This window comes from Rutidosis leptorrhynchoides, chromosome 5 (assembly GCF_046630445.1).
Source record: "Rutidosis leptorrhynchoides isolate AG116_Rl617_1_P2 chromosome 5, CSIRO_AGI_Rlap_v1, whole genome shotgun sequence".
NCBI classification, from domain to species: Eukaryota; Viridiplantae; Streptophyta; class Magnoliopsida; order Asterales; family Asteraceae; genus Rutidosis; species Rutidosis leptorrhynchoides.
In genome coordinates this window covers 133761716-133905894 of record NC_092337.1, presented here as the reverse complement: position 1 = coordinate 133905894, position 144179 = coordinate 133761716, and the positions used below count along the sequence as shown (strand labels likewise).

The 144179-nt window shown below is 33.5% G+C and overlaps 2 long non-coding RNA genes and 1 pseudogene across 5 annotated transcripts; 1 reads left to right on the top strand and 2 right to left on the bottom strand.

The window, feature by feature from the left end:
• Window positions 1-23658: 23658 nt before the first annotated feature.
• LOC139847716 (uncharacterized) lies at window positions 23659-27232 on the bottom strand. Of its 3 annotated transcripts, none has more exons than XR_011759630.1 (7): window positions 26857-27232; window positions 25100-26013; window positions 24976-25015; window positions 24583-24669; window positions 24387-24476; window positions 23926-23985; window positions 23659-23835 (listed from the first exon to the last, which is right to left on the bottom strand). It is a non-coding gene; the product is annotated as an uncharacterized lncRNA (long non-coding RNA). The 3 variants fall into 3 exon arrangements; XR_011759631.1 differs by having other exon boundaries at window positions 26906-27232; XR_011759632.1 differs by lacking the exon at window positions 24976-25015.
• A 19029-nt stretch (window positions 27233-46261) lies between these two features.
• On the top strand, window positions 46262-125505 carry LOC139849035 (patellin-3-like; annotated as a pseudogene).
• On the bottom strand, window positions 56773-74510 carry LOC139847184 (uncharacterized). Of its 2 annotated transcripts, none has more exons than XR_011759356.1 (8): window positions 74301-74510; window positions 73621-73719; window positions 73473-73529; window positions 73240-73343; window positions 57600-57727; window positions 57390-57417; window positions 57096-57216; window positions 56773-56999 (listed from the first exon to the last, which is right to left on the bottom strand). It is a non-coding gene; the product is annotated as an uncharacterized lncRNA (long non-coding RNA). The 2 variants fall into 2 exon arrangements; XR_011759357.1 differs by having other exon boundaries at window positions 57615-57727.
• Window positions 125506-144179: the final 18674 nt, after the last annotated feature.

The following is a 144179-nucleotide window of genomic DNA, read 5'->3' as shown; positions in this document are numbered from 1 at the left end:
TTAATGATGAGATAAACGTAACCAAATGCATATAACCATGAAAGTACATATACAAATGAACTAAGGGATTACAAAATATGCACCAACAAACTCCCCTTAAGACCTAGTTCTTTGTAAGTCTTCCGTTACGTCTTCTGAAACATCAGTCTTCATACGAATCTGTTACTTTGTTGTTGCAATAGCAGAGTTTTGCGACACGCATAAACTGCTCAGCTTGCACACGATTTTCTTCACGCAACAGCATCCGATTATGCTACAGGGTAAACATATCTTCTTCACAGCAGTTTCTTAACCAAACTGGATCAAGTACCCCTTATCGTATCATTCTTGATGTTTCCACTCTTATCCAAAACAATGACGGCTTCTTCTGAACGCTCGTCGTAATACCACCAACGAAAACGAGGACTGAAGTGTTGCGGCATTTTCTTTACTGGAATCTGACGCATATACTTCACAGGCTTGTACTTAACAACTTTTCGCCTAAGTCCTGTTTTACGGTTTGTGCGATAGTAGATCTTCGGAAACTGAGGTCTGAAACCTTTAAAGTTCGGAGACATATAGGACTTCCGGATCAACCTCGCAACCATATCAGGAACACCAGCACCTTCCCGGTATAACATCTTTAGCCTAGCGACCTGCATGAACTCATAATATGGGAGTGACTTAAACTCAAAACCATGACGTAAGTAGTCCACCCCGTACTCTTTCTTAACTGCATATGCATTGAGTTCCTTAACGTAGGCCAAAGCTAACACTTTGCTTTTAACAAACTGATTTTCTCTTCGAGTCGCATACTTCACAAACTTTGGCTCTACCGGAGGTTTTTCACAATACTTTCTACACCTCATAGCCACTTTCCACGACTCTTCAAAAACTTCAACTTTTTCTTTCAAAATTCGAACCGGCAAAAATCCTGGTTTTAAGGCATCTGTCTTAGCCTTTTCTTCACATTTACGATTCAAAAGTTCTTCATTTTCCTTGAAGAACTCAGAAAAAGTAGGTAACTCTTCACCATTGTCACCTTTATACCTCGAATACTCATCATCTGGTTCATCCTCAATTATAACTTCATCAAAATCATCGTCATTTTCATTGACGGCTTCACTTTCACTAGATTCATCTACCGTATTTGAAGGATCGGCAGATGTTGCTATGGCTGCTGCGTCAGCTGACTTACTAGCTTCTTGCTCTTGAAGCACCAGCTCGTCCAGCTCTTTTCTAGAGAGGTCGTGTGGGATCTCCCCTTCTTCTAAATGATCATAAACAACACTGTGATTTAGCGGATCTGAAATACCGAAAAATTCCTGGAAAGAATAAGTATTAAGAGGAATCACTGATGATGGGGAATCAGCAATTTGAACAACAGTTAGATTTGGTCCCTCAGGAAGAGAACCAAATGCATCTTCATCTTCATCTTCTTCTTCTTCAACCGTTAACCGTTTCTCCCAGTCATCAAGCTTTTCTTTTGACGTTTTCTGTTCTAGCTTCAAATCACGTGACTCATTTTGTATAGTTAAAATGGTCAAAGCCTGACTGTCCACGGTTTGCTGTAACGAGATCGTACCTTGTTGAGTTTCAATTGTAGATCTTAAAAAGCGGATCTCCTCGTTCTGTTTATTCTCTCTTTCTTTGGCATCCTCTTGAAACCTAGTATATTCGACAGAGAGCTGAATAATACGATTTCTAAGAGCTCCAAGACTCACAAGCTCAGATGAAGTCATCGTGGGTGGTGGAGTGGGTGTGATTTAGTTTGTGTGGTTGGTGGTGTTGTAGTTTGTGTATTGGCAGCTGAAGATGAACTTCCATCTTTCACAGCTAACTTGAATCTAAACCGCCTTTTCGGCTTAAGTGACACCACCGGCGGCGTATCAGCTTTTCGTTTAAGGATCTCAAACTGATTCGCATCGAACTCAGCATCATCCTCATCCATCAAATGAGGTTTTGACTAGTTTGTTCAGTCTGGTTAGAAGTAGGCTGATTAACCTCTTGATCACCTAGCAGTTCTAAATCTGCCTCGACAGCAGACTTACTCTCAGCGTGTCTACAAGCATCACCATCAGGACACACGTAGTTCTCATTTATCAAGTGTCCCACAAACCTTTTATACGGAATCTTAACTTGAGTAGACTTATTCTGTTGCATCCGATTGAAAGTTTGGTCGTTTAGATGGATTTGCTTAATCACATCTTGAGGTATCTTTACTAGATCACGAATCTGCTCGTCAAGCATTATCTGTAAGAATCTAGCAAATACCAAAAAGCTTCTCTTCTTGATGTTCATGATCATGTACTGAAAGATAACTTCGGAGAAGTTGAACTCATGGTTTAGTACAAGAGCGGTGAACATTGAACAGTACGTTTCTGTGATTTCATCAAACCCACTCTTCATCGGGCTCATGCATCTCAACAAAACAAACGTGAGATATCTGTACTGCTCACAAAACTTTGTTCGTTTTATAGGCTTCGTAATATCTCCAACATATCCACATCGGAGCATACACAGTTTAACCTTCTTAGCACTTAAAGATGTCGGCATACCATCAGCATCTGGAAAGCCGATATCTTTCCTCACAGTTTCTAAAGTAATGCGTACAATCTTTTTATCGATAGACGCAAGGATAACCTACCTGCCTTCCTCAATAACAACTCTAGCAGTATCCCAGAGTTCTGATGGGAATAGTATGTTGTTCTCTCTTTAGTAATTGCTGTGTAGATTCTCGAACGCTTGAGGAACCCCACACAGTCTTCAAAATGTCCCCGTTTACATTATGTACCTTCTTCGATAAGGTACGCAAGGACGTTGTTTTCTTTGCCGGAACCCAGACCCGGTAAAGTCTCAGATAGAGGGATTTCAATCTCTTCAGAAGATTGTGTATTTGCAGACATATTGAAAGTTGTAAACACAAGAACAATCAAACAGACAAACACAATCAGCAAACAATTTAAACGTAACATAAAATCACCACTCACGGTCGTGAATCTCTGACACACGATCGTGTATCAGAACTCACACGGTCGTCCAGGAAAGTACATTATTATTAAAACATTTATGATGTTTTGGTGTGAAACCCAAAAAGTTGGAACTTTGTTAAGTGTTAGCTAATTTAGGTTCCTTCATGGTCAATTTTTGTAAAAAGTTCATAGCTTTATTTAGAAATTATACTAATTAAGAGCCGCGTTATGCTAATTAGGGTCTTTCATGGTCAATTTTTGTATAAAGATCAAAGCTTATTTATAAATTATACAAATTAAGAGTTGCGTTAGAGAAAGAGAGAAACTTACGCATGATGAAACCATGTAGCGGTAAGCGCCAGGCTCAAGATCCAAATGTAATATGTTACAAGCTTGGATAACCACCTTTGTTGGACAGGCACGCTATAGGATGTGATTGATGCTATAAACACCGTGACACAAGCGCGCAAATGTTATCGGTAACAAGCACCTGAAAGTACCAGTGAGCCTTATACTGGTTTAATCTGCTGCAGTTCACCCTGCAGTTTAGTTAATCGTTAGATGCTTGGATTATATATATATATATATATATACTTGATATGAAAACCATCAGTTCTCCGTGCAGATAACCTTTGATTTTTATTGATTTTTATAAGTATTCTACTATTGTAGTTACATTGTTAGCTAATTATGCAAGTTAGACTATCAAAAATACAAAACAATAACCAGAAATCGAACTTACACAAAGAGAATCACGGTACTGCCAAAAGTATTGAAAATTTGGATGCCAATTCTGTACCCCATGGTGGTTTCATCCCGTACACCACAGTCCAAAAAACGATCGTGTTTGCCGATAGAACTCCAATCGCGATAAGTCAACGCTAAACAATACCTGATTATAATAAATATAATAATGATAATATTAATAAAAAAATATAATAATTAATCATTATTTATCGGAGTAATTAATGCACATTAACGTAAATCAAACACAAGCTTTTCGAGATAACAGCGACATTGAATTAAAAATCAGATACACCACCTACATACCTGTTGGTTTCTTTTTTTAATTCTTTTTTCATATTGACAACTTGCTGAGCCCTGCAAGTTGATTGATAAAATAAATTAGTAATGTTGTAAATTGTTAAAAATCAATTGAAATGTTAAGGAACTGAAGTTAATAACGAAACTAAAGGAAGCCTTACTCTGTATCTATGACTAAAATTTGACAATCACTGAGAATGTTCACTTAGAAATCAAAGGGTTTTCATATTAAGGTTTTATAAGCACGTATACAATTACGATATTCTTATTTATTTATCTATTTATTTATTGTTTCTACAACTTTTTTATTTATTTTATTTTTTTACTGTAAGAAAAATACTTCTTCTTTTAATAAAATTTGAACACATATATGATGTTTATTTATTTATAAGAAATAAGCATCATATATGTATAAATAAATAAGCATCATATATGTGTTCAAATTTTATTAAAAGAATAAGCATCATATATGTGTTCAAATTTTATTAAAAGAAGAAGTATTTTTCTTACAGTAAAAAAAAAATATAAAAAAAAGACGTTGTAGAAACAATAAATAAATAGATAAATAAATAAGAATATCGTAATTGTAAACGTGCTTATAAAACCCTAATATGAAAACCCTTTGATTTCTAAGTGAACATTCTCAGTGATTGTTAAATTTTAGTCATGGATACAGAGCAAGGAATCCTTTAGTTTCGTTATTACCTTCAGTTCCTTAACATTTCAATTGATTTTTAACAATTTACAACATTAATAATTTATTTTAACAATCAACTGCAGGGCTCAGCAACTTGTCAGTTTGAAAAAAGAATTAGAAAAAGAAACCAACATGTATGTAGGTGGTGTATCTGATTGTTAATTCAATGTCGTCGTTATCTCAAAAATCTTGTGTTTGATTTACGTTAATGTGCATTAATTACTCCGATAAATAATGATTAATTATTATTTTTTTACTATTATTATTATTATTATATTATTAAATATTATTTTTATTAAAATCAGGTATTGTTTAGCGTTGACTATCGCGATTGGAGCTCTATCGGCAAACACGATCGTTTTTTGGACTGTGGTGTACGGGATGAAACCACCATGGGGTACAGAATTGGCATCCAAATTTTCAATACTTTTGGCAGTACTTGTTCTGTGGAGTTGCGTCGTGATTCTCTTTGTGTAAGTTCGATTTCTGGTTATTGTTTTGTATTTTTGATAGTCTAACTTGCATAATTAGCTAACAATGTAACTGTAATGGTAGAATACTTATAAAAATCAAAGGTGATTTGCACGGAGAAATGATGGTATATATATATATATATATATATATATATATATATATATATATATATATATATATATATATATATATATATATATATCCAAGCATCTAACAATTAACAAAACTTTTAAACTCTCACTGGTACTTTCGGGTGCTTGTTACCGTTAACATTTGTGCGCTTGTGTCACGGTGTTTATAGCACCAATCACATCCTATAGCGTGTCGGTCCAACAAAGGTGGTTATCCAAGCTTGTAACATATTACATTTGGATCTGGAGCCTGGCGCTTACCGCTATATGGTTTCATCATGCGTAAGTTTCTCTCTTTCTCTAACTCAACTCTTAATTTGTATAATTTATAAATAAAGCTTTGATCTTTTTACAAAAGTTGAACATGAAAGACCCTAATTAGCATAACGCGACTCTTAGTTAGTATAATTTCTAAATAAAGCAATGAACTTTTTAAAAAAAATTGACCATGAAGGAACCTAAATTAGTTAACACTTAACATAGTTCAACTTCTTGGGTTTGACATAATGCTGGATAAGTTGAAGCTGTGTATAGCTTCAACTGGCCTTCAGGAACATTGAAGAAAAGGCAGGAACTAGAGAGAGTAGAGACGAGCAAAGTCTTGCAGAGCAGAAATACAAGAGTATAGATCGATGGTATACAGATCGATGGTATTCGAAGCCTCCAAGTGAGAGATTGTTAATGTGTGTAGGCTTCGGCAGTTAAGCTAAGCAAGCTTACTTGGTTGTTAAGTTAGGGTTTGGCCAACCGTAATTTAAATGGGCCGGTTTTAGGGTTTACATAGATTAGGGTTATGCTTAATCCTTGTCTATAAATACTCTCTCATATGTACTTGTAATGCATCACCTCCAAATTAATAATAATACTCTCTAGTTCCAAAGTGGATGTAGGTTTCACATCGAAACTGAACCACTATAAATTTCTTGTGTCGTTTTTTATTCTTGTGTTTTATATTAGGCTATTGTGTATTAGGGTTATACTCTGATCAGTGCAGGTTTAAAGCTTAACAATCAATGTCATAAATATTGGAAACATATTAGCCTTTGAATACTTTAAGTTTCTGATTGAATGGGTCACTTTTTATATGTTGAATCATGTTTTAGTAACCGTTTGGAATTTGCGATATATTGAAATCAATGTAGATTATATGGTGGTGATGATGTAACCAATCACAATTTTGTAGAGAGTTTAAAGGGATGGATTATGCACTTAATTATGAACCCTAAACTATAGCTTTAAGTTTGTAACTGAATGCATCAATTTTGTACGGAACTTGCTGTTTATTAATGTTCTTGAATATGTAGCCAACTATCAGGACACCATATCTTATTGGTTTTTATTTTGCAGATTAATTTGTATCATAGCATGATGGACAAAGAAGGTACTTATGGTGAAAAAGAGCCCATAAAGGCATATAAAGTTGCCAATCAGGAAATTGATAGTTAGACTAATGAAAATGTATCTGACGAACTCTCTCGAGCACTCATAAACAGGGTAAGATTGGCTAACTGATGTGTAAATGATAATTCATGCTTTGTTTGTCACCATCCAACTTTTGTGGTTTCGGTGATATATGCTTGTACTATGCTGCAAATACGCAAGAAAGAAATTGATGATGTAGATGCAAAGATTGGTGCTCGTTAGCGAGTGCTTGACAGGTCAGTAGTCATTTTTCCTTTTTTTTTTGCTTTACTTATTATTATTTCAATGTTATACACAAAGAGACGAACTTAAATGGAACTGCCATCTGCAAGAGTGTGTTATAAGGTTCCAACACCTGGTATCATGTATCAGGTATCAGACTAGTTGCAATTGGCTATAAATGGATTCAAACGTGTTTTATAAAGACATAAGAGAGGAAAAATGTACTATAACACCTCTCCCGTTTCATATGATCCATACCTATGAGTTCTATTTAGTTGGAGTGAGGCTTTGACCTCACCTCAGTGATAGATTTGCTCTGAATAGATTGTGGATCATAGACAATAACGACTCTCCCGTTCCATCCAATGTCACCAATAGTGTTTTTGTTGATCTGCTATTTAAGCCCATTGAAGAATATTTTAAGATATTACTCACATGTATATTTTAGGGAAGTTTCAAGCTATTGTGTCTATTATTTAGTTTGATTAGAATGCTCATAAGTTCATTGTAGATTGGTGATCTGATATTGTATATGTTATATATACTTTGCGCTTTTATTTCTCATATGTTGTTTATTCTATTTGTGTATCTTAATGTAGCTTCAATTTTAACTCACTGTTTTCATTTGTAGCTTTAAGTATCGATTGAGGGTTACTATGGGGTCTGCATGTTGACATCTAGGATCAGTACTGATGAAAAGCCTTTTACCTCAACGTTTTGCGAATCACACTTATTTTCTGTTTTGAATATCAGGTAAAATGGTTTCACGTATTGTGATTGGTTGTAAAGTACTGAGTGACAAAACAAAGATGAAGAAGAATTAAAAATGGAGTTCATTCCAAATGTTTTAATGTCTAATGGTCAAAAGAGAGTAGTTTTCTCCGCTGAGGAGGTTAAGAAGGGCGGTAGTGCATTTTCTCTTCAATTATATGGGTATTTTATTGGAACTTCTATGGATTATAGGGTTGTTAATGCCCATCTAAGGAGAATGTGGTGGAGGTATGACCCTAAAGAAATCGTCAAAACAGCTGCAGGATTTTATTTATGCAAATTTAAAAATGAAAAGGGTATGAAGGAGGTACTTGAGAGTGGTCCATGGTTAGTTAATAATGTTCCTTTTTTTGTGAATCAGTGGGAACCTGGGGTTTGGCTTGAAAAAATTGAACCTGAAAAAATTCCAATTTGGATTTGTATTCACAATATACCCATTGAACTATGGAGTGGCAGAAGTATAGGTAAACTTGTTAGTGGTATTGGTAGGCCTATGTTGATGGACAAAGTTACTTTAGAGAGATGTTTGAGTAAAAGTGGAAGACTAGGTTTTGCTAGAGTTTTGACTGAAGTCAATGCAGCTGATGACCTTCCTAGCTTTGTCGAATTTTCCTATCCTGTGATTGGTTCTTTTCCAGCCAAAGTGGATAAACTTGAGGTGACCTATCAATGGAAACCGCCTTTATGCACTCATTGCAAAGTATTTGGGCACTCTTTTAATACTTGTAAAATTAGGCCTAAAACAGAAGATGAAGTATCTGCACAAGTGTTAAAAGACGCTTTGAAAATCAACAATGATGGTGAAACAGTTGATTTCAATAACCAGTGTGTTGAGGACGGCTTTAAAGTTGTTGGTAAGAAAGGAAGGGTATTTCATAAGTTGAATTTTGATAATAATAAAAGTCAATGGAAGTCTACAAAAGCAAAAGGTATCAAGCAAAATGCAGTTAAGAATAATTATGGTATTAAAGACAATATTGTTGTGGAGGAAACAGATTGGAATGTGGAGTCCCAGAAAAGTCGAAATCATAATTTTTTAAGGAAAAGAGATAAAAGGAAGGGCATTGATGGTGAAGGTAATAATAAGACATATTCCAAATATAGAATTGAAACAAACAATCCTTTTTATGTATTAGTAGATGATGAGGGTAATACTGATGAGATTATAATTGAAGAATCTATAAATGATAAATTTGATGACTGGTGGAACTTACGGAATTCAGAAAAAAAGAAACTAAAAAGTTATTTGGATAAACATAATCCACCAGGAAAAGAAGTAATCGATCAATGGCATCCACACGAGTTCAAGTATTTTAGGACTCGATGGATTGCTGCTGGTTATTATGACTTTGATAAAGATGGAATGGTGATTGGTGATTGAAGTTAAGTTTGATAATACTGCTCCGAAATTAGGGTATTCTACATCTTGTTAGTTTCTTACTTTATATCTAGTATTAGGTCCTCGAGTTTCGCTCAAATTAGTGTTACTCGTGTTGTAATCCTCTTTGTATCATTTCCTTATCAATAAAATTATCTTGCTTTTCAAAAAAAGAAAAAAAAAAGACTTTCGTGAACTTTTTATATATTATATATGATCAAATGGTCGTGCATTGATGATTTTACAAAATTAACACTGGTTAATATTTTTGTGGAACAATGTTTGCATGGCAACTACCCAATTGCTTCATTGCTAATCTGTTTGTAAACATATATCTTAAAATATATCTCTCCAGTGAAGTTTTGGGCATGTGATGAGGCGACCTCGTATTGCCCCGGTAAGGAGAGTCGAGGCACTCACGGTCGATGGCGTAAGGAGAAGGGGTAGACCTACACGTAGGTGGATGGATAGACTTAGGCTCGACATGAGGGAGCTTTCGCTGACTGAGGACATGACTTCTGATAGGGGTGCGTGGAGGGCTAGAATTAGAATAGTCGAGTAGGGTTACGTCCTTTTATGTTATTTTTTTATTTTTAATAGTATTTCTCATTAGGTTTCTTACTTTTGCTTTTTTTTTGCTTTTTATTACTTTTTTATTATTATTATTACTTTATTTATTATTATTATTATCTCTATATTATTATTGTTAGTTTTTATTATTATTACTATTTTTATTATTATTATTTTTATTATTACTATTATTTTTATTATTATTATTATTATTATTATTATTATTATTACTATTATTATTATTATTATTACTATTACTATTAGTATTATTTTTATTATTGTTACTACTACTATAATACTCTTGGTATTACTAGTACTGGTACTATTACGACTACTACTATTACTTTTATTATTATTATTATTTTTATTATTATTATTATTATTATTATTATTATTATTATTATTATTATTATTATTATTATTATTGTATTATGGGTGTGTTAATATTAATTATTAATATTATTTGTGGTATTAATATTATTACTATTGCTTTTAACTATTTCTTACTAACACTAGTACTAGTATTAGTATTTTTATTTTTTAGCCGCTTAGAGCCTAAATTGATTTTTAGGGAGACTTTTAAACCCATGAAATTTTGATCCTATCATTTTCATGGCGTCTCAATATATATATATATATATATATATATATATATATATATATATATATATATATATATATTTTTTTTTTTTTTTTTTTTTTTTTTTTTTTTTTTTTTTACTATTTTTATAAAGAAATAAAAAAAGGCCGGAGGTCCACTCGGAAGCAATCTCTTTATCCGCCGAATAAAGAGAGGGATGACTTTCTCTACTTTTCTGGGTGGAGAAATGACTTGTTTTTTATTCTCGGATAAGGGAAGGATTGTCTACATCTCACCTCCCCCATACACCACTCAAGTGGTATTGGGTACTGTTGTTGTTGTTGTTGTTGTTGAAGTTTGAGTAGAAGGATTTGATAGAGTTGATTATCTTGACAACACGAAGAACAGGGAGAGATATACAGAACCAAGGGAATAAATAACTTTCGATTCAGATGTAAGTTTGTTATCTCCTTTTATACTTCGATTGCTTTTTCATGGTTAGGACCATGTAGCTATTACCCTATAGCCAGTTTGACAAGATTTACCTCAAAACACTTAGAAATATTACAAATCTGTATCATGAAAAGAAAGGAACATTTATCATTCGTGGGTGAGATTATGCATTTCTGTTTTAATGTTTTTCCAAGATTGATTGTTTGGGATGTCAATTATTTGTAATAATTAACTCATCTCATGCTGCAATGGATTTAGTACCACTAATATCTATACATGTATGCTTTTCAATTATTGATTCATTTTTCTTCTGAATTTCGGCTCAGAATCGATAACGCCCCTCACCACTGTTGCTACTGTAGTTGTAAAGATAGATCTTTGAGTTAACGTTTTATAAATCATCGCAAAATATTATTTTAGATTTTAGTTTTATAAATCATTTGGTAAAAAAGAAAATCTAACAATTGGTTTGCAGCGCTAAATCGCAGGTTATGCTTTTAACAATATAATCGCAAGTGAACATAAAAAAAAAAAAAAAATTAGACATAAGCAAATTAATATCAAGATAGACACAGATGGGATGCATAATTAGAGAGAGTTTACCTGGATGAAGAAGAGAATAAGCGGCGGTTATGACTTATGAGACCTAAATTTTTGTCTACGGTAAATATAAATGAGCTGCCTCACGTAAACCCTAATTTTATACTCCTGAGTCTTGTCATCCTGTTGTGTGTTCCCACTTCCCAAATTAGTTTTGTACTTCCATTAATCTGTTGCACCTACTTTGTTAGTACAAAAAGTTAAGTGAAAAAATAAGAAGTAAAACAGAAATGTTAACAAAAAAAATATACTCCGTATGTGATTGATACTTTCTTTAGATTAGTACTACCTCCGTCTCATTACAATAGGCCATTATTCTATTTTGGGTTATCCCATTCTGATAGTCCACTTTCGTAAATAGAAAGAAAAGAAGATATTTCATTGGTGGATCTGGAGAGAGAAGATATTTCATTGGTGGAGAAATGAAGTTAGTGGGATTTCCTAAAACTGCGTATTTTTTGTCTGTGGACTATTGGAATGAGACGGAGGTAGTATTTTTTATCTCGGAACAATATATTTGAGACGGATGGAGTGTTTCTTTGTCGGATTTTTTATTTTACACTTTTTGTGTTTAATTTTAATGGGGAATACTTGGTATAAAATAAATATAATAAAGAATAAATATAAATATAAATATAGATGTAAATAAATTTAATTTAAAATTAACATAATAATGTGGTTCGTCCTTTAACTAATACTTAAATTTCGCTCATCGTTCGTATTTCTTTCTTATTGCTTAGCATATGTTGTAAAGTTTAACGTTGATCGTCCTTCCATCTAACAGTGGTCTCTGTTAAATTGAATCATGTGCCAAACATGTGAGGGTAGTTTTTTCCTTTTCCACTTCTTTTCTATTCCATTATTCATTATCTCAAAATCATTAACCCTAATATCTAATCAAATTGACCCAGATTTGTATATCACATAATTTATCACTTAATCAACACCAAAAAAGTACTACATATTTTTACTTTTGGTGAAGAAAAAAAAATTCAGGAAACCACTAACTTTTATTCGCCCGTGAAAGTATTGTTTTTCAGGAATATGGTCAACCAGAAATTCTTATGTTCGCGATTCATCTTCCACCGATGCAGAAAATGCTCCGGTTTTATATTTTCATTTGAGGTCGGAAAGTTTATTGGCAATAGGTTGATAGGAAGTGATTCATCATCCTCAACACTGAGCCGATCATTAGTTAGGGACGATATATAGATCAAAAAATTCCCACAAATTGAATGAGAAGTAGGTCCATGTAAATAATCGAGATCTTGCAAAAACCCAAAGCCCTTTCCCCATATAGATTTCGGAACCCAAAGGAAATCGTTGAGTGAAATGTATCTTCTTTGTGTTAGTTAACCTAATGGGGCTCGGCCTCCAAACCGTCAGGTGGGACGAGTTTCTGCCTCTTACAGCTCGGGCCCCCGAGGGACGTTCTGGAGAGATAGAGAGAGCCAGCAGTTGACAGTTGGGGCAGGGATAAGCTTCCTTCTTCACAAACTTATCCCTCTAAAAAATCCGACTCGATAGCGCTTCCCTTTTTTTTTTCCATACCATTCCTTTCAGGAACAGACGACTAATACTAATCTAATAAGTGAAGTAGCAGTCTTTTGACGAATCGACTCGGACACCGGAATGCTCGTGCGGCCGTGCCCGCCCATTTTGTCTCGCCCTGAATGAAATCACTTAGTTACGCTGCGCACCGAGCCCCCACGTTCGCTTTTCTCCGCCCGAAAACCAAAAAGTTCACTTTGCCAACACAACATTGTGGTTGTCCCCTTTATTCAATATAAACCTCGGCCCCGGCTGGCTTTTTGGGAAGCCCGTTCCCACCATGCTCACGGCCCTGCTGGCCTTGCCTACGGTAGTGGAAATTATCGTGTTCCCTGGTCAAAGACATAGTTGGATGTGGGATCTCTTCCACGAGGAGCGGTACAGACGTATATGATATCATCACGACCTCTCTTTTCGTACCGCTAGAGATGCTTATCGCCACTTCGCCAACTGGCGTTACCAGCACTTCCGTGTCTCTTAGTGACTATTTCCTGGACGGATTCTCCGGCTATTTTCAAATTCCAATAGATTCAAAGGATCAAAGAGAGAACTACTTTCACTTGTCCTTTTGGAACTTTCAAGTACTGAATAATGTCTTTTGGGCTATGCATTGCCCCATTTACATTTCAAATGTGTATGATGACAATATTTCACGACATGCACTACAATACAAATGACTTTATAGGACCCTTTCTCTGGAATCTTCAAAAATTAGGGTCTTATAAAACCACCAGTTAGGACTCTTTCTCTGGTACCCTCAAAAATGGTGTATCATCATGTTTTCATGATCATGATTCACTCTATTATAGTTTTAATTTTATCTAAGGGTCCTTAAATGAAATTAATAGAACGATTTAATATAGAGGTCTTATAACTCATATCGTCGGGTTACAATGTTACATGACCAAATGATTTACTCTATTAATAGGACGATTTAAGTTTATATGAGTCATATTACTCATATCATCATGTTTCCTTGGCCCTGGATTTACTTTATTAATAGTACAATTTAACTTAGTCGTTTAATTATAATTTGTATTTTTAATCAACTGTCCTAAAAAATGTAATTTAATATGATGGTTTAATATAGGGGGCCTTTTACTCATATCATCGGGTTATCATGGCCATGAATTTTACTCTATCTGTTTTCTTGCTTTTGTACTGATATCGTCACCATGGATCATAGGATAATTAGTGTGTAAAATTTTATTACGTAGTATGTCACTGCAGTATGTTTGCTTTAATATGATGGTTTAACAGGTCTTAATTGAACACGCGCGAATTTAATTAATTTGATCATTGAGTTACGAAATGCACTTTAGGAATTAGGGTTAGTTTGTTTACAAAACCAGGGATCACTGAATTAGAATATACGTGAAGGCTTTGATTCTTAATAGGGCCAATATTATCCACGTTAGCAGTCCAAGTGGACTTTTTAATGACGGCCCGTAAATGAAAAAAAAAAATACGGAGTAGAATGTAAATTGTATTCGGTCGTGTAATAGTAAGATGTAGAAACTAGGAAAAATAGGCAAGAGTAGAGGAAGAATGAGCCTCGTATTATAAAAAAAAAGATTTTGCAAATAACGGCCCTAATGATTGTTGTTAACACGTTTTAAAATATTACTGTATTTTGATAACTGACATTATGAAAGTGACGAGCAACCACTATGTACAATGATTTAATGCATGTTGGTTGTCGTTAGCAAAATCTTTTAAAAAACATTTCCTTTTTTTTATATTTTATAGAAAATGACGGTTTTCAAAAGTTAATTATAATTGCCCATAATTCAAAAAACTTATTATTTTTTCTACACCAAAAATAGAGAACTATTATTATTATTATTATTATTATTTTGAACAATTTGGAATCACCCAGGGGATTAAACCACTCACACAGTGGCATAACACAACCCCAACTGCTGCTTTAGAGGAAACACTGCCCCGCACGCAATGTGCGAAAGGTGAGCATGGGTGGAATTCAAGATCAAGTGATATTCTTGTGTGCAATATTGCCGCCCCAAAGAATCGAACTCGCAACCTCTAACAAAGATGTTTGAATCATTACCACTGGACCAACACACAATGTATAGAGAATTAAGTTGATATACTGAGTTGCACTTTTTCACAACTTCTCTGCAATATTATTGACCCCTCCAAATCTTTTCAGAACCTTAACACACACATTTAATTGATTTTAGTGTCCCGGTAGTTATCTGGATAAAACATAAACAAATAGCACCAACAATAGTCTAGTTTTGAGTTGGTCCACGATGTATAGGTGGGGATTTTACAAATGTATTTGCAATAACAATTGACGTTGATTATGTCGGTATTGCTTAAACTATTCAATGACTAAACATAACTGAAACCAACCAGTTGAAATTAACAATTACGACAACAGAAACAACTGTATACATCACTTTTCATTATCATCACTTCCACCTCTTTTTCTTTGGTGACAGGCTGATCCTCGTACGCCAGAGACTTGATGCTTGAGAATGCACAGAGAAAACGGGAGCTGCAACCTAGAAGCATCTCAGATAAATTCCAAGAAAAAAAAAAAATCCATTTACACGATTATCATTTCACATCACACTTCTCCTAGCCACCTGAGGATGAATTGGAATAGAAAATGAACAATTAGTCAATGAAATGAACTGACCACAAATAGTTAACAAACTACGACGTCCAAATTTCTAGCAATGTAGTAAACAAATATAAAAATTTTATTAAGTTAAACTTCTGATGAAACCAATAGATTTCTACCAACACTTGGACATATGCACAACTTTTATTAGTACCTCAAATTTTAGTGAATCGTGTTGATGCAACTGTTAGCATAATTTAACAAAGAAACAAATATTTACCTAACTGTATACCTTACTTAAGTTCAAATCAGCGATATCCTTACAATTCTTCACCATATGTGATATGCTAAGGTTTGTGGCCCTAAAACAAATTATAATACATTCTCTTATTCGTATTTTTTTCTTTCTTTTTACTGTCACAGCAGTTTCTCAAATGAATTCACGACTCACAAAATCTGACTTGCCCTCTTAGACCAAGACTACTGGGAAGTACACTATTCCACCTTTCTTTCGATATCTTATTCACAGAAAATGGAGTAACGGTTTGAAAATTATACCTTAACGAAAACAGACCCCCAGAGTTAAAATAATGTACTTTCTACCTCGGTTGCACCTGCTGTTGTCCTCATTTCAGCAGCTTCAGTGCTCAGTTTTGGCAACGATTTAAAACCATTTTAAACTCAATCAACCCAAACATGTCCTATACCATTTTAAAGCTTATCAAGTCTACTTTCTAAAACAATTAATAATTTTTTTATTTTTTATTTTAATTAAAACTCATCCAGTTTTGAGTTACGAGCCTGCAAACCATGTCCTGAATACACCAGTCTCATGGTAAAATATATGAAAATGTATGCCGACCACCAGCAAAGATGTCTCTGGAGCTTTGAGAAGCTCTCGGCAGTCGGTTCTCTATCAGACGCCTGAAAATAACATCGAATCATGAATTAGCAGATTTACTTAACAATTAAAAAGGTTAAACAAGATTAATTAATACAGGTAACACCAACATTAACCAAACTAATCTATTAGAATCATTCCTCAATCCTCACACAATATATTAAGAGAAATGTCCCAAAATTATATCGGTTTATTCATAAGACAGACCCTAAATAACAATTTACCAAGTTAGGGATGTAGTTTATACCTCAAAATATGTAATGAAGAATTTGGAAAAACTACATGAAGCAATTAGAGCACTGGGTGTGGTGACGCGTCAGTTCAGTGTTACACTGATGACTGGACGCTGACTTGACTGACATTGTAAACTGACATTGGTGAAAAAACAGGGGAATTGGGAAGATGGTTAGTTCAGTGTCTTGGAGAGAGAAGAAATAGAGGAAGTGTGAGTATGCAACGGATCAATTTTTGAATTTGGGCCCACTCTCAACCAAATTCCCAAAGTCTTGCACAAGACTTTGGCATCAAGACTTCGAAACTAACACTGAAATGGTGTGGGGTGACCGTCAGTTGGACGGATGTCGGCATCCGACGCCGAGGTGACATCAACCACACCTAGTGCTCTTAAGAGAAGGTTTGGTATCAGTGTGTTAGCAATGGTATCCAAATCAGTCTCATTTCCAATTTGGATTACAGAGTGATACCTGATCACTCAAGTACAGAGTGAGTGATACCTGATCACTGAAACCAGCATTTCGAGACATGACAATACCCCATCGTGTAGCCATTGAGGTCGCATGAAAACCTTGTCGCCATTTTTGGTTTATCCACTTGTAAGGGAACAAATCACTTTGTAAGATTGTTGAGTATACTGGGGGTACCTTCAAAGATTTGTTTGTAGTTATAGCTAAAAGGCTAGCAGTTGGGTGCATAAAGAGACGCATAAAGCAAGATTTTGTCACGACACCCTTTGACATCAACACAAGAGAGCTGCCATTATTAGCACCAGCAATGGAACTAATATAATAGTTCTTCTCCCTTGTTCCGTAATCCATTCCTATGACACATATGAGAAAATACTGCTCGTAACATATAACTTTTGGGAGCACATCTGTTAAAGAACGGTGAAATTGCATCTGCAACATTGTAATGATACCTAATGAAAAATAAACATGTGACGATTGTGATATATCTTTTGAGGTCAAAACAATTATTATTATGCACCATTTGTTTAGACACAAAATCCCCATCAGTTTTACAAACTTTAGCATCATCATTTGCATGATAAATAGATAGATTCCGAAATACCTTGTATGAATTTCTAACGCAACTACATCTGATAGCTTATGAACATACAAGATTTCATCATTAATCATTAACTTTAATATTAGAAACAAGTAATTACGGCTTACTCCTTTTTCACCTTTTGACTTCGAACTATTTCTCTTAATGGAATTTGAGTTTTCAGTTGAAACTTCGATTATGGGGCCTAAATCACTCACATATGCATCAAAGGAGGCACGAATCGAAGCTCTGTGTTAAGCTCTAGCCATAGCAGGAGTCAATCGAGCAACAGCATGAGGGTCAGACAACTTTTGAGGAGTATTAAATTTCTCATATTCAAAAGAACCCGGAGGATCATTAGGCCGATTAGGTGTTCCTGAAGGTAGGGATTAACGATCGGATTAACTTAGTGAAAATGAAGGTTTAGGATTTTGCGATGATGAACTTAGGGTTTGGAAAAGAAAGGTTTTTTAATTTTGGAACGTGAGACTTCTTAAAAAGTTTTATTTTCGTTAATATGGGGATTGGATTGAAATGGAAAAAACGGATTACATTGAAGGGCTGTGTAATCTGGGATTGGATTGAATACATGTTCGTTTGAGGAACTGAGCAAGTACACAGCTGCATTTCAGCAGTTGTAGATAATAGATAACTAATTGTGTAGCTCAGCTGTTCCATTTTGAATACGAGTTATAAAAAAAATTCTTAGATATATTTTGTGAAATAGAATTTATTTGACATATAACATTGAAGGGTTGTTTATTTTGTGAAAGTTGCTTCTTTTAGCGTTCGTATATATTTTTTTTTAATAAAAGTTAGTTACCAAAGGGCCCTTGGCCTAGCAGTATGAGAGGAACCCTTCAACCAAGAGGTTGTGGGTTCAAGCCTCACTTGAGGCAGTGAGATGTAAATATTCGTGATTTCGTGTGTAGATTGTATGTTTGCCTTTTAAAAAAAATAATAAAAAAAATAAAATTTAGTTGATCTATTTTGTAAAAGAGAATGTTTTTCAACATCTTTTGATAGCATTGAAGGGTTGGTTCTTTTACGAAAGTTGCTTCTTTTATCGTTGGAGGTTAAAAAAATAAAAAAAAAAATAAATAAATATTGTAGCACAATAGTGTGTGGGTCCAACTGTTTGAGCGCATCATACAAGTCGGTGAAGCGTGGTTAGTGTTATTATTCAGTATTTTTGGTTTTAGTAATGGGATAAATAATAATTTAGAATTTAGAATATAGGTATAAAGTGGGAGGTTTGATTTGTATTTTAATGAAAGTTAGAGGGTTAGTTTATGAAAATCGGAAATTTAAATAGTACTATTCATCCTAATAAGACAAATTTTGTCTATTAGATAATAACTAGTTGTGGAGCTCTCGTTTTGTGCCGGGGGCTCCGTTTTGAATGCGAGTTTAAAGAAAAGTCTTGATCTATTTTGTAAAAAAGAATTTTTTTCGACATCTAACATTGAAGGGTTGTTCCTTTTGTGAAAGTTGCTTCTTTTAGCGTTCGTTTTTTTTATAAAAAAAAACTTAGTTGATCTATTTTGTAAAAAAGAATGTTTTTTGACATCTTTTGATAGCATTGAAGGGTTATTCCTTTTATGAAAGTTGTCTCTTTTATCGTTGAGGAAGTAAAGAAGGAAAAAAAAAGTTAGTTGATTTTTTTGTAAAAAAAAAATTTTTCGACATCTTTTGGTAACATTGAAGGGTTGGTTCTTTTACGAAAGTTGCTTCTTTTATCGTTTGAGACAAAAAAAAGGTGAAATAACGAAAATACCCCTGGTTACTATTGGTAAATAGTGCTACAGTGTTTTGTCTATTAGATATAACTAGATGTGGAGCCCTCGCTTCGCGCCGGGGGCTCCGTTTTGAATGCGAGTTAAAAAAAAGTCTTGATCTATTTTGTAAAAAAGAATTTTTTTCGACATCTAACATTGAAGGGTTGTTCCTTTTGTGAAAGTTGCCTCTTTTAGCGTTCGGGTTTTTTTTTAAAAAAAGTTAGTAAAGTGGGGGTTCGATTTGTATTTTAATAAAAGTTAGGGGGTTAAGTTTGTGAAATTTAAAAAAAATATACGTATAAAGTGAGAGTTCGATTTCTATTTTAATAAAAGTTAGGGGGTTAAGTTTGTGAAAATTGAGTATTAGTAAAAAAAAAAAGTTAGTAAAGTGGGGGTTCGATTTGTATTTTAATAAAAGTTAGGGGGTTAAATTTGTGAAATTTGGGGAAAAATATACGTATAAAGTGGGGGTGCGATTTGTATTTTAATAAGAGTGTAAAGTGAGGTGCGATTTGTATTTTAATAAAAGTTTGGGGGTTAAGGTTGCGAAAAGTGAAAAAAGGAATAGTACTATTCATTTGGCCTTTGCCTTTTAGATATAGGTATATAATAATAATAATAATAATAATAATAATAATAATAATAATAATTTCAAAAAATTAATTATAGATATAATTATAAAAATAAATAAATAATAATAATAAAGTATGCTTAAAAACTAAGTTCTTATATTTTTAATAATAATAATAATTATTAGTAATAACAAATGCCTATTGAAATACTTTTTAAAGTTAATATACAATTATTATATGAAGGTTGTATAATATGCTTCAAATATTGTATATATAATCATGTGATTGTTTTATCAAAAGGTTATCATGAAGGCCTTAGAATTTTTCTTTTTATTTTTTTAATTTTTTTAAGCTTGTATAATCCTAATTTATGACATCATCATTTTAGAAATTTAATGGAAAGTATAGATGTATATTGTATTGTAAGAAATTTTATTATTCGTTAAGAAAAATGACTCAACTCTCTCAAAAACTTCAAACCTTTCAACCTTCATACCAAAATTCAATTCCAATTTCACACCATAACTCTAACAATAAATCTTCACAATACAAGCACCATAATCAAACTGCACAATCTGTAAAACACCCTCCGATTTCATGGAAATCAACGGTATATTTGGGAGGGATTTCAAGATTCACAAACCCTAAAATTATCAGTGATTTACTTTCCAATCATGGATCGATTAAGGGCATATCCTGGAAACATGATAGGGCATCTGCGTTCGTTAAACTTAAAATATTCATCAAGCTGTTCAAATTGTCCAAGTGTTAAACGGTACTTTACTTAACGGAAGGCGTATTTTCGGTGGTTTCGCTAGAAAAGATCTAAACATCAAACTCACCCCACAACATCATAATCAACAAAATCCCAAGCCCTCGAGTGTTCCAGGAGGCCACTCTCATATTATGAATTTTTTTTTTTTTTAGTTCTGCTCAGTTAAGTTTTCTTCTTCTTTCTTGAGTGCTTCAAGCCCGTCACCTTCGATGTCTTTCATAAGTTCCCCAAATTTCTTGAAGTCATCTTTTTTTTTTTTTTTTTTTTTTTTTTTTTTTTTTTTTTTTTTTTTTGAAAGGCAATGTTAGTGGTTAGAGTTAATTCACGAAAATCCCCCCCCCCCCCCCGAGACTCGAACCCTTGGTCTCCTCGAACACCATGTTAACATGGTGACCAATGAGGCAAAGCCCCATTGGCTTCTTGAAGTCATCTTTAGTTTGCTCTTTTTTGGAAACAGTAGCTTTACCACTGTTTCTACTATCAACTGCATTTTTTGTGAAATCACATGTTTCGTCTAACTCGGATTCAACACTAACTTCAAACAGATCAGTAGCATTGATAATCTCATCATTCAGTTCATTTTTTTTAGCTTTTGTTTTGTTTAATTTAACCGGACTTCTATGACTTGAAGAAGAGGGTTGGTATTCGTTTAAACCCTTATCTTTTTGATTGTTTTTGCGAGTAATAGCACATGATGCTCTACAATCCTTTTCACAACTATCATGCACATTTGAAGAGTTTAGATCAATGGGTAGAGAATCGGTAACATTGGAATGGGCTTGATGTAAATCGGATAAAGTAGAAGCAGTTGGTACAACATTATGGCTAGTAGTGGGTTGAGTGCTAAAAGTTGGAAGGGAAGTAGGTGACTTGTAAGTGGAGTGTAAATTTCCTGTACCCTTTAGTACTTCACAGTAACTTAAATCTGAATTGTGTATTTCCTTGTCCCCACACAAGATGTTACCTGATGGTTGTTTGGTTATATTATCCTTGAATTGATTCAATTGACTAATGGATAGTCCATAAACATCATTAGAGTAAGCAACTTTATCATTTGACCCAACCAATGTAGTAGGCTCGCCTCCTTTTGTCATAAGTCCATCCTCAGAAGGTTGACTTTCAGTTTGCAAAAAAGTGTGATTATTGGGGTTATCACCATTAAAATTTGAACTTTCCCCCCAACAAAAAGTTCCCCATCTTCCAACTCGTTTTCCGGCACCTGATCAGGTTGATCAGTATCATATTGATCAGTATCATCTAATGACTCAAAAAATGGGACGTGTGGGGGAGAGATTGAGTCATTATGGAGTTTAATGATGTCGTTTTCATCAAACCTGTTAACGCTAGGAACACCAACAAATTCCTCTACCCAAACTTGACATGTTAAGGAATCGGACAGTTTAGTATTAACACACCTGGGTGAGAATTTAGGATCCTTGATTTCTACGAACACAAATAAGGATTCTGCCTGAAAAAAGTCATGAGTTCTTGAAGGGATGTATATTACGTTACCGATAGTACTTCCCACAATCATTATGTTTTCTCTACATAAGCAATCGATTGGACTACCCTTTAATTCGAGCCAAACAAATCTTGAGAAGTTGTGCTTTCGTTCATCCATTGGTTGAACCATTAGAAACTCGTCATCTTCGAGTGTTGGACCAGAATTAGCTTTGCGAAAGCTTTCTGCATCTTGAGATTGGACAATAACTCCACAAGTTCCCCACAAAAAATCGATTTGACTTTGACCTCTCTTTTCCTCAACCATACCATTAGTTTTTCCTTGCTAATAGGAAATTTATTAATGATCATGACTGAAAGAGAAGAATTGAGCGAGATGTCGTTATCGTCATGAATCCAAATTTCCTTGTTTCTGGCCGTAATATCTCGTCGGATTATTTGAGAAGGCACGGCCTTGACGATGAGTTCATTTTTTGCAAAGCTGACTTTAATCCTTCTGCCATTAAAAGTGTTGTCATTCATACTGTAAATAGCGGCAACTGCTTGTTGGATGTTGTCGAAACTCACAAAGGCATAGCTTCAATTTCGCTGCCATGAGATACCTTTAATAGAGCCGTACCGACTGATGTTTTTAGTAATTAGGGAGTGTGAAATGGTTGAAGGTAAATAGCCGATGTAGATGGTGTTGTGAAAGATGAATAATTGGATGCCTTTGATTGATCGAGTCATTGTACATATATACAGCAATACATATCTCTAAACTAGGTAACTCTATCAATCTTGCTAACAATGTGCTAAGCCTTAGAATCATTTACAAAAATAGATACAATCAAATATACATCATATAATATACACGATATATGCATATCTCTGCTAATACACCCCCTCAGTCGAAGCGGGAGGAGGCCGAATGCTTAGACTGTCTCGGAATTCATCAAATAATACTCTCGGTAACCCTTTCGTGAAAATATCTGCGATTTGGAAATGTGTTGGAACATGGAGAACACGGACTTGTCCACGAGCTACTTTTTCACGAACAAAATGAATATCCATTTCAATGTGTTTAGTGCGTTGATGTTGGACGGGATTTCCAAACAAGTAAATTGCACTAACGTTGTCACAAAACACTATGGTAGCCTTCGGAATTGGACAATGGAGCTCGAGTAGTAGATTGCGTAGCCAACAAGATTCGGAGACAACATTAGCGACGCCCCTATATTCGGCTTCCGCACTAGATCGTGACACCGTAGGTTTTTGGATTGGGATCGGATTTGGAAAACTTGGCCGGAATGTGGAATTCAAAAAGGTTTTTGGGATAGACATTGGAAGGGGAGAGAGACGTCTTTTTTTTTTAGTTAATGCAATTACGAAAGATACATTGGTAGAACTAATTTCTTGATCATTGATTTTACAGACGAAATGATTTTTAAGTGAGATATATTATAATTAATAACTCAAATTAAATTACATAAGTTAAAATAATTATCGAAGTTTAATATTAACTAGTCTGAGGTCCGCGCTTCGCAGCGGATATTTGTAGGTGTTTGTGTATACATGAGGTAATATTGTTGACCACAAGTATTACATATAAAATTGAAGTCACGAATGTCTTGATACAATTCCGAAACATCTGCAGCATTAATCATATAAGTTGTATACTAATTCATTTAATCAATCTAAATCTAAATACTTACATTTGAAATCAACAAAGCTCACGTACCTCCCCGGTGAATTGCACAGTGGTGAATTTGTTGTCCATTCAATACATTCCTTGGAAGATCTGGCCGATGAAAAAAATGTATTAATTAACATATTGTTCAGTGAGTTCTTACTATATTTCAGGGTTCTGTGCTAGTAGATGACCTATTTGTTTTAAAAAAAGAACTTTATTCAGGTAAGGAACACACATGTAGCACGTTAACAAAGTAAAAAATGCTTCTTCTAGTGTTATACTAAAGCAGGAGCATATTCACCATCAGACATAGGTGGACAACAAAAAATAGTACCATTTTTCAACCATAAAATTCAACAATGAAACACAATGAACGAAGACCAATCGCAAAACATATTAATACAATTAGTTGACTATCAATTTCCATCAAACCCACATATTTAAACATAAATCATACTCAAAAGAATTACCTATGAATTTTCAAATCTAACATCCAACAAACAGCTTACCTCATAAAGTGCATCGAAAATAAGATCCCTTCATGACCAACAAAAGTCAAATAAACTCATACAAAAACTCAACGAATAACTTCATAGAATCTGAAAAACAAATCAAGAACATCATTACCCAAATTAAATTATATAAACCGCGTTTGAATTAGCATACAACAATTAAAAGATTCAAACTTTAATTGTAAATATTTACCTCTTAGTTTACTTGCACCGAAGCGCACAAAATCCAGATGAATACTTTAGTACAAAATCATCATTGGTGGCTCAAGAGGACATCGACCTGCAATTTGAATATCAGACAGACAACTTTAATTAAACCATCTACCTTACACTCAAATTTAGATCGATCACACACATATAGATGTATAAATAGAGAAGTTAAGCAAGTTATTCAAAAATCATAATCATGCATATTATAAATTGAAAACAATCTATAAGTTGCATTACTTTTAGAAGCTGAATTACTCATCACATCTACATTATTGATTCTTCTAAACAAAATAGAAACAAACACATAAGGATAAAGTTGATATCAATTAAACGCACATAAGAAAATTGATACTTATAATTCATCAAATTTATATACCAACTGCCTTCAATCAAGAAAATGGACCACAACATCACACCTGCAAAATTGTTGTTAAAATCTAAGCAATAGAAACTATTGACACATATAAACATTATAACTAAGTTTAAAAAAAGGATATTACCATCAAGTCTTTTTGTCTCCCAAATGTAGTCGAAATTTTTTTGTTGAATCATCTTCATATAATATAATGATCTAAATACCTTCCAGATTGGTTTGATTATACACAAAGCTCTAAAGAGAAGGGCCTGCCAGTTCCCAAGTTCTCTTTTCGCTCTCTTTCTTTTTTATTTTTATGCTTAGCCACACACTTGAAACGTATTGTGTAGATAAAATATCCAATAGGCTCAGATCTGGAGTTGCTGGTTTCGGACAAAAGAAGATTACAAACTCGTAATGGCTGCAAACACACACAGTTGCACACATGGTATGCCGTCTTAGGTGTTGCCTTGCCAGAATACGACTCAAATCTTTTATAGCCGGTAACAGCAATGATCATCATAGCCTTTGTTTTCCATTCACCATCACTAATAACAACACACAAAAAAGTACACATGTTTGTACCAAAGACAGCTGCCGAAATTGTTCCAGAGATTAAGTGGGCATACTAAAGGTGCTAAAAGACAACTTTATTAGTAAGGTGCTAAAAGACCATTTCCTTTATTAAGGTGCTAAAAGACCAGATTTGTGTATAAAATCAAGCAACTGATTATGAATTGCCATGACTGCAACCTGTACGTTGCCATGCCAAGATACGAATTCATTTTCTCATAGCTTGACCCAACTCCCACATATTCATCACAACCTGTTTTTGTTAAACCTTCATTATAAAAATCTGGCTGATCTTTATTAGGAGATGTGAGTAGCTTCATAAATATACTTCGATCGTCTACACACAGAGACGTTGCCATGTCCAAGGACTGGAGCCAAGCTACGCGCAGTGGCTACCATATCCTAAGACGGTAACGAAACTGCTCGAAACAATCTGAAGACATTCAGCAGAAACGACGATCGTCACCCTCCACATTCATCGTCAACCTGCATTACGTACAATAATATATAGTTTTAGAAGTCTGAGTAAAGGACAGTAACTTTATGCAACTCTTTAATTCGTTTTATCATGTGGTCTCGTTTCCAAGTTAAACATCCTGACTTCCTAAAATAACAGTTAGACCAAAAGATGCATGTACAAATTAAAACAGTGTCATGAAAATTCCAAAACAGTCCTATTATAAAAGTATTAATTACTTCACTTCTAACCTATAAAACTCAAATCTCCACATCTAATCAAACAGTTGGTATTAAACTTAAATAAATAAGATAAGCTGCTTACCACCGCCCAATATAAGCAGCAGGTATCAAATAATGCATGAAAACCACAAAAGCTAATCATACATGGAAAACTAACTTATGTAGCCTATATATATTATCAAACAACGGCAATACATTCATAAAATGACCAACAACAGCAACACATTCACAATATATTATGACATCAATATATTATATTATGTAGCCTATATTATCAACCAAAAAATGACCAACAAAACATTCACAAACGGCATTATAAACATACACATACTATAATCTAAAGAAGCATAACAACATGGAAACAAAAGAGGAACCAAAAACACGTATCACCTTTGATGACACTAACAGCAACTAAATTCTAATTTCCATTAATTCTTATCATCACAATACCATCAAACATTGCAATTATCAGAAAAATACTTTTACCACAAATATTACCCTAAGTTTTCCTTAAACAACAAACTTTGGATGGAAATAATGCAAAAAAGAACAAAGCATCACCTACTTTAAACATAAACTAACTGAACATGTAAGCAATTAATGGATTAGTTGATACAATTAATGGGTCACCTTTAAAAACTATGAATGAATGGGTCAGTTTCAATTTGCAGATCCGCACCTTCGATTTTCAACTCGAGACCTTCAATTTTCAGATCCACACCTTCGTGAAATTAGGGGAAGAAGATCACCAGAAGTGCAGACCATGTGATTGATTTTTGGTCACCCAGAAGCCCTGAATTTGCAGTTGATTTTTTGTGAGGGAGAAAAGGAGGGCGAAGGGAGCGGCTGCGATAGTGGCGACGTTGAAGACGGCGTTTGGTGGTGTTGGTGACGACGGATGATGGTGAAGGTGGCGACCGTGCCGGAGGTACGGGTAGAAGTCGCCAGAGACTTCTCTGGGAGTGAGAAGCAGATGGGGTGAGTTGTAAAAGGCATTTGAAGGGGGAAATAAAAAATTTGTGGCTACAGTGTGGCAGTGATTGGGGTTCTTCTGACCAATGGGTTTGCAGGGTAATTTACGGTAAGTAGTATATGTAGTAATATATGTGATGTGATATTGGTATAAATTAAATCCATATTTAATCTTAAAATGCAAAATAGAGATCTAATCACAACTAATTGATTAGATTAATTCTACTACTATCTACCATCGTTATCTATTTCTATTACTTATATAAAAAGAGTGCGTTAAAGTATACTTGTTAACATGAGAATAATTATAGGAAATGAGGACAAGTGAATTTTACACATGTCAAATCCTCAAATTTTCTAATTACAATTAATCTATAATTAACAAATAAATAAATAAAAAAACATTAACTGAAAAGAGGTTTAATAAAATAAATCTAATAAAAAAATAAATACAAATATTGAATATATAGATTAAAAATTGAACGTGTATACCGAAGAGTTTGTCGAACAAAAACTTATCTCACTTTTACTATAACTATGTAAACATCAATGATCTATCTTAGCCTAAATATGCTTTAAGTTGTGATAGTTTTGTTATAAAAAAAAATAGTTTTGTTATCAATATGTAGTTATCGAAAACAGCAGGTCGATCTATAATGATTTTTTGAGCAGCCGTGCATCGCACGGGCTCATAATCTAGTTGTTATATTTATATTATTATTATTATTATTATTATTACCTTTCAATTAAGTTTGATACTAATACTAAAGAAAACTTAAGGATAAATCAAATTTGAGAAGGCAAGTTGTTATAGACTTCAACAAGTCAATTATAATCGAAAATATGTTTAGTATCAATCCACCCACAATTTTCGACACAATTATAGTCCCACGTTATCATTTATCGGCCGACTTCTCTGTTTTGTTATTATATATACAACGTCTATTCCTATCGTCAAAATCTCTTTCTTCTATACTGGCTTTTTGTCGACCCCAAACCACCCCAAATCATCGACCTTTAGTCGACCACAACCCAAAACCCAGGGACGGATCTTTGGGGTGGCAGGGGTTGTGACGACCCGGAAATTTCCGACCAAATTTAAACTTGATCTTATATGGCTTCGACACGATAAGCAAAGTCTATTAAACCGAGTTCCCAAAATGTTTAAACTATTATTCATGAATGCATTTTACCTTTGATTATATCTGACGATTCACGAACCACTATCTGTAAATAAATAAATATATATTTAAGTATATATATTAATCTGAAATAGAAACTTATATGATTTAATGCATTTGTGTAAATAAAATAATATTTGATATTATTATAAATCTATATATATATGAAAAGTATATTAAATATATATATATATATATATATATATACATGATTTAGAATTTATTTAATAAACGCTCGTAACACTCGTTTGTCATTTTGATGATTATTAATCAAGCTAAAAATGAAGTTATAAGCACATAAATTAGCTAAACACACACACATGGGGTATTTATATCCTTACATTTATTTGATCACCCAACATGTAACAAACACTCATTCCACCATCTATCAACTTTCTCTCTATATAAATATATACACGTTCCATTCAAACACATGAACCCCACTTGCAAGTTGTAAATATTCGATCTCTTTTGTTTTCCTTTCTGCTATATAAACAAATATATAAATCTACATAAGCATATTCATATAAACTAATATCACATGTAATCTAATCTGGTAAATATCGCTATCATACTTTTCTTTATATTTTCCCGTGATTTCATGTCTACAGATAATCAAACGAATGTGTGGTGGTTTTTATGTACATAACTTTTAACATATGATTAGTATTAGTGATTCTAAATATCTTATTATTTATATTATATATTATATATATACTACATCTTTACAAACATGAAATTTCTATTACATAAAGTTATACAGTTGTTTAACACTTTTTACTTTCAAATCACATTATTGATTGTATTATATCATTTGATTACCTATCTTTATCCATATATATGACATAATGTTGGAAAATGATCTGATGAGTCAAAGTGTTTTGCAGAAGTTAGAGTCTAGAGTCCTAGAGTCTGAAGTTGCAGATTCTGATAAAGTCAACATTTTAATTACTTGATGATTAAGCTATGAAAAATTCTGGAGATTTGTTTAAATATTAAGAAGATTGTGTTTTGATTCTGTGTTATCTCTAGAAGATAAACTTTGCATTGTTTAGAATATTTGTTAGTTTTAAGTTTATCTTTTCCTAAGTTTTAGTCAAGTAGTTTAGGAAACCAAATCTTCAAGATTTGGTTTAACTCTGTATAAATAGGGCTACGGTTTATCATTGTAAAATACCCTTTTGCACGATTAACAATGTCTTTCTTATATCTTCATATCGTGTTCTCTCAATTGTCTGTTCGTATAATTCATATTCATTGTTCTATTGAGAGTCTGGTGTTCATAGTTGAATACCGTGAACTAATAACTGGTATCAGAGCGGGAAAGGTGTAAATCCTATCCCGGTGATCTTTAAAACGATCCATATTTTTCTTATCAGTACTATTACTACTCCAGATATGGCTGTAATTGAAAGGGATGGTGGTTCTAGCAAGTTTGAGGAAGATCTGAAAGCTGTTGAGAAGATGGATAAGGACTCTACTTGCAATAAAGCTTCTGCCTATAAGGTACAAAACTTTGTGAATTATCTTGATAATGAAAAAGTGAGAATGTTTCAGTACTTGTTGCTTGACTTTAAGTGGTGTTTAGAAGATATTGATAGGTTAAGAACACAAATTTTTGATCTTAAAAATGTCATCAAAGACAAAGATGTTGAAATTAAAGACTTAAAAAATGTGAGGTTGAACTTGACACCTATAAAATGGCATACACAGAAGAAACTAAAAGATTAAATACTGAATTAGGAAGATCGATGAAAAGGTCAAAACACTATGAATCAATTTGTAAATCTTGGTGTGTATCTTCCAAAAAGAATTCTGATGCTATTGCCAAACAAATTCCAAATGATGTCAAAGCTATACTAGGTGAAAACTACATATTAAATAATAATGTGGAAGTTGATCCAAGTGTATTTAAACCTGACATTTTACCATACACATTTGTAAAATTTGATGGTGACAAAAAGATTTTAACTAATGCTTTTGTAAGATCTTTAGATCATGTTGAACCTTCTGAGATATAATACTTGAAAGCAGAAATCCACTAGAGTCTGAACTTTTGAAACCTTCAGACTCTAATAGTTTAGTCTCTCAAAATAATAGTGTATGTTCTGACCTAGAGTCTGACACCCAAGAGTCAAGTTGCAAGAGCAATTCTGAATCATCATCTGTCACTGACACTTGTCCAGATCTAAAAAGGTTAACTAAAAGAAGGTCAAAGTCAAAACAAGCTAAGACTATTTAAAAACTCAAAAGAAAAATTTCAAAACTCAATGAAAAAATCAAGAGTCAAGAAAAACTTTCAGTTAAGAGAACATTTTGTTTTCCTAAGAAAATTGAGAAAGAATGGAAACCCAAAGTTTGTGAAAATAAAAGTGTCTTGAAATCTGTTAAGGAAAAGTTGATCTGGATTGGGAACAAAGCTTTTGTCTGGAGAGTGAAGGGTACTCCAATTGAACCCACTGAAAAGTGGGTTCCCCTTAAAAACTAATCATTTTTCTTTGCTTGTGTCTTGTGTAGCAGGGTAGTATGTGGTATCTGGATAGTGGCTGCTCAAGACACATGACTGGATGCAAAGAGCATCTTGTAGGGTTTGTTGAAGAAAAAGGTCTTTCTGTAAGATATGGTGATAATTCTGTTGCAAAGACTATTAGTTTTGGTACTGTTAAAGCTGGAAGTGTTTCATTTAAGAAAGTTGCTTTAGTTAAAGGGTTGAAGCATAATCTACTAAGTGTGAGTCAGATTGCTGATGAAGATTGTGAGATTAGAATAAGAAAGAAAGCTGGTATTATTTATGATCCAAAAGGAAGGCCAACACTTATAGCCTGGAGATTTCAAAATGTGTATATACTGGATTTAGATTCTGTTGATGCTGGAATAGAAACATGTTTGTACTCTCAGATTGTCCCTGAACTTAATTGGCTGTGGCACAAAAGGCTTTCTCATCTCAATTTCAAAAACATTAATGAGCTTTCCAAAAAGAAGCTTGTTAGAGGTCTGCCTCAACAGCCTTTCAAGAAAGATAAACCTTGTTCTGCTTGTATTTTAGGTAAACAGACCAAAGTTTCCCTCAAAAACCCTAGCTACTATTAGTGATCCACTTCACATACTACACATGGATCTGTTTGGTCCAATGAACACTAGTAGTCTGGGTGGAAAAAGATATACTCTGGTAATTGTTGATGAGTATTCTAGATTTACATGGGTTATTTTCTTAGCTGTAAAAAGTGATGCTCCTGAAGAAATCATCAATTTGATCAAGAGAGAGCAGGTGAAAAAGGGTGTTCTTGTCAAACAGTTGAGAAGTGATCATGGTACTGAGTTCAAAAATGTTACTTTAATTGACTTTTGTGAAGAGTCTGAAATTGGTCAAAATTTCTCTGCTGTTAGAACTCCACAACAAAATGGAGTTGCTGAAAGAAGAAATAGAACTCTTATTGAAGCAGCCAGAACCATGTTATGTCAATCAAATGTTGCTCTAAGGTTCTGGGCAGAGGCAGTTAATACAGCATGTTATACTCAAAATAGGTCCTTGATTGTGAAGAAACATGGCAAAACTCCCTATGAGTTATACCATAAAAAGGTGCCTACTATTCATTACTTTCATGTATTTGGGTGTAAATGCTATATTTTAAATAAAAGAGATCAGCTTGAAAAGATGAGGCCAAAATCTGATGAAGGTATGTTCATGGGATATTCTTCTGTATCTAAAGCTTATAGAGTATATAATCAGAGGAGAATGAAGATTGAAGAATCCATTAATGTTTCTTTTGATGAAAGTTCTATAGAAATGGATCAGTCATCCAGCACTGAGCAATCTGCACTTGGTGAATTGTCAAATTTAATTTATGGTAACAGTGTTCAGACTCTAGATTCAGAGTCTGAGTCAGATGAACCTCATTCTTTTGGATTGAAAAATAATTCTGCAGATAATTCTCATACAGAAGAAGTTCAACAAGAAGATGAGCCTGTTGTTATTCAAGAAGGTGATCAATCACCTAATAACACCTTGGTTCCTGTTGTTCCTATCAGAAAATCTTCTAGAAACATAGTTCCTCCAAAGCATCTTGAAGATTATGTTGTAGATCCTACTGGGTTGCCTAAACCTGGTTCTTCTCAGACACCTGTGTCTGACTTTGCCATTGCAAACTATTGTTTATTTTCTAATTTTCTTTCACTCATTGAACCCAAAGAAGTAGATGAAGCATTGGCTGACAATGACTGGGTTGAAGCTATGACTGAAGAGTTGACAGAGTTTGAAAGGAATGATGTATGGGAGTTGGTTCCAAAACCTGATGGTAAAACTGCAATTGGTACTAAATGGGTTTACAGAAACAAGGTTGACAAAGATGGTATTGTGGTTAGGAATAAAGCAAGGTTAGTGGCTCAAGGGTATAGACAAGAAGAAGGTATAGACTATGATGAGACATTTGCTCCTGTTGCTAGAATTGAAGCTATTAGATTGTTTCTGGCATATGCTTCAGATAAAGATTTTGTGGTATTCCAAATGGATGTAAAGAGTGATTTTCTAAATGGTAAATTGCAAGAAGAGGTTTATGTGAAGCAACCTCCTGGTTTCAAGAGTAAGAAGTTTCCCAAGCATGTCTTCAAGTTGAAGAAAGCTTTGTATGGTCTAAAGCAAGCTCCCAGAGCCTGGTATGATACTTTGTCAACATTTCTTCTAGAAAAGAAATTTTCTAGAGGGGCTATTGACAAAATTTTATTCATCAAAAAGGAGAAAGGTGATGTGTTACTTGTTCAAATTTATGTTGATGACATTATTTTTGGATCTACAAATCCACTTTTGAGAAAATGGTTTTCAGACATAATGTCTAAAGAATATAGAATGAGTAATTTATGTATTCTAAACTATTTTCTTGGACTACAAATAAAGCAGAGTCATGAGGGTATTTTTATTAACCAAAGTAATTACATTTCTGATATGTTAACTAAATATGATTTTAAAAATTGCTTCTCTTTAAGAACTCCAATGAGTGTTTCTGAAAAACTTGATAAAGATGAGTCTGGAAAACCCACTTGTCAATCAACCTATAGAGGTATGATTGGATCTTTGTTATATTTAACTGCTAGTAGACCTGATATAATGTTTGCTACATGTATGTGTGCACGTTATCAGTCAGATCCTAAGGAGTCTCATTATAAAGCTGTGAAAAGAATTTTTAGGTACTTAAAAGGTACCCCTAACCTGGGTCTTTGGTATGCTAAAGACTCAGGGTTTGATCTAATTGGTTACACAGATGCAGACTATGCAGGTTGTAAGTTAGACAGAAAAAGTACTTCTGGTGGATGTCAATTATTAGGTGGAAAATTGGTGAGCTGGTCCAGTAAAAAGCAAAATTCAGTGGCCACTTCCACAGCAGAAGCTGAATATGTAGCAGCAGGGAGTTGTTGTACTCAATTACTTTAGATGCAACATCAACTTTTGGATTTTGGGTTAACATTGACTAAAACTCCAATAATGTGTGATAATGAGAGTGCTATTGCTATTACAGAGAATCCAGTGTTTCACTCCAGGACCAAGCACATAGAGATCATGCATCATTTTATAAGGGATTGTGTTGAGAAGGGCAAATTGTTTTTAAAGCATATTGGTACTAAAGATCAATTGGCAGATATTTTTACTAAAGCATTTTCTGAGGAGAGGCATTTTTATCTTCTTGAACAACTCGAAATGTTAAATCCATCAACTGAAATGTTGACAAGTGAAGATACTCTCTAAACTGTTGTTGTAAAAAAAAAAAAAAAAAAAATAGAGTCTGGATCACGTTGTTTTCAGAGTCTGGGTAACATCAAATTATTCAGAGTCTGGAAAGATTTACTCTCCTAGTGTATTTTTGGTGTATATTTGTTTCCTTATTTAATTCTTAAAATATTTCTTTTCTTTAGTAAAAAGGGTTATTTTATAAGGGGGTAATCGGTAATTTATTTTGAGGGTTAAAAGTAAATTTTTGAAATTTTGTCAGGATATAAATATCCCTCATCCTCTTCAAATCGATTTTAAGTTTTCAAACCCTAATCCCTCTTTCGATCATCTTCTTCAAAATTCCCTCAATTTTCAAAACCCTTTGTTTCATCAAACGTAATGGCTCGATCAAAGTACATTCCTTTCGTCCTTGTCTCCACAGCAAACATGATTCGTGCTACAGAGATTAAAGGTAATAAGGATGTTATGGTTTCTGCTAATAATCGAGTTGCTTGTGATTCAATTCCAGAGAATTTTGCTAACGAAGGATACGAGGAGTTGATTCAGTTTATGCACAATCATCCATTGAAGGACGCATTCTTCAAAACAACAATGATGTTTCTAGAATTGCTTGCTGAATTTTGGTATACATGTGTTGGTGACAGGGAGGCACGAACACTCACAGGCACATATCGTAATGGTAACAATACTCTTGTTCTTACTGAGAATCACTTGAGGTTAGCTTTGAATTTACCTATGCGTGACAATTTTGTTAGAACACCTTCTAAGTCTGCTGCAAGGTTAAGTTTTAATTTAGTTGGTCAACCGTTGACTGATTCAACTGTTAAGACTAGCATGTTTACACCTAGGTGGATGTTTATGTTATCTAATGTTGTGAGAAGTTTGAGTTTTAAGAGTGGAAGTTTGACAGAGATCAATGATTTTGAAGCTTATTTGTTCCATGCCATAGTGACTGGGAGAAATATTGATTTTGCTCGCTTGTATTTTAATGAGTTGTTGGTGATTACTGAGAAAACACCCAGGGATCACAATGTTCCTTTTATAAGGATTTTGAGTTTAATGATGGAACAAGCTATACATCCTGATTTATATGATGGGCTAAAGGTGTTGAGAATTTATGAGAATACAGCTTTTCCTGAATGCAGTTCAAGGATGTTTCATAACCATATTAACAATGATGCTGAAGTTGCTCTTACTCCAGCAATGCTACAATGGGTCAACATTGGTCAACCTGACCAACCTGATCAACCTATAGCTCCTGAGCAATCAGGATCTGAAGGGGCATCTCCTGCAGGGTCTGAGCAATCAGGGTCTGCAGAAGATCACAACATTGATCAACCAATCATAGAGTCTGAGCAATCAGATTCTACCCCCCCTCCCCCCCCCCAAGTTACTCCACCCCATGATGTTCAACAAACTGAGCAGGCTGAAGGGATGAATGAGGAAATCCCACTTAATTCAAACCCACCTTCTCCCACTGCTCTTGAACAAATTACTCCATCAACCAACCTTATGAGCTCACCAGCTCATAATGAGAATGTTCACATACTTGAAAACTTAGTTGTTTCAGCACCCATGGATTCACATCAAAAATCTATTAGGCAAGGTGCTACAAGTACAACTCCATCACCTCTGCTAGAGGTTGGTGAGGGGAGTGCTTTGACCCAACCTGAACTAACTAGGTTAGTAAGCTTGGATTCCCACATTACAGTTGCTGAGAAAACCCACTCAGTTAACTTAATTCAAGAAGTCCCAATCCTGGACTCATCAAACCAAATTCAAACTCCAGTTTCAATGGCTAAACCTACAGTTACCTCAGACACAAGTCTGCCACTCCTCTCTCCAAATATCCAATCCTTACACTTGCTAGCACAGGCTGCCAATGTTTCATCCATGTCACAGGATGAAATACAGGTCTCAAACCCTTCTGTGTCCAGGGATCGCCCTACTTATCACCAGGAAGATTGTGAGGACATGCAAACCTTACCCCTACCAATTGGCTCTAGTTCACAGGCTGAGGCACCAGTCAATGTGGTTGGCCTGAATCAGGCTTTGACTACTATGACTAAGAAGTTTGATGACAAACTTTTGGGTGTGCAGTCACAAATTGATAAAATTAATCTTAACTTGAACAATAATTTGGTTTCTAGACATGAATTGATGGAGGTTAGGAGGATGATAGGGGATGTGCAGGGTTTGGGTGATTCTAGTGATGCAGTAAGTGTGACAACTATTGGTGACAGATTGCATGTTTTGGAAAAGAAGATGGAAGGTGTTGAGAAGATTAAGGAGTGTTGTACAGGTTTTGCTTCAGATATTAAGTCACTCCAAGAACAACAAGCTGAGATCTGGAGGTTTTTATCTACTCACTCTGTTGATGATGTCAAAAAGGGGGAGAAAAGGAAAAGGGTAGAAGGTGAAGAAGGTGAAGGTGTTGAGGGGGAGTCTTCAAAACGAGCTCAGGTTGAGGGGGAGCAACAGATTCAGGGGGAGGATGGTAATGATAGAATTGAAACTCAAGTGGTTGGTAGTAATGATGCTCAAATGGATGATGCTGAAGTGGTTATTGCTGTTAGAGGTGTTGACACTCAGGAGGATACTCAGGTGAATGCTCAAGTGGTTGTTGCTAGTGATACTCAGACAGGTGCAGGTGCAGGTGATGTTCAAACAAGTGATGTTGGTAATGTTCAAGGGAATGCTATTGTTGTTGCAGCTGTGCAAGATAAGTTAAGGGCCCTGATGAACAAAAGGTTCAGGTTCAGGAGATATGAAGGGGATGTGGTCAAGGTTGAAATTGTTAGATCAGAAGTTGAAGGTGTAACTTTGTTGTTGACTATGACACATCTACCTGACAGTAGGTTAAAGATGAAATTGAACCACATTATTCGTTTAGGGTTCTGTGAATGGAGAGGTTTAGCTGTATATATTCAAAAGTGTGAAGATGATCAAACTGTTGTGAAAGAGGTTTTAAAGAAAGTTTGTAATCTGGTGCATTTGGTATTTGAAGAAGGTTTTATAAGTTTGAAAGATTATGAAGTATTTTGTGGTATGTTTGAGTTAGAGATGAAGGAGAGGAGAGTGAAAGGTCATGTAGAAAGGTATTCTGTTCCAGAGCATCTAGAGTTTGTTGATGATAGTTATGTCGAGTATTTGGATGCTTTAATGTTCAAAACAACTGGTAATCAAAGAATGATGATAAGAGTTGATCAATTTGAAGGAGCAGGTATTGAATTGTTGCTTGGCTTGTTGACTAGGTGTGTGACAGAGCAGACTCACCCCTTCAGAGTTAAATTGGTGAAGCACTTGTATAGTAAGCTGTCTATGTTGAAGAGTATCAGGTCTATGAAGAGCAAGTGCAAATTGATTGAAAGGGAGTATGCAAAACTGAAGGAATAGGTAAACAGGTGGTTTTGACATCATCAGATAGGGGGAGATTGTTGGAAAAATGATCTGATGAGTCAAAGTGTTTTGCAGGAGTTAGAGTCTGGAGTCCTAGAGTCTGAAGTTACAGATTCTGATAAAGTCAACGTTTTAATTATTTGATGATTAAGCTATGAAAAATTCTGGAGATTTGTTTAAATATTAAGAAGATTGTGTTTTGATTCTGTGTTATCTCTAGAAGATAAACTTTGCATTGTTTAGAATATTTGTTAGTTTTAAGTTTATCTTTTCCTAAGTTTTAGTCAAGTAGTTTAGGAAACCAAATCTTCAAGATTTGGTTTAACTCGGTATAAATAGGGCTACGGTTTATCATTGTAAAATACCCTTTTGCACGATTAACATTGTCTTTCTTATATCTTCATATCGTGTTCTCTCAATTGTCTATTCGTATAATTCATATTCATTGTTCTATTGAGAGTCTGGTGTTCATAGTTGAATACTGTGAACTAATACATAAGAATTTAAACACTTAGCAAATGGATCAAATAAAACCAACACTTTCTATCACCAGCTTTCTTGTAACTTTCTTGTGATTGTTTTTTTTTTTTCTTTTAGTCTACTCTGGCATAGTACACATATGATTTAAACCATCTATCCTCTAAATATATGACGTATACATATACACGTTAACACATATAACATACAAGTATTCACCAACTACAGTCACCTCCTTCACCCACGGCCGCCACTCTCATCCACCACCTTGTTGAGCCACCACCGTCGTGAACCATCACCCATTTGATTTTTGGGTTCTTTCTATCACCACCACCATAAACCCACCACTTTCATCATTGCTGTCACCACCATGAACATCGTACCAACACCCTAACCTTCAAACCATAATCATCAAACCGCCATCACCACCACACTCACATGATAACCATCATTCGACCACATTGAGACCACCACCTAGTACCATCTTTACATCATCAAAATAACCGACACCTATTCTGTTCCAATTTTGATAGGACAAACGCAAACAAAACTATTTTTTAATCATCACCTTCGATCACAATAACACTACCATTGCTACTAATACGCTACTACTATACCTCGATTGTTACTACCGTTGTCACTGCTACAACTGCATATTTATGCTTTAATTAGGCTCCTGTTTCAGCGATATAAAGGATAATATTATGAAATGGGTAGTTCATGGAGTGTTGCCAAAATAGTTATATAGAGTATTATACCTTATATCTAATTGAGATAGTCCAAATGAATAGTACTATTTGGACTATCTCAACCTCACACTAAGGCCCCCAAACTTTATCCAACATACGAACCGGCCCCCTCCCCAATACTACTATTTAGACTATCTCAATCTCACACTAAGGACCCCAAACTTTGTCTAACGTACGAATCGGCCCCTCCCCAATTTTCCTATAAAAAAACCCACACCCTCGAGAAAATACAAAACACCCCCCAACCCTACCCCCTTACCCCGACCCGACTCGCCTTCCCGTTATTATAACTATAATAATATTATATAATATATTTTGTCCTTTCACATTTTTTTAATTTTTTTTACTTTATCCAACATACGAACCGGCCCCCTCCCCAATACTACTATTTAGACTATCTCAATCTCACACTAAGGACCCCAAACTTTGTCTAACGTACGAATCGGCCCCTCCCCAATTTTCCTATAAAAAAACCCACACCCTCGAGAAAATACAAAACACCCCCCAACCCTACCCCCTTACCCCGACCCGACTCGCGTTCCCGTTATTATAACTATAATAATATTATATAATATATTTCGTCCTTTCACCTTTTTTTAATTTTTTTTTAATTTTTTTTTGTTTTCACCTTTTTTCCCCTTTAAAACTGCCCCCCCAAACAGGGGAGTAAAGTGTCAAATAACCATTTTCATAAAAAAATCTTAACTAAACTCTACCTAAATATTCAACGGGTCATATTTTCTCGCTCGCAACGAGTTAAATTTTTCCGACACCATCGTTAAACTCGAAATAATTTTAGGAACACAATGTCACTAACTATACGCAAAATGGAATCTTTTTAAAAAACGCTAAATATTTGAGGTACTTTTCATACACGTTGATTTTGCGTTAAATTTTTAAAAGTCGATAATTCCGTAGCAAAACGCGGAGATGCACATAGCACATATATTGTTAATTTAAAATTACATTTAAATCTTTCACGGATTATACCTTTTAGTTCGACTCGAGTTGCGCTTCAACGACATCATCGTTAGCCACGAAATAATTTTACAAACTAAACGCACTAAAATACATTGAAAACCGAACCTCCGGTGCGAAGCGAGGGTTCGTAAACTAGTTTTATCCAAAAGTGATACAAGTGGGCACAAGTAAAACGTCATGGCTGACAGGTATATATATTTGGGGACGTTTTTTTATTTTTTATCATGACAATATATTAAGTGGAGCTTTATTATTAAAGAAATGGCAAGTTGTCTAGTGATTTTGATAATTCTATTAGGAGGAAACATGATACATGATGCATAAAGAGAATAATGATTAGGATTAAGATGAATGGAGTTGTTGAGGTTAGCTAGCAAATTTATTATTCGTTGTTTTACTCTGGTCGAAATTCTTCTTTCTAGCTTATGAGATACCGAGCCCCATCTCTAACTTATTCGTTGGTTGTCATTCAAACAATAAGGAATCCAAGAAATTGATTTATTATTTTGCATAGCAATTTGAGCCGTGTGGATTAAAAGGAAGTTGGGCCAGGATTAAGAGAATACGGATTATATAGATAGGAGTCGAATATTAGACAGAAAAGAATGAGCAGTGGAGTGGTTTTGGTGGTGTTGGGTGAGCGTGAGGTCGTGAGTTTGATCCCGGGTTGACGCATTATTTTCTTAAGCCTATTTTTTTGAGGTAGTATTTTCATTAATATTAATATTATTATTATTATTATTATTATTATTATTATTATTATGAACATAAGTATTATTATTTTTACAAATTATTATCATTACTATTATTATCATTACTTTTATTACTAGTATTATCATTATTATTATTTTTACAACAAATAATTATTATGTATATAAAATTATACTTATAATAACATTACATATTGTAAACATATTTTTTTTTTCATAAATAACAAATGATGTATTTTTAATATAATGTTAAATATATATATAAATATTAATATAATTATATAAACATTAGTCATTTTTAAAGATACATACAAATTAAATATATATAATATATAATTTATGATATAATAAATTTGTTCGATTACAAATATATGTGTTAATATATATAAATGATATAGGTTCGTGAATCCAAGATCAACCCTACTCTTGTTAAATGACGTCATATGTATTTTTACTACAAAATACAGTATGGTGAGTTCATTTGATTCCCTTTTACTCTTTACATTTTTTGGACTGAGAATACATGCGTTGTTTTTATAACTGCTTTATTAAATGCTTTTGAAATACATTTTGAATTGCGAATACATGAAATGCTTTTATAAATGTTTGACGAGATAGATACAAGCAAAATATTCCTCGAATGAATTATTATGCAGACAGAAGTTCTGCAGATTATTGTTGAATTATGTGGACATGATAATTGCCATCGTTGAATTATGTGGACATGATAATTATTTTCTTAAGCCTATTTTTTTGAGGTAGTATTTTCATTAAAATTATTATTATTATTATTATTATTATTATTATTATTATTATTGTTGTTATGAACATAAGTATTATTATTTTTACAAATTATTATCATTACTATTATTATAATTACTTTTATTACTAGTATTATCATTATTATTATTTTTACAACAAATAATTATTATGTATATAAAATTATACTTATAATAACATTACATATTGTAAACATATTTTTTTTTTCATATATAACAAATGATGTATTTTTAATATAATGTTAAATATATATATATAAATATTAATATAATTATATAAACATTAGTCATTTTTAAAGATTCATACAAATTAAATATATATAATATATAATTTAGGATATAATAAATTTGTTCGATTACAAATATATGTGTTAATATATATAAATGATATAGGTTCGTGAATCCAAGATCAACCCTACTCTTGTTAAATGACGTCATATGTATTTTTACTACAAAATACAGTATGGTGAGTTCATTTGATTCCCTTTTACTCTTTACATTTTTTGGACTGAGAATACATGCGTTGTTTTTATAACTGCTTTATTAAATGCTTTTGAAATACATTTTGAATTGCGAATACATGAAATGCTTTTATAAATGTTTGACGAGATAGACACAAGCAAAACATTCCTCGAATGAATTATTATGCAGACAGAAGTTCTGCAGATTATTGTTGAATTATGTGGACATGATAATTGCCATCGTTGAATTATGTGGACATGATAATTGCCACCATTGAATTATGTGGACATGATATTTGCCACCATTGAATTATGTGGACATGATAATTGCCACCGATTGATATGAATGTTATGTATCGAGAGAATGATTTTTATACACAGGTTATGTGTATTAGTTTTTGTGCACGAGATATGTGTACGGTTACTATGATTTATGAAAAATGGTTGCGTACACGAGAAAGGTGTACTGTATTTAAAAGATATCGCATGTACATTACAGGTGGGTATAGGATTCGGGCCTATTTGTACCATGCAGAATTTAAATCTTGTGGTCTATCAAAATGATGAACTTTATTGTTTTATGATAAACTTATGAACTCACCAACCTTTTGGTTGACACTTTAAAGCATGTTTATTCTCAGGTATGAAAGAAATCTTTCGCTGTGCATTTGCTCATTTTAAAGACATTATTTGGAGTCGATCATCGCAATGGGACCAGATATTGGTGACTTCGTTCAGATGGATTAGGACGGGGCATCACAGGGGTGGGCAGTGGCCCCTTCAAAAACCGAACCACTTCGGGTTCTTGTTTAAGATGGGTGATAGTACTTCTGCTACACAGATTAATAAGTTGGATTTTAGTGATCCACTTTATCTTCCTTCTAATGATACAACTGGAACACCAATAACTTCAATCAAATTAAAAGGAACAAAAAATTATAACATATGGAGTAGGTCAATGAAATTGGCTCTATCTACCAAAAATAAAATTGACTTTATTAATGGAACTGTTGCTAGAAGTAAAACAGATGAGGTTCTTGCCTCTCAATGGGATAGATGCAACTCTGTTGTTCTATCCTGAATTTTGGGATCTGTAACTGAAGATCTTTATTGTGGTCAAATTTTTTCAACTAATGCAACAGATGTGTGGAATGAACTTAAAGAAACCTATGATAAGATTGATACTTCTATCATATATAACTTACATCATCAAATTAATACTTTAAAACAAAGTGATTGTTCTCTATCTGAATATTATCATAAGCTTAACACTTTGTGGAAACAATATGATGCTATGGTGTCCTCACCAGTTTGTACATGTGGTACGACAGAACCACTTCGGGTTCTTGTTCTCCAAGCACGAAGTCGCCATCATCCCACACGATCGAACCAAGCTATTTTGGTCGATTACTTGCTGTTGCTACTGTGTTCGGTTGCCGAGCCCCAAACCGAAACCCACTCGTGTTAGCTGCTGTTCGACGACTCTCAAACCACCATAAAAGTCGATTGTTTGCTGCTGTTACTTGTCGACCTGCTGCTGTCGTGCTCCACTTCCGAACATTACTCGTCTCTCTTGTTCGATTTAAACCGAAGGTATAAACTATAAAATCCTTAACCAAACGTTAATGTTATTATGTTACTACAATTATTAATCATACAATGTTCGTATATATTTAATCAAAACCAACCTTTAAAATTTCCTTACGATATCGGAATGTTTCAGGAATCGAATTATCACTTTTGTTAATGAGTCAGGGTGTTAGAACTTATTATGTTGATATATACAAAGTTTTGTTCTAATTAATTTTTAACTAGTTGGAATTAATTCAAACTAACTTTTTCAAGGATCAGATATATATACTGATATAGTAATATACGTACTTATCAAACGAACAAGACAATCTTATAATTTATAATTTACAATTTACAATTTACGTATTCAGTCCCTACATTTTAACCGTTTTAACTAAAAAAAAAGTATATTACTGTGACTAGTAAGTTCATAATCGAATAAGTTAAAATTGTTTATTAATTTAATTACACTATATATACTAGGATTGCAACTTATAATTTGGAGTCAACTGAAATTAAAGATTACAAATGGAACCAAAATAAAGGTGTTGAGTCTAAATTTTTATGAAAATATACATCTTCAGTCCTTAAAGTATCTATTGCGTATGTTACAGAAATAAATAAGTAGAACTTGGAAGAACTAAAAGAACATACAATAATAATATTCGAGAACAAACAAATTGACAAAGGGATGGTAATATATATTTTACACTAGAGATCCCCTTAACTATATATAGTTTTACAACTTGTTGAATATTAAAAGAAAATAATAATAAAACATTGAACACTGTGTTTTCATGTCCTCTATAGTCTATACGTCCAAATTCGAGAAGATAATGAAATGAATTTTGTTTATTCACTTATAGTCCCTGATTTATGATCAAGTTTACAAATTAAAGATAAAGATTTATATATACTAATTTTTTTTTGGACATCAATTTATATATATTATATATTATACTATTAGTAATACTTTATTAATAATTACTAATATAATTATTTGTTTTATTAGGAATTATATATTATACTATTAGTAACACTTTATTAATAATTACTAATATACTTATTTGTTTTATTAGGAATTAAAACAATGAGATATGAATGAGAAACGAGATATCGAAATCTGTAAAGTAAACACCTATGTCAACATGAAGATTTTATCAGGTTAAAATTTACGAATTTAGTTCCTAACAAGAAGTTTTATATTTTAACTTACAGCCTTTAATTAAACTTGAATACTTAAAAATTCATAAAGGTGACATAAACCAACCAATTATTCATCATTACTATTAATATTATATATCCACTAACCGACCTTCTTACTCTAGGTTGAATATTCTAGTCGCTTACGTTTACACCATGTTTGTGGATTTTGCTGCGCTAATACTAAACTAAGGTGAGTTCACAGTCTCATTTTAAATCTTTACTTTTGGGATGAGATACATGCCGATTTAAACCGTTGTTACAACTGTTTTATATTTTAGACACGAGTAAAATCTTTTATACATATGAGTTAATACTCAGAAAGCCCTTAGCTTGAATATGATAATTACTTTGGTAAGCGCGAATAATAGGGACGGAACCATTAGGTTTGACAAGCCTCATCATACATACATGGGTGCTTAGTACTTCGTAAACCGTACACTAGAGCAAGTGTATGCTATATAGGGTAAAGGAAATCACCTAGTTCTAAACTATCCGTGGTGTTAAGCTTCGTAGTTCAAGTGCTCATTAATATGTATATACTTTTGCAATGACTTGTACGAAATCTCGTGGTCTAATACTTTACGTTTGATTACTTAAACATGTGGTTTACAAATAGGAGAAACAAAATATTTTTTTGTCTGACACATTTGAAACAGGACACAGTATTATCTGCAAACAATTGAAACGAAACAGAACATGTTATTGTCTACAAGATTTGAAACTTGACATTTTGTTGTCTATAAACTTTTGATACGAAACTTTTGTAGTCTATGAAACTACTCATAATATTGATTTAAACCTGTGAATTCACCAATTTTATGTTGACCCATTTACATGTTTTACCCGTTTTTCATGCTCGAGAGTTTTTATGTTCATGTTCTAATAGGACACTTCAAATTGTTAATTAAAAAACATGAACACTCTTAATTAGATAATATTACTTCTAGTTCATATGTTAAAATGATTAGACTCAAATGATTATAATAAACACTTTAAAAAAAAAAAAAAAGTGATTATAATTGTCTTATATCATGAACGACTTGTTGGATGAGTGATAAACAATTTGATTTTAGCTTGCGTTTTCTGAGTTATATGAGTGCTTATTGTGATATATCATATATGTGAACTCTAATGTTCTTATTTGACTAGTCAACCTGATGAGTGGGTAATTTACCATGTATCATGTTTTGATTATAATTTACGTGTTACATGATCTAGTTGTTTAATATGCTCATCAATATATATGCTAGAGAACATGCCTTTATTTGAACATCTTGATCACTTGCTTGGTATATGACTACTCATTACGACTATTATTTCTTTTGCTGCTGCTTACTAGAAGTGTAGAAAAACTGGTTAAAAAATCAGTTTTTTTAATCAGTCTTTTAAAAAATCCGTTTGCAAGTTTTTCTGAATCAGTTTTTTTGTCGGTTTTAAATGTTCAGAATCGGTTTTTATGATAATAATAATAATAATAATAATAATAATAATAATAATAATAATAATAATAATAATAATAATCTCTCTTGCTTCAAAAAATCGATTATTTAGAAGATTCTAAAGCAGTTCAAACTGGTCCGGTAGAATTTTTTATTTTTTTTTAGAAATATTTTATTTTTTCGGTTTTTAAAAGATCGAATTTATGTTTTGGGCACCTCTACCCTTACCTTATTGCTGTTCAGGGCCATAGCCCATGTCGTTAATGGGCTGGGCCAGGCCTGATTAAAAAAAGTCTTACTAGAAAAGCTCCCCTTTCACATTACCTTATTACATACATACTGTATCATTTTAACAGACCAGAATTTGACACTAGCGGAGAAAAATTAATGTCAGAATCGTCTGATTTGGAAAGAACCTCACTTACCCTGTTCAAAATATTAGTACAAGAAGCCATTAATAAGAAAGAATTATGCTCTACTTCAAATTCACAAGAACAGCAAGATATATCGATTTGGGGAGTGCAGCTGTTCAAGGATGATAAAACAGATGCAGTTTTATTGAAGTTTTTAAGGGCTAGAGACTTTAAAATCAAAGAGTCCTTTACTATGCTGAAGAAAACACTTATATGGAGAAAATCATTCAATGTAGATGGCTTAGTTGAAGAGAATCTGGATGAAGATGAAGATCTTAACAAAAGTGTGTTTATGCAAGGTTTGGATAAACAAGGACACCCTGTGTGTTATAACGTGTATGGTGAGTTTAAAAATAAGGATCTATATGAAAAAACGTTTTCAGATGAAGAAAAAAGACAACAGTATTTGAGGTGGAGGATTCTGTTTCTTGAAAGGAATGTTAGGAAATTGAATTTTGGGCCTGGTGGAATTAATTTAATATTTCAGGTAGTGTGTTACAGTATTTATTTATTTATTTATTTATTATTATCTGGTTATTATATTATACTAGCTGAATACCCGCGAATTCGCGAGGCTTTGTGAGGGTTTATTCACGAGTAATGTTTATTCATTGGGCTCGTTGATCTTGCCCTCACATAGAGATGCACAAACCGGATAAAAAACCGGATTCGGACACAAAAAAAACCGGAATTTTTTGTCCGGATTTTTCGGAACCGGTTCCGGATCCGGTTCCGGTTCTCGGCGTCGGATTTTTTTCCGGAACCGGTTCTTTTTCGGATCTCGATCGGATTTTTTTGGATTTTTCTTGGACTAGGATTCGATTTTGCGAATTATATTTTTACCGGTTCTATTTTTTTTAACGTTTGACAACAATAATATAATCGGTATAAAGAAAAGTTATAATGCTCAAGACTCAAGTGCTCAACACAATAGATAATATAAATAACAATATTCGAACAATACAATTATATAAATAACACTTTTATTCGAACGATACAATAATAAAAATAAAAACACTTTTATTCGAACAATACAATTATAATTAATACATTTCGAGCTTCGGCATGGCCATCACCCAATAATGTATTAAGACTAAAGTATATCGAGCTTCGGCATAGCCATCACCCGTTATACTTTAGTCGTCAAATGACCCAAATGTGTTATCTTGTTGAGCGCGTTGAGGATGGTGCCTTCGATCGTAGTCTTCAAAAGCGGGGTCATCAACTAGAGAAAGGTAAGCTTGTTGGTTGTAGTGACCCGAACTTTTCCATGTTTATATATATTAATTGAGATTGATATTTACATGATTAAATGTTTCCAACATGTTAAGCAATCAAACTTGTTAAGACTTGATTAATTGAAATATGTTTCATATAGACAATTGACCACCCAAGTTGATCGGTGATTCACGAACGTTAAAACTTGTAAAAACTATATGATGACATATATATGGATATATATATAGTTAACATGATACTATGATAAGAAAACATACCATAAAGTATATTAACAATGAACTACATATGTAAAAACAAGACTACTAACTTAATGATTTTTAAACGAGACATATATGTAACGATTATCGTTGTAAAGACATTTAATGTATATATATCATATTAAGAGATATTCATACATGATAATATCATGATAATATAATAATTTAAAATCTCATTTGATATTATAAACATTGGGTTAACAACATTTAACAAGATCGTTAACCTAAAGGTTTCAAAACAACACTCACATGTAACGACTAACGATGACTTAACGACTCAGTTAAAATGTATATACATGTAGTGTTTTAATATGTATTTATACACTTTTGAAAGACTTCAATACACTTATCAAAATACTTCTACTTAACAAAAATGCTTACAATTACATCCTCGTTCAGTTTCATCAACAATTCTACTCGTATGCACCCGTATTCGTACTCGTACAATACACAGCTTTTAGATGTATGTACTATTGGTATATACACTCCAATGATCAGCTCTTAGCAGCCCATGTGAGTCACCTAACACATGTGGGAACCATCATTTGGCAACTAGTATGAAATATCTCATAAAATTACAAAAATATGAGTAATCATTCATGACTTATTTACATGAAAACAAAATTACATATCCTTTATATCTAATTCATACACCAACGACCAAAAACACCTACAAACACTTTCATTATTCAATTTTCTTCATCTAATTGATCTCTCTCAAGTTCTATCTTCAAGTTCTAAGTGTTCTTCATAAATTCCAAAAGTTCTAGTTTCATAAAATCAAGAATACTTTCAAGTTTGCTAGCTCACTTCCAATCTTGTAAGGTGATCATCCAACCTCAAGAAATCTTTGTTTCTTACAGTAGGTTATCATTCTAATACAAGGTAATAATCATATTCAAACTTTGGTTCAATTTCTATAACTATAACAATCTTATTTCAAGTGATGATCTTACTTGAACTTGTTTTCGTGTCATGATTCTGCTTCAAGAACTTCGAGCCATCCAAGGATCCATTGAAGCTAGATCCATTTTTCTCTTTTCCAGTAGGTTTATCCAAGGAAATTAAGGTAGTAATGATGTTCATAACATCATTCGATTCATACATATAAAGCTATCTTATTCGAAGGTTTAAACTTGTAATCACTAGAACATAGTTTAGTTAATTCTAAACTTGTTCGCAAACAAAAGTTAATCCTTCTAACTTGACTTTTAAAATCAACTAAACACATGTTCTATATCTATATGATATGCTAACTTAATGATTTAAAACCTGGAAACACGAAAAACACCGTAAAACCGGATTTACGCCGTCGTAGTAACACCGCGGGCTGTTTTGAGTTAGTTAATTAAAAACTATGATAAACTTTGATTTAAAAGTTGTTATTATGAGAAAATAATTTTTATTATGAACATGAAACTATATCCAAAAATTATGGTTAAACGCAAAGTGGAAGTATGTTTTCTAAAATGGTCATTTAGACGTCGTTCTTTCGACTGAAATGACTACCTTTACAAAAACGACTTGTAACTTATTTTTCCGACTATAAACCTATACTTTTTCTGTTTAGATTCATAAAATAGAGTTCAATATGAAACCATATCAATTTGATTCACTCAAAACGGATTTAAAATGAAGAAGTTATGGGTAAAACAAGATTGGATAATTTTTCTCATTTTAGCTACGTGAAAATTGGTAACAAATCTATTCCAACCATAACTTAATCAACTTGTATTGTATATTATGTAATCTTGAGATACCATAGACACGTATACAATGTTTCGACCTATCATGTCGACACATCTATATATATTTCGGAACAACCATAGACACTCTATATGTGAATGTTGGAGTTAGCTATACAGGGTTGAGGTTGATTCCAAAATATATATAGTTTGAGTTGTGATCAATACTGAGATACGTATACACTGGGTCGTGGATTGATTCAAGATAATATTTATCGATTTATTTCTGTACATCTAACTGTGGACAACTAGTTATAGGTTACTAACGAGGACAGCTGACTTAATAAACTTAAAACATCAAAATATATTAAAAGTGTAGTAAATATATTTTGAACATACTTTAATATATATGTATATATTGTTATAGGTTCGTGAATCAACAGTGGCCAAGTCTTACTTCCCGACGAAGTAAAAATCTGTGAAAGTGAGTTATAGTCCCACTTTTAAAATCCAATATTTTTGGGATGAGAATACATGCAGGTTTTATAAATGATTTACAAAATAGACACAAGTACGTGAAACTACATTCTATGGTTGAATTATCGAAATCGAATATGCCCCTTTTTATTAAGTCTGGTAATCTAAGAATTAGGGAACAGACACCCTAATTGACGCGAATCCTAAAGATAGATCTATTGGGCCTAACAAACCCCATCCAAAGTACCGGATGCTTTAGTACTTCGAAATTTATATCATATCCGAAGGGTGTCCCGGAATGATGGGGATATTCTTAAATATGCATCTTGTTAATGTCGGTTACCAGGTGTTCACCATATGAATGATTTTTATCTCTATGTATGGGATGTGTATTGAAATATGAAATCTTGTGGTCTATTGTTACGATTTGATATATATAGGTTAAACCTATAACTCACCAACATTTTTGTTGACGTTTAAAGCATGTTTATTCTCAGGTGAATACTAAGAGCTTCCGCTGTCGCATACTTAAATAAGGACGAGATTTGGAGTCCATGCTTGTATGATATTGTGTAAAAACTGCATTCAAGAAACTTATTTTGTTGTAACATATTTGTATTGTAAACCATTATGTAATGGTCGTGTGTAAACAGGATATTTTAGATTATCATTATTTGATAATCTACGTAAAGCTTTTTAAACCTTTATTGATGAAATAAAGGTTATGGTTTGTTTTAAAATGAATGCAGTCTTTGAAAAACGTCTCATATAGAGGTCAAAACCTCGCAACGAAATCAATTAATATGGAACGTTTTTAATCAATAAGAACGGGACATTTCATTGGTAACCCGATACATTCATTTCGGTTTGGTCCATATCAAACGGTTCATAGTCACCTTCATCCACTTCGTTTAGTTCATTGTCGGAATTCTCTTCGGTTGTTGTAGGTGATAATCCCGCTAAATTTTCTTCATACTCTATACATTCTTCAATGTCGTTATATAACGGACCTTCTAATGAAGTTTGATCTTGTATCCTATCTACCCCATCCAAATAATCTTTTAAACATACACATACTTTCACAGCTTGGGGGGTAAGTCTTGACCTTCTTTCCGATATAATTCGACCACTCAAAGAAAAGGCCGATTCGGAAGCTACGGTTGAAGCTTGAACGGTAAATAAATCACGAGCCATAATGCTTAATATTGGATATGTGTCTTGTTTTGTTTCCCACCATTTTAAAATGTCAAGGTTGTTAAATTGTTCTTCACTCATGTTTAGTGCAAAGTTTGCCATCTTATAATTTCCCAACTCGCTTGTGGGTGCCGATGTTCGTGCGCGTTTGGAAGCGTCTTCACGTACCAAGTTAAAAAGACTTATTTTGAGGTCTCGGCTCCTTCGAGAAGATGATCCGGGTTGGTCAACAATTGGGTTTGATTGTCGACCATATTTTGTTGCATAAATAGTTAAATACCAAACATATTCTCAAAAACATCATTAAAAGCGTGTATTTGGTTCAAAAGATAGTTGGGTTCGTCATCGAAAACACCATGCACACAATCAAAGTTGGTATATATTGTTGTCATCAATCGTTCAACCCCATTAAAATTTAATCGTGGGTCAAGTGCGGCCGCACATAAAAATACCTTCGGTATCTCTCCAAAATATTTTTTTAGTTTTTTTCTTATATGAAAAGTCGCTTGTCTAAAAATAACATTATTTGAGTTCGCAAATTCGCATATTTTTCCGTCATTATATAAAATTGTTCTAAAACTAGTACGCTAGTTGGGTAATAAACACCCGATAACATTGTTGATGCCTCTTTAAAAACTTGTAAAAAACTTGTTAATGATTCCAAGTCATCCCATTCGTCGTCACTAATTGGTTCGGAAAATCCCTTTCTAAGTAGTTTTCTATTAAAAGCGATTAACGTTTCTTTTTGACGTAAAATATTTTCGAACATTAAACAAGTAGAATTCCATCTTGTATTATTATCAAAATAAGGACCTAACCAAGTGCCATGACAATCTTTAACAAAAGCCTTATAGTTATGATGTCGTGCGTTGCTCGTACGATAAATCGTTACTAATAATCTTCTAAATTTTTCTTTTAATGAAGAACAAAAAGTTAAACAATCTTGAACTCCCAAGTTTATAATATGAGCAACACAACGTGTATGAATAAATGCACCATTTAAAATCGATCTAAGTGCAATTTTTAACTCACTCATGGCCGCATCATTATTAGATGCATTATCTAGCGAAATTGTAAAAACTTTATCGATTAAATTATATTCTTCTAAAGTGTCTTGTAACGTTTTTTTTATATTATTACCGTTATGTGGATAACCAAATATTTTAAAATCGATAACACGTTTCATTAAAAGCCACGAATCGGGATTAAACCAATGAGCGGTAACGGCTAAATAAGAATTTGCCGTTCCATGTGGTGCGCTCCAAACATCACAAGTTATAGAAACCCTATGTTTATATGTTCGAAAACCTTCAATTATTTCAGTTTTAGCTTTTTTCCATAATTTAAAGGCGTCACGTCTTAAGGTAGAACGATTTACATTGCTATATCGCGGTTGTAGTCGATTCCGAATTAGCTCCGTAAGCCTTGGATTGTCGAAGTGGTTGAAAGGAAGCGCTTGTTGAATGACAAACCTTGACAAATCTTGCCGAAGAGCTTCGGCATCGTATTCAAAAATCGAACCATCGGCCCGCATTGTTTGTTGTCTCGGGTCTTGCCTTGCACTACAACTTTTGTCAAGATGTTTTCTTAACATTGTATTACCCGAAACACCCATGAACTTCATACATTGTGTACAACGAGCTTTTTCCGCACCATCCTTCATTACACACAACTCGAATTTGGACCAAACGTCCCCTTTTCGCTTTGTTTCTTTTTTGTAATCAATATCGGCCGTAGTGTAGCCTTGTGAAGATGTTCCAACGGAAGCGGAACCGAAAACGGAAGCTTGTGAATTATCCATTATGGGATAAGTAAGTAGACTAGAGATTAGAGAATATTTAGTGATTTAGAAAGAATTATGAGAATGTTTGTTGATGCATTTTCAACCAAAGCATTACCATGTATTTATAATGGACTTTGTGGGGTTAAAATGGTCAAAAAAAACTCAAAAAACTGCAAAAAAAAGGCTAAAACTGCAAAAAAAAAAAAAAAAAAAAAAAAAAAAATACGGCTAGTTTTTTGAAAAACCGGATCGGATCCGGATCCGGATCCAAACCGGATCGGATAAAATCCGATTTATATCCGGAAAAAATCCGGTTTTCTTGAAAATCTGGATCCGGTTGGAACCGGATCGGATCTCGGATCCGGATCCGGTTTTTGCTGTGTCCGGTTCTGCTTCTGTCCGGTTCCGGATCGGGTCACCGGATCGGATCTGGATCCGGTTTTTTTGCCCATCTATACCCTCACATATCTTTAATATCCAATCAGCTATTTTGTGATGATCGAGTATTACACATTATTTGAGAGGTGGATCCTCAACTTAAATTAAGCTGAAATAGTAATGAAATTAATTTTTAACATTGTTGAAACACAAAATTCAAGATAAAAATAAAGAATCTTCTGATAAGAAGGGTATAAGTAAGAACTTTCAAATAGTAGTAAAGCCAATGAGAACTAAATATTTTTTTTTTTTTTTTGAAAGGCAAGCAATTTTTATTATTATACAAAGAACAGTACACGAGAAAACCTAGCAAGGAGCTAGAAAAACACGAACCTACATACAACCACAAAATTAGAACGCACACACAAACACGACTATATGGGGCACACAATCACGAAGAATAAAGACACACGAAACGAAACCTAATAAAACTAAGTTTCTGAGTCCGATGACGCACAAGAAGAGCAACACGAGCAACAACCACAAACCATCTCCGCGTTATTCATCACATTATCGATAAAGTATCTGTCTTGCCATCGGAATTTATCTCGACGTTGGTTGCGCTTCATATTACATCGACCCCACACATGTTTAATAAAGTGACTTTTGATCAAAGGAAGAGTTTTTTTCCTTTTAACACGAAAGCGAGCTACCGAGGTATGTAAATCATCACAATCTTTTTCTATTGGGCTAGGGTCACTCAGGTGGCGGTCGTCTGAGCCCAGGTCCATTCCATTAGTGGCCTGATTATATCCACTTGAAGAATCTGGCCCATTATGAGAATCTGGCCCAGTTTGTTGTTGAAAAGAAATCGGATGGGGAACTGAAACAGGGTCACGCGTGCTTTCCCTATCCTCAAAAACAGTACCTTCAACATCGAACCTTTCACTCGTGCTTTCTCTATCCTCGAACTCTCTACCTGTAACCTCGATGTTCGCAAAAGGAGGTCTCGATGATTGGGAAACATCGGTTGGGTCACCCTTTAATTTGAATTCAGGTGGAGGAATCGAGGCAGGATAGTCCACGGCCGGCGACTGAGTACCGGAATCAACCGGCAAACTTTCTCTATCCTCGAAGCCTTTACCTTCAACCACGTCTCGGTCATGACAATCAGGTGAAGTCTCTGTCTTCCCTTCTTCATCGCCGACGGCCGGTGACTGAGTACCAGAATCAACGTCATCATCATCATCACCGTCATCATCATCAACGTCATCATCATCATGACAGTCCACCGGCGTGAACTCCCCTTCTTCAACGTCATCATCATCATCGACATATGTGGTAGGTTTAACGTTCTGATAAACTTTCACATCTTCAACACAATTTGCACCCTTATTAGGCTGGACATCAGACGATTCTGAAATTGGACCCATTCCAGACGCTTCATTGTCACCCGCTTCATTGTCTGGTTCTGAAATTGGACCCATTCTGAAATTGGACCTACAATTTGCACCCACATTAGAACCCTTGACTGGTTCTGATTGAATCTCAGAGCCACCATCATCGAACCGGGACTTATTTATTTCGACCAGAGACCACGAAAATCGGTCCTTGTTAAAACTGAAAACCAGCTTATGATTGTTCACAGATTCCGGGAGGTCAAAATCAATCCATTTACCCCCGACTTTAATCTCGATACGGTATGTATTACTGTGCTGATATAAATTGGTTTGTTTGTTAGATCCAGCAAGAGAATCTGCGAAGGATTTACCTTCCCAAATATTTGGATTTGACGGGATTGATGGGTTTGACGAAACACGACTCCAAGGAGCATGAGGAAAATCATCAAAGTCATCGATCTTCAGCTTGGAATCACGACCATAATCTTCTGCAGTCAGGTTAGAAACTCGACCATTAACCCGAGCACTTTTGGAAACATTTCTCTCTATGGCCTTGTAGGCACGAATCCACCTCCCGTTGACTTGAATGTTGTTTAGATCTTTTGTGAATGAATCGATGTCAGAAATGCCACCAAATCTGACGTACCCGAAGCGTTGACCACTCGACAATCTTTTCCGAGCAAAGTACACGTCATTGAGATCCCCATAGTTCTCGTATATTCTCCGACAATCATCTCGAGACCAAGAATCCGGAAAGTTGAATATCAAAAACGAGGTAACACGACTCTCACTCGACTTTGTAAACGAAGAACCATTTGGCTTCGACATTGGGATTACATCGTCTTCGACCAGAGGACTGGCCGGAGGAATGGGAGTATGAACGGAATAGGTGGTGGTTGAAATGGTTTTTTGGTTTTCGAAATGAGAGAGAAGATTTAGAAGATTTTTTAATGAGAACTAAATATTACATATGAATTGTAGTTGTATATGTTGTCAAACTCACCTTAATTCAATCATAACGTATAGGTTGAAGTTTTTAAAAGATTTCTAAAATTATACTCCGTATTATTTAAACGCTTGTCGGGTATACTTTATAATCCACTTACTCATTTTAACAAGAGTAATTCTAGTCCCACTCAATTTTTTCACCCAATTAATTTCACACGCTTAGTTGTCATCATGACATGGCACATTGACATTACCACGTAGATAATTAACTGCTACTCATTATTTACTCCGTATTAATTTCTAGAAACCAGATATATTTTTTCCATATAATCTCATTCAAATATCAACACTATCCTTCTTCCCCAAAATTTCTCTAGTCAATGGATAACACAATCAAAGATTTCGGTTGATTTCTCGAACCAAGAACGGCATAACCATGTTATACTAACTATCGTTATTATTTTTAATATTAATACAATATTAATTATTAAAATACCAATATGTATTATGTATTATGTAGTATATTATAAGAAAGATCATGATTACTAGCAGCATGTACATCAAACTATGATGAAAGGATCTTAATTGATTGAAAAAATACATTAGCAACTATAGTTGCATATAATCTTCGATTGAAAGGATCTTAACTGATTAAAAGAATCCACTAGCAACTAAAAACCCTCTAATTATACGAGTTCACGATTTAATTTCAAGAACTCAGTATAGTTAACAGTGGATGTCATAGAAATTACTAAAGAGGATACGAGGTATTGAATATTAAGGATAATAAATCAATTATTTAGGGATTAGGTATTATTATTTTTTATATGATAAATAGTCCGTAAATTAGAACACAGTAGAAACAAATAACCAAAAAATCAAGGAGTTCACCTAATTAATACCTATCTACGTGGAGGGCCATGTCATGGTGCCAGATCACTGTGTGAAGTAAATTGAGTAAAAAATGAGTAAAAATGTACCATTTTTAACTGAAGAGCCGGCAAAGTAAGCCCGAGAGTCATATTTGACATTCTAGTAAAATATCAATAATCTTTGTTGGTGACCTAAATATCAATCTTTCATACATGGGCTAAGAAAATTGATTTTACAATCCCACATTGAGTCCTGCAAATGCAAATGCAAATGCAATAATACTAAGAGAAGAATCAGATGCCTTCAAATGCATTAATACTAAGAGCAGTAGTTACATGAATTTTCGAATGCAACAAAGCTTACAGAAAAGGTTTTCCTTGTGGACATAAATATTTAGATCTTTGAGTTAAAGATCACAGCAGGTATATGCATATCTGGCATGTCTGAACCATATGCAATCTAATGAATATTTTGCAATCTACAAACACAAAAGAAAATAAGGAACAGTTATATACAGGTTTTCATGGGCATCTCTTGAAACCTCATAGGAAAAAAAAAAAAAAAAAAAAAAAACCTGTAAGAACAATAGAGTAGTTTGGCCCTTCATAATTATACCGATCACCAGAGGGACGTTTAAACTCAATCTCATCATTTGATTCGAAAAGCATAAAAGGTGAGGTGGTTTAAAATGGTACCTGCCAATATGTTAAAATGAAGACTCTTAATAATGATGAACTTTAAAACTGGATTATATATTTTGGAGTAGATCCCTGCATACTACATATAACAGAGTTAATGTGAACTCAATTTACTAAAAAAAATATGAACATCAAATTTGGGTCTAAAGTTAGATAAAGAATATACGTACTTGTAGTTATTTCCATGTGCATTTACACCTGTATTTTGATTCGCAAAAAAAAAAAAAGACGTTATCAACAAAGATAAAATAAATCAGAAAAATCTTACATAAGCTATGTTAAAAGGTGTCACTAATCAAACTTCTAAGCAATATGTTATATAAACTAATTTACTGTTACAAATGTTGTGCAAGTAATTATTATACAGTCTCATTAATTACCGAAGGAGTAAAGACCTTCTGAAGTAATTTGGCTTCTTCATCCTCAACTCGGTGCACTTCTTTTTGCATGCAACTGTGATGTCTATTTTAACATTTTATATATAGCACACGAAGCATTATTCAAGTACCTACAACCAGCATAAAGAGGAATGGTTTAACAGTTCTCGCTGTAAAGTCTAAATGATGAATTTCGAATAGAAACTATTTGGGCGTAACTGGAAAAGACAGACTACCCACTTCGATGTTTATCTAACCCGCCAGATCAGCCCAATTTGACAAGTATATATGATATTCTGATCATCAAAAATGAAGTAGACATTGATTTTCTTATGGTCAACAAAACAAAGTATTACAGAAACTAATGATTTACTTTTAAGTATTTTTTTTTTTTCCATCATTGCCAACAAAGTTGCCCCATGGAGTTCTGCTATAGCCAGTTAAAAGTGATGCAAGTAAAACATCCATCTTAATTTATATTTATCCGTTTACATCACCCGTCAGGTATCTTAGAGTTCTAATTGAAATAAATACTTAAACCATACTCCATTTGTATTTGAATGACATGTGCAGAATATTCAAGGAAAGCATGTGTATTTAACTAAGTATTTAAAAGGTACATTCAACAGTGAGTGAGTCATAGAAGAAACTAGTTGTGGAGCCCTCGCTTCGCGCCGGGGGCTCCGTTTTGAATGCGAGTTAAAAAAAAAAGTCTTGATCTATTTTGTAAAAAAGAATTTTTTTCGACATAACATTGAAGGGTTGTTCTTTTTGTGAAAGTTGCTTCTTTTAGCGTTCGGGTTTTATTTTTAAAAAAAAAAAGTTAGTAAAGTGGTGGTTCGATTTGTATTTTAATAAAAGTTAGAGGGTTAAGTTTGTGAAATTTGAAAAAACTTTACGTATAAAGTGGGGGTTCGATTTGTATTTTAATAAAAGTTAGGGGGCTAAGTTTGTGAAAATTGAATATTAGTAAAAAAAAAAAAGTTAGTAAAGTGGGGGTTCGATTTGTATTTTAATAAAAGTTAGGGGGTTAAGCTTGTGAAGTTTGGGAAAAAATATACGTATAAAGTGGAGGGTTCGATTTGTATTTTAATGAAAGTTAGGGGATTAAGATTGAGAAAGGTATAGTGAAAATGAATAGTACTATGTACATAGTACTATTCATTTTCACTATACCTTTTAGATATAGGTATATACATAGTACTATTCATTTTCACTATTGTACATAGTACTATTCATTTTCACTATACCTTTTAGATATAGGTATATACATAGTACTATTCATTTTCACTATACCTTTTAGATATAGGTATATAATGTCAATGTCAATGTCAATGTCAATGCCAATTCATTTTCATATTAAAAGGTGGACTACGTATTTTTGCAAACGGGTCACTTGCATTGCATTGCATAGCAAATGGATATATTACACATCATAGCAAATATGGGTTACACATGTGATAACGCCATTTTCATACATATATTTTGTGCGTTATCTTGTTCCATTTGCTGGTATTTTGAAGACTTTGGTTAAGATATAGAGTTATTTGAGTTTAAAATGAAGAAAGTGTCAAGATATGGTTCGTTGGCTCATTAATGTTGATTTTTATTGAAGATATAGCCAAAACGAAGTTAGAGTTGAAAATAAACGTGCCTCGGGTAAAAAAATCAGTTTCCATCGCTTCAGGATGAGGTTTGTCGCGTTTTGGTCGTCGTGATACGTGATGAAGTGCATCAGAACGCGATATGGAAAAGGGGTGAAACTGATCAATCTGTCGCGTCTAAGGCCATTATGTCGCGTCCTGGTTCATCGCGTTTCGCGATGGGTTGTCGCGGATCGCGACTCGGGTCGTTTCAGCTGTTTTCCCTGCTTCTATAATTAGACGAAATTTACCCCAATTTAGGGTTATGCAGTTTTTATTCCGAATTTTAGCCTACAGCAACATTAATTACGAATTTATTAGCTTTTCTACATTATTTTGCAAGGGTTTAATTTATTACATCAAGTTTGGTTAGTTTAATCTCTTATTTAACTTTTATTATTATTTTGTTATTTATTCAATTCAATGTTCATGCTTATTTGTTCTTCTTATTTATTTGTTATTTGCTTTGCCATGAGTAGCTAAATATTTAGTATTCGCTTAGATGCATGAACCTAGGTGATGGATTGCGATCTTTTGGTTAACGACAATTAATTAAAATTACACAATTTTATGTCTAGCTAAGATCCACCGTTATTAAAGCTTATTGATTGTTAGATCACGGAAATTATTGATTAACTAACGACAGTTAAATTGATTAATAGCTTTTACTAGATTATTGAACGTGAATAATTTAGGAATACGTGAGATTTTATGAGGGACACCGATAATAAAATTAATCGTATAGTGGTTGAGCTTGAAATTAGTTGCAATAATTGTGAGGTTGTAAGGGACACCAAACCAACCTAAGTTAGATTATAATTTTGAGTAATACCATTGTGAATTGATTAGTAACTCTAGGTTAACGACAGTTATACTTAGGTTGCTAGTCTTAAACTGTAAGAATCGACAGATAAATACAGTGTCACATCATTGTAATTGTTTACTTAACGAGTTTAACCGAGCAATCCTAGCCTAGGGAATTGTAGCCAAGTGGATACCTTTGTTTCTTATTGAGTTAAGTTTAATTTACTTTCGCGTTTAATCAGTTTTACAACAAAACTCCCCTTTTAAATCTTAGAATAATTAATAGTTCAAGTTTTCAATTACCTGCTCTCTGTGGAACGAATTGGTCAAATACTTGTTTAATTACTACACGAACTGGTTATAGTTGCCTGTATTGTGTGATAATCGATAGGTATTTAGCTAATAATTTAGAGTACGAAATTACACATCAACTTTTTGGCGCCGCTGCCGGGGAGCGGTGTAATTATTGGAAATTTGGTTAAGCTTTTGATTATTCGATCCTTTTGTGAGAAGCAATTCTTGCAAAAGTTCCTTTTCTGTTATTTTTGTTTGATTTTACGCGCGGTTTTATTGTGGTGTGATCACAGGTTAGGTACCAATAACTCTGGAACCGTCTAGAGTTTACTACACACGCAGCAAAGCTAAAGAAGAACAGGAAATCGCCGAGGATTTCGCTGAGTTACCTTTGTATATTCCGGATTTTGAGTATATTAAGGAAGAAGTTAACATGGCTGAAGGAGCAGCAGGACAGACTATGGAAGCATTGATGAAAGCCACAAGGGCTGGTAACGGACATGCTATTAGGCAGCCACCAGTCACCACAGATTTTGAGGTCAAAGGACAGATTCTTAATATGATAACTCACCAATGCCAATTCAGAGGTACACCGAAAGAGGATGCATTCGAGCATCTCCGTTCCTTCAAAAGCATTTGCAACTTGTTCAAGATTGCAAATATCGCGGACACAGTTATCTATTTGAGGGTTTTTCCTTGGTCTTTGAAAGATGACGCCAAGGATTGGTTAGACTCATTGCCTGATGGTGAAATTGATAGTTGAGCTACAATGGAAGATAAATTTTCGCAACGTTTCTTTCCAGCTGCAAAGGCCGCTCAACTGCAGAGCGAAATTAATCATTTTATTCAGAAGCCACATGAGACACTTTATGATGCTTGGACACGGTTTGGAAAAATGTTACGAAATTGTCCTCAACACGGGTTGAACAACTTCAATAAGGTCCAAATTTTCTACAAAGGTGTTAATGTGCCGACAAGGAAAGAACTTGGTATTGCTGCAGGTGGTTCTTTGATGAAAAAGACTCCGGATGACACTTATGAAATCATCTCAGATACTGCCACGCATTCGTATGATTGACATCAAGAATTAGATCTTTCTCGCTCTTCTTATGTTGCTAGTACCGAAACTAGTGACGAGCTTGCTGCAGTTAAGGCTCAACTTGCGATTTTTAAGAGACAAATGGAGTCAATGACTAAAGAGATGCACGCTATGAAAGTGGGTTGTGAATTTTGCCAAAGACCGCATCTAACCAAAGATTGTGATCAAGCGTCAATGGAGGAACAGGCTAATTATCTGGGTTATGTTAAGAAGGGTGATTTTGCCCTTAGTGAATTTCCGGGTGGAAGACAGCTTTTCAATCAGGCGAGTAATATGGGTGGTAACAATTATCAGAGTGGTAATCAGGTTTATCAGGGCAATCAGAAGGTATATCCGTACAGGCCGCCTGGGTTTAATAACAGAAATCAGCAAGCACCACCCAGGAATTTCCAGCAGCCTATGCCACCAGTTCAGCAGCCAGAAAATAAGATGCCTCCTTTGGAAGAATTGCTACGGGGTTTTATTATGAAAACGGATGAAAGTATCACTGCTTTGAGGCAAGATGGGGAATCTACAAAACAGCAAGTTAGAAATCAGCAGGCTTCGATTCAGAACTTGGAACGGGATGTGGGGCGTATTGCTCAATCTTTATCGGAGAGACCACCGGGTGCTCTCCCAGCTAATACACAATCCAATCCCAACAACAAAGTGCCTGCTAGGAATGAGCACGTAAATGCTATAACCACTCGAAGTGGTTTGGTTATTAACAAGGAGACTCCGGAAGTCTTCTCCTATTGTTTCTTCTAATGTTTTGCAGGTACCTATTAATGAGGAGCAAAAGGAGGAAGAGCCCGAGTTAGAAAAGTCGCCTGACGAAGAGAAAAAGGAAGATGATCTGCCGGAGATCATAACTAAATCACCGCCGTTGAAGGAATACAAAGCACCAATTCCTTACCCGAGAGCATTAAAGAAGGATAAGCTCGCTAGTCAATATCAGAAATTTGCAAACATGATTAAACAGATTAGCGTGAACATGCCACTCGCGGAAGTGCTCCAGGGGATGCCTAACTATGGGAAGTTTCTCAAAGATCTTATCTCCAAGAAAGGTAAGTACCATGAGGTATCCGCCACATTCCTCCATAAGGAATGTTCGGCCATCTTGAAAAAGAGCAAGATGCCTCCAAAATTGGGAGACCCGGGTAGTTTTCTTATCCCTTGTGTTATGGGTAATTCGAAAGTGTACGATGCACTTGCCGACTTAGGTGCTAGTGTTAACCTTATGCCATATTCGTTATATCTTAAACTTGGCCTAGGAGACTTGAAACCTACAAGAATGGGGATTCGCTTAGCGAACCACTCTTTTGATACCCCCATTGGAATAGCCGAGGACATATTGGTAAAGGTTGAGTCACTTGTATTCCCAGTTGATTTCGTGATCTTAGAGATGAGAGAGGACACTAAGGTGCCCATTATTTTAGATCGACCATTCCTCAACACCGCGGATGCTATCATCCACGTTCAAAAAGAACAACTTAGCTTAGGTGTTGGGAATGAGAGGGTGATTTGTCACATTAATAAAGCCATGAGACACCCTATTTCAACCGATGATGAATGTTTTGCTATTGATGTTATTAACGATTGTGTTGAGCATGATTTGCTGGAATTGTTAAGTGTAGACACGTCGGATGTAATCATGATGGGTGAAGTCAACGGTGACTTCGACCCGAAAGTTGAGTTGGAGGAATTGCTTAAAGAGGATGAGCTTAAAGAATCGGAATCATTTGAAACTATCCGATTGAAAAATGAATTCCGTATCAAAACATCTCTTGAAGAACCGCCCACCTTGGAGCTTAAGGAGCTTCCACCTCACATGGAATATGCTTATCTTCAAGGTACGTCCCAATTGCCGGTTATTATTTCTTCGACACTTAACGGCGACCAAAAGGGTCGGTTGGTTTCCGTTCTTAAATCCCACAAAAGGGCAATAGCTTGGAAAACCTCGGACATACCGGGCATCAATCCGGCCTTTTGTACTCATCGAATCCTAATGGAAGATGATTTTAAACCCGTGGTACAAAGGCAACGTCGTCTAAACCCGAATATGAAAGAGGTCGTTAAAAAAGAGGTGGTTAAATTGCTCGATGTCGGGTTAATTTATCCCATCTCAGACAGCCCGTGGGTAAGCCCAGTTCAAGTTGTGCCCAAAAAGGGGGGCACGACTGTTGTTCTCAACGAGAAGGACGAACTTGTCCCTACTCGTACTGTCACGGGATGGAGAGTTTGTATAGATTATCGTCGTTTGAACGACGCCACTAGGAAGGACCACTTCCCGCTTCCATTTATCGATCAAATGCTTGAGCGTTTAGCGGGAAGGGAGTTCTATTGCTTCCTAGATGGATTTTCAGGCTACTTCCAAATCCCCATTGATCCGAAGGACCAAGATAAAACCACATTTACTTTTCCTTTCGGTACCTTTGCTTATCGGCGGATGCCATTCGGGCTATGCAATGCCCCGAGCACCTTCCAAAGGTGTATGGTCGCCATCTTTCATGACATGATCGAGGACTTCATGGAAGTTTTCATGGACGATTTTTCTGTCTTTGGAGACTCTTTTGATTCGTGTCTTGCTAATCTTGAAAAAGTGCTCAAAAGGTGCGAGGAATCAAACCTTGTTCTTAATTGGGAGAAATGCCACTTCATGGTGAAGGAAGGCATTGTCTTAGGGCACAAAATCTCTCGTGCAGGTATTGAGGTTGATAAGGCCAAAATTGATGTTATTTCGGGCCTTCCCAAACCTACAAACGTCAAAGCCATTCGTAGTTTTCTTGGTCATGCGGGATTCTATAGACGGTTCATTAAGGACTTTTCTAAGATTGCCCGACCATTGACTAAACTCCTTGAAAGGACGTTCCTTTCGACTTTAATATCGAATGCGAGAACGCCTTCAACTTCTTAAAAGAGAAGCTCACACATACTCCTATCATGGTATCTCCCGATTGGTCACATCCTTTCGAGCTTATGTGTGATGCTAGTGATTTCGCGCTAGGCGCGGTTTTAGGTCAACGCCACGTTAATCACTTTAAACCTATTTATTACGCGAGTAAGACACTTACGGGGGCTCAATTAAATTATACCACCACGGAAAAGGAGCTCCGTGCGGTCGTCTTTGCGTTTGATAAATTTAGGTCATATTTGGTGTTGTCTAAAACGGTCATTTACACCGATCATTCAGCCCTTAAGTACTTGTTCTCCAAACAAGATGCTAAGCCTAGACTCATTCGTTGGATTCTTCTTCTCCAAGAATTTGACATTGAGATCAAGGATAAAAAGGGTGCCGAAAATTTAGCAGCGGATCATTTATCTCGTCTTGAAAATCCAAACCTAGAGGAACTCAATGAATCGGACATTCATGATACATTCCCTGATGAGTCCCTTATGGGTATCGAAATTGAATCCGAAACTCCTTGGTTCGCCGATATTGCTAATTATCTAGCCGCGGGCATTCTTTCCAAAGGTCTAACCTACCAACAAAAGAAGAAATTCTTTGCGGATATTAAGTTTTACTTTTGGGATGCCCCGCATCTTTTTCGAATTGGGGCGGATCAAGTGATTCGTCGTTGTGTTCATGGGAAGGAAGCTCAACAAATTCTAGAGCATTGTCACCAAGGACTCACGGGTGGGCATCTTGGAGCTAATTATACGGCTAAGAAAATCTTCGATTCGGGATTCTATTGGCCTACCATTTTCAAAGATGCCAGTGCCTTTATCAAAACTTGTGACGCTTGCCAAAGGGCGGGAAACATCTCCAAAAGAGATGAGATGCCCCAAACGAGTATTCAAGTTTGTGAGATATTTGGCATTTGGGGGATTGATTTCATGGGACCCTTTCCCGCATCCAACAAATGCAAATACATCCTTGTGGCGGTTGACTACGTGTCAAAATGGGCCGAGGCCAAAGCTTTGCCCACTAATGACGCAAGAGTCGTCGTTGACTTCCTTAAAAATCTCTTTTTTCGGGCTTCCAAAGGCCTTGATTAGTGATCGCGGTACGCACTTTGCAAATCAACTACTCGAGAAGGTGCTCAAGAAGTATGGAGTAACCCACCGTTTCTCCACGGCTTACCACCCTCAAACGAGTGGCCAAGTTGAGAATACTAACCGCGCACTAAAACGCATTCTTGAAAGAACGATGAAAAACAATCCTAAGATTTGGAACCGGAAGTTGAATGACGCGCTATGGGCATTTCGAACTGCATATAAAACGCCCATTGGTACCCCACCATTCCGTCTCGTTTATGGAAAAGCGTGTCATTTGCCGGTTGAAGTGGAGCATAAGGCGTATTGGGCACTTAAACAGTGTAATACGGACCTTAATGAAGCGGGAGAACATCGGTTTTTGCAAATTCATGAACTTAAGGAATTGCGAAACCATGCTTATGAGAATTCGCGTATTTATAAGGAGAAAACGAAGTTATGGCATGATGCGCGTTTGAAGATGAGAAAAGAATTTGAACCGGGCGATAAAGTTTTGTTATTTCAATCTAAGTTCAAATTCTCCGCCGGAAAGCTTAGGTCACGATGGTTCGGTCCATTCGTGGTGAAAAAAGCTTTTCCGGCCGGGCACGTAGAATTGTTAGATAACGAAGGTAGAAGCTTTAAGGTGAATGGTCATCGGTTAAAATTGTATCACGAGGCATTCGATAACACCGAGAGGGAGGACCTCACCCTCTACCCGAAAGACACATGAGCATGGGGATGAGTCGAGAAAACGACTCGTTAAAAAATCAATTCATGTAGAGTTTTGTATTTTTATTTGTTTTTGTAGGTATTCGTGTGAATTTTTGATTTGTTTGATAGATATAATGAAAAATCCAAAAACAATATAAAGCCTGAAAAAAAAATAATAATAAATAAATAAAAATAATAAATAAAAAATCGCGGAACGCGACAAACACCCCCAGAACGCGATGGATCGATCAGTACGGGACCCCATTTGTTGTCACGTTTGAAGCTTGTTAATCGCGTGGGAATCACAATTGTCGCGAAACGCGACCCCCTGTCGCGGAACGCGACGCGTTCCAGCAGGTTGGGATATATACGCTGTTACAGCCTTTTTCATCACCACCACTTAATTCTCTTTATCTCTCTCGAATTTTCTGCTCTCAATACACCATAATCCATCAATTAAACCTTCGATTTACTCACGAATCTTCATCTAATCAACACTAACAACATGGCTAGGGTATGATTTATCATCTTCTTGCTTGTTTTTCTTTATTTCTCATGCTTAATTTCAATTTTCATTAGGGTTTATGAGAAAAACAAGTGTAGGGGTGTGTTTATGTGTTATTGTTCTATTTTTATTGAAGATTATGTATGCTTAACATGCTATTACTTCGATTTTCATGCCTATTGTTCTATAATTTCAGTCTTTGATTTCTAGGGTTCTTAGGTATGATTAATTGGGGTTGTGAATTTGTGAGTTAAATTGATATGTTTTGAATGTTGTAAGATTGTTAGCTGAGTTTAATTACCATGAATTCATGCTTAAATTGTCTAGATTTTGATTTTGAATTCTAGGGTTTATGTGTAATTGGGGATTTTGACTTGATTGACTAGGTTTGACTCAGTTGACTTTTGGGATTGTGTTTATCATGTGTTGATGATATGTATGCTATGACTATATGTTTTGATTGTTGATTTATTTGGTTATAGTTACCTATCTTGTTGAGAGGATGAAGTTATTGCATTGATGTATGTTGACTTGATTTGACGTCCATGTTTTGAAATTGCTTACATGGTTTTGTACTAATGAAAGTTGAGAAATTGGTTCTAAATGCATGATAGTTGTTTGAGTTTTATATGATTTATGCTCTTAGAATATTTTTAAGTGACCATTGCCATTATGTGCCTTAAGTGTACTTTTGAAAGAATGCAGGTTATCGCTAACGTTAACATGTCCTTTGGGATATCTCTTTTTGTTATCATTGTGTTTGTTTTTCAGACAGGAGGACGTGGTAACGCTCGGGATGCTTCAAGTTCCGGTACTGCAGCCGGTGCAGCTCAGGAGGTTCACCCGCAACCTCCAATTCCTCAAACAGAATTACATGTGAATTTAAGGTTTAATGGTCGATCGGAGGTTATTAAGCAAAGAAAGGCGGATGTTCAAGAGTTGCTTCGGAAAGAATTTGAACCGCATCGGGTGGTTGATTGGAATGTTTTGCACCGAGGCGGTTTACATGCTACGGTTATGGAATATTTGCAGTTGGAATGGCGAAGTGCTGTGTATACTGATTGGGTTGCTTTCTTTGGTATTCATGAAGTAGTTTACCGGGAGTTGGTTATTGAATTTTACGCTACATATGTGATGAACCTTCACCCTGAAAACGTTGATGATCCAACGTTTATGACTTTTCGATTGGGTGGGGTTAACCGCTCTATGTCATTATTTCAGTTGGCTACTTGTTTGTGAATTTATACCGACGAAGAACGCACACGAGTTAGTTTTCGAGATTATCTTTGGGGTGCTGAAAGGGTGATTGATATGATTGATCCTCGTGAATTTGATGCAGCTAGAGTTTGGGGGGAGATTGCTTCCGATTCTGAATGGAGCCCGAGTAACTGTCCTTGTGTTAACATCATGGATCTCGCTCTTCGTGCAATTCAACGAATGGTTTCGCATACTATTACACATCGAAGAAGTGGGAACGAGAAGGTCTCTTTACCGGACCTTTGGTAAGTGAACCAATTCCGAACCAAGACACCTACTTCGGTTGCTTATGGAGTGGCTTATTTTTTAAAACATCAGGGTAGTGGACTTCGTTCTGCGGGAAGCCCGATTAGAGGTGGTCACTTTATCACGAGGATTGCGTCGGTTTTTGAAATTGATAGATCGGATATGGAACGAATTGTTACTGAAGCGGTTGTGTTAGGGGAAAATGTTTTTCGAGGGGCAAGAGTAATATTTATTGAACACGGCCAGGTTATTCCATTCCGAGTTCGTCGTCGTCGTCCCCGAGATGCGCAGGGGGCACAAGAGGAGGATGAAGAGATGGCCGAGGGTGGTCAAGATGCAGGTCAAGGTGTCGGGAGTCAGCGGTTTACCAACCGGAATTTAATGGAACAAATGCGTAATATGCAGCTTTATAATGAGGAAACCCGAGCACGCTCGGAAAGTCAGATTGCATATGGCATTAGTGAGGTTGTGTATCATCACGATTGGCATCGACACAACATGGAGCTTGTTTCTCCTAATACCATCTTTACTCCTTATGGCACTCGTATTCCATGGACTCCGGAGTCGACAGGTCCTTATCGGGTGTATGATCGCACAGCAGCTCAGGCAGTTTGGGAGGATATGGTCTCATACATTCCAAACTTGTGGAAACTAATTGATCTTATGATGGTATTAATAACAAATATTTAATAATAATATTAAATAATTACATACTAATCACTTGTTAGCAAATTATAAACATATTAAAATATTAAAATAAAAATATTTAACAAAAAACCATATTAATATTAATAATTATTTATTTTTTAAAATTGATCAATTAATAATATTTAAATTTAAAATATTATATTTATTTTAAATAGAAAAACCATTATTTACCCACTATTCAAAACCTCAAACCCTTATCGCCTTTTTTGATACAGGTTCTTCTTCAACCATTATGAATCCAGATCTCCTCCCCTCTCATATGTGGCAACCATGTTCTCAAACCTTTCGAACAGCTAATAGTTCTCCTCTTTCTATAGAACTTATTAGTAAACCTTTACTCATAAAACTCTTTCCACAATGTATAATACGTCATAGAGTGATATAATTATTTTTGATAATTATGTATTGTGCAATTTACATGATTTGTTTTTGTATTTATAATATTAATACAGAATATTACTTAGGTATTTTTTCCATATCTTTGATGGATCTTATGGAGGGTATAACCCTTGGTGATTGGATGCGGTGGTGATCGTGTGGTGACAAGAAAAACAAAACTTTTTAATTTCGCTTATTTGTTTTTTATTTTGGATGACTGTAAACTTAATTAGGATGATTGTAATTGTTAGTCTTAAACTTAATACTTTGGATTTTAAATGGGGCGTTTTGGTACCGTGGTGGTGGCACCCCATTAGTTATGGTTGTGGTATGTATGTTTTCGTTTCAGGTTCCACGGTGGTTATGCTTTAATTTTTTAAAGTCTGGCATTAAGTTCAGCACCTTACTTGATTATGATGTTTTGGTGATCGAGTGGATGCCGATGTTCTTATGCAGGCAGTAAGTTCAGCGCCATCGTGCACCGTGTTTCCGCGATCTACGGATCTAAAAATCCGGATTTTTTTTTCTTTTCCCTTTTTCACTATTTTGTCCTCTCGAATTTATTTTTGTTTATCTGATTTCATGTAAATGAGGGCATTACATGATCTTAAGTGTGGGGGGAGAGATAAATTCTCGCGGATTTTGAAATGTTTGCATGTTTTAATTGCCTAGGTGGTCATAATTTTTAAACTTTTTAAGGTTACAATTGAGATGTTTTACCCATGAGAGCGCCCGTAGTGATTAGGGGTTGACTTGAAATTTTTGGTTTTGGCCGGTGAGGTTTATTAGTTTTAAGCAAATTGTTTGTGGTTTATTATTTATTAATGAACTTTTTGACCATAACTGAGGAATTTTGAGTATATAAGTGCTTGAGGAAAGACAATTGATGAAAGGTGAAAGTTGAAAAGGGATAAATGTTGGATAAATTTGGTTAAAAATGTTAAAATTTAATCTTATTTTATCTAGTTTAGTATTTGTTTCAAAAATGACAATGCAACTTATTTGTGTCAAAAATGAAAAATAACGGTATTTAGGGCTTTAGGGTAAAATGCGAGAAAAATGGTTAAATTAGAGATTAGGATATAAATGGCTTCATATTTTGTGTTTATGGCTTTTTAACTCTCTTAAAGAAGTGTTATACTCATAAGTGCTAGGTATGTAAGCTTGAAGAGGAAAAATCACAAATCTCTGACTCCAATGGACCCTTTAAGGGGTGGTTGTTGCTGACTATGGTGTGAATGGTATTGCTTATTGTCATGAGTTAAAGACTTCCTACAACAAATCATTCATCATCATCGATCACATCATTATCCATCCGCTACATCATACATTGCGGGTTCTACAAAGTCACAAATTGAAGACGAGGAAGACATTCAAAGAGAGTATTATTTTAAAAAAAAAAAAAAAAAAGAATGCTTATGAGATCCGAGCTTAAGTAGTAGTTTCTAAGACTCGAGCCGATAGATCCTTTGGGGTGCTAGATCACCTAACCACCTAAGACCTTTTTCCGGTTTGGGATCGGTTGGTTGAAGGTTCGCTACACGGGTCAAGGACGTTACTATTTCAAGGCAAGGTGATCATCTTTAGGTAGTTTTGGTTGTAAGTACTCGTCCCATACCTATGCAGCAGTGATCATCTTTGGCTCATGATGTGGGAAATACCTAGTAAGACTAGACCTTGGGAAGAGTTACCTTTGCGGGGTACTTTGGATAAGAGAGATGTGACCAATATGTGGATAGCTTGCATATTTAGAAATTATAAGTATGAAATGGAATCAAGAGAGTTAAAAAGTTAAACGGATTTCCCTACATAAACACAGGTATGAATCTATTTATAACTGGATCTTTAATTAAATTGTGAAGTATTGGTATTTGCAATAGCGCCTTAAATATTGTTAGTAGGCTATCTTGATGCGAATAAGGGTCATGATTACAAATACTAAACCCTATAACGTAAGATTGTTTTTACCATTTGTAATCATTTTACACCAATTGTTATCCGAGTTATACCTACCTCATTAATAAACACAGTTGTAGAAAGGTTTGTAGTGAGAATTAAAAGTTGTGGAAATTTGTGAGGTTTGAGTTCTTAACCCAATTGTCTTTACATCTCAATTCATGATCTAGAAAAAAAATGTTTTATGAAAATTTGTTTGCGATAATGGCCACTTAGGATATTGTTTTTGAAATGTGTTTTAATGAAAATTGAGGGAAGAAGGGGGGTGCGTTTGATGGTTTGTATGTTGTTTTTACAAGTGACAGGAATGTGAGAAATTGTTTTGTGAGAGAATAAGCTTAATCGTGAAAAGATGAAGAGTACGAGAGCTTGTGGAGGATTGACTTGAAGGCTTGAATCTTGTGAAATTTTGTTGAAGATTATACGTACAGTTATTGGTTCGAGATTGACTTGCTTGAGGACAAGCAAGGTTCAAGTGTGGGGGATTTTGATAAGCCATTTTCATACATATACTTTGGGCGTTATCTTGTTCCATTTGCTGGTATTTTGAAGACTTTGATTAAGATATCGAGTTATTTGAGTTTAAAATGAAGAAAGTGTCAAGATATGGTTCGTTGGCTCATTAATGTTGATTTTTATTGAAGATATAGCCAAAACGAAGTTAGAGTTGAAGATAAACGTGCCTCGGGTGAAAAAATCAGTTTCCATCGCTTCAGGATGAGGTTTGTCGCGTTTTGGTCGTCGTGATACGTGATGAAGTGCATCAGAACGCGATATGGAAAAGGGGTGAAACTGATCAATCTGTCGCGTCTAAGGCCATTATGTCGCGTCCTGGTTCATCGCGTTTCGCGATGGGTTGTCGCGGATCGCGACTCGTGTCGGTTTCAGCTGTTTTCCCTGCTTCTATAAATAGACGAATTTTACCCCAATTTAGGGTTATGCAGTTTTTATTCCGAATTTTAGCCTACAGCAACATTAATTACGAATTTATTAGCTTTTCTACATTGTTTTGCAAGGGTTTAATTTATTACATCAAGTTTGGTTAGTTTAATCTCTTATTTAACTTTTATTATTTTGTTCTTTATTCAATTCAAAGTTCATGCTTATTTGTTCTTCTTATTTATTTGTTATTTGCTTTGCCATGAGTAGCTAAATATTTAGTATTCGCTTAGATGCATGAACCTAGGTGATGGATTGCGATCTTTTGGTTAACGACAATTAATTAAAATTACACAATTTTATGTCTAGCTAAGATCCACCGTTATTAAAGCTTATTGATTGTTAGATCACGGAAGTTATTGATTAACTAACGACAGTTAAATTGATTAATAGCTTTTACTAGATTACGGAACGTGAATAATTTAGGAATACGTGAGATTTTATGAGGGACACCGATAATAAAATTAATCGTATAGTGGTTGAGCTTGAAATTAGTTGCAATAATTGTGAGGTTGTAAGGGACACCAAACCAACCTAAGTTAGATTATAATTTTGAGTAATACCATTGTGAATTGATTAGTAACTCTAGGTTAACGACAGTTATACTTAGGTTGCTAGTCTTAAACTGTAGGAATCGACAGATAAATACAGTGTCACATCATTGTAATTGTTTACTTAACGAGTTTAACCGAGCAATCCTGGCCTAGGGAATTGTAGCTAAGTGGATACCTTTGTTTCTTATTGAGTTAAGTTTAATTTACTTTCGCGTTTAATCAGTTTTACAACAAAACTCCCCTTTTAAATCTTAGAATAATTAATAGTTCAAGTTTTCAATTACCTGCTCTCTGTGGAACGAATTGGTCAAATACTTGTTTAATTACTACACGAACTTGTTATAGTTGCCTGTATTGTGTGATAATCGATAGGTATTTAGCTAATAATTTAGAGTACGAAATTACACATCAACATGCTTCATTTTTCCTAATCCTAAGTCTTATTCATGCAAACCATAATGTCGATAACAAAAACTATTAAACAATACACACAAATTGGAAAAAAAAATTCATTAGAATACATACCACATACAATGGGTTTTTCGTTTAACAAAAAACATAAACTGTAAAAATCTAATGGTTTTTAGTGTACCTTTGCAGCTCTTGTTGTTGCACTGGCCCACTGTGATTTGTTGATCAAGATTGAGAAAATATTTATAACTCCTTGTGAACTATGCCGAATCCAACTCCTTCCGTCTAAAATACTTACAAAGTAATTGCATTAGTAAAAAAAGCTATTTATAACAAAACCGTTAAACACGACAAAATGTTTTAGAAGGTCAGAATCACTATACAAATATGTTCAACTAAAACATTACATCTTACCTTAATCATCACAGGAAAGCCAATCTCGTCAGCGAGCCCGATGCCTTCTTCATTGCTCTATTAACAAAATGAAATATGTTGGTGAAAAGACTGTTCTTTGGAATCAGAAAATATTAAATCATAATGGCATATAAATTAATCAAAATACCGATAAAAGACCATCACTTTCTGGTACAGTTGGAACACCTGCGTTCTTCATGGTTTCTCGGGCAGTTGCTTTGTCCCCCATTACGCGAATACTGTCAGGCTGCAAAGAGATCATTAAACAACGCAAGACGAAAAATTGACATGTAGAAGGGTAACTATAAAATACCCAGTTGATTAAATCTCATTAGAGGGCATTGGTTGATTAAATTTCATTAGAGGGCATAGTTAGGTGCTAGTTTCCAGAGTTAAAGGTAAAATCTTTCATATACATTTGAATCTTTAAAACATGTATTGAGTAAAAAAAAAACTCATTAAATATCATCTATAAGGAGAAAAGTTGGTCCCGAGATTGTAGTAGGCTAAAGGGGTTCACAGCAAAGTAGCAAGTGACAACAATTTCAGTGTTCTAAGAGGCAATTCATCAAACAATTGGTGGACCAAAATACTTAGAATTAAACAACAGTTGAATTTGGAGTTTTATGCGATCAGAAGTGAGTAGAAGGGGGAAAAATAACACAAGAAACCCATAACTGATTCAGACCTGAAATTGGGGGTTCGGGTGAATATAGGATAATTAAGATCAAAATCGAAACCATACTTTCTTCAAAAACATACTTCCTTCATGTGCTAATAAGTAAACTAATAATCGATTAAAAAACATATGAAATAAGAATTGATTACCCGATTTCAGAGATATCAGGGTTCGTTTATTTCGCATAATCTTCAGCAATCGATTCGATTCGCAATTGGTCCCAATTTCTCTCATAGACTTCAAAGATAATTTTGAAATCCCTAAGCTGAATTTAGTCATCGTAAAGGGAACGATTTGTTGATAATATGCTGATTCAATTGATGATTGTCGTGGGTATCTTTAGAGGGGATTAGGGTTCTTCAGCTTTCTATTAGTGAATGGGGTGAAAATTACATAAACCCTATCTTTTAATCTTATTCAGGTTTTTTTCCAATTAGAAGGGTATTTTAGTCATAATAATGTTAATAATTTAGATTATGAGGTGTAGATTTTAATGGTCTAGAATTAGGGGCTAATTAGAATTTAATGGCTAGGATTAGTTCTTATGTGTTTGTTATTATATATAATTTAGATTTAGATTTAGATTTAGATTTAGATTTAGATTTAGATTAGATTCCGGTTTTTTTCCAATTTTTTCCAATTAGAAGGGTATTTTAGTCATAATAATGTTAATAATTTAGATTATGAGGTGTAGATTTTAATGGTCTAGATTTAGGGGCTAATTAGAATTTAATGGCTAGGATTAGTTCTTATGTGTTTGTTATTATATATAATTTAGATTTAGATTATTTATTTATTTATTTATTTAATTATTTATTTATTTATTTATTTATTTTTAGGTTACTGATTTGAAAAATTCACCAGCGCCTGAAAAGAGGGAACTGGTGTTAGCTGCGAAGCAAGCATTACGGTTGTTGCAAGATAATTATCCAGAATTCGTTGCTAAGCAGGTGACTTTATGTGTTTTTTAAGATGTAAATTTGGTTATAATAATAATAATAATAATAATAATGATAATAATAATAATAATAATGATAATCATAATCATAATCATGATAATAATGATAATAATAATAATAATAATAATAATAATAATAATAATAATAATAATAATAATAATACCTCTATTACTTATTTTTCTCTCTGTACGTATCATTTTCAATGATTTTGCAACGAAGGCGAGTCTCCGTCTGCAAATTCACAGTGATTACAAATTTGAAACAAAAGATTTAATCTTGATTTCTCATTTGGAATTATTATTATTATTATTATTATTATTATTATTATTATTATTATATTATTTTCAGCACATCAAGAGTTTCCACATACTTCTGAACCCTTTTCACCTACAAATATCCACTGTCTCAACATGATTGTTGGTTTGTTCTACTTACACGATGTGGTCAGTATCTGAAGTGATAAAAATTTGTTTTGTGTGGATGAGAGCTGTGCAGAGCAGAGATAATAATAATATTTTTGGGATGCCCACAAGGTGTTTGTTAAAAGTCCTCAATGAGTTTTATCTTGGCTTCATGGTTTTAATTATATTACGGTGTATGAGGTTTTTGCATCTGTCTTTTTAGCTATGCACTACAACTAAAGTTTGTGTGTAGCTATGTCACATGCCGCTGTGAAGTTTCATTGTCCCTTTGTGGGTCTTAGTGGCTGTCAAAATGGGAGTGGAAATGGGCTTGTTAGAAGTTCTCTTATCAAGCATCTTAGTGATCGTCATTGTGGTATCGATGCGTGGGATATCACTCGACATTCTCTTACTTCTAATTTGGGTGTTTATACTGAGGCTGATGTTACCTTTAGGCGTATGGGGATTTGGTTATGTGGTGTTTGCTACAAAACACACACGGTACGTGCTAAGTGCCGTCATGGTAGGGGCCCAGATGTGCCTCCCCCCGATGAGGGAAATGGTGTTGTTCGTTTTGTACTTCATAATTTTATCAAGCCACTAGCCCCCTCTTCTCCTGCTCGACTTTGTATTGAGGATGGTTCGGTGCGTGATCATAACGATGGTTTTGATGTGGCTCTCCTTGATCGTTTGTTCTCTAAGGGGTTTCGCACGGTTAAGTCTATCCCTCCCAAGTGTCGTTTGGGGTTTTCTCGGGTTTTGAAAGGTGCTCTTGATAAGGTGGTCTCTAAGCCTGATGATATTTCTAGTTGGGTCTCTTTGTTGGTGTTACCCCTTTGTACCCTTAAAACCTTTCGGCCACGGAGTTGTCGTGAGTCTAGGTCTTCGATAAAGCGTCGGCATCAGGAAGAGAATATTTCCCGTGCTATTCGCTCTTGGGGGACAGCGGGTGGAAGTTTACAGCTTGTGAGGGAGTATTTGGTAGAGGATTCTCCTATGTTGTCAGTGGTTGATGATGAGGTCCTTGATTTGGAAGAGCGTAATATTAAGCAGTGTCGTAAAAAGATTTGTGATGGCCATTACACCGCTGCAGCTCGTGTTCTTTCTTCATCAGGCGTTGCTCCTTATAATGACGCCACGCTGGCGGACTTGCTGTCTAAGCATCCTTCTTCTATAGCTCCATCCTTGCCTGATATGGCGGTTGATCACCTACACCTCGTTACGACTTCTGCTGTTGTTTTGAGCCAGATTAAAAGTTTTCCTCGGGGCACATCATGTGGTAGGGATGGTTTACGTGCACAACACCTTATGGATTGCTTGAGTGGTGCTGCTGTGGCAGTCTCGGATGAGTTGGTTGGCTCTATTACCGGGGTCGTTAATCTCTTTCTTGCTGGAAGGTGCCCTATGGAATTAGGAGAGTATATAGCTAGTTCTCCTCTCACACCGCTTGTCAAGCCCGGCGGTGGTATTCGTCCTATAGCTGTGGGTACTGTTTGGCGACGTCTTGTTTCGAAGGTTGGCGCTGCTATGGTTGGCCAGTCTTTGGGAAGTTACTTTGATGGTCTTCAATTTGGTGTTGGTGTTTCTTCAGGTGGTGAGGCTATTCTTCATGCTGTGAATCGGTTGATTGAGGATCGTGGCTCTGATGTTGGCCTCTCTATGTTATTAGTTGATTTTCAAGATGCATTCAATCTTGTTGATCGTACGTTCATGTTACGTGAAGTTCGCCGCCTTTGTCCGAGCATTTCTCAGTGGGTTGAATTTTGCTACTCTAATCCAGCAAGATTGTATTATGGGAACCCCACCTTATGGTCTTCTCAGGGGGTGCAACAGGGTGATCCCCTTGGTCCGCTGCTTTTTGCTTTGGTCTTACAACCCTTGGTTTCTAAAATCAGAGATAATTTTGAGGTTTGTCTTCAGGCGTGGTATTTGGATGATGGCACTATTATTGGGGACACTTTGGTGGTGGGGAAGGTTTTGCATTTGATTATGGGGGATGGGCCTCGTTTTGGGCTACATCTCAACGTTGAAAAAACAGAAATTTTCTGGCCTACGGAGGACCCTCGCAGCAGGCAAGTAGGTGTCTTTCCTCCTAATATTGTTCGGCCTTTAAATGGTGTTAAGTTGCTTGGGGCCCCCGCAAGTTCCGATCTTGGTTTTAGTAGTGAACTGGTGATGCAAAGGGTGACCAAGTCCATTGCGCTTATGGATAAGGTTGCTAAGCTTGATGATCCTCAGTGTGAGTTGTTGTTGCTTAGGGCATGTACGGGAGTTTCTAAACTCTACTCTACCTTGCGTACTTGTCCTCCTTGTATATTTGAGGCGGCTCAACGCGCTTTCGATGGAGCCGTTCGATCTTCCTTGGAGCGTATTGTTACTGCTTCAGGGCCTGGGTTTGGTGATTGGCAGTGGCGGCTTGCCACCTTGCCATTTGCATTTGGAGGGCTTGGTGTTTATTCTGCGGGAGATGTTCGTCATTATGCTTTTCTGGCTTCTCGATTACAGTCTGCTGGGTTGCAGACCAAGCTCCTACGTCATGCGGGTATTGTTGGTCTTGGTTGTGCTTTTGAAGATGCATTGGGTCTGTTTAATAAAACGGTTGGGTTTGATATTTTAGGTAATCAGAGTGAGGTCGCTGCCCCCATACTCATGAAGAAATTGGCAGATGTTTATTTCACAAAGGTTACCGCTTCTGCAGAATCCACTTTTTCATTATCTCCCCGACAATCGGCCTTATGGAAATCGCAGCAGGGTGATCACACCTCTGCTTGGCTAAGGGCAGTCCCTATTTTGGGGTTGGGTCAGACGATGAACGCAAAGACTTACCGATGTGTGTTGTGCTACCGGTTGGGTGTTCCATTGTTCTCTATCTCGACGGCATGCTCTGCCTGTTCAAGGGTTTTTACTGGGGATATTTTCGGGGATCACGCGGTGTCTTGTGCTGGTATGGTGGGTATTAAGCATCGACATAATGTTGTTCGAGATTCCCTTGTTGATGTTTGTTATCGATCTGGGATTTCAGCGAGAAAGGAGGTTGACATTAGGTTGTCTGGAGGGAACGACAGGGCCCTCAGACCTGCAGATGTGTTACTTTATTCCTGGGATTGTGGTCGCGATGTTTGTGTTGACTTGACAGGGTCTTCTCCTTTGACACAGTCTGGACTTTCTGACTTTGTCCCTGGACGTGCTGTGGTTGATGCGGCTCGTCGGAAGCGGGTCAAGTACGAATCTAGCTGTCAGGCGATTGGTTATGGTTTCATTCCTTTCTCATTTTCTTCCCTTGGGAAATTGGAAAAGGATGCTATTTCTTTGCTAAAGCGGGTTCAGAAGAGTTCGATGGCGCAAGATATTGGTGCCGGTGCTGCTGCTCATATTTTTACTAGGATAGATTTTGCTATTGCTAGAGGTGTGGGGGGCCAGATTGTCTCTAGGCTTCCCACTAATTTTTTGTAAGTTTTAATACTTTTAAGTTTATAATAATAATAATAATAATAATAATAATAATAATAATAATAATAATAATAATAATAATAATAATAATAATAATAATAATAATAATAAGTGCTTCTTGTGTTGTTCATCTATGGTATATTAATATTTTGTTACTGGCTCTTAAAATTTAACATCAAGTATTTAGAACAATGAATGATGTTTTAAATTGATAATATTTTTCGCTTCAATAGGTTATGAATATATGTTGCAATCCTATTTTTTTATTAATAAATAATTTAAGTGTGTTGTAACATTAAGATTTGACAGTTACTAGTTAGAAAACTTTGAATGACGATAGGCAGTTGATCTTATTCTAACTTATAATACTTTGAACCTGAAAGAAACAGTATACTCATCTAGTTTCAGTTTATTAGAGTTAAACAGTCAGAAATTAGATCTTGTACCAATGTTTAACAAGATAAATTATGCATCTTATTTGCTATCGATGTGTGTTAGTGTGTTACAAAGTAACATTTTTGTAATAAATGAGTTCATGTTAATTTAGTTATATGATCATTCAATAGATATGATGAATAAACTTTTGTTTTTTTACTCGTAGTTGGCAACATGAATCTTAATATGATATATAATTAGAGTTTAATTTGTTCAGTTAAAACTAAGAAGCACATAAGGAATTATGAATTTATGTGGTTGATAAGAAAGTGTCATTCTAATCAAAATGATTCTTGAATGAGGAATTAACTCTAGTTATATGTATAGAAAACGACGTAAGTTACTGATATATGTCTGATATTAAGTATCGTCCATAAGTCAATATGCTTAATTAAACGTATTGTATCTTTGTGTTAGGTAGAGAGGATCGCCTAGACGTTGGGAGATACAAATTTGAGAGAAAAACAACTCTATTACTCACAAGAATAGATTTACAGAGTATTACAAAACTCTTACAAAAAAAAAAAAAAAAAAAAAACTCTCAAACTCACACACACTATCTAGGTTGTGATTACACTTCTCTGAGTGATTTGGGATGATTTACAATTGAAGTTTCAACCTCTATTTATACTAAAACTTTGGTGGCGGTGGAATGGTGTGAACGAGGAAGGTGTCGTGCGCAACGGAGATGGTGGGCGGCCGTCATCGTATTCATCTTTGCTTCTTCTACATGGTGTTCAAAGAAGGCTACTTTGAACACCTAGAAGGTGAGCTTCTAGATTGTAGGCTGGAAACTTTCAATTCTCCCCCTCCAGCCGAACCCACGAACATTCCAGTTATGTCTCTGCATAACTCTAACTTCTCTCGAGTCACCACCTTTGTTAACATATCCGCAGGATTCTCCTTTGTATGGATCTTCACTAGTCTCAACAGTTGTCGATCAATTACCTCGCGTATCCAATGATAGTGAATATCAATATGTTTTGCACGGGAATGGTACATGGAGTTCTTGCTCAAATCTAGAGCACTCTGACTGTCACAATATACCCTGTACCCCTTTTGCTTGATTCCAAATTCTTGGAGATAACGCTTTAACCACAACATTTCTTTTCCAGCTTCTGCGGCAGCAATATTGAAAGGACTCGTTCATATACATTATAAACGATTCACAATAGTTGACTACATTGCGAGGTATTTGACCTCTATATGATACATTTTACAAACATTGCATTCGTTTTTAAAAGACAAACTTTCTTTACATCAAAAATTGACAGGCACGCATACCATTTCATAATATCCACTATCCAACTATAAATTGATTTAATAATAATCTTTGATGAACTCAATGACTCAAATGCAACGTTCTTCGAAATATGCTATGAAAGACTCCAAGTAATATCTTTAAAATGAGCAAATGCACAGCGGAAGATTTCTTTAACACCTGAGAATAAACATGTTTTAAAGTGTCAACCAAAAGGTTGGTGAGTTCATTAGTTTATCATAATCATTTATTTCCATCATTTTAATAGACCACAAGAATTTCATTTTCAGTTCTCATAAATATACGTCCCATGCATAGAGACAAAAATAATCATTCATATGGTGAACACCTGGTAACCGACATTAACTAGATACATATAAGAATATCCCCTATCATTCCGGGATCCTCCTTCGGACATGATATAAATTTCGAAGTACTAAAGCATCCGGTACTTTGGATGGGGTTTGTTAGGCCCAATAGATCTATCTTTAGGATTCGCGTCAATTAGGGTGTCTGTTCCCTAATTCTTAGATTACCAGACTTTAATAAAAAGGGGCATATTCGATTTCGATAATTCAACCATAGAATGTAGTTTCAATTACTTGTGTCTATTTCGTTAAACATTTATAAAAGCGCATGTATTCTCAGTCCCAAAAATATAAAGGGTAAAAAGGCAAATGAAACTTACCATACTGTATTTCGTAGTAAAAATACATATAACATCATTGAACAAGTGCAAGGTTGGCCTCGGATTCACAAACCTAAATTAATTATATATATTTATATGTTGGTCAATATTTGTCTAACAAATTAGGTCAAGTCATAGTGTGCCACAATCCTAATCCTCGAGACTAATATGCAAAAGTCAACAAAAGTAAATTTGACTCAAAATAATTTCCAAAAATCTATACATGATTAATATATAGTTTAAATATCGTCGTTTTATATTTTTAAATATTTTTAAAAGATTTATTAGAGTAAATAATATAATTTATTTATTAATAAATAAAATTTGATTTTAAATTTATATAATAAAATATACTTTTATATATATTAAGTAATAAAATTTATAGGGTTCATTTAATATCATAAAGAAAATATGATAGGTATTATTAAAGTAAGTTATTACACGTAGTAAAATATGTTTGCATCACATATTTATTTGATAAAATAATATCTATAATGATAGTAAGTAAATTTGTATTATTTTGTAATAATAATTATTATTATAAAAATATCAATATTTATAATTACTAAAATGACATTATGATAAAACGATAATTCTAATTATGATAACTTTAATATTTACGATAATTTTTAATATTATCTTTAAAATAATAATTCTATTTAAAATAATAATAATAATGATATTTTATAGTAACAATGACATTTCTATTAAAATAATAATTTTTGTTAAAATGATAGTTTTAATACTAATAGTAATGATAAAAATAATAAGAACGATAATTTTATCTAAATCAATATCTTATAATATTTTAATTTCATCATGATACTCTTACTCATTATTTCCTAATCGTTTCGTTTAATAGCTTTTAATCGTCTTTTATATCGTGTTCATAATAATGATAATAATAGTAATCAAAATAATTAGGTGTTACAAATATTTGTTTTAATTACACTAATATTAATAGTGATAGTTACTATAACATTAGTAACGATAATACTAATAATTATCTTAATGATAATATAGTAATAATAATAATAACAATAACAATAACTATTTTTAAATAATGATATATATATTAATAATGATAATAATAATAATAATACTAATAAAAATAATAATAATAATAATTGGATAATAATAATAATACTAATTATAACTTTAACGATAATAACGATAGTAATAATAAAAAAAAAATAACAATTTTTAATGATAAATCCCTTTTATTGATAAAGATAATAATAATGATAATAATAAGATAAAACTAGAACGACGATAAAAACGACGATAATAATAATCATTTTTAATAAAAATATCGAAAATTCAATTGATTATAACTTCTAATCCGTTCATCGAAATCATTCGATATCTAAAGGAAAAGTTCTTAATTTTTCGCTAGCTTTCCAAGGGCATGCATATCTTATACCTTATCTCAACCGCAAGTGTAACTAATTCAAGATTCAACCTAACCTGTCTAAGGGCAATATCAAAAGTACAAGCATGCATAATCCTAAATACTCGAGCACTAGTCAGGGATACACTATTAGTATGTAAAAGTTAAATTATGAGTACTCACATATCAATATTGAGATTTAATATTGCAGGAAAGGTACGTAGATGCAACGGAAATGATAAATACTATATTGACCTCACGAGCATACCCATGAACCATATTCAATCACCTCTATAGCTATAACCCATAATTTCCTTAATCCTATCTTACTCGAAAAACAATTTCGAAATCACTCGGACAGCACTCCGTCGTAATATTTTATGTATACTAATAATATTTTGAAATAATACGGAGTAAATATATATATGTAAATCGATTGAGAGAGTTTAGGGAAAAATATTTTTAAGTTTCTATGAAATAATGAAACCCATTGAATTCTATTTATAATAGATTTTTGAATTATTAAAGTGAATTATTAAAGTATGAATTATTAAAGTGAATTATTAAAGTATGAATTATTAAAGTAAATTATTAAAGTATGAATTATTAAAGTGAATTATTAAAGTATAATTATTAAAATGAATTATTAATTATTAAAGTATGAATTATTAAAGTGAATTATTAAAGTATGAATTATTAAAGTGAATTATTAAAGTATGAATTATTAAAGTGAATTATTAAAGTTAAAGTAAAGTAAAAATAAAGTAAATGTAAAGTTTAAGTATAGTAAAAGTATAAAACTATGTACGTATAATACGCGTATAAATATATATAATATTAATTTAAATCGTTATATATATTTAATAAAATAAAATATAAATATCGTTATCTTTATCATACTAGTTAAGTAATGAGTTGTCAAAAGTGGTTCTAGATATTTATAAAAGTTATACATGTTTTAATAATAAAGTTCTTTTTAAACTGAAAACGTTTTTTGTACGTTTGAAACTAAATAGATCAATCGAGTCTTTATGAGATTCAATCTTCCACTATCCTTTGTCTAGTTCTCAATGATTGACAATTTGTTCTTATTTATAAATCACTTTACCATTTTCCGAATATTGTTAAAATGGAAAGATTTCTCAAATCAACGTGGGCCTTTCAACAGAGACTTGTAATCATAATTCAATATATCTGATAATTCAATCATTTGATCTTATCTTCTAATTCCATTGATAAACATTTTGAAACAGATACAATCATATAAAGTATTTAATCTAATATTTTGTTTACGTTTCAAGTTATAATATATATACACATATACATATATAATCATATTCGTTTAATGGTTCGTGAATCGTTGGAACTTGGTTGAAGTTGAATGAATGTATGAACATAGTTTAAAATTCTTGAAATTTAACTTAACAAATATTGTTTATCGTGTCGGAAACATATAAAGATTAAAGTTTAAATTTGGTTGGAAATTTTCGAGTTGTCACAGTACCTACCCGTTAAAGAAATTTCGTCCCGAAATTTGAGTAGAAAGGTCCTGAATGATAATAAGTATGTTTTCATGATGCATACGGGCTGAAAATTAGAGTTTTATCATCAGCGAATAATTTGGATAAACAATCCATTTATATGAAGAGTACGAATGAAGCTAACATAGAAGAGTGAAATGAGTAAGTGTAGATTCATCTTATCATTTGACGTAGATATGATTGATTCCCAGATTTCAAGGGATTTGAAGAAAATCTTCTTAATAAGATTTGACTCTCCGGTAATCAAGGAAATTAGGATCCGCTTTAAATGCGATCGTCCATTTTAATTGTTCTGTCGGAGATTTTCTTATAAATTCACCTCCTTCGTTTCCTTACAACTCACACCTTCTGTTGATGCATTTTATGCAAGTCCCTAGACATCTACCCACGTCCATTGCAGGTACAACAGTTTACAGGCCACCATGATTGCTCGTTATTATCCTATCCGTGTTTGTATGTGGTTACAGGAACGAGATTTAGATGTTTTACTATGTTAGACTTAGTCAGACGTACGAGTGAAGCCTCACTAGTACGGCTGACAGGCTCATACGCACGGTTGATGCTGAGCTAAGTCACAATTACAACCTAAATGAGAAGACACGAGTGAGTGATCACCCGTACGGCTGATGAAGCCAACTTGTACGTGTGATGAATGAATCGTATGGGTGAGTCAACAGCAGGGGTATATAAAGTCTTATGTTCTTCATTTTAAGTTAAGCCTCTCATTTGTTACACACACTTAGATCTAGTGAGCTCATCCGATTCTCTCTCAGTCCAAATCACCCAGGTGGTGAATAATAGCTCTAGGTGTTGATCTAATCACACTTGATTTAGTTGTGGTTTGACTAAATTAATCAAAAAAAAAATTAACCTATTCACTAGAGGGTTTGATTCACTTATTCCGCCATTGTGTGAGTTAAATCTATTGATTTCTAAGTTCCTAGTCATGTTTCATCACCTTCTATTCTTTCCCCCTCAACTCATATTTTAAAGTATTCATCAATATGCTCCATCCAGTTCTGATTCTCGATATACTTCTAACTTTCATATCGGTCATTCTTCTTTTTCATCTACCGCCGGAAGAATCTATTTACTTCTACTATACTCTTGGGTTTATAGTGTTTCTAGTTCTCCCGTGTCTTTATATTGCTATATGCATCGATATATATGGTTTATAATTTCTGGTTTGTCGTTAGGCTTTATATGTTCCCTTATATTTCAAAGTCTCTGCTTCTGTCTTCTATAATCATTATCATTCACAGTTAATGCTCTCTTTTATTTGCTGCAATTTATACCCCAATTTCTATTTCGGAGTTTTGTCCTTTCGTTTCTTCTTCTTGCGATTAAGCACCGCTTGTAATGGTCCAGAATTCACAGATATGAATTTCGGAATCAACATTGTTAATGTTCTAGGAAAGAAATTGTGATGGCACGATCTTGACTTGTCAAATTACTAGAATACCTTGGAAAAGGCCGAATCATCAAGAAATATTTTCTTGATATTTTAGAGGTTAAATAGAATACAAGAGTCGTATAACATGGCACATGATGATGTTATGATCTGTGAATCATCACGTTCCATTTAGAAACTCAGCATGACTTACTGTAATATAATCACATTGATCAAGTGTCATTATATTATACTAATTCATGCTTCAGTTCCCAATACTACTTCAAAATATTCCTATTTTAAACTTGAATGTTTCAGAATTTAGAAACCAAAATAGTTTCTTATATGATGTAATACAGATAGCGCGAAGAGGTAAATGATTTCAAATAAAAAAAATTAAGAAAATATCTTCAGAAATATGGAGGATATTTATAATGAAAGATATGATGATATTTTAGAATTTCTAATATCAGAGGATGATGAAGAATATTGTCCGCAGGGGTTTAGAGTCAGGAGCAAGGTATTCGTTAATGACTTCAGCAGGTACTGAATCATTTGGATCCTTTGAATTCAGGTTCAGTCTTTGTAATTTGTCCATAGCCTCCTTCCTACTTTGCTCAATCCGTTTTCCAGTTCCAAAACTTCTCTTTTTCTACGCTTTGCCAGCACACTTCATCATTATCATCCAGCTTTTACCGTTTAAAGTCGTTTATAGTTTTTGCTGCTTCATCAGCATTTTTTCCATTTTCGGAGAACCAATTCGTAGTTCGGAGTGTTTTTCAGAAACTTCACATTCAAATTAAGTCCAGAAGATAGACGTTATATATACACATATAACTGTTGGCGTAGACATGCTGCGAGATTTCAAAATACTGATTGCTAATTCCCAATGATTCGTATGGCAATTCTCATTACAAGATGCGAATGAGTAAATGATGGGGTTTCAATGAATAATTATAATGACTTTTTGGAGAGGCTAAAGTCAAAGGGTAATGAAGTTGTTGGTACATCTGCTAATAATGTGGTGGAATGTAAAAGGTTCCCTGATAACGATGGTGTATATCTCAAGGTTATAATAAGGTTAGTCTGACTGAAAAGTCGAAGTTGACTTGCTGGAGCTGTGACAAAACTGGCTACTTTGAATAGGAGTCGCAAAGTTATTTTTGCTAATAAATGCCAAAGAATCTGACGCGGATACGTTGTTTAATCTTTTACTTTGGTTTCAAGAGTTTTTCGGGTACATAACTGTGGGTAACATGTGGTTGGATCATCATCTCGATTGCTCATCATTCGAAGTGTCTTCAGAAATTTTCGAAGGGTTTGAACACAGATTGTAATCGTTAACATACATTTGATATTCTAACACAGTTTTGAAGTCAAAATATAGCTTGTGAAAGATGTAAGGATCTAAGAGTGATGATTTTAGTCATATCTCAAGTTGAATTTTAAGATTTCAAAATCAGAATATGTAATTAAATTTTGAATGAGTATGGATGTTTTGATTTCTATAAAAGAATGTATATTGTTGTGAAAGTAGGGAGTATAATGGATGATTTGCTGAATCAGATTCGAAGAATGTAACATATTAATTGTGAATTTATATATCTCTCGGGTATTACCTACCCGTTAAAAAAAATTCACAATTAATATTTTGTACAAAAGAATTTTATTACAGTCTTTATGAAAATATATATATGTATATTTTCTTCAGTTGTAACATAGATTTAATGAGTTAATGTTAAATTAAACTCATTTGATTTACGGTTGAAACTAGAATTGAATATTCCCTAAAGGCTTTAAAAAGTACATAACTTTTACGCAGTATTTCTTTAATGACATTGAAATTATGAATCAATACTTCGTTATTTGTTGATGTATGATGTTCGGTTCGTGGAATTCTTGTGAATTTTGCAAAGTACGAATGATGTTATCTGAAAAGTTTCGGGTACATCGATGATGAAAGTATAAAATCAAATATATACTTGATTTATTATGAATTGAAATTTGTTGAATTGCGCCAGAGATTGTAGTTAACGCTGGTTAATTTGCAGCCGAAGGACGTACATTATTGCATATTTGTAATATGAATTAACCGAGTAGTTAAGATTCACACACAATAGCTTAGCACGGAAAGATTTATTTCAAAATATATATATATGTATATAATATACATATAATTTCTTCAGAGGAAATGAGTTAATTCTTCATAACTCGTTGATACAATATACACGTTATTGATTGGTAATAATGTCCACAGTGATTCTTGAACTGACGGAGTTTGTGATGTTATCGGTGTTGTTGATTCGGATGTTAACTGTACTGACGATGCTGGTAACGCTGACGGTACTGTTGATGCTGTTGGTAAAGCAAGTTTAGCTTGTTAATCACACACCATTTTTGTCAGGGTTTATACTCTTCCTTCTATCATTTTGGTTCGCTTAACTGATTTATGGTTAGGGCTAGATTAGATAATCTTTAAGACTTTAAAGATTACATAATCGCCGCGGAATATTTCTCCAATGAAGTTATGAGGTAATACTTCGTCAGTTATTGTTGTTGGTACTTCTTGGTATCTATGGTACGTATGACGTTGATGCTCGTGGGACAGATTGTGAAGTTGAGGTTTACGATGCGGTTGTGGTTGGAGGTGGTAATGGTACTGTTGGCGTTGATGATGGTGGTACTGGTTATGCTGCTGATGCTGCTGCTGGTGTTTGTAATCTCTGCACTATATTCTCCAAAGCCACTACCCGAGCGTGAAGCTCGTTGACTTCTTCTATTACACCGGGGTGATTGTCGGTTCGGACGAGCGGATAAATAAAATCTAAAATTTGATGTAATATATAATCGTGACGAGATACTCTGGAAATGAGCGAGAAAATGGTGTTTCGGACAGGTTCGCCGGTAAGTGCTTCAGGTTCTTCGTCAAGAGGGCAATGTGGTGGATGGAAGGGATCACCTTCTTCTTGTCTCCAATGATTGAGGAGGCTACGAACCCATCCCCAATTCATCCAGAATAGGTGATGACTGATTGGTTGATCTATTCCGGTCACACTGCTTTCGGAGCTTGAATGGGATTCCATTTCGGAATCTGAGTGACTTGAACTGATGACGAATTCCATTTAGTACGATTGGATAAAGGATTTTTTTTTCGATATGAAATGATTTTGGCTAACGGATGGTATACTAATTACATAGAATATATATATATATATATATATATATATATATATATATATATATATATATATATATATATATATATATATATATATATATAGATCAAAAGATTTCGTAGATTACGGAGGACTTTGCGGGATATGTCAGATAAAATAAGATATGATTTAGCAGATATGCTAAGATATGAATTTTTGTCTATACACTATTCATGCAATCAATGCAGCAAGACGTGTCTTAGACTAAAAATGATAAGCAGGTAATTTCCTGAGGATGATAATAGTTAATTTTCGACACAAAATGATAAGCAAAACTTTTGACATGCAGACACGGTCGAAGTCCAGACCCACTAATGCATCCTATCGACTTATCAGTTAGACACACTAATGCAGACCTGGTTCGCTAAGACCACCGCTCTGATACCAACTGAAAGGACCCGTTCATATACATTATAAACGATTCACAATAGTTGATTACATTGCGAGGTATTTGACCTCTATATGATACATTTTACAAACATTGCATTCGTTTTTAATAGACAAACTTTCTTTACATCGAAAATTGACAGGCATGCATACCATTTCATAATATCCACTATCCAACTATAAATTGATTTAATAATAATCTTTGATGAACTCAATGACTCGAATGCAACGTTCTTCGAAATATGCTATGAAAGACTCCAAGTAATATCTTTAAAATGAGCAAATGCACAGCGGAAGATTTCTTTAACACCTGAGAATAAACATGCTTTAAAGTGTCAACCAAAAGGTTGGTGAGTTCATTAGTTTATCATAATCATTTATTTCCATCATTTTAATAGACCACAAGAATTTCATTTTCAGTTCTCATAAATATACGTCCCATGCATAGAGACAAAAATAATCATTCATATGGTGAACACCTGGTAACCGACATTAACTAGATACATATAAGAATATCCCCTATCATTCCGGGATCCTCCTTCGGACATGATATAAATTTCGAAGTACTAAAGCATCCGGTACTTTGGATGGGGTTTGTTAGGCCCAATAGATCTATCTTTAGGATTCGCGTCAATTAGGGTGTCTGTTCCCTAATTCTTAGATTACCAGACTTTAATAAAAAGGGGCATATTCGATTTCGATAATTCAACCATAGAATGTAGTTTCAATTACTTGTGTCTATTTTGTCAAACATTTATAAAAGCGCATGTATTCTCAGTCCCAAAAATATAAAGGGTAAAAAGGCAAATGAAACTTACCATACTGTATTTCGTAGTAAAAATACATATAACGTCATTGAACTAGTGCAAGGTTGGCCTCGGATTCACAAACCTAAATTAATTATATATATTTATACGTTGGTCAATATTTGTCTAACAAATTAGGTCAAGTCATAGTGTGCCACAATCCTAATGCTCGAGACTAATATGCAAAAGTCAACAAAAGTAAATTTGACTCAAAATAATTTCCAAAAATCTATACATGATTAATATATAGTTTAAATATCGTCGTTTTATATTTTTAAATATTTTTAAAAGATTTATTAGAGTAAATAATATAATTTATTTATTAATAAATAAAATTTGATTTTAAATTTATATAATAAAATATACTTTTATATATATTAAGTAATAAAATTTATAGGGTTCATTTAATATCATAAAGAAAATATGATAGGTATTATTAAAGTAAGTTATTACACGTAGTAAAATATGTTTGTATCACATATTTATTTGATAAAATAATATCTATAATGATAATAAGTAAAGTTGTATTATTTTGTAATAATAATAATTATTATAAAAATATCAATATTTATAATTACTAAAATGACATTATGATAAAATGATAATTCTAATTATGATAACTTTAATATTTACGATAATTTTTAATATTATCTTTAAAATAATAATTCTATTTAAAATAATAATAATAATAATATTTTATAGTAACAATGACATTTCTATTAAAATGATAATTTTTGTTAAAATGATAGTTTTAATACTAACGATTCTTTTAATAATAATAGTAACGATAAAAATAATAAGAACGATAATTTTATCTAAATCAATATCTTATAATATTTTAATTTCATCATGATACTCTTACTCATTATTTCCTAATCGTTTCGTTTAATAGCTTTTAATCGTCTTTTATATCGTGTTTATAATAATGATAATAATAGTAATCAAAATAATTAGGTGTTACAAATATTTGTTTTAATTACACTAATATTAATAGTGATAGTTACTATAACATTATTAACGATAATACTAATAATTATCTTAATGATAATATAGTAATAATAATAATAACAATAACTATTTTAAATAATGATATATATATTAATAATGATAATAATAATAATAATAATACTAATAATAATAATAATAATAATAATAATAATAATAATAATAATAATTGGATAATAATAATAATACTAATTATAACTTTAACGATAATAACGATAGTAATAATAAAAAAAATAACAATTTTTAATGATAAATCCCTTTTATTGATAAAGATAATAATAATGATAATAATAAGATAAAACTAGAACGACGATAAAAACGACGATAATAATAATCATTTTTAATAAAAATATCAAAAATTCAATTGATTATAACTTCTAATCCGTTCATCGAAATCATTCGATATCTAAAGTGTGACAACCCGGAAATTTCCAACCAAATTTAAACTTTAATCTTTATATGTTTCCGACACGATAAGCAATATTTGTTAAGTTAAATTTCAAGAATTTTAAACTATGTTCATACATTCATTCAACCTCGACCAAGTTCCAACGATTCACGAACCATTAAACGAATATGATTATATATGTATATGTGTATATATATTATAACTTGAAACGTAAACAAAATATTAGATTAAATACTTTATATGATTGTATCTGTTTCAAAATGTTTATCAATGGAATTAGAAGATAAGATCAAATGATTGAATTATCAGATATATTGAATTATTATTACAAGTCTCTGTTGAAAGGCCCACGTTGATTTGAGAAATCTTTCCATTTTAACAATATTCGGAAAATGGTAAAGTGATTTATAAATAAGAACAAATTGTCAATCATTGAGAACTAGACAAAGGATAGTGGAAGATTGAATCTCATAAAGACTCGATTGATCTATTTAGTTTCAAACGTACAAAAACGTTTTCAGTTTAAAAAGAACTTTATTATTAAAATGTATATAACTTTTATAAATATCTAGAACCACTTTTGACAACTCATTACTTAACTAGTATGATAAAGATAACAATATTTATATTTTATTTTATTAAACGATTTAAATTAATATTATATATATTTATACGCGTATTATACGTACATAGTGTTATACTTTTACTATACTTAAACTTTACCTCTACTTTATTTTTACTTTACTTTAACTTTAATAATTCACTTTAATAATTCATACTTTAATAATTCACTTTAATAATTCATACTTTAATAATTCACTTTAATAATTCATACTTTAATAATTCACTTTAATAATTCATACTTTAATAATTCACTTTAATAATTCAAAAATCTATTATAAATAGAATTCATTAGGTTTCATTATTTCATAGAAACTTGAAAATATTTTTCTCTAAACTCTCTCAATCGATTTACATATATATATTTACTCCGTATTATTTCAAGATATTATTAGTATACATAAAATATTACGACGGAGTGCTGTCCGAGTGATTTCGAAATTGTTTTTCGAGTAGGATAGGATTAAGGAAATTATGGGTTATAGCTATGGAGGTGATTGAGTATGGTTCATGGGTATGCTCGTGAGGTCAATATAGTGTTTATCATTTCCATTGCGTCTACGTACCTTTCCTGCAATATTGAATCGCAATATTGATACGTGAGTACTCATAATTTAACTTTTACATACTAATAGTGTATCCCTGACTAATGCTCGAGTATTTAGGATTATGCATGCTTGTACTTTTGATATTGCCCTTAGACAGGTTAGGTTGAATCTTGAATTAGTTACACTTGCGGTTGAGATAAGGTATAAGATATGCATGTCTTTGGAAAGCTAGCGAAAAATTAAGAACTTTTCCTTTAGATATCGAATGGTTTCGATGAACGGATTAGAAGTTATAATCAATTGAATTTTCGATATTTTTATTAAAAATGATTATTATTATCGTCGTTCTAGTTTTATCTTATTATTATCATTATTATTATTATCTTTATCAATAAAAGGGATTTATCATTAAAAATTGTTATTTTTTTTATTATTACTATCGTTATTATCGTTAAAGTTATAATTAGTATTATTATTATTATCCAATTATTATTATTATTATTATTATTATTAGTATTATTATTATTATTATCATTATTAATATATATATATCATTATTTAAAAATGGTTATTGTTATTGTTATTATTATTATTACTATATTATCATTAAGATAATTATTAGTATTATCGTTAATAATGTTATAGTAACTATCATTATTAATATTAGTGTAATTAAAACAAATATTTGTAACACCTAATTATTTTGATTACTATTATTATCATTATTATGAACACGATATAAAAGACGATTAAAAGCTATTAAACGAAACGATTAGGAAATAATGAGTAAGAGTATCATGATGAAATTAAAATATTATAAGATATTGATTTAGATAAAATTATCGTTCTTATTATTTTTATCATTACTATTATTATTAAAAGTATCGTTAGTATTAAAACTATCATTTTAACAATCGTTAGTATTAAAACTATCATTTTAACAAAAATTATCATTTTAATAGAAATGTCATTGTTACTATAAAATATTATTATTATTATTATTTTAAATAGAATTATTATTTTAAAGATAATATTAAAAATTATCGTAAATATTAAAGTTATCATAATTAGAATTATCGTTTTATCATAATGTCATCTTAGTAATTATAAATATTGATATTTTTATAATAATAATTATTATTACAAAATAATACAACTTTTACTTACTATCATTATAGATATTATTTTATCAAATAAATATGTGATACAAACATATTTTACTACGTGTAATAACTTACTTTAATAATACCTATCATATTATCTTTATGATATTAAATGAACCTGGCCTATAAATTTTATTACTTAATATATATAAAAGTATATTTTATTATATAAATTTAATATAAAATTTTATTTATTAATAAATAAATTATATTATTTACTCTAATAAATCTTTTAAAAATATTTAAAAATATAAAACGATGATATTTAAACTATATATTAATCATGTATAGATTTTTGAAAATTATTTTGAGTCAAATTTACTTTTGTTGACTTTTGCATATTAGTCTTTAGCATTAGGATTGTGGTACACTATGACTTGACCTAATTTGTTAGACAAATATTGACCAACACATAAATATATATAATTAATTTAGGTTCGTGAATCCGAGGCCAACCTTGTACTTGTTCAATGACGTTATATGTATTTTTACTACGAAATACAGTATGGTGAGTTTCATTTGTCTTTTTACCCTTTATATTTTTGGGACTGAGAATACATGCGCTTTTATAAATGTTTGACAAAATAGACACAAGTAATTGAAACTACATTCTATGGTTGAATTATCGAAATCGAATATGCCCCTTTTTATTAAAGTCTGGTAATCTAAGAATTAGGGAACAGACACCCTAATTGACGCGAATCCTAAAGATAGATCTATTGGGCCTAACAAACCCCATCCAAAGTACCGGATGCTTTAGTACTTCGAAATTTATATCATGTCCGAAGGAGGATCCCGGAATGATAGGGGATATTCTTATATGTATCTAGTTAATGTCGGTTACCAGGTGTTCACCATATGAATGATTATTTTTGTCTCTATGCATGGGACGTATATTTATGAGAACTGGAAATGAAATTCTTGTGGTCTATTAAAATGATGGAAATAAATGATTATGATAAACTAATGAACTCACCAACCTTTTGGTTGACACTTTAAAGCATGTTTATTCTCAGGTGTTAAAGAAATCTTCCGCTGTGCATTTGCTCATTTTAAAGATATTACTTGGAGTCTTTCATAGCATATTTCGAAGAACGTTGCATTCAAGTCATTGAGTTCATCAAAGATTATTATTAAATCAATTTATAGCTGGATAGTGGATATTATGAAATGGTATGCATGCCTGTCAATTTTCGATGTAAAGAAAGTTTGTCTTTTAAAAACGAATGCAATGTTTGTAAAATGTATCATACAGAGGTCAAATACCTCGCAATGTAATCAACTATTGTGAATCGTTTATAATGTATATGAACGGGTCCTTTCAGTTGGTATCAGAGCGGTGGTCTTAGCGAACCAGGTCTGCATTAGTGTGTCTAACTGATAAGTTGATAGGATGCATTAGTGAGTCTGGACTTCGACCATGTCTGCATGTCAAAAGTTTTGCTTATCATTTTGTGTCGAAAATTAACTACTTATCATCCTCAGGAAATTACCTACTTATCATTTTTAGTCTAAGACACATCTTGCTGCATTGATTGCATGAATAGTGTATAGACAAAAATTCATATCTTAGCATATCTGCTAAATCATATCTTATCGTATCTGTTACTTTAAACTTTGCCTGACATATCCCGCAAAGTCCTCCGTAATCTACGAAATCTTTTAATCTATATATATATATATATATATATATATATATATATATATATATATATATATATATATATATATTCTATGTAATTAGAATACCATCCGTTAGCCAAAATCATTTCATATCAAAAAAAAAAATCCTTTATCCAATCGTACGAAATGGAATTCGTCATCAGTTCAAGTCACTCAGATTCCGAAATGGAATCCCATTCAAGCTCCGAAAGCAGTGTGACCGGAATAGATCAACCAATCAGTCATCACCTATTCTGGATGAATTGGGGATGGGTTCGTAGCCTCCTCAATCATTGGAGACAAGAAGAAGGTGATCCTTTCCATCCACCACATTGCCCTCTTGACGAAGAACCTGAAGTACTTACCGGCGAACCTGTCTAAAACACCATTTTCTCGCTCATTTCCAGAGTATCTCATCACGATTATATATTACATCAAATTTTAGATTTTATTTATCCGCTCGTCAGAACCGACAATCACCCCGGTGTAATAGAAGAAGTCAACGAGCTTCGCGCTCGGGTAGTGGCTTTGGAGAATATGGTGCAGAGATTACAAACACCAGCAGCAGCATCAGCAGCATAACTAGTACCACCATCATCAACGCCAACAGTACCATTACCACCTCCAACCACAACCGCGTCGTAAACCTCAACTTCACAATCTGTCCTACGAGCATCAACGTCATACACACCATAGATACCAAGGAGTACAAACAACAATAACTGACGAAGTATTAATTCATAACTTCATTGGAGAAATATTCCGCGGCGATTATGTAATCTCTAAAGTCTTAGAGATTATCTAATCTAGCCCTAACCATAAATCAGTTAAGCAAACCAAAATGATAGAAGGAAGAGTAGAAACCCTAACAAAAATAGTGTGTGATTAACAAGCTAAACTTGCTTTACCAACAGCATCAACAGTACCGTCAGCGTTACCAGCATCGTCAGTACAGTCAACATCCGAATCAACAACACCGATAACATCACAAACTCCGTCAGTTCAAGAATCACTGTGGACATCATTACGAATCAATAACGTGTATATTGTATCAACGAGTTATGAAGAATTAACTCATTCCCTCTAAAGAAATTATATGTATATTATATTATATTATATATATATATATATATATATATATATATATATATATATATATATATATATTTTGAAATAAATCTTTCCGTGCTAAGCTATTGTGTGTGAATCTTAACTACTCGGTTAATTCATATTACAAATATGCAATAATGTACGTCCTTCGGCCGCAACTTAACCAGCGTTAACTACAATCTCTGTTGCAATTCAACAAATTCCAATTCATAATAAATCAAGTATATATTTGATTTTACACTTTCATCATCGATGTACCCGAAAATTTTCAGATAACATCATTCGTACTTTGCGATATTCACAAGAATTCCACGAACCGAACATCATACATCAACAAATAACGAAGTATCGATTCATAATTTCAATGTCATTAAAGAAATACTGCGTAAAAGTTATGTACTTTTTAAAGCCTTTAGGGATTATTCAATTCTAGTTTCAACCGTAAATCAAATGAGTTTAATTTAACATTAACTCATTAAATCTATGTTACATCTGAAGAAAATATACATATATATATATTTTTATAAAGACTGTAATAAAATTCTTTTGTACAAAATATTAATTGTGAAATTTTTTTTTAACGGGTAGGTAATACCCGAGAGATATATAAATTCACAATTAATATGTTACATTCTTCGAATCTGATTCAGCAAATCATCCATTATACTCCATACTTTCACAACAATATACATTCTTTTATAGAAATCAAAACAACCATACTCATTCAAAATTTAATTACATATTATGATTTTGAAATCTCAAAATTCAACTTGAGATATGACCAAAATCATCACTCTTAGATCCTTACATCTTTCACAAGCTATATTTTGACTTCAAAACTGTGTTAGAATATCAAATATATGTTAACGATTACAATCTGTGTTCAAACCCTTCGAAAATTTCTGAAGACACTTCGAATGATGAGCAATCGAGATGATGATCCAACCACATGTTACCCACAGTTATGTACCTGAAAAACTCTTGAAACCAAAGTAAAAGTTTAAACAACGTATCCGAATCAGATTCTTTGGCATTTATTAGCAAAAATAACTTTGCGACTCCTATTCAAAGTAGCCAGTTTTGTCACAGCTCCAGCAAGTCAACTTCGACTTTTCAGTCAGACTAACCTTATTATAACCTTGAGATATACACCATCGTTACCAGAGAACCTTTTACATTCCACCACATTATTAGCAGATGTACCAACAACTTCATTACCCTTTGACTTTAGCCTCTCCAAAAAGTCATTATAATTATTCATTGAAACCCCATCATTTACTCATTCGCATCTTGTAATGAGAATTGCCATACGAATCATTGGGAATTAGCAATCAGTATTTTGAAATCTCGCAGCATGTCTACGCCAACAGTTATATGTGTATATATAACGTCTATCTTCTGGACTTAATTTGAATGTGAAGTTTCTGAAAAACACTCCGAACTACGAATTGGTTCTCCGAAAATGGAAAAAAAAATGCTGATGAAGCAGCAAAAACTATAAACGACTTTAAATGGTAAAAGCTGGATGATAATGATGAAGTGTACTGGCAAAGCGCAGAAAAAGAGAAGTTTTGGAACTGGAAAACGGATTGAGCAAAGTAGGAAGGAGGCTGTGGACAAATTATAAAGACTGAACCTGACTTCAAAGGATCCAAATGATTCAGTACCTACTGAAGTCATTAATGAATACCTTGCTCCTGACTCTAAACTCATGCAGACAATATTCTTCATCATCCTCTGATATTAGAAATTCTAAAATATCATCATATCTTTCATTATAAATATCCTCCATATTTCTGAAGATATTTTCTTAATTTTTCTTATTTGAAATCATTTACCTCTTCGCGCTATCTGTATTACATCATAAAAGAAACTATTTTAGTTTCTAAATTCTGAAACATTCAAGTTTAAAATAGGAATATTTTGAAGTAGTGTTGGGCACTGAAGCATGAATTAGTATAATATAATGACACTTGATCAATGTGATTATATTACAGTAAGTCATGCTGGGTTTCTAAATGGAACGTGATGATTCACAGATCATAACATCATCATGTGCTATGTTATATGACTCTTGTATTCTATTTAACCTCTAAAATATCAAGAAAATATTTCTTGATGATTCGGCCTTTTCCAAGGTATTCTAGTAATTTGACAAGTCAAGATCGTGCCATCACAATTTCCTTCCTAGAACATTAACAATGTTCATTCCGAAATTCATATCTGTGAATTCTGGACCATTACAAGCGGTGCTTAATCGCGAGAAGAAGAAACGAAAGGACAAAACTCCGAAATACAAATTGGGGTATAAATTGCAGCAAATAAAAGAGAGCATTAACAGTGAATGATAATGATTATAGAAGACAGAAGCAGAGACTTTGAAATATAAGGGAACATATAAAGCCCAATGACAAACCAAAAATTATAAACCATATATATCGATGCATATAGCAATATAAAGACACGGGAGAACTAGAAACACTATAAATCCAAGAGTATAGTAGAAGTAAATAGATTCTTCCGGCGGTAGATGAAAAAGAAGAATGACCGATATGAAAGTTAGAAGTATATTGAGAATCAGAACTGGATGGAGCATATTGATGAATACTTTAAAATATGAGTTGAGGGGGAAAGAATAGAAGGTGATGAAACATGACTAGGAACTTAGAAATCAATAGATTTAACTCACACAATGGCGGAATAAGTGAATCAAACCCTCTAGTGAATAGGTTAAGTTTTTTTTTTGATTAATTTAGTCAAACCACAACTAAATCAAGTGTGATTAGATCAACACCTAGAGCTATTATTCACCACCTGGGTGATTTGGACTGAGAGAGAGAGAATCGGAGGAGCTCACTAGATCTGAGTGTGTGTAACAAATGAGAGGCTTAACCTAAAATGAAGAACATAAGACTTTATATACCCCTGCTGTTGACTCACCCATACGATTCATTCATCACACGTACGAGTTGGCTTCATCAGCCGTACGGGTGATCACTCACTCATGTCTTCTCATTTAGGTTGTAATTGTGACTTAGCTCAGCATCAACCGTGCGTATGAGCTTGTCAGCCGTACTAGTGAGGCTTCACTCGTACGTCTGACTAAGTCTAACATAGTCAAACATCTAAATCTCGTTCCTGCAGTTCCTGTAACCACATACAAACACGGATAGGATAATAACGAGCAATCATGGTGGCCTGTAAACTATTGTACCTGCAATGGACGTGGGTAGATGTCTAGGGACTTGTATAAAATGCATCAACAGAAGGTGTGAGTTGTAAGGAAATGAAGGAGGTGAATTTATAAGAAAATCTCTGAAAGAACAATTAAAATGGACGATCACATTTAAAGAGGATCCTAATTCCCTTGAGTACCGGAGAGTCAAATCTTATTAAGAAGATTTTCTTCAAATCCCTTAAAATCTAGGAATCAATCATATCTACGTCAAATGATAAGATGAATCTACACTTACTCATTTCACTCTTCTATGTTAGCTGCATTCGTACTCTTCATATAAATAGATTGTTTATCCAAATTATTCGCTGATGATAAAACTCTAATTTTCAGCCCGTATGCATCATGAAAACATACTTATTATCATTCACGACCTTTCCACTCAAATTTCGGGACGAAATTTCTTTAACGGGTAGGTACTGTGACAACCCGGAAATTTCCAACCAAATTTAAACTTTAATCTTTATATGTTTCCTACACGATAAGCAATATTTGTTAAGTTAAATTTCAAGAATTTTAAACTATGTTCATACATTCATTCAACCTCGACCAAGTTCCAACGATTCACGAACCATTAAACGAATATGATTATATATGTATATGTGTATATATATTATAACTTGAAACGTAAACAAAATATTAGATTAAATACTTTATATGATTGTATCTGTTTCAAAATGTTTATCAATGGAATTAGAAGATAAGATCAAATGATTGAATTATCAGATATATTGAATTATGATTACAAGTCTCTGTTGAAAGGCCCACGTTGATTTCAGAAATCTTTCCATTTTAACAATATTCGGAAAATGGTAAAGTGATTTATAAATAAGAACAAATTGTCAATCATTGAGAACTAGACAAAGGATAGTGGAAGATTGAATCTCATAAAGACTCGATTGATCTATTTAGTTTCAAACGTACAAAAACGTTTTCAGTTTAAAAAGAACTTTATTATTAAAATGTATATAACTTTTATAAATATCTAGAACCACTTTTGACAACTCATTACTTAACTAGTATGATAAAGATAACGATATTTATATTTTATTTTATTAAATGATTTAAATTAATATTATATATATTTATACGCGTATTATACGTACATAGTTTTATACTTTTACTATACTTAAACTTTACCTCTACTTTATTTTTACTTTACTTTAACTTTAATAATTCAATTTAATAATTCACACTTTAATAATTCACTTTAATAATTCATACTTTAATAATTCACTTTAATAATTCATACTTTAATAATTCACTTTAATAATTCATACTTTAATAATTCACTTTAATAATTCAAAAATCTATTATAAATAAAATTCATTAGGTTTCATTATTTCATAGAAACTTGAAAATATTTTTCTCTAAACTCTCTCAATCGATTTACATATATATATTTACTCCGTATTATTTCAAGATATTATTAATATACATAAAATATTACGACGGAGTGCTGTCCGAGTGATTTCGAAATTGTTTTTCGAGTAGGATAGGATTAAGGAAATTATGGATTATAGCTATGGAGGTGATTGAGTATGGTTCATGGGTATGCTCGTGAGGTCAATATAGTGTTTATCATTTCCATTGCGTCTACGTACCTTTCCTGCAATATTGAATCGCAATATTGATACGTGAGTACTCATAATTTAACTTTTACATACTAATAGTGTATCCCTGACTAATGCTCGAGTATTTAGGATTATGCATGCTTGTACTTTTGATATTGCCCTTAGACAGGTTAGGTTGAATCTTGAATTAGTTACACTTGCGGTTGAGATAAGGTATAAGATATGCATGTCCTTGGAAAGCTAGCGAAAAATTAAGAACTTTTCCTTTAGATATCGAATGGTTTCGATGAACGGATTAGAAGTTATAATCAATTGAATTTTCGATATTTTTATTAAAAATGATTATTATTATCGTCGTTCTAGTTTTATCTTATTATTATCATTATTATTATCTTTATCAATAAAAGGGATTTATCATTAAAAATTGTTATTTTTTTTATTATTACTATCGTTATTATCGTTAAAGTTATAATCAGTATTATTATTATTATCCAATTATTATTATTATTATTATTAGTATTATTATTATTATTATTATCATTATTAATATATATATATCATTATTTAAAAATGGTTATTGTTATTGTTATTATTATTATTACTATATTATCATTAAGATAATTATTAGTATTATCGTTAATAATGTTATAGTAACTATCATTATTAATATTAGTGTAATTAAAACAAATATTTGTAACACCTAATTATTTTGATTACTATTATTATCATTATTATGAACACGATATAAAAGACGATTAAAAGCTATTAAACGAAACGATTAGAAAATAATGAGTAAGAGTATCATGATGAAATTAAAATATTATAAGATATTGATTTAGATAAAATTATCGTTCTTATTATTTTTATCATTACTATTATTATTAAAAGTATCGTTAGTATTAAAACTATCATTTTAACAAAAATTATCATTTTAATAGAAATGTCATTGTTACTATAAAATATTATTATTATTATTATTTTAAATAGAATTATTATTTTAAAGATAATATTAAAAATTATCGTAAATATTAAAGTTATCATAATTAGAATTATCGTTTTATCATAATGTCATCTTAGTAATTATAAATATTGATATTTTTATAATAATAATTATTATTACAAAATAATACAACTTTTACTTACTATCATTATAGATATTATTTTATCAAATAAATATGTGATACAAACATATTTTACTACGTGTAATAACTTACTTTAATAATACCTATCATATTATCTTTATGATATTAAATGAACCTGGCCTATAAATTTTATTACTTAATATATATAAAAGTATATTTTATTATATAAATTTAATATAAAATTTTATTTATTAATAAATAAATTATATTATTTACTCTAATAAATCTTTTAAAAATATTTAAAAATATAAAACGACGATATTTAAACTATATATTAATCATGTATAGATTTTTGGAAATTATTTTGAGTCAAATTTACTTTTGTTGACTTTTGCATATTAGTCTCGAGCATTAGGATTGTGGTACACTATGACTTGACCTAATTTGTTAGACAAATATTGACCAACACATAAATATATATAATTAATTTAGGTTCGTGAATCCGAGGCCAACCTTGCACTTGTTCAATGACGTTATATGTATTTTTACTACGAAATACAGTATGGTGAGTTTCATTTGTCTTTTTACCCTTTATATTTTTGGGACTGAGAATACATGCGCTTTTATAAATGTTTGACAAAATAGACACAAGTAATTGAAACTACATTCTATGGTTGAATTATCGAAATCGAATATGCCCCTTTTTATTAAAGTCTGGTAATCTAAGAATTAGGGAACAGACACCCTAATTGACGCGAATCCTAAAGATAGATCTATTGGGCCTAACAAACCCCATCCAAAGTACTGGATGCTTTAGTACTTCGAAATTTATATCATGTCCGAAGGAGGATCCCGGAATGATAGGGGATATTCTTATATGTATCTAGTTAATGTCGGTTACCAGGTGTTCACCATATGAATGATTATTTTTGTCTCTATGCATGGGACGTATATTTATGAGAACTGGAAATGAAATTCTTGTGGTCTATTAAAATGATGGAAATAAATGATTATGATAAACTAATGAACTCACCAACCTTTTGGTTGACACTTTAAAGCATGTTTATTCTCAGGTGTTAAAGAAATCTTCCGCTGTGCATTTGCTCATTTTAAAGATATTACTTGGAGTCTTTCATAGCATATTTCAAAGAACGTTGCATTCGAGTCATTGAGTTCATCAAAGATTATTATTAAATCAATTTATAGTTGGATAGTGGATATTATGAAATGGTATGCATGCCTGTCAATTTTCGATGTAAAGAAAGTTTGTCTTTTAAAAACGAATGCAATGTTTGTAAAATGTATCATATAGAGGTCAAATACCTCGCAATGTAATCAACTATTGTGAATCGTTTATAATGTATATGTACGGGTCCTTTCATAAAGGAAAAGTTCTTAATTTTTCACTAGCTTTCCAAGGGCATGCATATCTTATACCTTATCTCAACCGCAAGTGTAACTAATTCAAGATTCAACCTAACCTGTCTAAGGGCAATATCAAAAGTACAAGTATGCATAATCCTAAATACTCGAGCACTAGTCAGGGATACACTATTAGTATGTAAAAGTTAAATTATGAGTACTCACGTATCAATATTGAGATTTAATATTGCAGGAAAGGTACGTAGACGCAACGGAAATGATAAATAATATATTGACCTCACGAGCATACCCATGAACCATACTCAATCACCTCCATAGCTATAACCCATAATTTCCTCAATCCTATCCTACTCGAAAAACAATTTCGAAATCACTCGGACAGCACTCCGTCGTAATATTTTATGTATACTAATAATATCTTGAAATAATACGGTGTAAATATATATATGTAAATCGATTGAGAGAGTTTAGGGAAAAATATTTTTAAGTTTCTATGAAATAATGAAACCTATTGAATTCTATTTATAATAGATTTTCGAATTATTAAAGTGAATTATTAAAGTATGAATTATTAAAGTGAATTATTAAAGTATGAATTATTAAAGTAAATTATTAAAGTATGAATTATTAAAGTGAATTATTAAAGTGAATTATTAAAGTATGAATTATTAAAGTGAATTATTAAAGTTAAAGTAAAGTAAAAATAAAGTAAAGGTAAAGTTTAAGTATAGTAAAAGTATAAAACTATGTACGTATAATACGCGTATAAATATATATAATATTAATTTAAATCGTTATATATATTTAATAAAATAAAATATAAATATCGTTATCTTTATCATACTAGTTAAGTAATGAGTTGTCAAAAGTGGTTCTAGATATTTATAAAAGTTATATACATTTTAATAATAAAGTTCTTTTTAAACTGAAAACGTTTTTTGTACGTTTGAAACTAAATAGATTAATCGAGTCTTTATGAGATTCAATCTTCCACTATCCTTTGTCTAGTTCTCAATGATTGACAATTTGTTCTTATTTATAAATCACTTTACCATTTTCCGAATATTGTTAAAATGGAAAGATTTCTCAAATCAACGTGGGCCTTTCAACAGAGACTTGTAATCATAATTCAATATATCTGATAATTCAATCATTTGATCTTATCTTCTAATTCCATTGATAAACATTTTGAAACAGATACAATCATATAAAGTATTTAATCTAATATTTTGTTTACGTTTCAAATTATAATATATATACACATATACATATATAATCATATTCGTTTAATGGTTCGTGAATCGTTGGAACTTGGTTGCAGTTGAATGAATGTATGAACATAGTTTAAAATTCTTGAAATTTAACTTAACAAATATTGCTTATCGTGTCGGAAACATATAAAGATTAAAGTTTAAATTTGGCTGGAAATTTCTGAGTTGTCACAAATATACTCTGCTTCAGTTGTGGATAATGCAACACATTTCTGTAGTTTTGACTGCCATGAAACAGCTCCTCCTGCAAAAGTGTAAATGAATCCTGAAGTAGATTTCCTACTATCAGGATCTCCGACCATATCCGCATCTGTATAGCCTTCCAAGATTGGATCAGCTCCCCCATAACAAAGACATATCTTCGTTGTACCTTTAAGATATCTGAGAATCCATTTTACCGCCTCCCAATGCTCTTTCCCGGGGTTGGAGAGAAAACGACTCACCGTTCCCACTGTATGAGCAATATCGGGCCTTGTACACACCATTGCATACATCAAACTTCCAACTACTGAAGAATATGGTACTGAAGACATCTCCCCGATCTCTTCCTTGGATGAGGGACAAGAACTCTTGCTTAACTTGAAATGGTTGGCTAATGGAATGCTAACAGGTTTGGAATTGTTCATATTGAAACGTGAAAGCACTCGTTCAATATACTTCTCCTGAGATAGCCATAACCTTTTATTCTTCCTGTCTCGGGTTATCTGCATTCCCAAAATCTGTTGAGCCTGTCCTAAGTCTTTCATGTCAAAAGAATTCGAGAGTTCCTTCTTCAGCTGGTTGATCTTCGTTGTATCTTTCCCTACGATCAAAATATCGTCTACATATAGTAGAAGAGCAATGAAATCTCCTTTAGAAAACTTCCGAATGTAGACACACTCATCTGTTGCAGTTTTCTTGTACCCTTGACTCACCATGCATGAGTCAAACTTCTTGTACCACTGCCTAGGTGCCTACTTCAAACCATATAAACTTTTCTTCAGCTTGCATACGAGGTTATCTCCTAAAACCTCAAAACCTTCTGGCTGCTCCATGTAAATTTCTTCATGTAAATCTCCATGAAGAAAAGCTGTCTTTACATCCATCTGTTCAAGCTCCAAGTTCATACTTGCGACCAATCCAAGTATGACTCTAATTGAAGTCATCTTGACTACTGGTGAGAATATCTCGTCAAAATCAATCCCTTTCTTCTGTTGGAATCCTTTGACTACAAGTCGTGCTTTATATTTAACCACTTTTCCACTACCATCCTTTTTCAGCTTGAACACCCATTTGTTTTTCAGTGCCTTCTTCCCGCGTGGAAGTTCTACAATCTCATAAGTTTGATTTTTCTGCATAGAATCCATCTCATCCTGCATTGCGAGCAACCATTTTTCTTTATCCTTATGAGATACTGCTTCATGAAAACTCTCTGGTTCTCCATCTTCAGTAAGTAGAAGGTACTCGAATTCCGGATATCTACTCGATGGAATCCGACCTCGTTCAGGTCTACGAACTTCTGTAATATACTGAGGAGATCCACCATCATCTTCGCCTTGTGATGGTCCTGGAACATCTGAAAGATGGGGTTGTGGCTCCCCCTGCTCAGCACCGTCATTTTCCTCATTATCTTCTACTTCTGACATTTCTTCCTGCACTGAAAATTCATTTCTCATGAATGATTCCGTTGTTGCCTCTGGCACCTGAGCAGCAACATTTGACTTCTGAGATATTGTGGGCTTTTCAATATCTTCTATTGTCTGGCTTTCATGAAACACCACGTACCTACTTCTGATCACCTTTTTCTCCTTTGGATCCCATAATCTGTATCCAAATTCTTCATCTCCATAGCCTATGAATATGCATGGAGTGGTCCTTGCATCCAGCTTCTGCCTGAGCTCCTTGGATACATATGCGTACACCAAACATCCAAATACTCTTAAGTGAGAGTATGATGGATCCTTTCCAGACCAAAGTTTCTCCGGAACTTCAAAATTCAGTGGTACTGATGGAGATCGGTTGATCAAGTAACATGCGGCTCTGACTGCTTCTCCCCAGAATGGCTTTGGCAGCTTAGCCATACTGAGCATGCTCCAAACACGTTCCATGATTGTTCGGTTCATTCTTTCTGCTATACCATTATGTTGAGGGGTACGTGGGACCGTCTTCTCATGTCGGATGCCATATGATCTGCAATAGGCATCGAACTTCCTGGAAGAGTATTCACCGCCGTTGTCGGATCGAAGACACTTTAACTTCTTTCCTGTCTCACGTTCTACCATGACATGGAACTGTTTGAAGTAATCGAACACCCGGTCCTTCGTCCGCAAGAAATATACCCACACCTTTCGAGAAGTATCATCGATAAATGTCAGAAAGTATCGATTGTCACCAATTGATTCAACCTCCAAGGGACCGCAAACATCAGAGTGTACCAGACTGAGTAACTCTGATCTTCTCGTTGAAGAGGAATTAAACGAGACTCTATGCTGCTTACCAAATAGACAATGATTGCAAGGATCTAGTGCAGCGTCCTTGCCTACATTGATAAGCTCCTTCTTTATTAGGGTAGACAACCCTTTCTCACTCATGTGACCGAGTCTCTGGTGCCATAAATTTTGTGAAGCCTCCTTTTCTGCAACATTAATACTGTCTGTGCAGATCTTCACATGAGTCTTGTACAGTGTGCCACAAATGTGTCCTCGAGCAACTATCATAGCGCCTCTTGACAATTTCCATGTGCCTTTTCAGAAATGACTATCATAGCCTTGTTTGTCTAGAGCTACCCCAGAAAGTAAATTCAGCCGAAGATCTGGCACATGGCGGACATCCTTCAAAGTGATTGTGCTCCCGGAACTTGTCTTTATCTTGACATCACCAATTCCGACAATCTCAGCGGAACTGGAATTTCCCATCTTCACAGCTCCAAAGTCATCAGCTTTGTATGTTGTGAAGTATTCCTTGTATAGAGTCACGTGGTAGGAAGCTGCAGTATCTACCACCCATTCCGTATCTTCTCGTGAGACGTGAAGGCATGTCTCATCATGGGTTGAACAATAAGCTACATCACCAGTGATAGTAACTAATGTTTCTCCACCCTTGTTCTTCGACTGTGAATTGCTTTGACCTTGTTCCTCTTTCAATCTATAGCAGTTCTTTTTCATATGTCCTTCTAATCCACAATGATGACATTTAAATGTTGGTTTTCTGACATCAGCTGACCTGCCCCTGCTCTTACTTCTGCCTCTCTATTTATTTTTGCTACTCATTCGCTGTCTCCCCCGATTCTCTGTGACAAAGGTATGGGTCTGATCTGTGCCCATGTCCTTTCTCCTTGCCTCTTCACTGAATAGGGCATCCTTGACCATTGACATGTGAAATGTCCCGTTCTTATTGATTAAAAACGTTCCATATTAATTGATTTCGTTGCGAGGTTTTGACCTCTATATGAGACGTTTTTCAAAGACTGCATTCATTTTTAAAACAAACCATAACCTTTATTTCATAAATAAAGGTTTAAAAAGCTTTATGTAGATTATCAAATAATGATAATCTAAAATATCCTGTTTACACACGACCATTACATAATGGTTTACAATACAAATATGTTACATCGAAATCAGTTTCTTGAATGCAGTTTTTACACAATATCATACAAACATGGACTCCAAATCTTGTCCTTATTTTAGTATGCAACAGCGGAAGCTCTTAATATTCACCTGAGAATAAACATGCTTTAAACGTCAACAAAAATGTTGGTGAGTTATAGGTTTAACCTATATATATCAAATCGTAACAATAGACCACAAGATTTCATATTTCAATACACATCCCATACATAGAGATAAAAATTCATTCATATGGTGAACACCTGGTAACCGACATTAACAAGATGCATATATAAGAATATCTCCATCATTCCGGGACACCCTTCGGATATGATATAAATTTCGAAGTACTAAAGCATCCAGTACTTTGGATGGGGTTTGTTAGGCCCAATAGATCTATCTTTAGGATTCGCGTCAATTAAGGTGTCTGTTCCCTAATTCTTAGATTACCAGACTTAATAAAAAGGGGCATATTCGATTTCGATAATTCAACCATAGAATGTAGTTTCACGTACTTGTGTCTATTTTGTAAATCATTTATAAAACCTGCATGTATTCTCATCCCAAAAATATTAGATTTTAAAAGTGGGACTATAACTCACTTTCACAGATTTTTACTTCGTCGGGAAGTAAGACTTGGCCACTGGTTGATTCACGAACCTATAACAATATATACATATATATCAAAGTATGTTCAAAATATATTTACAACACTTTTAATATATTTTGATGTTTTAAGTTTATTAAGTCAGCTGTCCTTGTTAGTAACCTACAACTAGTTGTCCACAGTTAGATGTACAAAAATAAATCGATAAATATTATCTTGAATCAATCCATGACCCAGTGTATACGTATCTCAGTATTGATCACAACTCAAACTATATATATTTTGGAATCAACCTCAACCCTGTATAGCTAACTCCAACATTCACATATAGAGTGTCTATGGTTGTTCCGAAATATATATAGATGTGTCGACATGATAGGTCGAAACATTGTATATGTGTCTATGGTATCTCAAGATTACATAATATACAATACAAGTTGATTAAGTTATGGTTGGAATAGATTTGTTACCAATTTTCACGTAGCTAAAATGAGAAAAATTATCCAATCTTGTTTTACCCATAACTTCTTCATTTTAAATCCGTTTTGAGTGAATCAAATTGCTATGGTTTCATATTGAACTCTATTTTATGAATCTAAACAGAAAAAGTATAGGTTTATAGTTGGAAAAATAAGTTACAAGTCGTTTTTGTAAAGGTAGTCATTTCAGTCGAAAGAACGACGTCTAGATGACCATTTTAGAAAACATACTTCCACTTTGAGTTTAACCATAATTTTTGGATACAGTTTCATGTTCATAATAAAAATTATTTTCTCAGAATGACAACTTTTAAATCAAAGTTTATCATAGTTTTTAATTAACTAACCCAAAACAGCCCGCGGTGTTACTACGACGGCGTAAATCCGGTTTTACGGTGTTTTTCGTGTTTCCAGGTTTTAAATCATTAAGTTAGCATATCATATAGATATAGAACATGTGTTTAGTTGATTTTAAAAGTCAAGTTAGAAGGATTAACTTTTGTTTGCGAACAAGTTTAGAATTAACTAAACTATGTTCTAGTGATTACAAGTTTAAACCTTCGAATAAGATAGCTTTATATGTATGAATTGAATGATGTTATGAACATAATTACTACCTTAAGTTCCTTGGATAAACCTACTGGAAAATAGAAAAATGGATCTAGCTTCAATGGATCCTTGGATGGCTCGAAGTTCTTGAAGCAGAATCATGACACGAAAACAAGTTCAAGTAAGATCATCACTTGAAATAAGATTGTTATAGTTATAGAAATTGAACCAAAGTTTGAATATGATTATTACCTTGTATTAGAATGATAACCTACTGTAAGAAACAAAGATTTCTTGAGGTTGGATGATCACCTTACAAGATTGGAAGTGAGCTAGCAAACTTGAAAGTATTCTTGATTTTATGAAACTAGAACTTTTGGAATTTATGAAGAACACTTAGAACTTGAAGATAGAACTTGAGAGAGATCAATTAGATGAAGAAAATTGAAGAATGAAAGTGTTTGTAGGTGTTTTTGGTCGTTGGTGTATGGATTAGATATAAAGGATATGTAATTTTATTTTCATGTAATTAAGTCATGAATGATTACTCATATTTTTGTAATTTTATGAGATATTTCATGCTAGTTGCCAAATGATGGTTCCCACATGTGTTAGGTGACTCACATGGGCTACTAAGAGCTGATCATTGGAGTGTATATACCAATAGTACATACATCTAAAAGCTGTGTATTGTACGAGTACGAATACGGGTGCATACGAGTAGAATTGTTGATGAAACTGAACGAGGATGTAATTGTAAGCATTTTTGTTAAGTAGAAGTATTTTGATAAGTGTATTGAAGTCTTTCAAAAGTGTATAAATACATATTAAAACACTACATGTATATACATTTTAACTGAGTCGTTAAGTCATCGTTAGTCGTTACATGTAAGTGTTGTTTTGAAACGTTTAGGTTAACGATCTTGTTAAATGTTGCTAACCCAATGTTTATAATATCAAATGAGATTTTAATTTATTATATTATCATGATATTATCATGTATGAATATCTCTTAATATGATATATATACATTAAATGTCTTTACAACGATAATCGTTACATATATGTCTCGTTTAAAAATCATTAAGTTAGTAGTCTTGTTTTTACATATGTAGTTCATTGTTAATATACTTAATGATATGTTTACTTATCATAGTATCATGTTAACTATATATATATCCATATATATGTCATCATATAGTTTTTACAAGTTTAACGTTCGTGAATCACCGGTCAACTTGGGTGGTCAATTGTCTATATGAAACATATTTTAATTAATCAAGTATTAACAAGTTTGATTGCTTAACATGTTGGAAACATTTAATCATGTAAATATCAATCTCAATTAATATATATAAACATGGAAAAGTTCGGGTCACTACAGTACCTACCCGTTAAATAAATTTCGTCCCGAAATTTTAAGCTGTTGAAGGTGTTGACGAATCTTCTGGAAATAGATGCGGGTATTTCTTATTCATCTGATCTTCACGCTCCCAGGTGAACTCGGGTCCTCTACGAGCATTCCATCAAACCTTAACAATTGGTATCTTATTTTGCTTAAGTCTTTTAACCTCACGATCTATTATTTCGATGGGTTCTTCGATGAATTGAAGTTTTTCGTTGATTTGGATTTCATTTAACGGAATAGTGAGATCTTCTTTAGCAAAACATTTCTTCAAATTTGAGACGTGGAAAGTGTTATGTACAGCTGCGAGTTGTTGAGGTAACTCAAGTCGGTAAGCTACTGGTCCGACACGATCAATAATCTTGAATGGTCCAATATACCTTGGATTTAATTTCCCTCGTTTACCAAATCGAACAACGCCTTTCCAAGGTGCAACTTTAAGCATGACCATCTCTCCAATTTCAAATTCTATATCTTTTCTTTTAATGTCAGCATAGCTCTTTTGTCGACTTTGGGCGGTTTTCAACCGTTGTTGAATTTGGATGATCTTCTCGGTAGTTTCTTGTATAATCTCCGGACCCGTAATCTGTCTATCCCCCACTTCACTCCAACAAATCGGAGACCTGCACTTTCTACCATAAAGTGCTTCAAACGGCGCCATCTCAATGCTTGAATGGTAGCTGTTATTGTAGGAAAATTCTGCTAACGGTAGATGTCGATCCCAACTGTTTCCGAAATCAATAACACATGCTCGTAGCATGTCTTTAAGCGTTTGTATCGTCCTTTCGCTCTGCCCATCAGTTTGTGGATGATAGGTAGTACTCATGTCTAGACGAGTTCCTAATGCTTGCTGTAATGTCTGCCAGAATCTTGAAATAAATCTGCCATCCCTATCAGAGATAATAGAGATTGGTATTCCATGTCTGGAGATGACTTCCTTCAAATACAGTCGTGCTAACTTCTCCATCTTGTCATCTTCTCTTATTGGCAGGAAGTGTGCTGATTTGGTGAGACGATCAACTATTACCCAAATAGTATCAAAACCACTTGCAGTCCTTGGCAATTTAGTGATGAAATCCATGGTAATGTTTTCCCATTTCCATTCTGGGATTTCGGGTTGTTGAAGTAGACCTGATGGTTTCTGATGCTCAGCTTTGACCTTAGAACACGTCAAACATTCTCCTACGTATTTAGCAACATCGGCTTTCATACCCGGCCACCAAAAATGTTTCTTGAGATCCTTGTACATCTTCCCCGTTCCAGGATGTATTGAGTATCTGGTTTTATGAGCTTCTCTAAGTACCATTTCTCTCATATCTCCAAATTTTGGTACCCAAATCCTTTCAGCCCTATACCGGGTTCCGTCTTCCCGAATATTAAGATGCTTCTCCGATCCTTTGGGTATTTCATCCTTTAAATTTCCCTCTTTTAAAACTCCTTGTTGCGCCTCCTTTATTTGAGTAGTAAGGTTATTATGAATCATTATATTCATAGATTTTACTCGAATGGGTTCTCTGTCCTTCCTGCTCAAGGCATCGGCTACCACATTTGCCTTCCCCGGGTGGTAACGAATCTCAAAGTCGTAATCATTCAACAATTCAATCCACCTACGCTGCCTCATATTCAGTTGTTTCTGATTAAATATATGCTGAAGACTTTTGTAGTCGGTATATATAATACTTTTGACCCCATATAAGTAGTGCCTCCAAGTCTTTAATGCAAAAACAACCGCTCCTAATTCCAAATCATGCGTCGTATAATTTTGTTCGTGAATCTTCAATTGTCTAGATGCATAAGCAATCACCTTCATTCGTTGCATTAATACACAACCGAGACCTTGCTTTGATGCGTCACAATAAATCATAAAATCATCATTCCCTTCAGGCAATGACAATATAGGTGCCGTAGTTAGCTTTTTCTTCAATAACTGAAACGCTTTCTCTTGTTCATCATTCCATTAAAATTTCTTCCCTTTATGCGTTAATGCAGTCAAGGGTTTTACTATTCTGGAAAAGTCTTGGATGAACCTTCTGTAGTAACCAGCTAGTCCTAAAAACTGGCGTATGTGTTTCGGAGTTTTCGGGGTTTCCCACTTTTCAACAGTTTCTATCTTTGCTGGATCCACCTTAATACCTTCTTTGTTCACTATGTGACCGAGGAATTGAACTTCTTCCAACCAAAATGCACACTTTGAAAATTTAGCGTACAATTCTTCCTTCCTCAATACTTCTAACACCTTTCTCAAATGTTCACCGTGTTCTTGGTCATTCTTTGAGTAAATAAGTATGTCATCAATGAAAACAATGACAAACTTGTCAAGGTATGGTCCACACACTCGGTTCATAAGGTCCATGAACACAGCTGGTGCATTAGTTAAACCAAATGGCATGACCATAAACTCGTAATGACCGTAACGTGTTCTGAAAGCAGTCTTTGGAATATCATCTTCTTTCACCCGAATTTGATGATACCCGGAACGTAAGTCAATCTTTGAATAAACAGACGAGCCTTGTAGTTGATCAAATAAGTCGTCGATTCTTGGTAGTGGGTAGCGGTTCTTGATGGTAAGTTTGTTCAACTCTCGGTAGTCGATACACAACCTGAATGTACCATCTTTCTTCTTGACAAACAAAACAGGAGCTCCCCACGGTGACGTGCTTGGTCGAATGAAACCATGCTCTAAAAGTTCTTGTAATTGGCTTTGCAGTTCTTTCATCTCGCTGGGTGCGAGTCTGTAAGGAGCACGAGCTATTGGTGCAGCTCCTGGTACAGGATCTATTTGAAATTCAACGGATCGATGTGGGGGTAATCCCGGTAATTCTTTCGGAAATACATCGGGAAATTCTTTTGCGATGGGAACATCATTGATGCTCTTTTCTTCAGTTTGTACTTTCTCGACGTGAGCTAGAACAGCATAGCAACCTTTTCTTATTAGTTTTTGTGCCTTCAAATTACTAATAAGATGTAGCTTCGTGTTGCCCTTTTCTCCGTACACCATTAAGGGTTTTCCTTTTTCTCGTATAATGCGAATTGCATTTTTGTAACAAACGATCTCTGCTTTCACTTCTTTCAACCAGTCCATACCGATTATCACATCAAAACTCCCTAACTCTACTGGTATCAAGTCAATCTTAAATGTTTCACTAACCAGTTTAATTTCTCGATTCCGACATATATTATCTGCTGAAATTAATTTACCATTTGCTAATTCGAGTAAAAATTTACTATCCAAAGGCGTCAATGGACAACTTAATTTAGCACAAAAATCTCTACTCATATAGCTTCTATCCGCACCCGAATCAAATAAAACGTAAGCAGATTTATTGTCAATAAGAAACGTACCCGTAACAAGCTCCGGGTCTTCCTGTGCCTCTGCCGCATTAATATTGAAAACTCTTCCGCGGCCTTGTCCATTCGTGTTCTCCTGGTTCGGGCAATTTCTAATAATGTGGCCCAGTTTTCCACATTTATAACAAACTACATTGGCATAACTTGCTCCGACACTACTTGCTCCGCCATTACTCGTTCCGACACCATTTATTCCTTTCGTTCTATTAACCCCTGGTCCGTAGACCTCATACTTCGCCGCGCTATGACCATTTCTTTTACACTTGTTGCAAAATATGGTGCAGAACCCCGAGTGATACTTTTCACACCTTTGGCATAACTGCTTCTGATTGTTGTTGTTGTTGCGGTTATTATTGTTGTTGGGATGATTGTTGTAGTTGCTGTTGTTGTTATTGTTGTTGTTGTTGTTGTTGTTGGGCGGTTTGTTGTAGTTGCGATTGATGTTGCGATTGTTGGGATAATTGTTGCGATTATTGTTGTAATTACTGTTGTTGTTGTATTGGTGATTCTTATCACCGTTTTCCTCCCACTTTCTTTTGACTTGCTTCACATTGGCCTCTTCAGCAGTCTGTTCTTTAATTCTTTCTTCAATCTGGTTCACTAGTTTGTGAGCCATTCTACATGCCTGTTGTATGGATGCGGGCTCGTGTGAACTTATATCTTCTTGGGTTCTTTCCGGTAATCCTTTCACAAACGCGTCGATATTCTCTTCCTCATCTTCGAATGCTCCCGGACACAATAGGCACAATTCTGTGAATCGTCTTTCGTACGTGGTAATATCAAATCCTTGGGTTCGTAACCCTCTAAGTTCTGTCTTGAGCTTATTGACCTCGGTTCTGGGACGGTACTTCTCGTTCATCAAGTGCTTTAATGCTGACCACGGTAGTGCGTATGCATTGTCTTGTCCCACTTGCTCTAGATAGGTATTCCACCATGTTAACGCAGAACCTGTGAAGGTATGCGTAGCGTACTTTACTTTGTCCTCTTCAGTACACTTACTTATGGCAAACACCGATTCGACCTTCTCGGTCCACCGTTTCAATCCGATCGGTCCTTCGGTTCCATCAAATTCCAAAGGTTTGCAGGCAGTGAATTCTTTGTAGGTGCATCCTACACGATTTCCTGTACTGCTAGATCCAAGGTTATTGTTGGTATGTAACGCAGCCTGTACTGCGGCTATGTTTGAAGCTAGAAAAGTACGGAATTCCTCTTCATTCATATTCACGGTGTGTCGAGTAGTCGGTGCCATTTCCTTCAAAATAGTCAAATGGAACAAGTTAATCATACAGAATATTAAGAGTAGTTAATAGTATTTCGTAGCATAATATGAACTCATTTATAAAAGCTTTTTCTTCATATTAGCGTTTTATAAGTTTAAATTCGGGTAGTACCTACCCGTTAAGTTCATACTTAGTAGCTAATATACAATTCAACTACTACAATTCTATATGAAAAACTGATTATAATAATATTTCGCGTTCAAACTTTTATACAATATTTTACAAACTTACAATACCGCTTATTTTACATAAAGCATGAAATATAGCACACAATAACTTTGATACAAGATAGTTGTGAAGATAATTCTAGCTAGTACACAAGTCGTTCAGCAAAGGCAATAAAGACACGTAATTCATACGTCCAGAAACAAGTCATGCATTCTGGTTTTACTAGGACTACTTCCCATCCTTGGTCTTGTGGAACATAACCGTTATAGCCGTTGATAAGACAGCGTGTTGTAACGTCGTCAAAGGGACCAGGGTTACGTAATGTCCAACAGTCCCGTAACAATCTAAAAACCTCATTTCTTACCCCAATTACCGACTCCGTCACTTGTGGGAACGTTTTGTTTAATAGTTGTAGGCCGATGTTCTTGTTCTCACTTTGGTGAGAAGCGAGCATTACTAATCCGTAAGCATAACATGCTTCTTTATGTTGCATGTTAGCCGTTTTTTTCTAAATCACGAAGTTCAATATTCGGATATATTGAGTCAAAATAATTTCTTAACCCATTGCGTAAAATAGCATTTGGGTTCCCCGCAATATATGCGTCAAAGTAAACACATCGTAACTTATGGATTTCCCAATGTGATATCCCCCATCTTTCGAACGAAAGCCTTTTATAAACCAAGGCATTCTTGGAACGTTCTTCGAATGTCTTACAAACTGATCTCGCCTTAAATAGTTGTGCTGAAGAATTCTGACCGACTCTAGACAAGATTTCATCAATCATGTCTCCGGGTAGGTCTCTTAAAATATTGGGTTGTCTATCCATTTTGTGTTTTTATACTGTAAAATAGACAAGAGTTAGCTTCATAAAAAAAAAAATACTTATTTAATACAAGCAATTTTTACATATATCATAAAGCATAAGCACACTATATTACATATATTACACCACACGAATACAACTATCTTATTCCGACTCGCTTGTTTCTTCTTCTTCGGTTTTGGTTCGTTTTGCCAAGTTTCTAAGGATATATGATGTTCCCCTAATACGAGCCGTAATTTTCCACATTGGTTTAGAAAAACCTGGTGGTTTAGAGGTTCCCGGGTCATTGTTACAACTTAAGGACTTCGGGGGTTGACGATACATATAAAGTTCATCGGGGTTGAAATTAGATTTCTCTATTTTTATGCCCTTTCCCTTATTATTTTCTTTTGCCTTTTTAAATTCAGTTGGGGTAATTTCTATAACATCATCGAAATTCTCGTCGGAATCCGATTCATCGGAGAATTGGTAATCCTCCCAATATTTTGCTTCCTTGGCGGAAACACCATTGACCATAATTAACCTTGGTCGGTTGGTTGAGGATTTTCTTTTACTTAACCGTTTTATTATTTCCCCCGCCGGTTCTATTTCTTCATCTGGTTCCGATTCTTCTTCCGGTTCCGATTCTTCTTCCGGTTCCGACTCTTCTTCCGGTTCCTCTTCGGGAACTTGTGAATCAGTCCACGAATCATTCCAATTTACATTTGACTCTTCATTATTATTAAGTGAGTCAATGGGACTTGTTCTAGAGGTAGACATCTATCACATAATATCAAACGCGTTAAGAGATTAATATATCACATAATATTCACATGTTAAAAATATATAGTTTCCAACAAAATTTGTTAAGCAATCATTTTTTAAGTAAACACGGTCGAAGTCCAGACTCACTAATGCATCCTAACAAACTCGATAAGACACACTAATGCAAAATTCTGGTTCTCTAAGACCAACGCTCTGATACCAACTGAAATGTCCCGTTCTTATTGATTAAAAACGTTCCATATTAATTGATTTCGTTGCGAGGTTTTGACCTCTATATGAGACGTTTTTCAAAGACTGCATTCATTTTTAAAACAAACCATAACCTTTATTTCATAAATAAAGGTTTAAAAAGCTTTACGTAGATTATCAAATAATGATAATCTAAAATATCCTGTTTACACACGACCATTACATAATGGTTTACAATACAAATATGTTACATCGAAATCAGTTTCTTGAATGCAGTTTTTACACAATATCATACAAACATGGACTCCAAATCTTGTCCTTATTTTAGTATGCAACAGCGGAAGCTCTTAATATTCACCTGAGAATAAACATGCTTTAAACGTCAACAAAAATGTTGGTGAGTTATAGGTTTAACCTATATATATCAAATCGTAACAATAGACCACAAGATTTCATATTTCAATACACATCCCATACATAGAGATAAAAATTCATTCATATGGTGAACACCTGGTAACCGACATTAACAAGATGGATATATAAGAATATCTCCATCATTCCGGGACACCCTTCAGATATGATATAAATTTCGAAGTACTAAAGCATCCAGTACTTTGGATGGGGTTTGTTAGGCCCAATAAATCTATCTTTAGGATTCGCGTCAATTAGGGTGTCTGTTCCCTAATTCTTAGATTACCAGACTTAATAAAAAGGGGCATATTCGATTTCGATAATTCAACCATAGAATGTAGTTTCACGTACTTGTGTCTATTTTGTAAATCATTTATAAAACCTGCATGTATTCTCATCCCAAAAATATTAGATTTTAAAAGTGGGACTATAACTCACTTTCACAGATTTTTACTTCGTCGGGAAGTAAGACTTGGCCACTGGTTGATTCACGAACCTATAACAATATATACATATATATCAAAGTATGTTCAAAATATATTTACAACACTTTTAATATATTTTGATGTTTTAAGTTTATTAAGTCAGCTGTCCTTGTTAGTAACCTACAACTAGTTGTCCACAGTTAGATGTACAGAAATAAATCGATAAATATTATCTTGAATCAATCCACGACCCAGTGTATACGTATCTCAGTATTGATCACAACTCAAACTATATATATTTTGGAATCAACCTCAACCCTGTATAGCTAACTCCAACATTCACATATAGAGTGTCTATGGTTGTTCCGAAATATATATAGATGTGTCGACATGATAGGTCGAAACATTGTATACGTGTCTATGGTATCTCAAGATTACATAATATACAATACAAGTTGATTAAGTTATGGTTGGAATAGATTTGTTACCAATTTTCACGTAGCTAAAATGAGAAAAATTATCCAATCTTGTTTTACCCATAACTTCTTCATTTTAAATCCGTTTTGAGTGAATCAAATTGCTATGGTTTCATATTGAACTCTATTTTATGAATCTAAACAGAAAAAGTATAGGTTTATAGTCTGAAAAATAAGTTACAAGTCGTTTTTGTAAAGGTAGTCATTTCAGTCAAAAGAACGACGTCTAGATGACCATTTTAGAAAACATACTTCCACTTTGAGTTTAACCATAATTTTTGGATATAGTTTCATGTTCATAATAAAAATCATTTTCTCAGAATAACAACTTTTAAATCAAAGTTTATCATAGTTTTTAATTAACTAACCCAAAACAGCCCGCGGTGTTACTACGACGGCGTAAATCCGGTTTTACGGTGTTTTTCGTGTTTCCAGGTTTTAAATCATTAAGTTAGCATATCATATAGATATAGAACATGTGTTTAGTTGATTTTAAAAGTCAATTTAGAAGGATTAACTTTTGTTTGCGAACAAGTTTAGAATTAACTAAACTATGTTCTAGTGATTACAAGTTTAAACCTTCGAATAAGATAGCTTTATATGTATGAATTGAATGATGTTATGAACATCATTATTACCTTAAGTTCCTTGGATAAACCTACTGGAAAAGAGAAAAATAGATCTAGCTTCAACGGATCCTTGGATGGCTCGAAGTTCTTGAAGCAGAATCATGACACGAAAACAAGTTCAAGTAAGATCATCACTTGAAATAAGATTGTTATAGTTATAGAAATTGAACCAAAGTTTGAATATAATTATTACCTTGTATTAGAATGATAACCTACTGTAAGAAATAAAGATTTCTTGAGGTTGGATGATCACCTTACAAGATTGGAAGTGAGCTAGCAAACTTGAAAGTATTCTTGATTTTATGAAACTAGAACTTTTGGAATTTATGAAGAACACTTAGAACTTGAAGATAGAACTTGAGAGAGATCAATTAGATGAAGAAAATTGAAGAATGAAAGTGTTTGTAGGTGTTTTTGGTCGTTGGTGTATGGATTAGATATAAAGGATATGTAATTTTATTTTCATGTAAATAAGTCATGAATGATTACTCATATTTTTGTAATTTTATGAGATATTTCATGCTAGTTGCCAAATGATGGTTCCCACATGTGTTAGGTGACTCACATGGGCTGCTAAGAGCTGATCATTGGAGTGTATATACCAATAGTACATACATCTAAAAGCTGTGTATTGTACGAGTACGAATACGGGTGCATACGAGTAGAATTGTTGATGAAACTGAACGAGGATGTAATTGTAAGCATTTTTGTTAAGTAGAAGTATTTTGATAAGTGTATTGAAGTCTTTCAAAAGTGTATAAATACATATTAAAACACTACATGTATATACATTTTAACTGAGTCGTTAAGTCATCGTTAGTCGTTACATGTAAGTGTTGTTTTGAAACCTTTAGGTTAACGATATTGTTAAATGTTGTTAACCCAATGTTTATAATATCAAATGAGATTTTAATTTATTATATTATCATGATATTATCATGTATGAATATCTCTTAATATGATATATATACATTAAATGTCTTTACAACGATAATCGTTACATATATGTCTCGTTTAAAAATCATTAAGTTAGTAGTCTTGTTTTTACATATGTAGTTCATTGTTAATATACTTAATGATATGTTTACTTATCATAGTATCATGTTAACTATATATATATATCCATATATATGTCATCATATAGTTTTTACAAGTTTTAAAGTTCGTGAATCACCGGTCAACTTGGGTGGTCAATTGTCTATATGAAACATATTTTAATTAATCAAGTATTAACAAGTTTGATTGCTTAACATGTTGGAAACATTTAATCATATAAATATCAATCTCAATTAATATATATAAACATGGAAAAGTTCGGGTCACTACAACATGGTAAGTTTGCCATTCGGTGCTGAGTTGCTGAGTGTTACTACCAGCGTTTCCCAACTATCGGGAAGGGAACTAAGTAGCAGTAGCGCCTGAACTTCATCGCCAAGAGGCATCTCTACAGACGATAACTGGTTGACCAAGCTCTGGAACTCACTGGTATGCTCGGCAACTGAAGTTCCACTTTTGAGCTTCATGTTGACTAAACGCCTCATCAGCAGGGCTTTATTCCGAGCAGTCTTGGCCTGGTACATGTCCTCCAACTTTTTCCAGAGGACATATGCGTCTGTCTCTTGTGCAACATGGTGGAAGACACTATGATCAATCCATTGACGGATCTGACCAATAGTTATTCAGTTTGATTTCTTCCACTCTTTCTCTTTGGCAGAATCAGGGTTTATACCCTTCAATTCAATAGGACCGAACAAATCCTTACAGCTGAGGAGATCTTCCATCCAAGGTTTTCACAGCGTGTAGTTTGTGGCTGTGAGCATAATCATAGCTCCAGAAGATGATGTTGACTCTTCTGTCGACATTATCACCTTACAAATGATTTTTCAACACTAACGGGGTTGAATTTTAGAAAACAGATATCACCGTTACGTCCGGAACGGTTGAAAATGATGGAATAGACACTTCGCGGCTTAAATTCCACTTACGCGGTAAAATTATAATTTTTATAAACTTCAGGGACCAAAAATGAAATTCTGAAAATTTCAGGGACCAAATTGTAAAATTTCAGAATTGCTACAGTACTGCTACAGGAACTTGCTACAGTACTGCTACAGGAACTTGCTACAGTGCCGCCAGCTGCTACAGTAATTTGCTACAAGACTGCTACAGTGATCGTCTCTCCGGCGAAAATTCCGGCACCGGTCGTCTTCTCCGGCAAGATTTCGGCGAGTTGACCAAACTTTGACCGCGTTTTCTGGACTCGTTATAACTCCGTTTAAGTCACCGTTTTTTTGCGTTGGACTCGGTTCGACGAGACGAATCCAATGGTACACTCAAAATTGAATTTTGAGGAAACTTCAGACGACCCAAAAACTCAACCAACGTCTCTAACCAAGCTCTTGATACCACTTGTTAGGTAGAGAGGATCGCCTGGACGTTGGGAGATACAAATTTGAGAGAAAAACAACTCTATTACTCACAAGAATAGATTTACAGAGTATTACAAAACTCTTACAAAAAAAAAACTCTCAAACTCACACACACACTATCTAGGTTGTGATTACACTTCTCTGAGTGATTTGGGATGATTTACAATTGAAGTTTCAACCTCTATTTATACTAAAACTTTGGTGGCGGTGGAATGGTGTGAACGAGGAAGGTGTCGTGTGAACGGAGATGGTGGGCGGCCGTCATCGTATTCATCTTTGCTTCTTCTACATGGTGTTCAAAGAAGGCTACTTTAAACATCTAGAAGGTGAGCTTCTAGATTGTAGGCTGGAAACTTTCACTTTGAAGGTTTTTATCAATGTTCATGAGTAAAAGGACCAAGAGCAAAGTTGTCTATGCAACTCTTAAGGATACTGCTGAAACCCTTTCCAAGTAAGTTAAAATTTATATATATATATATATATATATATATATATATATATATATATATATATATATATATATATATATATATATATATATATATATATAGTAAGTTTGTTGGTTAAAAGTTAAAACTGTTAGAAGAACACAGTATCGATAACTATGATTAAGAGAATATTTAGTCATTGGATTTGAAAATTTACTTTTGTTTGTTAAAAGTTTTGGTAAGCTGGAATGTGTTTATCGAAAGTCCTATGAAAAACCAGTTCATAAAAATAATCAGTCTTTTGAAAGTAAATTAATATACAAGGATGTGTTCTAATGCGTTTGAAACAAATGGTATATCTATAATTTTGTATATAAGTTGTTTTGATGGCTTGTTCTCATGACCCGTGAGAACATGTTGGTGATGCCTCATATCCTTTGGGATATTGTTGATTAGCTTTAGGAAGGGAAATTTTTTCCTTTTCAAATCTTGTGAAAAGAAAATTGTGTGTAACAAACGTTTTCATAAATTTGGTTAATATTGTTGACTTTTCGTAGATATACAAGTCCACAGCACATGCCAATTCAATATGGTGGGCTAAGTGTTGATTCCAACCCCGAATTCACGGTTGATGATAATGTTACGGTTGTTATTGTTAAACCTAACACAAAGCGTACCGTTGAGATGCTCGTTGCTGAGGTATGATTCAATCAGTAATTCAGGTTTATTGTTTTTCTTTCTTTCTTTTTTCAATAGCTTGGAAATTTTTGCCGTTAGTTTTACCAGTCCAATATGACGGGGTCTAGAAAAAAATAAAATTGGAACTCTTTGTTTTTTCAAGTTCTCTAGTATTTGGCAACTAGTCTAATCTTGCTATAGTCATCTTAGTATTATTTTATAAAGGTGGCAAAATGGGCGGGTCACGTAATGTGTTAAAGCATGTATTTATTTTTGGCACAGGCTAAGCCTGGTTGGGTTGACCAGAAGTGTGTGTATATATATATATATATATATATATATATATATATATATATATATATATATATATATATATATATATATATATATTCTACATTGTTGATAAAAAAAATCTGGATATACAAATGATGATGGTCGTTGAAAGATATGATCTACTGATGTCAAAAAAAAAAAAAAAAAAAAAAATTCTACATTGTTGACCTGGTAGAGATATAACATAATCTGGATCTACATGTTCTTTAAAAATCTTTTTCAAGCTTTACCCGTTTGAGATAAAACAAGTTTTCGATTAGGATTACAATTGTAAAGAAATGGATGCTTTCGTATAATCTGTTCATTTTTTTTAGTTGTTTGATGCATCCAAATGTAGTACATGTGTTAGTTTTGCTTATATCATGCATTGGTAGATCAAACAGCAAGAAACATTTGGTCATTGTTGTTTAAGATTTCTTAGTAGTTAAGCATTTCAGTTTTAGTTCTCTACAGTTCAGTTAGGGCATCCACAAAGCAAGCTTTTTTTTATAAAGCTTTTACTATTGTAATTGAAATTTTTTATAAACAGGAACTCTATAAAATACCATTGGAATTGAAATTTTTTATAAAGCTTTTTTACCATTGGAATTTTCAATTTTTTTATTAATTTAAAATTCTTGAAAATAACTTTTTATTTGGAGTGAAATGGGGGGACTGGGCTTTCTTCAGTCATGTTGATTGTAGTGCTGCTGACTTAAATTAGTGTAGATCAAACATGTATTAGGCAGTTCAAATGTAGATTTTACTTTTGCAGTTTTTTTGCGATATCATAAGCATTAAATCTTTATATCAAAAAGCTAGTCCCTGCCCTCTTGTATTTATACTTTAGATCTCTATTAGATTTTATATACTAAGTTGATAGTCTGAATAATAAATGGATCAGATTTGCCACCTAGCTAGTATCTTTATCTATTTGGATTATTTAGTCTTGATATTAAAATTACTAAAACAGAAAGCAAGATATATACTGAACTATGCAAAATGTGAGCTCAAAAATTGTCTTCAACTCGATTACTCAGTTGTTTTTCTGTCATTAATATTTATATTTATACTCCATATAAAATGCATTGTATTGATTAATAAAATTGCAATTGTTTTTACAGATTGGCATATTCGTATGTGATCTCCGAGTTGTTGGATGGGAAGTGAGTTACAGTGCTGAGTATGTCCCGAGTGATTCAAGAAGCTACATTTTAAATGTAGAGAAACCGAAGAAGGTAAATCCAAGTGATGAGCCAGTTATAAGCCACAAATTTGAAATCAAGGAGCTTGGTAAGTTACTTGTTACAATCGACAATCCAACTTCTAAGAAGAAAACACTTATGTATCGGTACAGAGTCAATCCTATCTCGGAATGAAGAAGATCATGTATTCTTAACTTTTAGTGACTTTAAGATTGTGCATGTACACTTGTGTTTCCAGTGTTACAACTCTTGATATGAATTTAGTGTTGATATGCTATTTCTTGCTGGTGCTTATGCTACAATCTATAATTGTACTAATGACTATAGTTATTATGCTTTAAATTGCTTACATACATGGTTACTACCATCAAAGATAAATAATACGTTCAAATTAAATGTTTCAAAATAATGTTATCAAAAAATCAGTGTTTTTTTATGGAAGAATTCACACGATTAAACCAACTAAAACTAAATCTAACATATGATACATTTCTCAAACAAATCATTTGACTTGCAAGTATCATTAAATTTGAATCGAATTTAGGTAACAGACATCACTATCATACACAAGAGCAGATGTCCACCCTCCAACAACAAGCTAAAGCACCCGAAACAACGTTTTCACCAAGCAAGTGTTGAGATTCCTGTACCAACCGTCAGGCTGCGTGCGTGGTGAGTTGATTTGCTGCACATATAATTTTTCCTCCAATTCTAGCAGCTCTGTCGTACAGGAGGATCTGCCACTAACTTGTGAGACCCAATCCCAGTTCCAGATGATGAGACCGTTATTATATATCTATATCTAAAAGATATAGAACAAATGAATAGTCAACTTTATGTTTTCCACACCTCCACCACAAAGGTTTACCTTTTTACAAATTGACCACAATTTTTACCACTCTCATCTTTATAGTTTTCACAAACTTACCACACACTTATCACTTTTTATTATTTAACCACAAAACCTCTCATCCACTCCAAATCCACCACATAATTTTAACTATCTACTAACTCCTTTATAGATTGAGCATTTGAGTCTTCTCTCTCGACAAGACGAAAACTAAAATAAAAAATGATGAATAATTACTTTCACACTTATTACAAATCAATCACATAACCATTTTGGGTTCTTCCTCGACAAAATGAAAAATAAAACAAAAAAATTATAAATAGTTACTTTATAAATAATTAGATACGTAATTAATGTTAATCAAAGGTGAAGAACCGGCGCAAACGCCAGGTCGCCCAACTAGTTTAAATTATTAGTGATACACATAGCAACAGTGGCAGCAGATTTATTTCTTTCCAAATTAAAGCGTATAATCTCGGATATGTGGATTTCAAGCAATTATTCGAACCATTTATAGACCCAAAATTTCGTTTCACAACCATTACCCACCCTGCGTGTTATTGTAGATAAGAATATCGAGACCACTTTTCCTTATTTGTCGCTACATGGGTGAAAATCCTTGCACATCTCTATGCAAATCTATTCCATATATTGAACTAATAACTTTACGCCATAGGGCGTCGGGTTCAAGCTTGAATCTCCACCTAAACCTTATTATTACCGTCATCCATTCATACATATACAATTTTTTTCGAAAAACCCCCTCTAAACCTCGTGAGAAGTGCCTAACGGCACTCATCGGAAAATTCAAATTCCTAGTTTCTCCGTTCACCTTCCATCGTCGTCACTATTACTCAATTCCAGCCATATCCCTAACAACATACCTACCTATTAACCCTGACAGCAGGAGGATTTGGACCCATTCAAGGAGTCGCTTGGAAACAGGGTCCTAATTGTACTTTTGTGAAATTTAATTGTTCAAAATGATACATTATAACAAACTTATTTTGAAACCTTTTGATATTAATTTGTTCTTACTTGCGGTTTGTTCTAGAATGTTTTGCAGGATTTCAAGTTGATGTGCTACAGTTGATCTTAAAGCTATTCAAGTTGCTGAACAAGTTATGATTTGCAGTCTAAGAAGTGTAGTAGCTTGAGAAGCCTGTTGATGTGGTGAAACTATACCTTTATTTATGAACGGATTTGAGTTGTTTTGTTACACGAATTGATTTATTGTATATAAGGTATTTTAATGAATTCAGGTTGATTTCACACATATATAGGCAACTGGTCCTATCCGCGTAGTTTAGTTTTATAGGTAAATCCGATTCGTTCCACAGGGAGATGGAGTGTTTAATGGTTTTTAATAGTCTTTGAAGTTAAACTTATTTAAAGGGGGTTTTGGATTAGGAATTTATCTTTAGCATAATAATAATAAAATATAACTTAATCTTAATTTAATTGAACTACTTATTAATTAAAATTACAAGATTACATGATTTATAATTATTAACTTAAAAGTGAACTAATTGAAACTATATTATTTGTGATAGAAATATTTTATTATTAAATGGTAATAAGTAAAACAATAATCTTGCATTAAAACTAAATGTTTAGGAATTTGTTTTAAACAATAAAATATAAATCTATTTAAATTAACTAAATAATAAGTTTTAATTAAATTAAAGATGAATTAAAGATAATTATAATAATTAAAATAATTGTATATTAATTACTTTAAAATAATAATAAAAGATTTAATTCAAACTTTGGATTTTAAAAAGTATACGAACCAGTACTGTATTAGTACATACGCGTTTCGCGTGTATTTATATGCTTTTCGCATATATTTTTTAAGCTACGCTTTTTGTGTGATTGTCTACACGATCCGCGTATGTTATGTTCGATGTGACAAAACAGTAGTGTTTAAACTGAATGAGGTTTAAGTATAATCTTAATTTTTGCTAAATAATAATACGTAAGAACAATAAAAATAATCAATTGCAATATATAAAATGGGAGTGTTCACTTAAATGTTTCACATCTAGATCCATGGATTGTTTTAAAATTAAGCTCTATTAAAATGTTTTAGTATAAACTTTATATTTTTTTTTCGAATATATAAAGTTTCAACTAGCTAAATTAAATCTAATTTTCATTTGATCTTATTTAGATAGTTACTAATCCCAAATATTTAAATTGAGACCTAACCCAGTTTTGACTTTCGCCAAAACCCAAATCATAACGGTTTCCCTTTTTACAATTTCACTATTATATACCTAATGATATCACCCAAACCACCGAACTTTATTTCTAAATTAGTGTTAATAACTTATTCATAAGTTCGTCTAAATCACTATTAATGTTGAAGCTTAACTTATATAATTAAAAATAACTTTCGTTATTTAAATCTAATAAATTAAGTGACAAGGGTTAAATATCTAAATGCATAATAATGGTTCTTTTAATTAGGCACAATGTTAAAAATACTTAAGTTACATTTTAATTTTTACAAATGATAACAATCCATTTCACTAGGGGCTCTACATCTAAGCAAACACTATGGAAATTTAGCTACTCATTATACTAGGAGAAACATAAAAATACAAGTATACAAACATAATAAAAACGATAAAAATTGATAACGATAATTTTAATAAGATATACTTACGAAAATCTTCACTTTCATTAACTTCAAACGGTAGAAAATTACAATAACAACACCCTTGCACTCGCACAATAATACCCTTAATCACGAACAGTACACCCTTAATATTGAAACTATCCTAAATATTGAATCTTAAATTTAATTGGAACTGAAATAAAATTTATACGGAGTACAAAGATACTAGTGAATAAAATTGATATCTCTCTCTGCTCTCTATTTTTCTGTATATTCTCTTTCTGTATGTGTGTGTCTCCTCTGTATTCGATAGTACTCTGTATTATAGTCTCTTGAGGATTAAAAAGTTGACCAATTATATGAATTTCCCTCTGTAAAGTTGATAAAGAATAAATAGAAAATTTGAGCGTGCATAAAAGGTTAGCCGACCCATGTGAAATCTTATGTCCTAAAACAATGCCTTCCTTCACCATGAAGTGGCATTTTTTCCCAATTTAAAACAAGATTTGATTCCTCACAACGAATTAACATTCGCTCGAGGTTTGAAAGGCATGAATCGAAGGAGTCTCCAAAAACAGAGAAATCGTCCATAAAGACTTCCATACTTCCTTCTATCATGTCGTGAAATATTGCCATCATACACCTTTGAAAGGTGCTGATATGCGAAAAGTGGTGTATGAATTGTTGTATAAAATAATATGGAAAAATACCGATTAGAGATTGCTACACACTAACGGGCAGTGTACCCGATCGTGTAGTAGTATAGTAACTGGTTTAGTTCAGTGTATCGTTCCAAGGACAGTTGTATTAGTCAAACTAGAATTATAAACTATATTATGATTAACTAAGTAAATGAAGCTTAAAGGTACAGGTTTTATGTTTTGGTGGCTATTTAATGATTTAGCCAAATCAGAGAAGGTTAAATGTAAAAACAATATTTTTGGTCTTTTAAGTTTATAAGATGAAAATAAGTGCAAAGAAAGTAAGTAAGATAGATTTGATATCAATTTAAGGAAAAATGCTCATCTAGACTTTTTACCCTCGATGTTGAATGTTATTTAAGATTAAGACCGGATTGATTGGTTATGCACGAGAACTAATTGATCGGTTCACCAAGAGTAGTCTTGAGTAAACACTCAAACGGGATTACAAGACGCAAGTGATGTTCTTGTCATCTAAGACCTCCTATTTGTAATCAACTAATTCAACTAGTCTAAAGACTTGAAGAATGATCAAGTCAATGGTGTGTTGATCATGATCCACTCCTATGTCAACTTATGATTTAGCCTAGTTCATTCCCTTGGTCCGGTTAAATGCTCAATTCACCCAACCCAAGTAATCAATTTAGTGTGGTAATAAGATCCCTATAAACGTCACTAGATAAGGCAAATTACTAACACCTATTAGTTATATGGAATCGAGTAATGAAAATATGTATAACAATATCTAGGGAATTGATCGTTCACATATATAACTACACATATCAATTAGGCTATCCGAAAGTATCTACAAGAGTCGTTCTTATATCCCTATATAAACTAACCGTTTGAACTCAACTTATCCCTTTTGGTAAAAGATGGATAAACACATGTCACTAGATGTAAATCAATACATTAATTTAACAAGATGATGTTTCTTAATTAAATGAACATATCAACTAGTTGAATCGAAAGGATTAAGCTTTAACAAGAATGGTTCTTGTATTCAAACATCAAACTATCGTGCATAATAACAATCAATCAAAAGTAAACATTCAACATCTCAGTTATTTATCTAGATGAACATTATAGAGTTTAGCCAACAATCATAATTACAAACAAAATAACAATCAACTGATAAGTAGATTTCATTGTTGGAGGACAAGAAAACAACCTAATAGAGAATGAATCTTGGATGGAGAAGGTTTTGATCTTTGAAGACTTGATGTTGTTCCTCTTTCAAGAGCTTGGAGTTCACCAAATTTGCTCCCAAAATCGTCTCAGTAACCTCTGGTTTCGTGTAAATAAAACAGTCCCTCAATCAGTAGGTTTTAAAGTGGAGAAAGTAGGTCAAAAGGCAAAAGTAGCTGAAAACCTACTACAGGATGCGTCCTAAAGTCTGGACGGCGTCCCGTTCTTAAGAGCTGGACGGCATCCCAAAGACTTGTACGGCGTCCCACATTAAAAGGCTGGACGGCGTCCCAAAGCCTTGGACGGCGTCCCAATGTAACGAAAATTGCTGTTTCGTTTTCTTTTCAATCTTCTTTCATTTGGACGAAGCCTAACACCTTTGATGCCTTGTTTTACCATTTTAGAGCATAAATTAGACCTTAACTTGTATCGGGATCAACCAAGGTCATAGATCATCAAAACTCTTTATAAATCACTCTCCGATACAAATTTGCACATCTTGGCCTATTACTTGTAGAAACGCCTTTATTATCCTTGATTCTAGAGCATTTTTACACGATATTGCGATAGATATATATGATGTTATTGAGCAATATCAGGTGCCTGGCGCATTGCATTATTCGAACGGCATTCGTCAGTATGCGAAGGTACCAAATGGACAAGTAAAAGTTGTCTTGTCTTGGTCTTTTGGATCAATTGGAATTTGAAAATAACCGAAGAATCCATCAAGCAAACAATAGTACTCTTTTCCCGCTAAACGTTCTAGCATTTGGTCAATATAAGGAAGTAGGAAATGATCTTTCCTTGTGGCATCGTTTAAACGACGGTAGTCTATACAGACTCTCCAGCCAGTTACTGTTCTTGTAGGAACGAGTTCATTCTTATCATTAAGGATGACAGTTGTACCCCCTTTCTTGGGTACTACTTGAACAGGACTAACCCACGGGATATCAGATATTGGGTATATTAACCTGACATCAAGTAACTTGATAACCTCCTTTTTGACAACTTCTTTCATGTTAGGGTTTAACCTTCGTTGTCTTTGTACCACGGGTTTAAAATCTTCTTCCATTAGAATCTTATGAGTACAATAAGCGGGGTTAATCCCTGGAATATCGGTTGTTTTCCAAGCAATTGCTTTCTTGTGAGTTTTTAGAACGGACATTAACCTACTCTTTTCGTTATCGGAGAGTTTTGATGAGATTATAATAGGTAATTGTGACGTACCTTGGAGATAAGCATACTCCAAATGTTCCGGGAGTTCTTTAAGTTCCAAGGTGGGTGGTTCTTCCAAGGAAGATTTTATCCGGAACCTGTTACCATCGGTAATTTCTTCAAAGGGTTCATCTTCCTTGGGAATTTCTTCCTCAACGTCATCTTCATCGATGACTACTTTCAACAATTCGTCAATTTCAAGCTCTACATCAAACTCATCACTTTCACTCATTGGGGTGAAGTTCGAGGTGTCTACATTTAGTAATTCTTACAATGCTTTTTCAACACAACAATCAACAATGTCCAACTTATAACATTCGTTATCGGAGGAGATAGGTTGTTTCATAGTTTTATCTATGTTTAAGGTAACTCTATCTTCCCCTACACCTAGACTAAGTTTTTTATCTTTAACACGCACAATCGCGTCGGCGGTATTTAGAAAAGGTCGCCCTAGAATTAGGGGAACCTTACTATCTTCTTCCATTTCAAGGACAACGAAATCGGCAGGAAAGATTAAATGATTAACTTTAACCGGTAGATTTTCGGCAATACCAATAGGATAGTTAAAAGTTCTATCTGCTAGGCGTATACACATCCTAGTTGGTTTTAGATCACCTAGGTTTAGTTTTAAGTACAAGGAGTGTGGCATAAGATTGATACTTGCGCCTAAGTCAGCTAATGCATCGTACATTACTGAATCTCCCATCAGACATGGAATAATGAAACTACCAGGATCTCCAAGTTTCGGTGGCATCTTTTGCTTTTGCAAAATTGCTGAGCATTCCTCATTGAGGAATGTGGTTGAAACTTCTTCATATTTACCTTTATCGGCTATGAGATCCTTGATAAACCTTCCATAATTTGGCATAACCCTAAGAACTTCCGCGAGTGGCATGTTAATGCTAATTTGCTTGATCATATCTGCAAATTTATGATATTGGCTTGCGAGTTTGTCTTTCTTTAATGCCTTCGGATATAGAATAGGTGCCTTGTGCACCTTCACTGGTGGTTCTTCACTTTTCTTCGATATGATCTCTGGTGGATTATCTTTTTCTTGTTCTTTCTTAACATGCTCATCTATATCAACGGGTATTTGTAAAATAGAAGGAGACAAAGGAATTTCCGAGGACTTACTAGTTTTCGGGTTAAAAGTTAAACCACTTCTAGTAGCTATATCATTTACATGCTCATTCCTTGTTTGATTATTTTTGGGATTCACTTGAGTATTTGAGGGGAGAGCGCCTGGTGGTCTCTCTGATAGTAACTGTGAGATCCTTCTAACATCTCTTTCTAAATTCTGTATCGTAGCTTGTTGATTTTGAATTGGCTGAGTTTGAAGTTCCGTAGTTTGCTCGTGCTTAACCATAAAATCTCTCAAAAGATCTTCTAAACTGGATTTCTTCTCGGGTTATGGTTGTATAGGTGCTTATGGTTGTGGTTGTGGTTGGTTGTGTTGGAAATTATTTTGGTAATTTTGTTGAGGTTGATTTCGATTGTTTAGGTGATTGTAACCCGGTGGTGCATTTCTTTGATTTTGATTTGAGAAATTCCGATTATTTTGGTAAATCGGATTTCCTCCTTGATAATTATTGTTTGAACCTGAAGGTCCTCCTAATTGATAGTTGTTAATTGGAGGATATTTCCGGTTCATTACTTCAACTGCCGGAAAATCGTTGAAATTCATTTCACCTTTTCGCAAGTAACCTAAGAAATTTGCTTGCTCTTCCATTATTGTTTGATCACAATCTCTAGTAAGGTGAGGACCTTGGCACAATTCACACCCTACCCTAATAGCATGCATTTGCTTGGTTACCTTCTCAATTTGCCTTGCTTGATTTGCCATTTGAACTTTTAAAGCAGCGATTTCATCGTTGCCTTCAATACTAGCAATGGTTGATGATATAGAGAATTCCATTTCTTGATGCCAATTATGAGAATGTGCTACTATATCGGCAATGATTGTGTGCGCTTCTTCGGGCATTTTCTTCATGATTGATCCTCCTGCTGCAACATCTATATCCTTTCGAGTAGCCACATTGACTCTTTTATAGAATATTTGAACTTTTTGGAATGTATTCAACCCGTGTTGAGGACATACCCTAAGCATTTTATTGAATCGGGTCCAAGCTTCATAAAGAGTCTCATTAGGCTTTTACTTGAAGTGATTTATATCACTTTGCAATTTTGCTGCTTTTGAAGCAGGGAAGAACTCTGACAAGAACTTATCCATCATATCATTCCAATCTTCGATATAACCTTCTGGTAATGAGTCTAGCCAATCTCTTGCATCATCCTTTAATGACCATGGAAAGATTTTTAAACATGCGACTTCATCGGAGACATCTTTGATTCTGAATAGCTTGCAAATGCTTACAAACTTACGAAGATGCTCGTTAGCATCCTCATTTGGAGCTCCACCGAATTGGCATGTATTAGTCACCATGTGAAGAAATTGACCCTTTATTTCAAAGCCGTCAATCATCGTAGGTTGAATAATTGCGTGGCGTTGACCTGTTCTTGTCGCCTTCATCAATGCATCTATCGTTTGATTTGTAGCAGCCATCTCTTCTTCTTCTTCTTTAATAACTGGTTCTATGATTGGTTGAATAACTGGTTCAGAGTTAGAATCCAATGAAAGTGATTCTAAATCCTCAGCAAGAGACTCTACTTCTTGAGCTCTTAAACGTTCATGAAATTCCCTTTCGGGTTCAGGATATGAAGGAGTTAATTAAGTGTTGGAAGAACGTAAATTCATGCATTAATTTCTATTATGAAATCACAACACCAAAAGCTTTTCTAAGAATTGAATTCCTTAAAAGGATCGAATAACATAAAAACAATGATAAAAACCTTTAAACAAACAGATTTTCCTTCTGATTTTGCTCACGTTTCGAACAGCCAAAAGATGCAGCAGAGGGGCAGGATTCGTTTGGTCCCAATATAATTGAGTACTGTTTAGCTCCAATAACCCAGTCCACGTACAAATCCAACTACTACTACGAATCAGAAAAATTATCTATTTATTTAACTGCCAACTCCCCGGCAGCGGCGCCAAAAAGTTGATGTGGTGAAACTATACCTTTATTTATGAACGGATTTGAGTTGTTTTGTTACACGAATTGATTTATTGTATATATGGTATTTTAATGAATTCAGGTTGATTTCACACATATATAGGCAACTGGTCCTATCCGCGTAGTTTAGTTTTATAGGTAAATCCGATTCGTTCCACAGGGAGATGGAGTGTTTAATGGTTTTTAATAGTCTTTGAAGTTAAACTTATTTAAAGGGGGTTTTGGATTAGGAATTTATTTTTAGCATAATAATAATAAAATATAACTTAATCTTAATTTAATTGAACTACTTATTAATTAAAATTACAAGATTACATGATTTATAATTATTAACTTAAAAGTGAACTAATTGAAACTATATTATTTGTGATAGAAATATTTTATTATTAAATGGTAATAAGTAAAACAATAATCTTGCATTAAAACTAAATGTTTAGGAATTTGTTTTAAACAATAAAATACAAATCTATTTAAATTAACTAAATAATAAGTTTTAATTAAATTAAAGATGAATTAAAGATAATTATAATAATTAAACTAATTGTAAATTAATTACTTTAAAATAATAATAAAAGATTTAATTTAAACTTTGGATTTTAAACAGTATACGAACCAGTACTGTATTAGTACATACGCGTTTCGCGTATATTTATACGCGTTCCGCGTATATTTTTTAAGCTACGCGTTTCGTATGATTGTCTACACGATCCGCGTATGTTATGTTCGATGTGACAAAACAGTAATGTTTAAACTGAATGAGGTTTAAGTATAATCTTAATTTTTGCTAAATAATAATACGTAAGAACAATAAAAATAATCAATTGCAATATATAAAATAAGAGTGTTCACTTAAATGTTTCACCTCTAGATCCATGGATTATTTTAAAATTAAGCTCTATTAAAATGTTTTAGTATAAACTTTATATTTTTCTTTCGAATATATAAAGTTTCAACTAGCTAAATTAAATCTAATTTTCATTTGATCTTATTTAGATAGTTACTAATCCCAAGTATTTAAATTGAGACCTAACCCAGTTTTGACTTTCGCCAAAACCCAAATCATAACGGTTTCCCTTTTTACAATTTCACTATTATATACCTAATGATATCACCCAAATCACCGAACTTTATTTCTAAATTAGTGTTAATAACTTATTCATAAGTTCGTCTAAATCACTATTAATGTTGAAGCTTAACTTATATAATTAAAAATAACTTTCGTTATTTAAATCTAATAAATTAAGTGACAAGGGTTAAATATCTAAATGCATAATAATGGTTCTTTTAATTAGGCACAATGTTAAAAATACTTAAGTTATATTTTAATTTTTACAAATGATAACAATCCATTTCACTAAGGGCTCTACATCTAAGCAAACACTATGGAAATTTAGCTACTCATTATACTAGGATAAACATATAAATACAAGTATACAAACATAATAAAAACGATAAAAATTGATAACGATAATTTTAATAGGATATACTTACGAAAATCTTCACTTTCATTAACTTCAAACGGTAGAAAATTACAATAACAACACCCTTGCACTCGCACAATAATTCCCTTATTCACGAACAGTACACCCTTAATATTGAAACTATCCTAAATATTGAATCTTAAATTTAATTGGAACTGAAATAAAATTTATACGGAGTACAAAGATACTAGTGAATAAAATTGATATCTCTCTCTGCTCTCTATTTTTCTGTATATTCTCTTTCTGTATGTGTGTATCTCCTCTGTATTCGATAGTACTCCGTATTATAGTCTCTTGAGGATTAAAAAGTTGACCAATTATATGAATTTCCCTCTGTAAAGTTGATAAAGAATAAATAGAAAATTTGAGCGTGCATAAAAGGTTAGCCGACCCTGCCAAAAAGTTGATGTGGTGAAACTATACCTTTATTTATGAACGGATTTGAGTTGTTTTGTTACACAAATTGATTTATTGTATATATTACACGAATTGATTTATTGTATATATGGTATTTTAATGAATTCAGGTTGATTTCACACATATATAGGCAACTGGTCCTATCCGCGTAGTTTAGTTTTATAGGTAAATCCGATTCGTTCCACAGGGAGATGGAGTGTTTAATGGTTTTTAATAGTCTTTGAAGTTAAACTTATTTAAAGGGGGTTTTGGATTAGGAATTTATATTTAGCATAATAATAATAAAATATAACTTAATCTTAATTTAATTGAACTACTTATTAATTAAAATTACAAGATTACATGATTTATAATTATTAACTAAAAAGTGAACTAATTGAAACTATATTATTTGTGATAGAAATATTTTATTATTAAATGGTAATAAGTAAAACAATAGTCTTGCATTAAAACTAAATGTTTAGGAATTTATTTTAAACAATAAAATATAAATCTATTTAAATTAACTAAATAATAAGTTTTAATTAAATTAAAGATGAATTAAAGATAATTATAATAATTAAACTAATTGTAAATTAATTACTTTAAAATAATAATAAAAGATTTAATTTAAACTTTGGATTTTAATCAGTATACGAACCAGTACTTTATTAGTACATACGCGTTTCGCGTGTATTTATACGCGTTCAGCGTATATTTTTTAAGCTATGCGTTTCGTGTGATTGTCTACACGATCCGCGTATGTTATGTTCGATGTGACAAAACAGTAGTGTTTAAACTGAATGAGGTTTAAGTATAATCTTAATTTTTGCTAAATAATAATACGTAAGAACAATAAAAATAATCAATTGCAATATATAAAATGGGAGTGTTCACTTAAATGTTTCACCTCTAGATCCATAGATTGTTTTAAAATTAAGCTCTATTAAAATGTTTTATTATAAACTTTATATTTTTCTTTCGAATATATAAAGTTTCAACTAGCTAAATTAAATCTAATTTTCATTTGATCTTATTTAGATAGTTACTAATCCCAAGTATTTAAATTGAGACCTAACCCAGTTTTGACTTTCGCCAAAACCCAAATCATAAAGGTTTCCCTTTTACAATTTCACTATTATATACGTAATGATATTGTAGTGACCCGAACTTTTCTATGTTTATATATATTAATTGAGATTGATATTTACATGATTAAATGTTTCCAACATATTAAGCAATCAAACTTGTTAAGACTTGATTAATTGAAATATGTTTCATATAGACAATTGACCACCCAAGTTGACCGGTGATTCACGAACGTTAAAACTTGTAAAAACTATATGATGACATATATATGGATATATATATAGTTAACATGATACTATGATAAGTAAACATATCATTAAGTATATTAACAATGAACTACATATGTAAAAACAAGACTACTAACTTAATGATTTTTAAACGAGACATATATGTAACGATTATCGTTGTAAAGACATTTAATGTATATATATATATATCATATTAAGAGATATTCATACATGATAATATCATGATAATATAATAATTTAAAATCTCATTTGATATTATAAACATTGGGTTAACAAAATTTAACAAGATCGTTAACCTAAAGGTTTCAAAACAACACTTACATGTAACGACTAACGATGACTTAACGACTCAGTTAAAATGTATATACATGTAGTGTTTTAATATGTATTTATACACTTTTGAAAGACTTCAATACACTTATCAAAATACTTCTACTTAACAAAAATGCTTACAATTACATCCTCGTTCAGTGTCATCAACAATTCTACTCGTATGCACCCGTATTCGTACTCGTACAATACACAGCTTTTAGATGTATGTACTATTGGTATATACACTCTAATTATCAGCTCTTAGCAGCCCATGTGAGTCACCTAACACATGTGGGAACCATCATTTGGCAACTAGCATGAAATATCTCATAAAATTACAAAAATATGAGTAATCATTCATGACTTATTTACATGAAAACAAAATTACATATCCTTTATATCTAATCCATACACCAACGACCAAAAATACCTACAAACACTTTCATTCTTCAATTTTCTTCATCTAATTGATCTCTCTCAAGTTCTATCTTCAAGTTCTAAGTGTTCTTCATATATTCTACAAGTTCTAGTTACATAAAATCAAGAATACTTTCAAGTTTGCTAGATCACTTTCAATCTTGTAAGGTGATCATCCAACCTCAAGAAATCTTTGTTTCTTACAGTAGGTTATCATTCTAATACAAGGTAATAATCATATTCAAACTTTGGTTCAATTTCTATAACTATAACAATCTTATTTCAAGTGATGATCTTACTTGAACTTGTTTTCGTGTCATGATTCTGCTTCAAGAACTTCGAGCCATCCAAGGATCCGTTGAAGCTAGATCCATTTTTCTCTTTTCCATTAGGTTTATCCAAGGAACTTAAGGTAGTAATGATGTTCATAACATCATTCGATTCATACATATAAAGCTATCTTATTCGAAGGTTTAAACTTGTAATCACTAGAACATAGTTTAGTTAATTCTAAACTTGTTCGCAAACAAAAGTTAATCCTTCTAACTTGACTTTTAAAATCAACTAAACACATGTTATATATCTATATGATATGCTAACTTAATGATTTAAAACCTGGAAACACGAAAAACACCGTAAAACCGGATTTACGCCGTCGTAGTAACACCGCGGGCTGTTTTGGGTTAGTTAATTAAAAACTATGATAAACTTTGATTTAAAAGTTGTTATTCTGAGAAAATGATTTTTATTATGAACATGAAACTATATCCAAAAATTATGGTTAAACTCAAAGTGGAAGTATGTTTTCTAAAATGGTCATCTAGACGTCGTTCTTTCGACTGAAATGACTACCTTTACAAAAACGACTTGTAACTTATTTTTCCGACTATAAACCTATACTTTTTCTTTTTAGATTCATAAAATAGAGTTCAATATGAAACCCTAGCAATTTGATTCACTCAAAACGGATTTAAAATGAAGAAGTTATGGGTAAAACAAGATTGGATAATTTTTCTCATTTTAGCTACGTGAAAATTGGTAACAAATCTATTCCAACCATAACTTAATCAACTTGTATTGTATATTATGTAATCTTGAGATACCATAGACACGTATACAATGTTTCGACCTATCATGTCGACACATCTATATATATTTCGAAACAACCATAGACACTCTATATGTGAATGTTGGAGTTAGCTATACAGGGTTGAGGTTGATTCCAAAATATATATAGTTTGAATTGTGATCAATACTGAGATACGTATACACTGGGTCGTGGATTGATTCAAGATAATATTTATCGATTTATTTCTGTACATCTAACTGTGGACAACTAGTTGTAGGTTACTAACGAGGACAGCTGACTTAATAAACTTAAAACATCAAAATAAATTAAAAGTGTTGTAAATATATTTTGAAGATACTTTGATATATATGTATATATTGTTATAGGTTCGTGAATCAAACAGTGGCCAAGTCTTACTTTCCGACGAAGTAAAAATCTGTGAAAGTGAGTTATAGTAGAACTTTTAAAATCTAATATTTTTGGGATGAGAATACATGCAGGTTTTATAAATGATTTACAAAATAGACACAAGTATGTGAAACTACATTCTATGGTTGAATTATCGAAATCGAATATGCCCTTTTTTATTAAGTCTGGTAATCTAAGAATTAGGGAACAGACACCCTAATTGACGCGAATCCTAAAGATAGATCTATTGGGCCTAACAAACCCCATCCAAAGTACCGGATGCTTTAGTACTTCGAAATTTATATCATATCCGAAGGGTGTCCCGGAATGATGGGGATATTCTTATATATGCATCTTGTTAATGTCAGTTACCAGGTATTCACCATATAAATGATTTTTATCTCTATGTATGGGATGTGTATTGAAATATGAAATCTTGTGGTCTATTATTATGATTTGATATATATAGGTTAAACCTATAACTCACCAACATTTTTGTAGACGTTTTAAGCATGTTTATTCTCAGGTGATTATTAAGAGCTTCCGCTGTCGCATACTTAAATAAGGACGAGATTTGGAGTCCATGCTTGTATGATATTGTGTAAAAACTGCATTCAAGAAACTTATTTTGTTGTAACATATTTGTATTGTAAACCATTATGTAATGGTCGTGTGTAAACAGGATATTTTAGATTATCATTATTTGATAATCTACGTAAAGCTTTTTAAACCTTTATTGATGAAATAAAGGTTATGGTTTGTTTTAAAATGAATGCAGCCTTTGAAAAACGTCTCATATAGAGGTCAAAACCTCGCAACGAAATCAATTAATATGGAACGTTTTTAATCAATAAGAACGGGACATTTCAGTTGGTATCCGAGCGTTGGTCTTAGAGAACCAGAATTTTGCATTAGTGTGTCTTATCGAGTTTGTTAGGATGCATTAGTGAGTCTGGACTTCGACCGTGTTTACTTGAAAAATGATTGCTTAACAAATTTTGTTGGAAACTATATATTTTTAACATGTGAATATTATGTGATATATTAATCTCTTAACGCGTTTGATATTATGTGATAGATGTCTACCTCTAGAACAAGTCCCATTGACTCACCTAATAATAATGAAGAGTCAAATGTAAATTGGAATGATTCGTGGACTGATTCACAAGTTCCCGAAGAGGAACCGGAAGAAGAGTCAGAACCGGAAGAAGAATCGGAACCGGAAGAAGAATCGGAACCGGATGAAGAAATAGAACCGGTGGGGGAAATAATAAAACGGTTAAGTAAAAGAAAATCCTCAATCAACCGACCAAGGTTAATTATGGTCAATTGTGTTCCCGCCAAGGAAGCAAAATATTGGGAGGATTACCAATTCTCCGATGAATCGGATTCCGACGAGAATTCCGATGATGTTATAGAAATTACCCCAACTGAATTTAAAAAGGCAAAAGAAAATAATAAGGGAAAGGGCATAAAATTAGAGAAATCTAATTCCAACCTCGATGAACTTTATATGTATAGTCAACCTCCGAAGTCCTTAAGTTGTAACAATGACCCGGGAACCTCTAAACCACCAGGTTTTTCTTAACCAATGTGGAAAACTACGGCTCGTATTAGGGGAACATCATATATCCCTAGAAACTTGGCAAAACGAACCAAAACCGAAAAAGAAGAAGAAACAAGCGAGTCGGAATAAGATAGTTGTATTCGTGTGGTGTAATATATGTAATATAGTGTGCTTATGCTTTATGATATATGTAAAAATTGCTTGTATTAATAAGTATTTTTTTTATGAATCTAACTCTTGTCTATTTTACAGTATAAAAACACAAAATGGATAGACAACCCAATATTTTAAGAGACCTACCCGGAGACATGATTGATGAAATCTTGTCTAGAGTCGGTCAGAATTCTTCGGCACAACTATTTAAGGCGAGATCAGTTTGTAAGACATTCGAAAAATGTTCCAAGAATGCCTTGGTTTATAAAAGGCTTTCGTTCGAAAGATGGGGGATATCACATTGGGAAATCCATAAGTTACGATGTGTTTACTTTGACGCATATATTGCGGGGAACCCAAATGCTATTTTACGCAACAGGTTAAGAAATTATTTTGACTCAATATATCCGAATATTGGACTTCGTGATTTAGAAAAAGCGGCTAACATGCAACATAAAGAAGCATGTTATGCTTACGGATTAGTAATGTTCGCTTCTCACCAAAGTGAGAACAAGAACATCGGGCTACAACTATTAAACAAAACGTTCCCACAAGTGACGGAGTTGGTAATTGGGGTAAGAAATGAGGTTTTTAGATTGTTACGGGACTGTTGGACATTACGTAACCCTCGTCCCTTTGACGACGTTACAACACGCTGTCTTATCAACGGCCATAACGGTTATGTTCCACAAGACCAAGGATGGGAAGTAATCCTAGTAAAACCAGAATGCATGACTTATTTCTGGACGTATGAATTACGTGTCTTTATTGCCTTTGCTGAACGACTTGTGTACTAGCTAGAATTATCTTCACAACCATCTTGTATCAAATTTATTGTGTGCTATATTTCATGCTATATGTAAAATAAGCGGTATTGTAAGTTTGTAAAATATTGTGTAAAAGTTTGAACGCGAAATATTATTATAATCAGTTTTTCATATAGAATTGTAGTAGTTGAATTGTATATTAGCTACTAAGTATGAACTTAACGGGTAGGTACTACCCGAATTTAAATTTATAAAACGCTAATATGAAGAAAAAGCTTTTATAAATGAGTTCATATTATGCTACGAAATACTATTAACTACTCTTAATATTCTGTATGATTAACTTGTTCCATTTGACTATTTTGAAGGAAATGGCACCGACTACTCGACACACCGTGAATATGAATGAAGAGGAATTCCGTACTTTTCTAGCTTCAAACATAGCCGCAGTACATGCTGCGCTACATACCAACAATAACCTTGGATCTAGCAGTACAGGAAATCGTGTAGGATGCACCTACAAAGAATTCACTGCCTGCAAACCTTTGGAATTTGATGGAACCGAAGGACCGATCGGATTGAAACGGTGGACCGAGAAGGTCGAATCGGTGTTTGCCATTAGTAAGTGTACTGAAGAGGACAAAGTGAAGTACGCTACGCATACCTTCACAGGTTCTGCGTTAATATGGTGGAATACCTATCTAGAGCAAGTGGGACAAGACGATGCGTACGCACTACCATGGTCAGCATTCAAGCACTTGATGAACGAGAAGTACCGTCCCAGAACCGAGGTGAATAAGCTCAAGACAGAACTTAGAGGGTTACGAACCCAAGGATTTGATATTACCACGTACGAAAGACGATTCACAGAATTGTGCCTATTGTGTCCGGGAGCATTCGAAGATGAGGAAGAGAAGATCGACGCGTTTGTGAAAGGATTACCGGAAAGAATCCAAGAAGATATAAGTTCACACGAGCTCGCCTCCATACAACAGGCATGTAGAATGGCTCACAAACTAGTGAACCAGATTGAAGAAAGAATTAAAGAACAGACTGCTGAAGAGGCCAATGTGAAGCAAGTCAAAAGAAAGTGGGAGGAAAACGGTGATAAGAATCACCAATACAACAACAACAGCAATTACAAAAATAATCGCAACAATTATCCCAACAATCGCAACATCAATCACAACTACAACAAACGGTCCAACAACAACAACAACAACAACAGAACAATCATCCCAACAACAATAATAACCGCAACAACAGCAACAATCAGAAGCAGCTATGCCA